This window comes from Hevea brasiliensis, chromosome 16, assembly GCF_030052815.1.
Source record: "Hevea brasiliensis isolate MT/VB/25A 57/8 chromosome 16, ASM3005281v1, whole genome shotgun sequence".
In the NCBI taxonomy this organism is placed as follows: Eukaryota; Viridiplantae; Streptophyta; class Magnoliopsida; order Malpighiales; family Euphorbiaceae; genus Hevea; species Hevea brasiliensis.
The window spans coordinates 56,234,090-56,374,072 of NC_079508.1; the positions used below are offsets into that span (position 1 = coordinate 56,234,090).

At 34.0% G+C, this 139,983-nt stretch overlaps 18 protein-coding genes, 1 non-coding gene and 9 pseudogenes across 22 annotated transcripts; 20 read left to right on the forward strand and 8 right to left on the reverse strand.

The window, feature by feature from the left end:
• Window positions 1-12,682: 12,682 nt before the first annotated feature.
• Window positions 12,683-16,280, reverse strand: LOC110646149 (serine/threonine-protein phosphatase PP1 isozyme 2). The gene is made up of 3 exons (XM_021799495.2): window positions 15,757-16,280; window positions 13,162-13,721; window positions 12,683-13,072 (listed from the first exon to the last, which is right to left on the reverse strand). The coding sequence occupies exons 1-3, from the start codon at window positions 15,962-15,964 to the stop codon at window positions 12,899-12,901; spliced, it is 942 nt and encodes a 313-aa protein (XP_021655187.1). The 5' UTR covers window positions 15,965-16,280; the 3' UTR covers window positions 12,683-12,898.
• A 331-nt stretch (window positions 16,281-16,611) lies between these two features.
• On the forward strand, window positions 16,612-17,542 carry LOC110646143 (metal tolerance protein B-like; annotated as a pseudogene).
• An 817-nt stretch (window positions 17,543-18,359) lies between these two features.
• Window positions 18,360-20,713, reverse strand: LOC110646144 (ras-related protein Rab11C). The gene is made up of 3 exons (XM_021799491.2): window positions 20,550-20,713; window positions 20,243-20,453; window positions 18,360-19,224 (listed from the first exon to the last, which is right to left on the reverse strand). Exons 2-3 carry the CDS (start codon window positions 20,405-20,407, stop codon window positions 18,739-18,741), a joined length of 651 nt encoding a protein of 216 aa, XP_021655183.1. The 5' UTR covers window positions 20,408-20,453; window positions 20,550-20,713; the 3' UTR covers window positions 18,360-18,738.
• A 1,574-nt stretch (window positions 20,714-22,287) lies between these two features.
• On the forward strand, window positions 22,288-24,905 carry LOC110644337 (uncharacterized). Its single transcript, XM_021797046.2, has 4 exons — window positions 22,288-22,504; window positions 22,805-22,910; window positions 24,324-24,449; window positions 24,628-24,905. Exons 1-3 carry the CDS (start codon window positions 22,393-22,395, stop codon window positions 24,400-24,402), a joined length of 297 nt encoding a protein of 98 aa, XP_021652738.1. The 5' UTR covers window positions 22,288-22,392; the 3' UTR covers window positions 24,403-24,449; window positions 24,628-24,905.
• Window positions 24,906-25,965: 1,060 nt separating this feature from the next.
• Window positions 25,966-28,006, forward strand: LOC110644313 (protein THYLAKOID ASSEMBLY 8-like, chloroplastic). The gene is made up of 3 exons (XM_021797022.2): window positions 25,966-26,501; window positions 26,995-27,385; window positions 27,673-28,006. Exons 1-2 carry the CDS (start codon window positions 26,121-26,123, stop codon window positions 27,382-27,384), a joined length of 771 nt encoding a protein of 256 aa, XP_021652714.2. The 5' UTR covers window positions 25,966-26,120; the 3' UTR covers window position 27,385; window positions 27,673-28,006.
• Window positions 28,007-29,445: 1,439 nt separating this feature from the next.
• Window positions 29,446-29,527, forward strand: TRNAS-AGA (transfer RNA serine (anticodon AGA)). The gene has a single exon. It is a non-coding gene; the product is annotated as a tRNA-Ser (tRNA).
• A 1,061-nt stretch (window positions 29,528-30,588) lies between these two features.
• On the forward strand, window positions 30,589-33,425 carry LOC110644295 (uncharacterized). Of its 3 annotated transcripts, none has more exons than XR_009144705.1 (6): window positions 30,589-31,346; window positions 31,767-31,863; window positions 32,077-32,240; window positions 32,358-32,433; window positions 32,533-32,811; window positions 33,153-33,425. XR_009144705.1 is itself a non-coding variant. In XM_021796999.2 (6 exons), the coding sequence occupies exons 1-5, from the start codon at window positions 31,203-31,205 to the stop codon at window positions 32,547-32,549; spliced, it is 498 nt and encodes a 165-aa protein (XP_021652691.2). In that variant the 5' UTR covers window positions 30,589-31,202; the 3' UTR covers window positions 32,550-32,595; window positions 33,153-33,425. The 3 variants fall into 3 exon arrangements, 2 of the variants coding, with proteins under 2 accessions (XP_021652691.2, XP_021652699.2); XM_021796999.2 differs by having other exon boundaries at window positions 32,533-32,595; XM_021797007.2 differs by lacking the exon at window positions 33,153-33,425 and having other exon boundaries at window positions 32,533-32,595; window positions 32,674-32,771.
• On the reverse strand, window positions 33,151-36,148 carry LOC110644265 (uncharacterized). Its single transcript, XM_021796963.2, has 2 exons — window positions 33,999-36,148; window positions 33,151-33,855 (listed from the first exon to the last, which is right to left on the reverse strand). The coding sequence occupies exon 1, from the start codon at window positions 35,697-35,699 to the stop codon at window positions 34,248-34,250; it is 1,452 nt and encodes a 483-aa protein (XP_021652655.2). The 5' UTR covers window positions 35,700-36,148; the 3' UTR covers window positions 33,151-33,855; window positions 33,999-34,247.
• A 278-nt stretch (window positions 36,149-36,426) lies between these two features.
• LOC110644285 (uncharacterized) lies at window positions 36,427-38,622 on the reverse strand. Its single transcript, XM_021796987.2, has one exon. The coding sequence runs from the start codon at window positions 37,159-37,161 to the stop codon at window positions 36,592-36,594; it is 570 nt and encodes a 189-aa protein (XP_021652679.1). The 5' UTR covers window positions 37,162-38,622; the 3' UTR covers window positions 36,427-36,591.
• A 2,924-nt stretch (window positions 38,623-41,546) lies between these two features.
• LOC110644247 (glutathione S-transferase U7) lies at window positions 41,547-42,533 on the forward strand. Its single transcript, XM_021796944.2, has 2 exons — window positions 41,547-41,897; window positions 41,974-42,533. The coding sequence occupies exons 1-2, from the start codon at window positions 41,586-41,588 to the stop codon at window positions 42,334-42,336; spliced, it is 675 nt and encodes a 224-aa protein (XP_021652636.2). The 5' UTR covers window positions 41,547-41,585; the 3' UTR covers window positions 42,337-42,533.
• A 372-nt stretch (window positions 42,534-42,905) lies between these two features.
• LOC110644257 (glutathione S-transferase U7-like) lies at window positions 42,906-44,495 on the forward strand (annotated as a pseudogene).
• Window positions 44,496-44,545: 50 nt separating this feature from the next.
• On the forward strand, window positions 44,546-45,458 carry LOC131174731 (probable glutathione S-transferase; annotated as a pseudogene).
• A 3,033-nt stretch (window positions 45,459-48,491) lies between these two features.
• LOC110644231 (glutathione S-transferase U7-like) lies at window positions 48,492-49,814 on the forward strand (annotated as a pseudogene).
• Window positions 49,815-54,583: 4,769 nt separating this feature from the next.
• On the forward strand, window positions 54,584-55,525 carry LOC110644191 (glutathione S-transferase U7). Its single transcript, XM_021796868.2, has 2 exons — window positions 54,584-54,939; window positions 55,024-55,525. The coding sequence occupies exons 1-2, from the start codon at window positions 54,628-54,630 to the stop codon at window positions 55,378-55,380; spliced, it is 669 nt and encodes a 222-aa protein (XP_021652560.1). The 5' UTR covers window positions 54,584-54,627; the 3' UTR covers window positions 55,381-55,525.
• A 1,781-nt stretch (window positions 55,526-57,306) lies between these two features.
• Window positions 57,307-58,031, forward strand: LOC110644184 (glutathione S-transferase U7-like; annotated as a pseudogene).
• Window positions 58,032-58,205: 174 nt separating this feature from the next.
• Window positions 58,206-59,484, reverse strand: LOC131174719 (universal stress protein PHOS32-like). Its single transcript, XM_058138512.1, has 4 exons — window positions 59,142-59,484; window positions 58,930-59,039; window positions 58,696-58,814; window positions 58,206-58,583 (listed from the first exon to the last, which is right to left on the reverse strand). The coding sequence occupies exons 1-4, from the start codon at window positions 59,314-59,316 to the stop codon at window positions 58,493-58,495; spliced, it is 495 nt and encodes a 164-aa protein (XP_057994495.1). The 5' UTR covers window positions 59,317-59,484; the 3' UTR covers window positions 58,206-58,492.
• Window positions 59,485-63,822: 4,338 nt separating this feature from the next.
• Window positions 63,823-66,219, forward strand: LOC131174718 (glutathione S-transferase U7-like; annotated as a pseudogene).
• A 385-nt stretch (window positions 66,220-66,604) lies between these two features.
• LOC110644050 (glutathione S-transferase U7-like) lies at window positions 66,605-67,467 on the forward strand (annotated as a pseudogene).
• A 920-nt stretch (window positions 67,468-68,387) lies between these two features.
• On the forward strand, window positions 68,388-69,588 carry LOC131174510 (glutathione S-transferase U7-like; annotated as a pseudogene).
• Window positions 69,589-74,324: 4,736 nt separating this feature from the next.
• Window positions 74,325-75,261, forward strand: LOC110644222 (glutathione S-transferase U7). Its single transcript, XM_021796918.2, has 2 exons — window positions 74,325-74,677; window positions 74,762-75,261. Exons 1-2 carry the CDS (start codon window positions 74,351-74,353, stop codon window positions 75,116-75,118), a joined length of 684 nt encoding a protein of 227 aa, XP_021652610.2. The 5' UTR covers window positions 74,325-74,350; the 3' UTR covers window positions 75,119-75,261.
• A 1,676-nt stretch (window positions 75,262-76,937) lies between these two features.
• Window positions 76,938-77,709, forward strand: LOC110644211 (glutathione S-transferase U7-like; annotated as a pseudogene).
• A 132-nt stretch (window positions 77,710-77,841) lies between these two features.
• LOC110644177 (universal stress protein PHOS32-like) lies at window positions 77,842-79,195 on the reverse strand. Its single transcript, XM_058138604.1, has 4 exons — window positions 78,820-79,195; window positions 78,608-78,717; window positions 78,374-78,492; window positions 77,842-78,261 (listed from the first exon to the last, which is right to left on the reverse strand). The coding sequence occupies exons 1-4, from the start codon at window positions 78,992-78,994 to the stop codon at window positions 78,171-78,173; spliced, it is 495 nt and encodes a 164-aa protein (XP_057994587.1). The 5' UTR covers window positions 78,995-79,195; the 3' UTR covers window positions 77,842-78,170.
• Window positions 79,196-91,133: 11,938 nt separating this feature from the next.
• Window positions 91,134-93,736, forward strand: LOC110644164 (uncharacterized). Its single transcript, XM_021796824.2, has 5 exons — window positions 91,134-91,736; window positions 91,818-92,075; window positions 92,155-92,473; window positions 92,957-93,067; window positions 93,231-93,736. The coding sequence occupies exons 1-5, from the start codon at window positions 91,452-91,454 to the stop codon at window positions 93,341-93,343; spliced, it is 1,086 nt and encodes a 361-aa protein (XP_021652516.2). The 5' UTR covers window positions 91,134-91,451; the 3' UTR covers window positions 93,344-93,736.
• A 6,093-nt stretch (window positions 93,737-99,829) lies between these two features.
• Window positions 99,830-100,537, reverse strand: LOC110644034 (copper transporter 1-like). Its single transcript, XM_021796639.2, has one exon. It carries the CDS (start codon window positions 100,441-100,443, stop codon window positions 99,997-99,999), a length of 447 nt encoding a protein of 148 aa, XP_021652331.1. The 5' UTR covers window positions 100,444-100,537; the 3' UTR covers window positions 99,830-99,996.
• A 4,756-nt stretch (window positions 100,538-105,293) lies between these two features.
• On the reverse strand, window positions 105,294-106,291 carry LOC110643829 (copper transporter 6). Its single transcript, XM_058137967.1, has one exon. It carries the CDS (start codon window positions 106,120-106,122, stop codon window positions 105,655-105,657), a length of 468 nt encoding a protein of 155 aa, XP_057993950.1. The 5' UTR covers window positions 106,123-106,291; the 3' UTR covers window positions 105,294-105,654.
• A 1,688-nt stretch (window positions 106,292-107,979) lies between these two features.
• LOC131174671 (UDP-glycosyltransferase 76C3-like) lies at window positions 107,980-109,966 on the forward strand. Its single transcript, XM_058138427.1, has 2 exons — window positions 107,980-108,537; window positions 109,794-109,966. Exons 1-2 carry the CDS (start codon window positions 108,054-108,056, stop codon window positions 109,964-109,966), a joined length of 657 nt encoding a protein of 218 aa, XP_057994410.1. The 5' UTR covers window positions 107,980-108,053.
• Window positions 109,967-117,601: 7,635 nt separating this feature from the next.
• LOC110643821 (UDP-glucose iridoid glucosyltransferase-like) lies at window positions 117,602-118,476 on the forward strand. Its single transcript, XM_021796324.2, has 2 exons — window positions 117,602-118,014; window positions 118,080-118,476. Exons 1-2 carry the CDS (start codon window positions 117,602-117,604, stop codon window positions 118,474-118,476), a joined length of 810 nt encoding a protein of 269 aa, XP_021652016.2.
• Window positions 118,477-129,989: 11,513 nt separating this feature from the next.
• On the forward strand, window positions 129,990-133,891 carry LOC110644156 (UDP-glucose iridoid glucosyltransferase). Of its 2 annotated transcripts, XM_021796808.2 has the most exons (3): window positions 129,990-130,533; window positions 131,722-131,985; window positions 132,900-133,891. In XM_021796808.2, exons 1-3 carry the CDS (start codon window positions 130,050-130,052, stop codon window positions 133,778-133,780), a joined length of 1,629 nt encoding a protein of 542 aa, XP_021652500.2. In that variant the 5' UTR covers window positions 129,990-130,049; the 3' UTR covers window positions 133,781-133,891. The 2 variants fall into 2 exon arrangements, with proteins under 2 accessions (XP_021652500.2, XP_021652507.2); XM_021796815.2 differs by lacking the exon at window positions 131,722-131,985.
• Window positions 133,892-139,983: the final 6,092 nt, after the last annotated feature.

A 139,983-nucleotide genomic window follows, 5' to 3' on the forward strand; every position in this document is an offset into this window, starting at 1 on the left:
CACTAGAAATATCAGAGAGATTAAACATTTTCAAAACCCATTACAAACCCTCACCCAAAGAGAAAAGGTGTAACATCCCAAAATTTTAAATTTTATTATTTTATGAGTATTATTGATATTTTAATTTTATTTAAATTTTAAGAAATTATTTGAGATTTTTCAGATTTTAAAAATCGGGTTCGATTTTTCGAAAATATAAACTTTGATGATTTTTTAAAAATTTATTTAAAGACCACGTGGCAAAACTAAAAATATATTTTGAGTCTATAAATTTTTCTGAGTTTTCTAGAATTTTTTTGAAATTTTTGGACCTCGTTTTCGGTCCCAAGGCAGAGTAAAAATTCAAAATTTTGTATCCTAAATCGAACCGACTGAATCGAACTGGACAGGATCGGACCTGTCGAATCGGACAGGTCTTCTTCTTTTTCTTCCTTCTCCCGGCCCGCGTCCCGACCTCCCTCCCCTTCTCTCCCTTTTTCTCTCTCCTCCCTCCTCCCCTTGCCACGCCGCCGCCTCCCCTGCCACCCCAGCTCGCCGGCGCGCTGCCCCACCTCTCCCCCACGGCCGGCCGACGCCCCAGGCGGCCAGAAAACACGCGCGAATGCCCCCTTTACGCCCGAGCGACTTTTCAACTTAATGGCTAAAATCCGGCCGATCCGGCCACCAATCGGACCGGATCTTGTATCTAAACTCATCTACTCGTCGAGAGCTTTCCATAGACACCAAGAACACCGAAATCCATAGAGTGAATTGTCCAATTTTTGCCCGGGAAGTTTTAGCCCATTTTGACTTTCGGGCTAGATTTCTCGCAAACCGTGAACCCCACGAGAAAACCGAGAGTACCAGAGCGCTCCACTCGTCGAGAGTTTCGCGGGGATATAAATTTCAAAATTTTCTGACACAGTTTTTCGGTGGGTCTCACGGAACTTCGCAGTGTTTTTTCGAGCATTAAATGAGCTTAGAAAATTCTGAAAAATTTATTTACTAACCCCCGTGTTATGGGCTTCGTGTAGGTATCCTAAATTCGCGGAAATTCGACAGTTGTCCGGGTCTGTGAATTTCCGGCCAGACAGACCCGCTACCGGAAAAGTCTCCAAACTGGATCGAGGTTTTGGCTACCCCACCATTGTCAGACGTCCCAAGCGCGTTCCCTAGGTCGGAATCGGCAAAGGTAAACCCGAACCTTGTTTTTTCGTAATTTTCTAGTGCTTAAATAGGATTAAAAATCCATAAAATATTCGTGGTAGCTCAGAAAATTATGATTCTTTTTGCAATAGCCTAGTAATATTGCTAAGGACCGCGGGGCAAAGTTTTAGAATTTTTAGAGCTTGTTTGGGCAGTTTTTGCAAAAATGATTAATTATAAGGACTAAATTGAAATTTTACATATTGTGATGGATGACTGATTTGATGGGCCTAGGAGGGGCTGTGTGATGTGATTGAGTTGTGGATATATGGATTGTAAATATAGAAGTGTGTTTTGAGCCCTTTTGCAGGTTGGGTAGGTCCTAGGTATAGGGGAAACTCTGCCGGATTTTCGGCACGACTTAGGACGTATTTGATCTTTTCTTGATTGTATCGAGTCATTTATATTAAAAATTGTAATGTAATTGTCAGGTGAGCCGGGACAACCTTCTTCCTTTGCCCAGCCGCCACAGTGACCGTTGTCAAGTCTGTGAGTAAAATATTAATTTTAATTGTAATTTCGATATTATTATATGTTCAAGCATGCCCATGAATCACTTATATGCATATATTTATGTAGTTAAACTCTAGGCACGATTTATGTTGCATTCATAAGTGTTAACGTGCCATGGATGTTGTTGTGGTAATTTGGAGCAGTGTGCGTGCGTTGGCGTGCGTGTGATGTGGTGTGGACTATGGATAGGATGGGTAGTCACGGCTTGAGTTCTTCGCTGGGACCCGATCCTTCGGGGGGTAGTCACGGCTTGAGTTCTTCACTGGGACCCCTGATTTGGTTTATTAAGCGAAAGTCCGGCTTGAGTTCTTCGCTGGCATCAAGTTGGATTTAAGAGAGCTGTATAGGGGATCAGCTCCCATATATTATGATTGATATTACAGGGTGTGTGAGTGCTCCAAATTACCTTTTTGATGTTATGATGTGAAAATGTTGTTGATGTTGCACTTCACTCTATAGGGTGCATTAGTTTTAGATAGTTATAGAGATTATGGTTAAAATTGATATTTTACTCTCTGAGTCGAACGCTCACTCCTGTTCAATATTTTTCCAGGCTACAGGAGGATATTTTTGAGGTTAACATGCTTCCTTTCCTCGCAGGTTGTTTATCAATGTTTGTGTAATTTTATTAACTCCTAAAATTTCTGCATATGTTAGAAATGTTTATTTGATTTGGGTCTGTAAACTAAATTATTATTTTGGACTTGTAAACTTAATATTCTATGCATGTTTGATGGATTGGATGAGGGAGCTGAGCTCCCATTTATTTTTATGTTGATGAGTATGTGGAGGGTGAGCTGAGCTCCCCAATTGAGTATTTACTGTGTTTACAGGTCGAGTGAGTCATAAACTCCCCGTTGGTAGGTCCATTTTATGGCCGGACTCTGTCCGGTTGATTTCTTGATATTGGGCCCAAATGGGCCTTAGAGTTGGATTAATGAATAGTTAGGCTTACTACGGGCCTCGGGGGCTTTAGGCTGGCCCAGGTTCTAGTGTCGGTCCGGCCCATAGGTTGGGTCATGACAAATGTGGTATCAGAGCTTAGGCTCCAGATTTTTAGGGATTGATTGTCTATAGTGTTGGGAAGAGTCTACTAGGAGTCACATGCGGAAAATAGGGTCCACATTCGTCTTGCATTGTCATCTTTGCTTCTAGTTTTTGCTTTATATATTGTGTGTAAACATGAGTCTATAGAGCTATGTAATGTGCAGTTTTGAATTTTGTAGGCTAATGCTGCTGAATTTCAGGAAAATGCATAGAAGCAGGAGAGCTACCATCGCACTGAACAGATGTGCTGACGAGGTGTCGGACAGATGAGGCTCCTACCCCAGGAGGCGGGTAGGAGGCCTGAGTCGCTCAAGTAGAAGAGCACCGCCACCGGTCAGATCGATCGTTTATGGCACAGGGTCCCATGGACCCCATGGCAGCTACTCTAGCTGGGTTGCAGAGAACCATCGACATGATGGCGCAGTATATGGTCCACCCTCCACAACAGCAGTAGTCCACCGCACCAAGAGGGGAACCTTACAAACAGATCATCAATTTTAAGAAGCTAGTGCCTGGTACTTATGATGTGTCAGACGACGCATATCGATTTTGGATTCCTGCAGACAGGTAGGAACAGAATTGCAGTTGGCTGATAGAAGACTTATAGAGTGTATGCAGCATGTTATGGGGCCTATGCCTAGACAATGGATAGATGACTACATATTACCTCGGATGGAGGGTTTGTCGTGGACTCAGTTTGTAGAACTGTTCATCAACCAGTTTGTACCAGAAAGTTTCAGAGATCAAAAGCAATGGGCCTTTGAGGCCTTAAGACAGAATGGCAGGTCTGTAGATGAGTATGCTCTGCAATTTACGAATTGAGTAGGTATGCCCCTCAAAGCATATCTCTGAAACTATGAAGGTGAAGAGATTCCTAAAGGGGCTGGACAGGAGGTATGCAAACCTGGCCATGATGTCTGATCAGTCTTTTGATGTGGTAGTTGATCGAGCCTGACAGATAGAGATTAGTTATGCTGTGGATGACAGCGGAAGGGCAAAGAAAAACAGAGCAGAGGGTTCTTCAGGTGTTCCCCACATGGGTACTCCAGATAGTGGTGGCCAGAGTAATTTTAGAGGAAGAAGTAGGAACAAGAAGAGTGGTTTTAGACACAAATCACGAGGTTCGCACTGTGCACGGATCCAAAGCGGTGGTCACGATTCGAGCAGCCTGGTGCAGTTCAGGATCCTCCTTGGCACCTTGTGCACATTGTGGAAGAGGACATTCAGGATTTTGTATGATGGGTTCAGGAGTATGCTTCAGGTGTGGCCAACCAGGTCACTTTGCTAGGGAATGCCCTATGTTCAACGAGCCACAGATGGGGTCACAGGGTTCTGTTGCAAATGTTCCTTGTCAGTTGTATCCGGGTGCTTCCAAAGATGGCAGTCGATGGCCATGGGGGCCGAGGACAAGGAGGACGTGGATTTGGAGGCAGATCAGGAGGTAGAAGTCAGTATCAAGGTTCTGTCGCTCAGAGTAGGGGTCAAGCTCGGGTTTTCACCCTGACCCATCAGGATGCTCAGGCTTCAAATGTAGTTGTGGCAGGTATTCTTCTGGTCTGTTCCTATGAGGCTCGTGTTTTAATAGATCCGGGTGCTACGCACTCATTTGTCTCCCCTGTGTTTGCCATGAGGTTGGGTAGAAACCCTACAACTTTAGAATGCCCTTTGTCGGTAGCTACCCCACTTAGTGACAACATAGATGTAGATATGGTTTTTTCGGGTAGCCCAGTAGTGGTGGATGGAAAGATCCTCCTAGCAGACTTGGTTCCTCTACCAGTGATAGATTTTAATGTAATTTTGGGGATGGACTAGTTGACAACTCATTATGTCACTTTATACTGTAGGAACAAAAAGGTGCATTTCCACATACCTGGTGTGGAAGAGTTTAGCTTTGATGGTGACAGGAGCGTGGCTCCATATAATTTAGTGTCAGCAATTAGTGCTAGAAAAATGTTGAGGCGTGGATGTCAAGGATATTTGGCATTGGTGAGAGATACATCTGTAGAAGGTGTTAACATGGAAAATGTTCCTGTTGTCAGAGAATTCATGGATGTCTTCCCTGAGGAGCTTTCAGGGTTACCACCAGGAAGGGAAATAGAGTTTTGCATTGATGTTGTGCCGGGTACAAACCCCATATCAATGCCGCCTTACAGGATGGCACCAGCAGAATTGAAAGAGTTGAAGGAGCAACTACAGGAGCTTTTGGACAAGGGTTTCATATGCCCGAGCACTTCACCCTGGGGGGCTCCTGTGCTATTTGTAAGAAAGAAAGATGGGTCATTGAGGTTGTGTATTGACTACAGACAGCTGAACAAGGTGACTGTGAAGAATAAGTATCCACTTCCTCGGATCGATGATCTGTTTGATCAGCTCCAAGGAGCTAGATTCTTTTCCAAGATAGACCTGCGATCAGGCTACCATCAGTTGAGAATCAGGAATGAGGACGTGTCCAAAACGGCATTCAGGATAAGATATGGTCATTATGAGTTCTTAGTGATGTCTTTTGGACTCACTAATGCACCAGCAGCCTTCATGGACTTGATGAACAGAGTGTTCAAGCCATTTTTGGACCGTTTTGTCATCGTATTCATAGATGACATTTTGGTATACTCTAGGACCGAGGAAGAACACGTGTGGCACTTGAGAATGGTGTTGCAGACTTTGAGGGAGCACCAGCTATATGCCAAATTTTTAAAATATCAATTTTGGCTAGAAAGCATCTCATTCTTGGGACACGTGGTTTCTAGTGACGGCATTCAAGTGGATTCCAAGAAAATTGAAGCTGTAACTGATTGGCTTAGGCCTACAACAGTCACTGAGGTGCGAAGTTTTCTGGGTCTAGCTGGCTACTATAGGCGTTTTGTGCAAGATTTTTCCAGGATAGCGACTCCCCTAACTAAGTTAACTCGGAAGAATGTTCCATTCATTTGGACAGATGACTGTGAGAAGAGCTTCCAGAAGCTTAAGGAGTGTCTAACCACCGCCCCTGTGTTGACACTACCTACGAGTGGTGAAGGATACACCGTGTACTGTGACGCCTCCAGAGTTGGCCTAGGGTGTGTTTTGATGCAGAATGGAAAAGTAGTGGCTTATGCTTCAAGACAGCTGAAGAGGCATGAGTAGAACTACCCCACCCATGATTTGGAAATGGCGGCTGTAGTCTTTGCACTAAAAATCTGGAGACACTACCTGTATGATGAAGTGTGCGAGATATACACCGACCACAAGAGTTTGAAGTACATCTTCTAACAGAGGGATTTAAACTTGAGACAGAGGAGATGGATGTAGCTTCTGAAAGACTATGATTGCACTATCTAGTACCACCCTGGGAAGGCCAATGTAGTAGCAGATGCTTTGAGCAGAAAATCGTCTGGCAGTTTGGCGCACATTTCAGCAGAGAAAAGACTGTTGATTCGGGAAGTACATGAGTTAATGGATCAATGTTTAATCCAAGATCTTTCAGATGAGGGGGTATTGTTGGCTCATTTTTTAGTGAGGCCAGACTTGCGGGACAGAGTTAGAGTTTCCCAGCACAGAGACCAACAATTGATGAAGATCATAGAAAGAGTACAACAAGGTGAAGGTGGTGAGTTCGGGTTTGCCAATGATGGTGCCCTTATGCAAGGTTCTAGGATATGTGTGCCCGATGTGGACAATCTCAGAAATGAAATCATGTAAGAGGCACACTATACACTATACAATGTCCACCCAGGCTCCACCAAGATGTACCATGATGTGAAGGATAGCTATTGGTGGAATGGCATGAAGAGAGACATAGCAGACTTCGTGTCCAAGTGCTTGACTTGTCAGAAGGTGAAGTTTGAACACCAGAGACAGTCAGGGAAGCTGCAAGAGCTCCCTATCCCAGAATTGAAGTGGGAAATGATCACTATGGATTTTGTGACTGGGTTACCTCGTACCACGCGAGGATATGATTCGATATGGGTAATTATAGACCGTCTAACCAAATCAGCTCACTTCTTGCCTGTGAAGACTACATATTCTGTGGCACAGTACGCCCGACTCTACATTCGAGAAATAGTCAGATTGCATGGAGTTCTGGCTTCCATAATATCGGCAGAGGGCTGATTCACTTCTCGATTTTGGAGAAAGTTGCAGGAGGCACTTGGCACACAGTTGAACTTTAGTACGGCTTTCCACCCTCAGACAGACGGACAGTCGGAAAGGACAATCCAAACACTGGAAGACATGCTTCGCATGAGTGTTTTGGATTTTGGAGGTTAATGGGATGATCAGCTAGCTTTGGTGGAGTTTGCCTACAACAACAGTTACCATTCCAGCATAGGGATGGCACCCTATGAGGCACTATATGGAAGAAAGTGTAGGTCTCCTCTGTGCTGGACGGAAATGGGAGAAGTGAAGGTGCATGATGTAGACCTAGTGCAGTACACTTCAGAGGTAGTTTCTTTAATCAGGGAACGATTGAAAACAGCTTTCAGTAGGCAGAAGAGTTATGCAGACCCCAGATGGAGGGATGTGGAGTTTGCAGTAGGCGACTGTGTATTCCTAAAGGTTTCTCCAATGAGGGGAGTCATGAGATTTGGAAAGAAGGGTAAGTTGGCACCTCGGTATATCGGACCTTTTGAGGTTACTGATAGAGTTGGAGCAGTTGCCTACCAGTTGGAGCTACCACCCAACCTTTCTCATGTTCATCCTGTGTTTCACATCTCCATGCTCAGGAAATACATTCCAGATCCATCTCAAGTACTACAGCCGGATGTAATAGAGCTAAAAGAGAACTTGACATTTGAGGAGCAACCTGTAGCCATAGTGGACTACCAAGTGAGACAGCTAAGATCAAAATAGATCCCTATGGTTAAGGTTTTGTGGAGGAGTCAGTCAGTGGAAGAGTGCACCTTGGAGTCAGAATGGGACATGCGTAGCAAGTACCCTTATCTGTTCAATGTGTAATCATGTACTTTATTCTGCCTTGTGTAAAATTCGAGGACGAATTTTCTGTAAGGGGGGAAGAATGTAACATCCCAAAATTTTAAATTTTATTATTTTATGAGTATTATTGATATTTTAATTTTATTTAAATTTTAAGAAATTATTTGAGATTTTTCGGATTTTAAAAATCGGGTTCGATTTTCCGAAAATATAAACTTTGATGATTTTTTAAAAATTTATTTAAAAACCACGTGGCAAAACTAAAAATATATTTGGAGTCTACAAATTTTTCTGAGTTTTCTAGAATTTTTTCGAAATTTTTGGACCTCGTTTTCGGTCCCAAGGCAGAGTAAAAATTCAAAATTTTGTATCCTAAATCGAACCAGCCGAATCGAACCGGACAGGATCGGACCTGTCGAATCGGATCGGTCTTCTTCTTTTTCTTCCTTCTCCCGGGGCGCGTCCCGACCTCCCTCCCCTTCTCTCCCTTTTTCTCTCTACTCCCTCCTCCTCTTGCCGTGTTGCCGCCTCCCCTGCCACTCCAGCTCGCCAGCGCGCCGCCCCACCCCTCCCCCACGGCTGGCCGACGCCCCAGGTGGCCAGAAAACACGCACGAATGGCCCCTTTACGCCCGCGCGACTTTTCGACTTCCCGACCAAAATTCGGCCGATCCGGCCACCAATCGGACCTTGTCTTGTGTCTAAACTTATCTACTCGTCGAGAGCTTTCCATAGACACCAAGAACACCGAAATCCATCTAGCAGTTTGTCCAATTTTTGCCCGGGAAGTTTTAGCCCATTTTGACTTTCGGGCTAGATTTCTCGCAAACCGTGAACCCCATGAGAAAACCGAGAATACCAGAGCGCTCCACTCGTCGAGAGCTTCGCGGGGATATAAATTTCAAAATTTTCCGACACCGTTTTTCGGTGGGTCTCACGAAACTTCGCAGTATTTTTCCGAGCATTAAATGAGCTTAGAAAATTCTGAAAAATTTATGTACTAACCCCCGTGTTGTGGGCTTCGTGTAGGTATCCTAAATTCGCGGAAATTCGACAGTTGTCCGGGTCTGTGAATTTCCGGCCAGACAGACTCGCTACCAGAAAAGTCTCCGAACTGGATCGAGGTTTTGGCTACCCCACCATTGTCAGACGTCCCAAGCGCGTTCCCGAGGTCAGAATCGGCAAAGGTAAACCCGAACCTTGCTTTTTCGTAATTTTCTAGTGCTTAAATAGGATTAAAAATCCATAAAATATTCGTGGTAGCTCAGAAAATTATGATTCTTTTTGCAATAGCCTAGTAATATTGCTAAGGACTGCGGGGCAAAGTTTTAGAATTTTTAGAGCTTGTTTGGGCAGTTTTTGCAAAAATGATTAATTATAAGGACTAAATTGAAATTTTACATATTGTGATGGATGACTGATTTGATGGGCCCAGGAGGGGCTGTGTGATGTGATTGAGTTGTGGATATATGGATTGTGGATATATGGATTGTGAATATAGAAGTGTGTTTTGAGCCCTTTTGCAGGTTGGGTAGGTCCTAGGTATAGGGGAAACTCTGCCGGATTTTGGGCACGACTTAGGATGTATTTGGTCTTTTCTTGATTGTATCGAGTCATTTATATTAAAAATTGTAATGTAATTGTCGTGTGGCCGATGACCTTCTTCCTCCGCCCGCCACAAAGGATGGTATTGTCAAGTCTGTGAGTAAAATATTAATTTTAATTGTAATTTCGATATTATTATATGTTCAAGCATGCCCATGCATCACTTATATGCATATATTTATGTAGTTAAACTCTAGGCACGATTTATGTTGCATTCATAAGTGTTAACGTGCCATGGATGTTATTGTGGTAATTTGGAGCAGTGTGTGTGCGTTGGCGTGCGTGTGATGTGGTGTGGACTATAGATAGGACAGGTAGTCACGGCTTGAGTTCTTCGCTGGGACCCGATCCTTCGGGGGGTAGTCACGGCTTGAGTTCTTCGCTGAGACCCCCGATTTGGTTTATTAAGCGAAAGTCCGGCTTGAGTTCTTCGTTGGCACCAGGTTGGATTTAAGAGAGCTGTATAGGGGATCAGCTCCCATATATTATGATTGATATTACAGGGTGTGTGAGTGCTCCAAATTACTTTTTTGATGTTATGATGTGAAAATATTGTTGATGTTGCATTTCACTCTACAGGGTGCATTAGTTTTAGATAGTTATAGAGATTATGGTTAAAATTGATATTTTACTCTCTTAGTCGAACGCTCACTCCTGTTCAATATTTTTCCAGGCCACAGGAGGATATTTTTGAGGTTAACCTGGTTCCTTTCCTCGCAGGTTGTTTATCAATGTTTGTGTAATTTTATTAACTCCTAGAATTTTCGCATGTGTTAGAAATGTTTATTTGATTTGGGTCTGTAAACTAAATTATTATTTTGGACCTGTAAACTTAATATTCTATACATGTTTGATGGATTGGATGAGGGAGTTGAGCTTCCATTTATTTTTATGTTGATGAGTATGTGGAGGGTGAGCTGAGCTCCCAATTGAGTATTTACTGTGTTTACAGGTCGGGTGAGTCATAAACTCCCCGTTGGTAGGTCCATTTTATGGCCGGACTCTGTCCGGTTGATTTCTTGATATTGGGCCCAAATGGGCCTTAGAGTTGGATTAATGAATAGTTAGGCTTACTACGGGCCTCGGGGGCTTTAGGCTGGCCCAGGTCCTAGTGCCGGTCCGGCCCATAGGTTGGGTCGTGACAAAAGGTTTCCTCCTCTTCTCTTGTTCTCTTCAAAATTCTTTTTGCCTTGGGTTCTTATCTGGTTTTTTGAATTTCGACCCCAAGATTGATTGAATACAATCATCAAAAGGTTCAAGGTAAAATGGTGGGATTCATTTAATGTCCCGGAAGTAATTACAAACCAAGGAGTAAAAACCTGGCTTAAGGGAAAAAACCTTTTGCCACCAACTCCTATACAAAACTTTTCAAATCAATTATTTTTGGCTCAAAGATCACATGCCATGGCAAGATTAGCAGGAGCTAAAAATGATGAAGAATATTTTGCAATAATAGAACAATTATTGCAAAACAGAACTAATTCTTCTGCAGCCAATTCTGATTCAGAACCCATCATAGACTTGGGAGATGATGATGAAGAAGGTTGTGGTACCTCTTCACAAATACAAAATTTGTTATAAAAAAAAAAAGAAAAGAAAAGAAAAGAAAAGACCGGCAAAAGAAATTTATGGCGGCAAAATTATCCATTTTCTCTTCATTTTCCTTTATTTTGTAATCACTTTTACTTTTGTAATATTCTCTTTTCCTTTATTTCAAAACCAGACAGGACACTGTTCACCTGTCATATCTTGTACTGTTCACTTTTTACTGTTCGCATGTGAAGAAGACAAAAGGCACTGTTCACACGTGAAGGCATCAAGTGGTAGACACTGTTCAAAACTTACAAAATTACAAAACTGCCCCTGGACACTTCTATAAAAGGGGGCACCTATCCAAGGCAAAGGGAAGCCACTTCAAACCATTCTTCAAGTCTCTTGAGCCCAAGCTTCTCCCCTTCAAGCTTCTGAAGCCGAGAGAATCCGAAGAAGGTTCTGAAGGAGTTTCACCCCGAGGTGAAAAAATGAGCAAGAAGGTTAATTCACTTCCCAACCTACCCTACCTCTACCTCACCTACAAACCTACAAACCCTGTAACTTCCTTGTAGTAGATCTTAGGAAGCTCATGTGTTGAGCAACATTTGTAAGTCCTACCCGGAATTACATCTCCAAAACCTTTGTATAAATCTTACAAAAATTTATAAAGTTTTGAAGTAAGTTTTTCTTCAATTCTTTTCTTACAAAATTACAAATATTTCTTTCTTTTGCATATGATCGGTTCAAACTCCTGATCTGCATAAATATACGTATATATGTTCATAACGGACTGGCTTTGCCGCCTATTGAATATATACATGCATATTCATATTTAAATTTCAAGTTTAATTTTATTTTTGTTAAATATATATATTCTTAACGGACTGGCTCTGCCGCCTATAGAATATATATATTTCTTTAATTTACAAATTTCATTTTCATTTCTGAAGATTTCCCTTTCTTGTGCATTTTGTTTATTTCTTTAATTATTTATATATTGTTCAAGATCTAGATTGTTGCTTCTTTCCTGTTAGCTCATCCCCCTTTCGATCCCGGTGCGTCCTTATATATATATATATATATTAATTGTTTAATTTTATTAATTAATGATTATTAGGTTCAAACCAAAGTCAAAATTAGATCAAATAATTTGAAAATCAAGTCTAAATTAAAAAAAATCAATTAAAAATTAAAACCAAGCAGTTTGAACCGAATCAAATCGAAATAGAACGATTCGATTCGATTTTTTTATCAATTTTAATTCGATTCGGTTTCTAAAACATGTAATTCGATTTTCATAATTTAATTCGATTCGAATCGAATACTCACCCCTATTGGTAAATATAAAATATCAATATATCTTATGTGAAAGCATTTCAGAATATAATATTTCTCCCAATCCTTGGCAGCCAGTAACACTCTAACTTTTTTCATCCTAGTTAGACTAACCAAATTTTTTAGCAAGATATGAAGTTATTGCTATTTCATGCCAACACTGATTACAATTAACACACCGCCACAACTATTTTAGCAATGGTGGATATAGCAGTAGGAAACAACAGATTGGTGTTTTTGTTGATTCATGGTTCAAACACTGGTCTTTATTTATTTATCACACTTGTGAGCTGTGACATTCATGAAGAAGGTTGATGCATGTCCTTCCATGGTACATGTGGAACTTAATATGGTGTTGGTGGTGGATGTTGATGAGAGGGTGGCGTTTGAGCGGGTGAACCTCAGGGAGGTGTATATCCATGAAAAGGTGGTGGCGTTCAGCCTGGCGGACCTATAGATGGCAGCGTTAAGCTAGGTAACATTTTCCTGTTCTATTTGTACTGATTTGAAATTGATCGATGCTTTTTTTTTTTAAAAAAAAAACTCTTAGAAAATAAAGTGGAATATTAAGCAATACAACAAATAAAGACGAGCAAACAAGCACAAGATATAAGATCAGCACAATCCTAATACATGGGAGATGTTTTCTATGTCATTACATAGAAAAGGAGATGCTTTAAGTTTTCAAAAATTATATAAAAAAAAAATCCATAGCATAAAACTTATGTTAGCAATTTGTAAGCAGGAATAAGGATAGCACATTGTCCTTTTCACATGAATTTGGACTTTCTATCTGCAGGCTTAAGTATTTGGAAAGAGCACATTAAGGTTTCATCAACACTCATCATTGCACCAGCATTATCAAATTCACCGCAATAGTTGGGAGCAGAAAAAATTGTAACAAGCTGCCTGTCCGCGAAGAATTCATATCCATCCTCAACAACCTGAAAAAGAAAAAGGGTAAAAAAAGAAGGGGGTGCACTGGTAAACTGAATGAGCTGCAAGAGTGACAAAAGACACAAGTTTCACCAACCTGATGGGCACGACAGACAAGATCCATATCGTTATTCATTAAGAATTCTGACACTTTATCTGACCCAAAGGTGTATGAGACCCCTCGATCGTTCATTCCCCAGCCTTTAACATCCCTACTAGGATCAGACCAAAGTAAATCACAAAGCAACCCAGAATCTGGAACATCAGTTGGACGGGGTAAGTTTCTAATTTGATCCAAACTTGTTAAATCAGGGGATAGCCCTCCGTGCATACACAATATTTTGTCGTCTATAAGAGCAGCAACAGGAAGACAGTTGAAACATTCAGTAAAGTTTCTCCAAAGTTTCACATTGAACCGACGTTTGCATTCATCATAAAATCCATAAATTCGATTAATAGACGCAGACTCATGATTTCCTCTTAAAAGAAAGAAGTTCTCAGGGTACTTGATTTTGTAGGCAAGCAAAAGGCATATTGTTTCCAAACTCTGCTTGCCACGGTCTACATAATCGCCCAGGAATAAATAATTAGCACTAGGAGGAAAACCCCCATATTCAAAAAGCCTCAAAAGATCAGAATATTGCCCATGAATGTCACCTGGAAATCCAAAGAAAAATAACCATAAAGGTTAAGGAAAACACCACTTGAAGGACAAGAATAAAAAATAATAATAATAACAGAATTCTCTTCATATATGCAAAAGGTGAGATTAAAAGGGCATTGCAGCTAAAGAGTCAAGCCATGCATAATTATTATGATTAGTCTAAATTACACCTGACGCTAAATAGTTGCTCAATTTAGGTGAAGTTGTAACAGCAATACAAAGTCACAGCTAATGCATGAAGCAGCAATATTCTAAAAATGCACTGGAAAATCTACTTTTAAGCCACGAAATCAGGGATGGTTTGCAAATTAAACATCAATGATTTCCTGATATTTCCTTCCTCACACCTGCACAGCAATGGTGGTTCCACCCAAACCCAAAGGGTAAATGTTTTGACAATTTAGACGGTAGCATAATTCTAGACTTGATTCTTTGACAATTTTAAAGTATGTTGTCAATCCCACCACATATATTGTTCTAATGTAGTCTGAAAGCCAACAACCTACGCTAATAAGAGTGAGCGAATGTGAAATTTGATAAGGCTTTTCAAGAATTTGTACGAGTCAATTCTCTCAGCACATATCCCATATATTTTATGCCATGCCTCCTGCTTCTGTCTTCATTCTATTGCTATGATAGACACCAATTTCCACAAAACAAGCTTTAACCACATAATTGACATGATAAATTGACAGAACTGAGATCATCAGGAACCAGAATCACATTACCAAAACAAAGGAAAAACTCAAGGTAGCTGCAGTAGCACAAGCCAGTCAACAATAAATATTTGTCCATAAGGGAACCCTGCTCACTTAAAAAATTTTGAACCACCGCTTACAGTTTCAACACTTCAAAATCACCTCATACAACCAGCAAGATATCTTAACTTGAACTGAAAATTGCTAATAGTAATACATACAATTGACCAGCCCAAATGTGATATTGATCTAAAGAATAAATTATGATGGATAGCAAGAACAAAACTTTCAAGCAAAGAAATAGGCATAATATATTTGGGAGATTATAGCAAAATCTAATTGGGAAGGAATAAAAAAACAACTGTCTACTAAAAAATAAAGACATGCTAATCATATTAACAATACACATTAGCTAGTTTGACAAACTTGTTACACAATAACCCAGATCACAGGAACAGTAAACAGCTGAACCACAGCTAGTTCATATTCATCATGCCATCATTTATACAGAAATTTAATAAAACACACTGAAAACAGCAAATGCTTTGGTAAATAAGTAAAGGAAAGAGTTAAATACTGATACAGAAAAACATTCTCAAAGATAGTACCATCTTTAATGTCTCTCATGTCTCTCACCTCATGCATATGAAGACTCTCCTAAGCAGATCGTTAAGTGGCATTGAATAGAGATTCTCTATCCCTATTCTATTCAATGCTTGTTTCCGTCTCTACCCAATTCCATTCTTTATATAATTTTCTCTACATCATTGGCCTTTGAGACTTAGTAATCAATAAATTAACACCCTGAAACATAGAAAAAGCCATTACTCGGTTATGGTCCCATCCGAGGAGGGCTATGAACAGAACTCCAGTTGAATTCTTACCCTTGGCATTTTTGCATTAATCATGCTTAAAACCAACAGCTTGTCAGTTGCAGTCCGAGACTCTTATAATTGCATTAGTCAAGATTTTAACACCCATAGGATCTAATGACCAGTACTTGACCCATTTAATTGCCATTGTGGATACAAAGTTTTGGATTTCCCTTGAACACATATAATATTACCCTCAATAATTGCTATAATTGACCACAAAAATATATATAATGCCAATGACCTCTCCATTAATCACACCATGGATCCCTAGCTTCTCGAATCGAAAACTAATCATCTTCCAATCCCAAAAACTCAAATTTTCGCGAAATAGCAAACTCCAACTTGAGGCAGCAATGAGAAAGGCGTCACTTTTTATCTATATGCAATAACTCTACTCCATCTAATCTCTCCCAAACAAGAAATAGAGAAGTGAAAAGGGAAAAATAAGCAAGTACCACAGATCTTGATGGGGGCCTCGAGCTCGAGAAGATTGGGCTGTTGAAGAAAGATTTGTCCAGATACAGAACAGAGTTGGCGGATCTCAATCTCAGTTAGCTGAACCTGCTGCTGTTTGGCTGCTCTTGTTTGCCTAAAATCCAATAAACGACTGATAATATCGTCCAAGATCGCAGAGTCGATGGAGGGGTGGGCTTGGTGAGCCATTGAAAGCGATCTCAATCTATCTTAGAAATTGAAGAAATGACAGGAAGAACACAGGATGTGGGTTTCCTCGAGTATACTTTTTTCTTGATTTTGAATTGAGTTGTTGGTGGAGTGAAAGAGTGGAGGAGAGAATGTGAGGGTGGTTTCTTTCTGTATTTTTTGGCTTTGAGTGGCATTAAAATAAAGATAAAAAAAAATATGGTAATTTCAAAGTCTGATGTGGCGGAGAAGCCTATATCTATGAATCTATTCCTATTCGACGGAGTCGACTAAAGCCTAATCTTGCACACCTCACAGGACCGACGGACAGTTGCAAATTTACTCTGAAAGATGAATTACATCAATTTTTCAGAAAAAAAAAAAAAAAACTATTTATTGATTTCATTTCAATGGAATTAATTAATTACTTTTATATTTAAAAAATCTATTTATTTTTTATTTACGAATTATTTAATCTTTTTTTCAGTTAATAAATTATTTAGTTTTTCATATTATTTTAAAATAAATTTTTTATTAATTTAATTATTTAATTATAATACAACATAATTTAAATTTATCAACTATTAATTCCTTATTTACGAGGTGAACTGTTATTAGTAAATTACAAACCCTAATGTGTCACCTAATTCCTCCAGAAGCCATGACACCAAGCATTTGGATTTTGTCGCCTTGAAGTTTAGGCACTCTTCCATCTGTGCAGCTTATATGGGTGATCTCCAGAATCTTATTTTATGAAGCAATCAACAGAATTCTCACAAAAATTCAGAGGTAAGTGGAGGACTCATGTTTGCAATTGCAGCCTTTGGATTCATTATTAATTTCATCATGGTAATATTGTTGGGTCATGATCACTCTCATCATGCTTGCCATGATCACATTCACAAATCCTAAGGGTGAGGAGTTATATGCCGTAAATGAAGGACTAAGCTGGTACCAAGTTCTCCAGCTAAATGAAAAATATTGAAGGGCTTACCTACATGTCATGGCTGATCTAATTCAATCTGTTGGGGTGATGGTTGCTCCAACAATTATATGGGCAAAACCTGATTGCTTGGTGGTTGATCTGATTTGTACTCTTGTCTTCTCTGCTTTTGTTGTATTTTCAACCATTAGCATACTAACGGAGAAAACTCCTCATGAGATCAATGTTCACATGGTAGAAAGTGGTCTAAAGTGTATAAAAGGAGTACAAGATATTCATGATCTGCATCTATGGGCCATCACAATAGGGAAGCTAGTGTTGTCTTGCCATGTAGTAGCTGAGCCTGGAGCCAGCTCTACTGAAGTACTCAACAGGATTAGGGACTACTGTGAAAAAACATACAAGATTCATCATGTAACTGTGCAAATTGAGCACTAGCTTACAGATTTCTAAAACAGAACTATTCTTCACTTTTCATTTTCATTTTTGGTGCATTTGTGGATTGAAAGTGTATTAATTATGGCAGATGCAGGGGCTCTTGTAGCAAAACCCGGTGAGCTGTTTGATTCCCTTCTTAAATCAGCTCCCATAGGCTTTCCTCCTGGGTTTCTCTGTTCAGGGTGATTTGATTTACAAAGATCTGACTTTTTAACTCTTCTAATTTGCTATATGCTTTATTATTCAGACCTTGCTTGATTCCCCAGTTGCCTATCTGTAAAGGAATTTTGTATAGAACGTGGAGTTTCTCCACAACATTCAGCTGCAAATGTCAAACCCTTTCTAGAAGCAAGTCCTTAATAAATCATGAAAAATATGTTTTCTCGCCGTCCAACTTTCATATGTGCTGCCAAAGAAGGCGACCAGTTTGCTTGATCTCAATCCTTTCACATTAACCAAACATGTTAAATAATACTTAATACTCTTGATTAAAAAAAAAAAACCCATTAAGGCCTTGACATGGCATGGGCACTTGTGCAATGCCGCTTATCATTTGAATTTGAGCACCTAACTAATAAAGATTCGACACAAAATGGGATGGGTATTGATTCTTGGTAAATTTGCAACATTATAGCTGATTTATTTGCTCAGCCAGCAGAGTGCCTTCTCTGAGGTTATCTTAGCTCATAGAAGCATTTCCCTTCCATCAAATTTTCCACCATATTTTTTCAAAGACAGTACGCAAATTGCATGAACTTGTTGACAAACATGATAAACTAAAACAATAACTTTACCATTTTCTTGTCAAAACATTCAAAAACAACATATTTTCCCTTATCATGACAGAAATAAACAGATTAAGCTCTGCTCATTGAGAATCCACTTTGAACTTTTCCACTCAAAACAAGAGTCAAAACTCAGTAAGTTGTTTATGTACAGAATAGAACCTACGGAATATGTCAAAGTCTTCTCGTAGTGTACAAGGGATTGTTCGAAAACAAGTAATTGCATGAGAAAAATGGCGGTTAAGCAATCTTTGAAAAAACAAGTCACAAGGGTAAGAAGCTTTTATTGCAAGTTTGGAAGTAGCTCAACAAACAATAACCAAAACGAGTACTAAAAGCTGCCCTATTATGGTTCTGCACCACTATGATTTCACTCTACATCCCTGCTATCAGTCAGTTCCACCTTTTGATCAACATACAAGAAATAAACACAGAGAGAACAGACCATCCTGAAATTCTAACAGCACTGACTTTTGTTTCAATTTCACAAACTCATTCAAGTAAAAAGACGAGTAATCTACATGTCTCCCTCTCTCAGCCAAAAATTGAAAAAGAAACTTTTTTCAAAGAAATGTCAAAAAAATAAAAAGACTACTTGCTAGCAATGCTTTCCTTCCTCAAATATGGCATTAAGTAGAGCAGCAACCTCTCTTTGTATTCCCCGAGGTATCAGCAACGTTAATAGTGGTCCCTTGACCAGGAAGTGTAGAACTGCCAGCTGCTTCCTGTGCTGCCAATGCCTTTTTGCTAATTATGTGGTAGATCTCCGTCAATATGGTTTGGAATGCCTTCTCAATATTGGTTGCTTCCAGTGCTGATGTCTCAAGAAATGAGAGACCTTCCCTCTCTGCCAAGCTCTGACCATCTTCCTCTGCAACAGCTCTTAGATGATTCAAGTCAGACTTATTTCCGGCCATCATAATGACAATGTTAGAGTCTGCATGGTCCCTCAATTCACGCAGCCACCTTTGTACATTGTCAAAAGTTTGCCTCTTGGTTATGTCATAAACGAGAAGGGCACCAACAGCTCCTCTATAATATGCACTAGTAATAGCTCGGTACCGCTCCTGACCTGCTGTATCCCAAATCTGTGCCTTTACTGTCTTTCCATCCACCTGTAACAGAAAAATATATATATATAAGAATAGAAAAAGAAAAAAAAACTGCATCAAATCCATATCCAATAAATTGCAAAATATAAAAATTACAGATCAAAGCATGGTGGCACAAATCTGAACAACATAGATGAAACCCACTTCCACCATAAGTACTCACCACCTAGTACATATCTTGATACCCACATGCAAGGTGTCACTCATCCAGATCATTAATGGATATTTGTTTTGACAGAATAATATTCCATATAGCACTCATATTACAATAAAGAACTAAGTAATTAATTTATAAATTGCCAATATCACTTTGTAAAATTCCATTTAGTCTCTAGATCCCAGTAGTTCATGATCCTGAGAACAAAGTTGGCCAATTGATAAAATATTACTCAATAGCACTTGATAAACCAACTAAGTTCCACATGAGAATATCCTAAAGATCCAAATCTTGCAGAGATCCCTGTACAACAGTTATGGACTGAAGCATTTCAGGGAAAAGAATGCATTAGTTATTAAAAAAATTAGCTAATGATATTTCATTGCAAAGAGACCAGTAGAAAACTTCATAAAAATATGCATCTCCCAAATGAAACTGTTATCAGTATAACCTCTCTCTTACAGTATAGAACTCCACAATCCTGACCTTCAATTAAGGCCTGTTATTTGCAGAATCAGAAGAAATAATTTCTCCCACACACAACTATCTCATAGTTAACTCCATTGTGCCACCGGTTCAGAGGTCACTTCATCGCCGTCCCAATACCAATAGCCAATCTATCAGTACAAAACAATACAGATACCTGCAAATATATTCATCCTTCTTGTCTAAAAGTGACTACCAAGTCCCAATCAACAATTACATATAAGAAATTTCACTTCCATTATCACACTAATAATCATCAAATAGTCCGTTAACCGATGAACAAAACAACGTTTCAGAAGCCAGTAGAAAGAACAGATCGTCTTAGAAATGCAGATAACAAAGAAAGACAAAGGATAGAGAGAAAGATTGGATGACCACCTGAAGAGTTCTAGTGGCGAACTCGACACCAATAGTGGATTTGGATTCCAAACAGAATTCGTTTCTAGTAAACCTGGAAAGGATATTAGATTTTCCCACACCAGAGTCTCCAATCAGCACGATCTTGAACAGATAGTCATACTCATGATCTACTCTATGCGCCATACTCTAGTCTCCTCCTTCCTCTCCTCTCTCCTCAGATCTCTCTAACCTGTCAGATCCAAACACACGCATAGGGAGAAATATATAAGAAATCATGAACAGGCCCGTAGAGAAATCAAAGAGGAGGAGCAAAGCAGAAACTTACCCTAAGGCGAATAGATCGAGAAAAGAAAATTTTTCTCGAGGTTTTTGGACTGAAGAACTTTCTATGGGAAACAAAATTGGGAGAATTTCCCCCTTTTTTCAGGAAAAATAAGAACGATGATTGAGGGAAAGGGTTTAAATATGCGGGTTCCGCCTTTTCCTGGGGGGAGGGGACAATTGTGCGCGTGTTAGGTTAAAACGACGTCGTTTAATTGGAAGCGACAAAATTTTCGGTGATGTGCGCGCGCGTAAGAGTTACGAACGGCGTCGTGTTGCTGATAGGGACAAAAAGATTTGGCGAGGTCAGAAAGAATGAGATGGCAACTGACAGTGGCAGGCTGGCAGGTGGAAGCAGTGGGAATGTTCAGTGATATTATAGGCTGGAATATAGAATAACTAAACCATTTTTTCATATATATATATATATGTATAATTTTGTGTTAAAAATTTATAAGAATTGTTTATCGAAAATCATTATAAATGTTGTGAATAAAGATTTTATAAATTTATATGTATGTACTCGTAGAAAGGACTCAATAACCAGAGATATTATATGACGATGGTGATGATGATGGTATGATGGTGCTATGAAGCACATTACCGTTTGGTTATTGGGTATCAAGTGTTGGTGATTAACCAAATCATCAAATCCAATAATTTAAGTGGAAGATACTAAAATTGTTGGTGTGAGTAGGACCATTACAAGCCACTCGTTTTATATTTCATATGGCACCACTGCTACAAGCACAAGCATGTTCTGCGCTTCTCAAAGGTTACATTTCAGCCCATTGGATAAGAGATTTGACCTCCACATATAGTGGTCATCATTAACACTAAAAAGCTTATTGTGTGTCATTTGTGATTCCCTTAATATATATTTTTTTTTCTTTTAATTTTAAATATTGAAAATATATAAAAATATATGATTGGAGGTGGCTAGTTCATTTTAAAATAAATTTTTATAAAATTCGTTCCAAATATATATACATATTAAACAATAAATGGTCGCATAAAAATATATTTTTGAAGAAAATATTATACAATTAATTACTATATATTTTTAATTTATTAAGAATATATTAAAAAAATTAATTATTTTAGTATTCAGACAATTAATAATTTAATTCATTTAAAAATAATTGAACTAAAATCATTAAATTGAATGAGTTATGCAAATATTTTATTTACTTTAAATTTATTTACTAATAATATATTCATGAAATAGTTTATTAAAATAATTTAATTAAGATTCTCATTAATTGAATCATTAAATTCATATTTAATTAATTGAACTAAAATCATTAAATTGGATGAGATGGGGAAAAAAAATAGAAACATTTGTCTTAGCTTTGAAATTATAATAGATAGGTATTTATGTATAGAGATCCAATGAATTTAATATATATGTTTATGCACAACACTATTAATATAGTATTAATAATCGAGGTCATAAATATATGTGGCATTTTTTTTTTAAATAAGCATCAAGAATTTATATTTATATTTTTACAAAAAAGATAAAATTCTAATTTTACAAAATTATAATTATTTTTAAATAATAATATGGATTTTTTATATTTTGTTGTAAATTTCCTTTATTAAGGAACTATCTGGTCTGGGACTATTCATTTCCAATCCAGGGCTTGGAAAACCGAGGCATGTGAACCAAACAGTATCTAAGATTCCAGAGAGCGCGTGAAAGTCACTGCCGCAAACAAATCCAATAAATTGATTTGTCACCAGGGAAAAGAAAAGGAACCGAAACTCTCCTCTATTTGCGGTTTCTCACATCGCTATTGATTCGTGTCAAAAAGATAAAAGTCTTTGGTAGAAGAAGAAGAAACATGAGGAAGGAAGATACAGTGAAGCTGATCAGCGCGGAGGGGTTCGAGTTCGTCATCGACAAGGAAGCGGCCATGGTTTCCCAGACCATCCGCAACATGCTCACCTCTCCAGGTCCCTCTCTTTCTCTCGCTTTCTCAAGTTTTTCAGGTTTCTGTTTTGATCCGTTGCATGATATTACTCTTTCTGGTGGGTTTGGATTAATTAAGGGTGTGCTTTAGTTAATTGAGGATGATTAGTATTTCTGGCTTAAATTCTGCTTTGTTTTCGTTAATTCTTACAAAATCACTGCCGAATTTAAGAGTTTCCATACTTTTTGTTTTTGGATTTAATTTATGGGTTTGCAAGCAACTAAAATGAGGTTTCTCAAGGTGGGTTGTATATATATATATATATATATATAATTTGTGGCAGGTAGTTTCGCTGAGACGCAGCATGGAGAAGTGAGATTTCCGGAAATAAGCACCACCATTTTAGAGAAAATTTGCCAATATTTCTACTGGTCCCTTCAATATGCCAAGTTTTGTTCTCTTCCTTATCTTTCTATCGTTTGATTATTTTACTGTGTCATCTTAATTTGTGGTTCAATTTAAGTTTACTTGCTTCAAAAGCTTGGATTTAGTCAATATCGTATCGTGCCTAACTGTTTTGTTTTGGCTGCAAACACGAAACGCCTATCAGGTTGAAATATTTGATTAGATGGCAAACTTTTGTTGTGTTTTGAGCAATTTACTATGCTAATTACCTTATATTGATGCTTATGTTTCGTAAGTACAGTGTTGAGTTTTGGCTTTGAAAACTTGTTATGTACTACTTATCATGCTTCTCTCTCTTTTTTTCTTTTGGGGTGTGTGTGTGTGTGGAACAGAGGGGATAGAAAAAGAAACTTTTGTTAATCTCTCCCTACATGCTTGTGAGGCCATTTTTTTGTATCCTCCAGGGAAGCAATATTTAGTTGGTTTTGTTAGTTTTATTACCTCTTTGATCATTTTCATATTTTAATTTTTGATGGAATGTTCAATAAACTTGTTTTGCATAAACTTCTCCTCTTAATATTTTGGTTTGGTCAGGAGAATGAGGATATAGCAATCCCTTCTGTTTGGTTTGGTGGTGAAGTGGGTTATTGGAGGTCTCTGGAAATACTTATTTTGCCAAAATGAAATGGTTTGCATCTCTACTGATTAAAAGTGTTCGGTCTTTGGTCCCAAGATTTAGAAAGACAGAGGTTTGCATCATATATGTATGCATCTCTTTTGTTTGAAAATTATTATTCTGGGAATTAAGGCTTCCTCCTAAATCATAATTTAGTTTTGTTCACATTCAGTTCTGTAGTCTGGACATTGTACAATATTTTATGTGCTTATTGTGCTTCTATAGATCCCTCTAGTCTGTTTACCTGTCGTCCTCCTATCATAATTGTGAAGTTTTAACTCTCTACATTTTGTTCTCCCTCTCTTTATAGTTTTCTTCCTTGGATTTGTGAGCTGAAAATTTCACCTGCTTCTTTTTGGCAGTTATATGAGCTTCATGTGGGGCCTCAGTTCTTCTTTCTAATATATTTTAGTATATTCTAAATAATGAAATGGTCTGTTTAATCCATGCCACTTGGTGGGTGGTTGATTTGGTTTTATTTACGTTTGTTATTTATTTATTTTTTTCAAATGCTGCTAAAGATAATGGTTGGGAGGTCATGCTAGTTGTGAAGCTGCATTGAAGATTAGTAATTGAGATCTTTGGTTTTCAGCATGAATCTCCTGTTTAAAAAGACTCATTGATGTTATTGTTTGTTTAGACCTTTCCCTTTTATGTATCTACAAGTTGAAGGTTTGACTAAATCTAACTATTGGTTTTAAGTTTTAACTAATCGAGGTCCTGGCTTCTTATTCTTGTATTTTTCTCCTCTATTGACATGAAATTGCTGCTCTTCTGTCAGGGGAAAGGAGACTGAATTCCATATTGAACCTGAACTGACTCTGGAACTGATGATGGCTGCTAATTATCTCCATACTTGACCAAATTGTTTTGCTTGCTTCTTGGGTGGCAATTCTTAATTTAGACGGTAAGCCTACTGCTTATTATCACCTCCTTAGATACAGCATCTGTTATCTATTCCTTCTGACATTTCCTTTTTCTTCTCTCTCTCTCTCTCTCTCTTTTTTTTTTTTTTGGGGTATATTAAACTCTTGGGTTTGATTTTATCATAAAATGATTTTTTTGGAGTGGTCTATGCCAAACAGGGATATTAAAGGAGGACATTGTCTCCCGAGAAGACTTATAAGTCATAGGTTTTCTGTGCTTGTGTCATCACTGCTGTGGATTGGAATTGAGGGAGGCATGGCAAGGTCATTTTATTCATCAAACTTGTAATGTCATTGATGTAACTTTGAACGTATTTCGGAACCCATAGCAAATTGAACATGACTGAATGATGTGACTTAGCTATTATTAAGTATAAACTGCACAAAGTGTTTATCTTAACATACACTTTATTGAAAAAAAAAAAAGTCTTAACATACACTTGTTGTCCTTGAATTGGTATTTTCTGGTAGTTAAAAAAAAAAATTTATATTCTGATGGAAGCTTTGCTGCGATCAAAACTGTGTTTTCCTTATTTTGCTTGGATAGTTAAGGTAACGAGAGACGAATAATTGTAGAATAATGGTTTTTGTTACATTCTGTTCATTATCATGTACTTGGCTCTCTGGTTGTTATTGTTCAGCAGCATTTTTCCAATCATTCAAAAGGGATAATTATTAAAATAGCAAAAGATATATTAGAACAAGTCAGTTTTGATCAAGGTCCTAATGTTACAATTCCAACTCTAAATTTTAAAAAAAGAAAAAACTTCCAATTTTATTCCTAATAGAAAATTTTGGATTCATATTTTCACTATTTCTATGGAATTTTTGACAGTCGAATATTTTAAGAAGGAAACTATATATTATTTGGATAACTTAAATTCAAAATTAAAATTCGACCTGCCATCTAAAAAGATCTATGCGAAACTTGTATAATTACTTAAAAATGCAAACTAACTTTTTCGTAAAAGAAATATTGTTAAAAATCAGAGGACATTCGCATTAAAATTTTAAATGAGAAAAAAAAAATCAGTCTTAAAACTACACTCATTTTTATAATTAAGTTCTATTTTTTTCTTTATAAATAAATATTAATAGTTTAAAATTATTAAATACTCATTGAGAAATTATTACATGAATGATGTGATGCACCAAAATCAATAATAATAAAATACATAAATAAGTTTATTGCATGATTTGTTTTTTCTTTTTCAGTTACGGGAATAAAAACTAATTAAGCCATGTTTGCCAATATTGATTTTGTTAAGTTTATTTTTTAAAATAAATTATTGATATGTTTTATTGTTATTAGTGGCTTGCATCAACTTAGTTCTATGATATGATATTCTAGGGAAATATAATAATTTTCCATGTTCGCTCGTACTTGATTGCATTACCACGCCTTGACATAGATTTTTTTTTCTCCATCCAATCTTAAAATTTAAAAAACAAAAATTGGCTTTTTTTTTTTTTTAAATTCTTTAATTGAATTGAGCTCATTGCTAATGCCCGTGGCCCTGGCTTGCTTTTAACCAGTTCTTCTTATTCATCTCCAAACGCCATCGTTCGATTGAGTCTTCTTGTCTCCCTCGAGTACTCATCTGCCAAAATCTCTCCATGACATAAACCTAGTTCTCTCCTAGCAGAATCAAATGGCGATTCGCGCCTTTTCAAGATCAAGAATAGCAAAACTCAGTACAGTACTCCTTCAAAATCTACCAAATCAACCAATAAAGCAGAACCCATTACCTTCAAACCCCCAAATACCAGCGTCAGAATTGAATACATTATACAATCTCTCTTCTGGGTTGAGGCAATACCACGACGGGAGGCCGAGAGGACCCCTCTGGAGAGGCAAGAAGCTGATAGGAAAAGAAGCCCTTTTTGTAACTCAAGGATTAAAGAGGCTTAAAGATGACGAAGAGAAGCTTCAGAAGTTCATAAAAACCCATGTTTTGAGGCTGTTAAAAATGGACATGATTGCTGTCCTCACTGAGCTTGAGCGCCAAGAGGAGGTCTCCTTAGCTCTCAAGGTCTGGTCTTATTTATTTCTTCTTTTTACTTAAGATGTTTGTTTTTCTCTTTTATTGCTAAAGTTTATTTCTTTTGCTTTATTTTAGTGGTTTTCTTTTGTTGGATCTTTCTTAAATTTAGTTTTCATTCTTCTTCATCGCATCTTTAGTTTATAGGAAGATTCATTGATCTTCGGCAATCTTAATGGAGGTTCGAGGGCAGCATGGTTATGTCACAAATTGATGTTGCTTGTTTATTGTTTGATGTTATGCTTCAAAGAAATGTTGGCTCTTGGTCGTTGCTTCTTTAATTATGTAATTAACTTGATGTTATCAGAACAACTTTTTATTGTGAATTGAAAAGATATCCTTCATGAGCCAGGCCTTAATTAAGCTTCAAGATTGTTTCATTGTTGTCGAATTGCATTAAATTTAACCATGCAGATGCAGGATTATATATTGTTATGGCATTGATCATTTTACTTGTGTTATGCCCATCTCATCAAAATTTCAGATGTTTCAAGTCATTCAAAAGCAAGACTGGTATACGCCCGATGTCTATCTCTACAAGGACTTGGTCATTGCATTAACAAGAAGTGGAAAAATGGATGAAGCAATGAAGCTGTGGAAAACTATGAGAAATGAGAATTTGTTCCCAGATTCTCAAATGTACACAGAAGTCATTAGGGGCTTCTTGAGGGATGGCTCTCCTGCTGATGCAATGAATATATACGAGGACATGAAGAAGTCCCCAGATCCACCAGAGGAATTACCCTTTAGGATTTTGTTGAAGGGGCTTTTACCACACCCACTTCTTAGGAGCAGAGTGAAGCAAGATTATGAGGAGCTTTTCCCTGAAAAACATGTTTATGATCCTCCAGAAGAGATATTTGGCGTGTACTAATGTATGCATGAGGCATTATCTATATGTTCTTGGTATCACACTTTGTTTATGCTTGTTGGGAGATATTCATTAGCATGTTTGTGGCATCAGAGACGGCGTTGTAATAGGGGAGATATCAGTACATCATCCTCGAAAAATTACTTGAAGTGATCACTGAAAAGGAGTACATGGTGTGAATTATTGATTAACAAAAGATAACAGAGGAGACTTTGGATTACAGAATTGCTTTCATGTGTAATGCAAATATGATTCCCTTGTTTTGATTAATCCAAATTCATTTATTTGCAGGCAACAACTGATCCTTCTCTTTACTGAAGGACGTGGTCATATCTCAACCGCTTAAAGCTCATAACAAATGATAGGCGATTATGGCATTATGCACTATTTTAGAGCGAGGAAAGTCTTTAATGTTAGGATGCATCCCACATTGCCATGGTTTCAACTTTTAGAGCTTCAAGCTGTGGAGCTTTTTAATAATTTTCCCCTCTAAGGTGGAGCTGAAAGGTGGAGGATGGGGCATTCTTTGTTCTGATTGAACTTAAAACTGTGATATACCGAAAAATTTAAAATGGATTTCTTTGGAATTAATAAAGAGCTACTGCACTGCTGTTATGTCTTTAAATACCTTATCTGGCAGCTTCTTGTGGATTCTTTTCATGTTGGTTTTGATTGATGATTTACTAGTTCATTTGAACTTGCCAACATGTCCATATTAATCTTTTGAGCGTTTAAGAGAGAATTACTATTGGTGAGATACATTTAAACAATTTTGATTAGGGATATGAATCGAGCTAAATTTGGATTCTGCTGGCAAAAATTTTAAATTCAACTTTGATTTATATTCATAATAATTTATGAATTCAAGCTCAAGCTTGAGATCACTAGAATTTATTTATTTTGAGATTAGTAAACAAATTTATTTATATTTTTAATGGTAATTGAGTTCAGCTTGAATATGTTCCAAGTTGAGTTTCGAGTCCCCTTTTTACCAGTTGAATTACATTCAACTGGTATACTTATATTAATTAACTCAATTACTCTAAACATTTTTAAGCATAAATTTGCAAAATTTATATTCAGTCCAAACACTAATTGTTTAAAGGCAAAATTATTATTTATTTTTTGTATTAATGAAACTAATTATTTAATCTCCATATTTTAAAAAATATATTATTTTATTTTTATATTTTATTTTCACTAAATTTTTTTAGTTTAATCGTTAAATTTTTTATCATTCGATAAATTTTAATATTAGTCAAACTATTATTTAGTTTTTTTATTTTAATGAAATTAATTAGTTGATATTTATATTTTAAAAAATATTACTATTTAATTACTCTATTTTAGTTAAACTAATTAATTGATTTATATATTTTAAAACATAATATTTTAAAAAATATATCTAGATAAAAATGAAAATTTTGCTATGTATGACTAAATTTGAATTTACAACTTTTTTTTAAATTATTCAAATATTTTTACTCAATTCTCTATACATCATTTTTATATTTTTTCTATTAAAAAATAATTTTATTAAATTATCACCATAATTATTTAGAAATTTAAGAAAATTTACTGTCCTTTTATACGTAAACAATTTACACTATTTTTTTCATAAAAATAAAAATGATAGAGAAAAAGAAGGGGAAACGGTGTAAAATACATAGGAAAAATAAAAACTTAAAGAGAAACAAATAAAAAAAGATAATAAAGAAATAGGAAGGGAAATAGAAAGCGAGGCGTCAAGACAGTTTGAATATAAAAGAATAATTAAATAAGTTAAAAAGTTAATAAAATTAAGTTATAGAGATTGATTAATTAATTTTATTAAAATAAAAAAATAAATAATAATTTAATTAATATTAATATTATTGGCTAAAAAATTGATAAAAAAATTAAAATAAAAAAATTAAATAATATATTTTAGTAAGTAATTTTGTTAAAATACATGAAAGTAATTTTCTTTTTCTATTTTAAAAACTAGGTGGGCCTTTTATCTTTTGCAATGATGGTGTCATGTTTAGTATAAAGATATATATTATGTACTTACGTCACCATCAAGTGGGCGTGCCGGAGTGGTTATCGGGCATGACTAGAAATCATGTGGGCTCTGCCCGCGCAGGTTCGAATCCTGCCGCTCACGATTTTGTAGAGCTTTACTATTGTGCTGTTGGCTGATTATTTTTAGGACGAATAAACTACATGTTGTTGATAGCGCAAAACCTGTAGTTACAAACCTGTAAGACTAAATAATTATATATATTTTATATTTAAAAATACAATATATATATATATATATATTAAATTTATATAACATATATCAATTAATTATAATTTGAGAATTAGATTCATTAAAATAATAAATTTAGATGGAAAGACAATAAAATAAAATCTAAAAGAAGTAATCATTTCAAATTAAAAATATGCTTAAAATTATTATGCTCATTTAAATAATAATTAATGGTAAATTTAAACAAAAATACTATTGTGTTTATGAAATAAATTATAAGAGATACAATTATATTAAAATTGAAAATTAAAAAGATTGACATGTGATTTTTAATAAATTTAATTTATAAATTATTCTTATTTTTATTCTCTACTTTTTGGATGAAACTGGAATACACTAATAAAGGATTAAAAGTCCAAAATTTTATTTCTAATACCTAATCATGTAGAGAATGACCAAAATTAGCAATCAATTTGCCACGAAGTCAACTGCAAGTGAGCCGCCAAACCAATCAAGCACTTAGATGTTCTTAGGCATTAACCGAATGATTGCTTCCTCATTATGCTAATCCAATAATTGCACTAATTAAGTGGAATTTTGTTACAGTTCAAGAAACCCCACTTCTCATATTGGCTTAACCATGACAATTGACAAAGATCAGCAGCAACTTTATTCCCAAGAATAAATGGTGACGATAACTTATTTTATTATGGAAAAGTACCCATTTTTATGCAAAAAAAATTATTTTAAATTCATTTTCTTTAATTATAAAAAGAAGAATATATATAAAAGAGAATACATTAAAATGATTTACAATAAATTGAAACTGGAAAATATTTTTGAACCTTGCTCAAGTACAGATTGGCCTTGATTGATAATTGAAGGGAGTGTTGTCAACTAACCACATCCTAAAGAGATATTGAGTGGAAAAACAAACCTTATCTAGTTATCTTGTTGTGGGATCAACAAGACTGGAGTTTTCTCGAAGTCTCTCTCTCTCTCCCTTTCAAGGTCTTCAAGCTAATTAGTATCCAAGAAAATTATGGGTCTTTTGAGTTGGGAATTTTTCTTCTCTTCTTTTGTGACTCTACATAGCAATGGGAGGTTGCAATTATCCAGTATGTGACACACGTCACTCATTGGCATGTCCACTTAGGATGACATTTGGACCCCATGTGGCACTTATCCATTCATGTTTCTTGGGAAAAAGATGATCATGGTGGGTTATTAAATTTGAAGAGAGAAACAGAATGTTAATTGCTAGGAAAAACCATATCTCAGATAAAAGGAAAAGAAAAGATCTTATAAAATAGAATAAATAAAGATTGAGCCTTCTTTCTCTTCTTTCCTTTTCTTGTCGATGATGGCACATGGGCGGCACAGCCAGTGGCGTCTAGTGGAGGACTATATATTTATGCACATGCTCGATGTTTCTACGAGACAACTAATCTATTTTGTCTTCTTTCCTGCTTTTTTCCCTGCAAATGGTATCTGTTTTTATCAGCTGTAAGTGTTTTTGTGGAAACTGAATTGGTTAGGCAGCCAGAGATATAGCTAGTTTTGTTAACAAGGTGTAGATAAGATTATAATGGACTGTAGGAAGAATGGGTCTTCTTCTTCTTCTTCTTCTTCTTCTTCTTCTTCATTCACAGCTGATCTTTTTGGCACCAAGGAGCCACCACCTTCTACTTCAACTGGGATTTTTGCTTCCATCTTTCCACCACCATCCACGGTATGATCTTACACTACTTTAGATACAAATGTTGATGTTTGTATGGGACTTTATGGATGCTTTAAAGTTGATATATGCTATTCTATTACTAGGATTTTACTCAATAACTCAGTAAAGAATTTGAGAAAATGGGGAGGGAAGAGAAGGTATATAATGGTCTAATTTGGAAGTCCATTTTGAAATGCATGTTATGATTTTATGGTTTTTAATGTTACCTTCAGGGCATTTTCTGCTATAAAAATACAATTTTTTGAACTGAACAGGAAAAGTTCAAGCTATTGATAGGATCTGCTTAATTTAGGAAACCAATAATAGGCCTAAAATAGGTCCATTTTGTAGATTTTATTAATTACTTTGCTCTGTAAATTAACATTACTAAATTTCTGAGTCAGTATCTGAACTTTGTTTTTGGTTGTTCAGGTTTTAGGGAGGAAATCCTCAAGCTCTGAGGTGATAGGATCTTGGCAAAAGCAGCCCCTTGAAAATCAAGGGTGGAACACCAAACAAGTAGCTCCAGGTTTGTCTTAGTAGGCTTGTTCTACATTATCTATATTCCTATCTTTCCTATGAGTCGATCATGTTCATTGAAAACTAATTTACCTATATTCTCCTTGAACTGATCATTCCTTATTTCTTGTGAAATGCCAAATATTTCTCAAATATTGAGCATAGAGAATAAGCTTGGAGCAAATTGCCTCGTATGTTGTTAATTTTTTTATTAACAATACAGCTGTGACTAGCGAGGCAGCAAGCTATAACATGCCTGACGAGAACAAGAATTCTATTTTTATGGAAGAAAGAGCAGAACCATGTCATCTAAGTTCATCACTTTACTATGGTGGGCAAGACAACTATTCTCAGCCCCCAAGTAGCCATTCTGGATCATATCCCATGGTGAGTCTTCTTTAGTAACTGACTAATTCAAATACTATACTGAGATATTGTCAGCATATAGAACTACTGAAATTATGCATCAAGTAAATGACCTGATGTACTTTGTGAATCAATTAGTTCAAGAAAGATGGGGGAGAAGATGATCCTAACGGCAACAATTCAAACGGTGCTTCTAGAGGAAATTGGTGGCAAGGTAACAACTAACATGTTTTCTGAGGCTACAAGTAGATACTTAAGCTCCTGCTCTAGACTATAACATTAACTCCAATATTCTGAATGTGCTTTTCTGCAGGTTCACTTTATTATTAGGACCTTGCCTTCCCTTGTCATATGAATTCTTAATCTATTTTTTAAGGTAAACACATAATCTTTTTAAGACAAGATAGATGAGTCTTTTTCATTCTGTATAAATTCAATTGCTTTAATTTTTCAGCTGATCAGCAGGAATATAACAACATGTGTTCAATCTCCTCCCCCATCTTAATCACACCCAACCAAAAACCAGGAAAAAAAGGAGAGATAATAGGAGAAGGGAGAGGAGGGACACTGATACAACCTAAACAAATTGAAGGTACTCAAATTTCATATAGAAGCAGAAAAATTTTTCTTGGCATATCCTGGTAACACAAGAAAATACTTATCATATTATCTATTTTAGTGCCTAGAAGTGAGTTTTACTTTCAGTTTCGTCTTTTGGCCTACCTGTAGGAAGAGTGCAGTGGGTAGAATTACGCTAGCCCTTGGTGAAACCGTTTTCAACAGTGAAAAAAGAAAATTTGAGTAAAGACATACAAGCATGAAAGCAATTGTGCTCACCAAAATCAGTCAACTTAGAAATAAACAACAAAAAATTCTTCTTTATCCTTTTTTTTTTTTATCCGTTCCTTTCTTTTTTTCCCCTTTTAATTACAGGAATTCATGAAGCCTAGGTGACAATAACGAAAATATGCAAAATAAAGAAGCAGCTGATGTTGTTAGATCCTTGAAATGCTTTCCCCAGTAAAGACATTCAAGTTCCATGATTTTGAAATGAGTGTGGCCTCAATGAAAGACAAGTTGAAGAAACTGTGCAACAGTAGTGAACTCTTTCTGCTCTTGGCCAATTTACCTGGGCCATTGAATATTGTTTTGATGCTCTTTTTATAAGCATGTAAGAAATATCAATATATAGATGATTTTTGAGCCTCTTCAGTTGTACATGTCAACATGGATGCTTGAAGGTTCATTCCCAAAATTTTGTGCATCTTTCCTATTATTTGCAGAAATATATGAAACTTAAAAAAAGGCTCATAATTTTTCTGAGGTACAGGTTTCAGCCTTCAATTGGCAAATCATTAGATATTGTTCTAGGGTGGTAAATTTTATAGCACAGGCAGAAAGCAGTGAACCTGTTTCCACTTCTAAATACACCAATCATATTGTCTAGCAAAACCATACAGTTCCATACATAAATGTCACGTTTCTTTCAGGATTTCATAACTGTAAATCAAAATTCATCTCTCTAGCTTTGTCTGCTAATCCAACTACAAAAGTAGCCGCCAAAAATAAGTACCTTGTTTAAGGCTATCAGAATTTAAACTTCCTCCCAGCTTGAGGTAAATTGTAGCCTGTGAATCTACAAGTTCAAAAATAGAAAACTAAGAGATTAAAATGCAAGATTCAGGTATCCACAAAAAATTATAAATTAAATTTCCTTCTCATTAGCGTAATGGGCAATAAATAAGTGTTTAACGCTTAAGAATGGTCACAGCTACTTACTGGATTCAGATCTATCATGTCTATATGGTAACACTACAATAAGATATCTTGGTTCCTGTCCTGTTTTCTTCTTAAAGGTCTCGCTTCAACTGGTTCCTCCACAGCTTCAACCCAACTACTTAATTGTAATGACAGGAGCATTTGAACTGAAATTACAAAATTCCTTACAACAGTCACTGCTGGCTCTCACAATCTCTCATAATTGACCTCAAAGAGGCAATGGTACTGCTATTTTAATTGGACTGGAGGTTAGAATTGACAATAATCTTCCATTCTGTTCTCATCATTTGATATGCAAAGGAAAAGCCTTTCATAAGCAGCTGCCATTTTGGTAGCAGTGAACAACTGCAACCCTTTCTGCCTAGCAGCCTGGCCTTTCTTTTCTAGAACTCCTCTGCCATCTTCCCAAACTCTATAGAGAGCATTCTTCAATGAAAGTACTGTTGGTGAAAAGATATAACCTGTTTCTTTTCCAACAATCACAGATCCTGTGATGCTGGCTACCCTTGTGGCCATAACAGGCTTACCAGATAGCATTGCTTCTAGTAAAGTATGATCCAATCCTTGAGCTCGAATTGTTGGGTTGACAAAAATGTCTATTGCATTGTACAACCTTGCCAGTTGAGCTTGTTCTAATGGCCCCAGAACAAGTGCATTTGCCCCAAGATCCCTGTATCTAGGACCCCAAGGACCATCTCCAGCAACCAAAACAACAGTGTTCTCACGAAATGTATCATTCTCCTTGAGCATCTGCTTCAGCGCCTCAAACATTAAGGGATGCCCTTTATCTTTCACCAACCTCCCTGCCATGCCCAAAACCAACAATCTACTCTCCGTGACACCAAATTTCTGCTTAAATTCTTTGCCTTTAGCAGCATCCGGCTTGAAAACCTCCTCATCCACGCCATTGAGAATAATATGAACTCGTTCTTCTGGGATCATATATATCCTTTTCAGGACATCTCCAGCATGATCACTAGTGGCAACATGGTGAGCATAATCAGGGAAAAATCTGACCTCTTCAACAACTTTGTTAACTCTTTCAGTCAATGCATATGCTTGTGGTTCTTCAGGATTCCGTAAAAGTTCTTGAATGATGTCAGTATGAATGGTTTCATATGCAATCCCATGCCAAGTAACAGCTAAGTTGGTCAGGTTCTGTGATCGAGCATGCCAGAGCCCCACACTTTCAGTGTGGACTACATCAAAAGGTTTCTTGGTTGAGTTTTGAGTATGAAATAGCTTCCAGACCAAAGCTTGGTCCAGATAACCCGCGGCTGTTGGTTTTGAAAGGTGAAAATATAAATTGCTCAGTGGGTACCTTGGGAAGGTGGAGTTGAGGGGAGAAGTGGTGAAAACATGTAGCTCATGCCCTCTTTTGGCAAGTGCAAGATGAAGGGTCAAAGCATGCCGTTCAAGCCCTCCAGCATGAGATCTATCAGGCCATTTCTTCACAAAGAGCGCAATTTTAAGGTGTTTTGGGGGTGGTTTTGAGGGAAAGGAAAGATGATTCCATGCAGAAGGGAAAGAAAGAAGATTAATGGGTTGATATTGCTTTTGCAATATCATTTGGCTTTTGGAATAGCATGGAACAGAGCATTGAAACCAATAGAGAACTGAAACGAATGAAAATGCAGACAGGAGCACAGTGACTAAGCAGAAACAACGAATACTGAAGATAACAATCTGATCTTTAGCCATGAAATGCCAAATTATGATATGAGATCCTTCTAACAAGCTTTTCCTCGGCAAACATAAATCAAGTTAACATGTAAAATATAGATTGAAAACATGAAAGCAATAATTAGATTGGAACTGATACAAAAATCAATTTGAATCTAGTAAGGAACCTAAGAAGAAGCATACTTTGAGTGCCAAAAGGGCATTCAGTTTGTGTGCTTGAATTAGAAGGCACCTGCACATGGTTCTCTCTCTTACTAGCAGTAGAGGTGAAGCAAATACTCAACGATCCACTTTAGGTTTTTTTTTTTTTTTTTTTTTTTTAAATGAACTTTAAAATAGCAAAAAAAATGTGGTTAAGCGATCGTATAATTCATTGACTTTATAGAATAAATTAGCCTGCTTTGATATCTACACCTCCTATTATATATATCAATAAAACAAAATTTTAGCCATTGTCTCTGCCAACTCCCTTGGTCATGGCAAATATTATGAAAGACGCAAAAGCAACCATTCCCAATACAACCCACAATTTTATACTGCAAATTGCACCAAATGATGCACCTAAACCAGTAGATCACATCTAAACAGTCAAGAACGTGCAACTCAGATGCTTGTAGTTATTGAATTCTCAGGCTAAAACGAAACAGTTTTAGCATTAAAAACATATCGCAAAATCAGCTATTGCCCACATAAAAATAATTGCAAATATTTTCTTTTCTTTTGACTCATCTAGGTAAAGGTAATATTTATCAGATAAAACAACACTTTGAATCGTGAATATATTATTTTTCACTCGACTTTTATTCACTTCATTTTTCAAAGGCCCAATATATGTGGCATTTCACACATTTAAAATAAGCATTAAGTATTAATCTTTTTATTAATCCTACGAACATCATTCAAAAAAAACCTAGCGAGTAAAGGCATAAAGCATGAGAAAAACATAGATTAGTAAGGCTAAAGGAACCAATATCACCAAAGGACCAATAGCAGCAAAAGTGTACAAACTGCCACAAGCCAAAGTCCCCAACTTTATCTGCACCAAGTGCACCAAAGCCATCATCAAGAACCCACATCCGAAAACAGACCCAAACCCAGAAATCAAAGTCCCCACCCTTAAAGCCACCAAGTTAACCTGCACCAGGGAAGCACTTCCCACCTCGTCAACACTAACAATATTATTGTCGTCTTTATCTGCAATCTTGATAGCCTGCTTGAGAGCTAAAGCAATGAGACTAGAGAAGAGGAAAGAGCTGAAGGAGTAAACATGGAAGGCGATGAGATCCTCCGCAATGGCGGAGCTAGCAGCGCAGGAAGGATCGGTAACGAGGGAGATAGAGGGGTCAGGAGCAGGGTACCAAGCGAGACCAAGAAAAAGCGCTAAAGTGAACAAAGAGTTCACATTAACGATTCCATCTAAGGCCATAATGTGGATTTTGGTGGTTAGTATTAGAGTGGTGCTCGACAACTGTGGACGCATGGTGGCTACGGTGGTGGACGAAACAGAGAAAACAGGGGAAAAAGAGAGGACACAGAAAGCATGTTTGCAATATTCAAGAATTATGGGTAGTTTCGGCTGGCAAAGAAACAATGGCGTACAGCAGGTAATGGTGACGTTAGGAAGTTTGGGATCAGATTGTGGCGTGTCTTTCCCGGCAAGGGAATCGCTGCACAGCCAAAAATGTGAATTACTTTGTTAACAAGTAAAACAAGTAAAGGCAAAAATTGCAACTTTGTAGAGGATTGAAAAAAGATTCACCACCAAAGGCATAATTAATGAACACCGTTAGAATTTTTATTTATTCAATTTTTTTGGTTAAGTGTTTTTAATAATAATAATCAATTAGAAAATTTTAATCTCCTTTTTCTTATTGTAATGTAATGGTAAAATGATTTTTTTTCATAATTTTTATTTTTTATGTATACAATTTAAATTTATATTAAAATGGAAAGATTAATAGAAAAGGCAAATAATTTTTTAGTTTTACATTTGAAAAAGAAGCAGATGTCATCTTTATACTACTGATTAACGGCCAGCAGCACATGGTTGTGGAACAGTGGGACCAGAACATCACTGTAGAGGAGGTGCATTTTGGCACCAAACCCTTACCGATACAAGCATATGGTTTAGCTCCAAACCAAATCAACCAACAGAATGCAGAACTTTTTCGAGGGGTTAGTTCAGGTTGATTTAACAACAACTGGAACCTTTCGTTGGAATGGCAAGGCTTCCTACGTTTGAAAGTGAATGTGCCTTACCAGCCGGATTCCACAGAAATAAAGCTCTGGGGTTAATTGCATGTCTCATGGCCATGATGGAACGTTAGAAAATCATCAGATGAAGAACATGGATGTTGAAAGAGCTGCGTCTAATATCTTATATATATGCATGAAAGGTGAAAATCAATTTAAGTACAGGAGAGAATTTCTACAGCCAGAAGATCTGGCATGAGTATGACAAATGAAATGCTAAACTTCTGCTACTGAATCTAAATTAAAGTGCAAAAATTGATCCTCGAGGCTCCTGATTCAGTATTGATGATTGAGTTCTTGTCTCGAATTATCTGCAGTCTAAGGCCAGGACAGATCGATACAAAACTTAGACTCCTGCACATCTTCAGCTAAGATCTCTGACTCGTATTTCTTGGTGTCATTCGCCAGCAATGGCTTTTTGGAATGAGAAGAAGAAATGGCACCAGCACAAGAAGAGGCAAGAGAAGAAGAAGATGGCAGCATTGCCGCTGTTGAAAATGCAAGATTTGGGTTCTTGGGTCGAACAAGAGCTGACAACAAAAGAATAAGAGAAGCCATAGAAGAAATGCAAGATTGAAGAATTTTGGAATGATGAAATGAAATGGTGAAGAGCATTTTATAATGTTAATACATAGGGATTATCGAAGAAATTAAAAAAAAATTAAAAAAGAAAAACAAGGGGCGGCAACAGGCAAATTCAATTCCAACGGTTGGGATGCAGATTGTTTTCTGGTGTTTTTGCGGCATGTTGATAAAGAAGATTCAACATACAGTCCCAACCAAAAGCCGTGGGCCTCCATCTGGGTGGTCGGTGGCAGCACCTGGTTTTGTTGCCCTGTCATCAATTGCGAGGCCATCGTTATAGGCTATAGGCCTCGATGCTTGGGCTATGATAGAAAAGGGCCTGTTGGTTGTTTACAACCAGCCCATGTTTTATAATGCATAGAATAATTTTGAGAGTATTTAATTCACTTGTTGCTTGCTTGCAGCCTGTAATTGATAGATAACTAAATAAATGAATTTAAATATGTGATAAATTTTAAAAAATAAAGCTAATACTGATGATAGTTGATATGATATTCATTAGCTGTAGTTTATATCAGTTCTATTTTTAGAGTTAATTTGATTTTATTTTTTATTTTAATCATATTATTTTTTTTATTTAACTCAAAAATTAATATTATTAACATTTTATATTTTTCATTTATAATTTTAACATTTTAATTAACACATTTCATATTTATTAAAATATTTTTTATTAATAACATAAAATATAAAATATTTATTTATATATAAAAACTTAAAATTTAATTATAAGTTTTTTCTTTATCAATAATAATAATTACTTAATTATTTTATCTATACTTTTAAAATTATAAAATTATTTTTTTATTTTAATAATAAAATAAATAATATAATATAATAAATTAATAATTATATTTTTATTTTAATAATATAATAAATGATATAATATATTAATTTGATAATTATATATTTAATTTAATAATAAAATAAATAATATAATATAATAAATTTATATTTATTTTAATAATAAAATAAATTTTATATATATGCCTTTATCAGTCATTTTATATATCAACAACAACAGTTAAACATAATTTTATCAAACACTTAATATAAATCAACTATTATTAGTTATCAACTATCGACTATCAGTGACAGTTATTAGATGTATTCAACAGTTAAACCAAACATGACATTTATAGTGAACCAATAGAATAACATTAAACATGAAATAATAAGCAAATAATTAATTAACAGGTAAAAAATTTTATTTACTCATTTTTTTTAGAAAACAAAAATCTACTAATTAATTAAATTTGTATAAAACTCAATATTATATAGTTATTATTTTATGAGATTCATTTTAAATTTTTTTAAAAAGAGTGGAGGCGTAAAGCAGTGCCTATCAAAGTGGTTGATATTCTTTCAGCCATTTGATTAAATTAAATTAGACACGCCTATAAATTTATCATTCTTTATGGATTATTCCACATAAAATAGAGGGGATAATAAGTAACTTATAGCACAGTCGATTCCCCTTGCCGATTATTATTGTACAATATTCTGTTGAAACTGGCCTATCTTAAGTCGTAAACCATGACGAAGACAGTGGATTTTGTGTAAGTTGTGACATAAAAACTACTCCATTACGTATAAAAAAATGTCAACAAACAATTAACAAATAAGAAAATTTCATTTCCAAGGGTAGACTTGCCGATGGCTTCAACAATTTTACTTGATTTTAAGTTTTATTAATTAATTTATCAATTTTACTTAAAATTTTTTAATCTATGACAAGACAATTATATTTAGTGATAAGGATAATGAATGTGTTGGGAGACTTGTATTTATGTTAAGCTAGCACTAAATTAATTAATATGCTAAAGTTACTAGATAAATTGAATAAAAGTTTTAGGATTTGATAGAAGCCTATTCTAATTATTAGATACGTCAGAGTATTAAAAAATAGTGTTCTCTTTCTCACAGAAAAATGAGTCATTTTTATAATATAAATAGTAGATCTCATGTAATTATGAGAAATAATATATGTGTACTGAATGCACCTAATAATTTCTCTTTACGGTGTGACCCATTTGAAATGTTGTAGTTCTATATATTCATTGGAGAAAAAAATTGTATGGATATTTTTCTTTATTTCTTTATTTTTTACTTTTTCTAAATCAGCTTTCACACGTTAAGATTAAGTTTTCTTTTCGATGATCTTATGGGTACATTCTTTACAATAGCTAAATGCATTCAAGATAAATAATTTTGAAATGTTTCCAACAAAGTTGAAAAAAAAAAAGAGAATTATCATTTTTATTAACTGGACTAATTTAGTTGGGTTATGAAAAATTCTTTTTATTGCTTTAATTCTAATTTAGATTTAACTAAGTCTTTATAGCACTAGATATATAGTAGATACTATTTGACTATTATTAAACCAAAATTTAACTTATTGATTAAGATGTTAGAGACAATTATTACATAAAATTTAATTGCAAATAAATATAATAGTTGAAATTTAACTTGCCTAGAAATTTGACTTTTATGCCAATTCAAAGTCAACTGCCAAAATGCAAGCATATGCTTTGCTCCATAATTTTTTTTTATTTTATTTTAAGAAAAGTTAAATAATAATTAGCGATAATTCTTTCATTTGATAGTTAAAGAGATTTGAATTCGGGATCTTCTCACACTCTACATAATTAGCGACTTTGTTTGATAATTATGATTAAAATTTTAAACTATTGATTTCTGAAAAGAATATTTGAGATTTATGAAATATTTATTCTTAAAAAAATGAAATGAAGCCTTATTCCTAAAATATATAGCAACTCACTGACTCAGGAAAGCACTGTCCAATTGCAACGTCTCTACTTGGATTAGTTAAATGATGATGAATGCTCAAACCTCCAACAAAAACACATTTGGTAAAAATCTATGCACATCAATGCGGTCATCAATGACATTGCAGAAAATATTCTTTGAATAATTCTAGATACTTGGAACTATATGATAAGATCACAACTGCTTTCCAGGCTTGCTCATCAAGAAATTCTCTCTCTATATAAAGAAAAGCCCAGCACATTCATTCATAAACCATAAACGAGAACACCATCCCAAATGGCAGAAGAAGTGAAGCTGATTGGTTGCTGGGCTAGTCCTTTCACTCGCAGAATAGAGCTAGCACTGAAACTAAAAGGGATCAAGTATGAATACATAGAGGAAGACCTCTCCAATAAGAGTCCTTTGCTCCTTCACTATAACCCAGTTCATAAAAAAGTTCCTGTCCTCGTTCACAATGGAAAACCAATTGCAGAATCTCTTGTCATTCTTGAGTATATTGACGAGACCTGGACACACCACCCTTTCCTGCCTAAAGAACCTTATCACAGAGCCACAGCTCGTTTCTGGGCAAAATTCATAGATGAAAAGGTAAATTTAACTGTCTATTTTGTTTGCTTATTATGGTCATTGTAGTCTCACTAGAACTGATAATCTATGCATGCAGATCTTTCAAACAGTAATCAAGCTTCGTTCTGCGATAGCAGAGGAGAAGGAGCAGTTGCTTGAAGAATTTCATCACCACCTCAAGTTACTGGAGAACGAGCTGGAAATAAAGAAAAGGGAATTCTTTGGAGGATTGGCAATTGGGTACCTAGACATTGTGGCCTTTTTTGTAGGCCATTGGTTTGAAGTAAGCCAAGAAGTTCTGGAAATAGACCTGATCACTGAAGAGAAACATCCTCATTTGTCCAAATGGATAGCAAAGCTTCGAAAGAATGATGTGGTCCATGGATGCCTGCCTCCAAAAGAAAAACATATTGCTTTTATCAAAGCAAAAATTGAAGCTGTCAAGTTTACTTCCAAATAATTAGAACCTGCTTCGTGGTTTTATATATATTTCTGGTACTTTATGTAATTTTCAATAACTTTCTTTCTTTTGTTTTCTTTTTCCTGTTTTCTATGTCGTTATGCTATATCTTGTGCTATGTTTCCTTGTGCTGGTTGTCTTCTGTGTGATAAATAAAAGCTTTGGTTTGTTTAAATAGATAACAAAGTTTCCATGTATTATAATGTTTTATAACTCTAGGCTAGCAAATTGTGCATAACAACCCCTTATTTTTTGTAGTGTTTCTTGAAAATATAAGGAATCACAAGAAATTATTAATTAATGTACACAAGCTTATCAATTCACTATCTTGATTAATAAATGGACAAAATATTAAAAAAAGAACTTTTTAATTTAGATTATTTTTTAAGTAAGGTTTTATAATTTGAATAAATTATTATTTTACACTTAATTTCATTATAGCAAATAAAATTTAAATGCTTAGCCTGACTTAGGGGATAATTTTTAAATTTTAGAAAAAAATTTTAATGTTTCCCTAATTTTTCTTTATTTTAATGGTTACCCTTATGTAATCAGTACTCAAAATATAATAATGCCCTAACCCTTATAATTAAAATTAGCCCCGACTCAAAGTATTGTACCCGTCACAATATCCTCCACTTTACTTAGCCTCTAAATGTCTAATAATTATCGTAATATGAGCCACTTAAAATTAATACGTCCTGGCTTGCAAGAAGTCTTAAATTTGAATGCCATATTATTGTAATTTCACATGCCTATGGATAATTAGATGTTTTGAATGGATAATGTGGTCCTTTTGCGTGAACAACATATCCATACGGATGTGTGGCTGTTTTAGTAAATCAAACAGGACTACAGGAGAGAAGATGTAAAGGTCCCTGAGCTCGAAGCCTCGAATATACGGTGATTCTTATCTTGATTTAGCAGCTGATTTTTGTTCTTTGATATAGTGCTTATGGCAGAAGAAGTGAAGCTAATTGGCACATGGGCTAGTCCTTTTAGTCGCAGAATTGAATTAGCCCTGAAGCTGAAAGGAATCAAATATGAGTACATAGAAGAAGATCTCTCCAATAAGAGCCCTATGCTCCTCAAGTACAACCCAGTTCATTAGAAGATTCCTGTTCTGGTGCACAATGGAAGACCAATTGTAGAATCACTTGTTATTCTTGAATATATCGATAAGACCTGGAAAAATAATCCAATCTTGCCTAAAGGCCACTACGACAGAGCCATAGCTCGTTTCTGGGCCAACTTTGTAGATGAAAAAGTAAATTAATCAGTTCCTTGTATACCTGCAGATTTCACTCTTTCGATGCTAGCAGGAGAGTCTGTTTTATCAAGTGTTTGTCTAACATTGTTATTTGAGTCGTTATTTAGGAAACTAACAACTTAAATATATGAATTACAAGTTATTAACAATTTTCGAAAAGCTACTTCAGTTGTTTAGTATGGAGAATGTATGCAGATCTTGCGAACGGCTATCAAGATTGGTTCAGCCAAAGAGGAGGAGAAAGAGGAGATCATTGAAGAAGTCTGTCAGTTGCTGAAACTGCTGGAAAGCGAGCTAAAAGAACGGGAATTCTTTGGGGGCGAGACAATTGGGTTCCTAGACATAGTGGCGTTTATGACAGCCCACTGGTTTCAAGTCCCTCAGGAAGTTATGCAAATCCAATTTATTAGTGAAGAGAAATTGACAGTTCTATGCAAATGGATGGAAAAGCTCCAAAAAATACAAGTGGTCAATGACTGCCTGCCTCCAAGAGACAAACTTATAGCCTTCGTCAAAGCTCGCATTGAAGCTCCCAATTTTGCTTCCAAATAAAGTCGTATTTCATACATTCTTAGTCGCACAGTTGTCTGCGACGCACATACCCTATAGTTGACGAATATGTAGATAGATCTCTTGCAGCTCTGAGTTGTGTCATGCGAAGATTACGAATAAAAGCTTGGTTTGAAGTGTACATATATCTTGAAGAATCCGGCACAATCTTTGAGTTCATAGATGACATTGATTGCTGCTGCTGATACAACCAATGGATAGGTCTGGATATCAAAATTAAATTAATGACAACTTTGAATTCTAAGTAATTGGAGTGGAATTAAATAACATCTTTGATCCCAACTTCCTTATCAAGAAACTCCATATGCCTTGAGTATAAATTCAGAACACCCACCACATATTACTTCAATAATCGCAGCTTAACAACAAGGTGCAGAATCCAAAATGGCAGAACATAAAGAAGTGAAGCTAATTAGAATGTGGGCTAGTCCTTTTTGTTGCAGAATAGAACTAGCCCTGAAACTAAAAGGCATCCAGTATCAGCAAATAGAGGAAGACCTCTCCAACAAGAGTCCTCTGCTTCTCAAATACAACCCAGTGCATAAAAAAATTCCCGTGCTCGTGCACAATGGAAAACCAGTTGCAGAATCATTTATCATTCTTGAGTACATTGACGAGACCTAGCAAAACAATCCCATCTTGCCTAAGGATCCTTACAGCAGAGCCATAGCTCGTTTCTAGGCTAAATTCGTCGATGAAAAGTTAAATTTTTCATCACTTATATATATATATATATATATATCCTTTTTCTTTTTTTGCTTGTAATTGCATGTGTGTGTGTCCGTGTGTATATATATGATCATTTATCTGGTTTAATTCCTATTGACAATTGATGCAGATATGGCAAACGGGTTTCAAGGCTAATAGGGCCAAAGGGGAGGAGCAAGAGCAGCTCAATGAAGAATTATATCAAAACCTGAAGATAGTGGAGAACGAGCTAAAAGAGAAGGAATTATTTGGAGGCGAGAAGATTGGATACCTAGACATTTTGGCATTGGTTGTAGCCCATTGGTTTCAAGTAATGCGCAGAGAAGCGATGCAAGTGGAGTTCATCACTGAAAAGAAATTCCCAGTCTTACACAAATGGCTTGGAAAGCTCCTCGAAATAGATGCGGTGAAGGAATGCCTGCCTCCGAGAGACAAACATGTTGCTTTTATTAAAGCTTGCTTTGAAGCTACAAAATCTGCTCCCAAATAAAGTGAATGTTTTATCATTCTATATATAGTTTTTTTTTTCTTGCTAATATATATGCAAAATCTGCCTCGAAATAAAAAGTTTAAATAGTGCACAATTAGTAAGGTTTGAGAATTGTGCATGGCTGGTCAGATGCCAAAGCTACTGTTGTTATGTCATGTAAGTATGTTCAACCTTGCCGTAACTTCTTGATACAGAATCGTAATACATTGAGATCTTTTCTCTTCGATTCTACTTGTGCTGTATCTAGTGTTATTCACACTCTACAATAATTGGAATAAAACTATAAATTTGAACTTTTAAGTTGGTTTCTTTGCTTGGTATCTTATTAGACAAGATGGGATTATTTTGTTCAGTCTTGTCCGTATATTCAAAATTTATTAGAGATGTAAAATTATTCTTATTACTCTCATTTATAAGTTTTAATTTTTTTTATGTTGAGTGGTTTTTGGACATGATATTAGAGCTTATCATACCAAAAGTTTGGACTTTGTAAATTAAACCGATACTTATTCAAATTTTAAGTTCATTGTCTAAAAATATTTTAAAAACATAAAATTATTCTTGAGACTTGAATTTTTAAATTAAGTGGTTTCATCACATTCACCAATAATAACAAATTCATACGCCACTTATTAGAAAGATTTGGGCTTTCTAATTATAAGATCAATGCTTTCTTGATTTAATTTTTGCGCACTTGTTTTCAAACCCCTTTTGGATGTTAATTTCTTCATTTGTCATAGCCAAAACTAATTTTCATTAATCTCTTCAATTGAGAGTTTTGAATTTCAATCCGCTATTCATTAATATAATGGGAGTTTTTACGTTTATATAGTGACAACTATAAAAGCAAATTAACATTTTTCTAAAACCCACAATGCTAAAGTCAATAAATTAAGCTGCTTTTTCAACAAATGCTTGGATAATATTCTAAAAAAAATTGAAAAGCTTGGATTCAATCTCCATAATCCATTTGTTGAATTTTTAAGAGGAGAGAGAGAGAGAGAGAGAGAGAGAGAGATAGAGATGAGACTAAGGAAGAGGGATGATTATTTAATAGTATTTAAGTTATTTTCTTTTTTAATGGAGGTTAATCATTTTGAGAAATCAGTTATTGCGAATTACAAGCTTTTGATGATTATTAATTAAAATTTAGTATGTTATAAATTGAATTTTAAATTGAGAGTGTCCATTTTTACAACTCGATATATTGGAGCCACAACAATAAAAAAGAACAGACTAAAACTTCCTTAAATATTAATCATTTATTTATAAATAAAGTAAAAAGTTATCGCAATCTCATTTAAAATCATTGTTATATTTACGATTTATATTTTCTCTCATTCGTCAACTTAAAAAAAAAAAAGAAAAATTAAAAAAAATATTTTGTAACCCATTAAAAAATAAGAATTTTGTACCTTTATTCTTTGATAAATTAATAATTCTTCAAATTAATTATACATTTTTTATTTAAATTATTACCAATATCAATTATTTTTAAATAACTTATAAAATACAAAATGATTATTTTCATTAAAAAAAAAACTCATTGAGATATGCGTTATTTACTCATTATTTTATATATAATTATATTTTAATATTAATAAATGAATAAACAATTTCTAGACTAATTCTCTTTAAAAAATATTTTTTAGTAAAAAAACGATAATTTTATTAAATTTTAAATGTTTAAATAAATATAACAAGATTATCAATTACATGTTAGTTCAAAAAAAATTAACATTTTCATATTAATTTATTCATAAATATATACAAATTTAAAACTTTAGACACAACTTAATTGGCCATTATATATATATATATATACTTAAAAAATTTGAACATAAAAATGATATGGAAAAAAAAATACTTTTTAAGTACATAATTTTTTAAGAAAAAAAAATTAAATAAAAGAAAATGTTGTTATATGTTATTTTAAATTTCTCACGTGAAAATAGAAATAAGAGATAATAAAGGCTATTAATATACAGAATTATTTTAAATTGTGTTTAAATATTTTTTTATTTATTAAATATTTATATGAGGGTGTTTTATACTCTTTATGAATTATTTATTAAATTGATTGTGATGTTGATAAATTAGGCTGTGGAAATAAATATTTTTTTTAAATATTAAATATTACATTACCACTTAACCTATAAATTAAAAAATTTTCCCTTGTTCTCTGCTAATAGACGGAGTCGTCCTTAATGGCGGTCGAAGGAGAGGAGTTTCGGGACAACCCATTTAAGTCCTAGGGCTTTAGATTGGGCTTGGTTGAAATTTTGAAAGTAACTCACAATTATTGGGCTTGTGGGCCTTGTACTCATCAACTAATGCAATATTTCTATGCTCTTGTAAAAAAATTGCGTGTGTAAAAAATTAATGTACATCACTAGATTTAAATTGTTAAAATATTAACGAAATTTTGTTGCAGGTTAATTTTGATGCAGGCTAACAAAGGTTCTATAGTAGCTATTGGGAGAGACCAGCAGCAGAACCCAACAGCATAGACAGTAAAGATTATTTCTAATATCTGCTCTCGCTTGAATGTAGAAGCCCTTGCATGCCAGACGATATTTTGTTAGCAAAATACAAAGGCTATGGAAGAATTATCATTGAGAGAGACTGAACTGTACTTATCCAAGCACTTCAAGGAGGTCCCTGTCCACCAAGCATATAGGGTATTGTGAATGACAATTGTTTGTTGATTACTTCCTTTTCTTTGGTTTCTTTTTCTCATGTAAAAAGAAAATATAATATGGTTGCTCAAAGAATCACCTCTAATATGTTACATGTGTCTCCTTTAAATATAATCCCATGACTCAGTTTAATTATGTACTCTTCTCTATGCCCATTTAGAGGCCAATGAAATTCCATCTTTTGATACAATATATATATATATATTAACGAAATTTCATGGGTATTATTATAAAGAGACCGGACATACTTGAGAGTTTGCACTTTGTTTGGGGTAGTGTAGTCTTTTCGTTGGACACCGAACTTATCCGCTTGACTTGCTTTTTTTTTTGGGGGGCCGAAGTTATCCACTTGACTTGACTTCAACGTGTGGCTATTCTTTTGTGTAGAAGAAGGGAAAGCAACAGGAAAAGGTAAAGGAAAGAAGAAGAAACAGAGATTTTTGTGAATATAAGATTTTTTGTCTTTATTTTTGTAAGTTGATAACAGTTATTTATATACACATTAGGTTATGTATTTGGTGATTGAATGAATCAAATGTTAAACCCATGAAGAGAATTTCGGATATAATTTCAATCCCCTTATATTATTGTGATAATTTTTGGAGATTTTGTGTGTTTTCTTGGTAGCAAGTATTTTTCTGCTTCTTCTCCTTCAATTTAATCTGCTATTGTATATAACAAATACACAAAGTTTGTTTCAGCATCAAGTATATATTCTTAAGTGCAGAATCCTAAATGAATGAAGAAGTGAAGCTGCTAGGCACATAGGCTAGTCCTTCTAGTCACAGAGTAAAACTAGCCCTGAAGCTAAAAGGGATACAATATGAGCACATAGAACAAGATCTATCCAGCAAGAGCTCCTTGCTTCTTAGGTCTAATCCAGTTCATAAGAAAATTCCTGTGCTCTTACATAATGAAAAGTCCATTGCAGAATCGCTTGTCATTCTTGAATACATCGACGAGACCTGGCAAAGTAATCCTTTCTTGCCTAAAGAACCCCACAACCGAGCCGTAGCTCGTCTCTGGGCTACATTTGTGGACCAAAAGGTAAATTGAAAATAATAATAACCCCTTTTGCTTTCTTTTTAACTAGAAGAGTGAGTATTGGTGGAACAGTTCTAACTACGACTGATAATTGGTACAGATCTTCCAGACAGCTCTGAAGGCTAGTGCAGCCACAGGGGAGGAGAAAGAGCAGATCATGGAAGAAATTGGTGAACAGATGAAGCTGCTAGAGAAGGAGCTCAAAGAAAATGATTTCTTGGGAAGAGAAGGTATTGGATATCTAGACATTGTGGCATTTTCTATATTCTATTTCTTCCAAATACGTCAAGAAGTAATGCGAATAGAGTTGATCAGTGAAGAGAAATTTCCAGTTTTATGGAAATGGATGGGAAAGCTGAGTGAAATAGTTGGAGTCAAAGAATCCCTACCTCCAAGAGAAACATTTTGCTTACATTATAGTTCCCATAAAGACACGCGCTTCAAAATCTGCTAGCAAATGAAGAGCTTTTCTTTTTTTTTTTGGTTCAAAGGTGGCTGTGTATTGGGCAATTCTAATATTCTTCTGTCACCTGCTATTTGACAATGAGTCATTTACCACCTTTCTTTTGGAACATTAGGATAGTTAGCGAAAATTGTTATCAGCGTGAAAGTTTAATTAATACGCGTCCATAAATATACGAAATCACACAAATAATATTGAATAAGTAAAGTATCATGTTCATAGAATTGTTTTCAATTATAAGATGTATTTTAATTTTCCTAATATTTAGATCATCGATTTAATTTAAATGAAACAAATTAAAACAACTTAAGCTAAGATTAACTAAAATTAAACTAAATATTATTTCAATTGAAAATTAACTAACAAAATAAGCAAAGATAAGAGTTTAAAAATGTAATAACCTGAATTTTTTTAAAATATAAATTTTATAAATTTTAATAGTATTTAAATATTATTTTAATATTATATAACCAATTTACATTTTTATAATACTTTCATTTATATATGCTATTTTTATGTTATTTTACTTCTAAATATATTTTATGAATTATTTATTAGTTTGAATTTTAGTTTAAAAGATTAGTTTTAAAGATTTATATTAAATTGGATAATAAAGTATATTATTTCATTATTGTTAATTTTGGTTCCAAATCTAATTTAGTTGTTATTAATTTGATTGTTATTATAATTATTAGATTTGAAAAAGGGTTTGATTGAAGAGTTTTGGACTCAATTGAAAAGTTTTAAAAAGTATAAGGACCTAATGGAAATTAAAAGTAAAAAAACAAAAACCAACAAACCCAGCTGCTCTTTCTCTCCCTTCCATGTTCTCTCTTCTCTCCCTCTCGTCACTCACTTTCTCCCTCCATTTTATAGCTACTAGCGAACCTCCAGCCACCAACAGTAGCTGGCAAAGAAGTTCCACCACCCAGTGACGCCGGTAAGTCGTCAACTTGCCGGAGAGCAGCTCTAGCAATGGTGCTTCTCCTTTAACTCTGGTGCAGGGGGTGTTTTCCAGGCATGATTTTGGCTCCATCTAAAGTCTAATCGAGGTGTTTTTGGTGTTATTGGAAACCTTGTTTCATGAGCTTTCTTTTAGGACCAATTTCACATCATTTGGTGGCCGAATGAGTGAGATCAAGGGGAAAGAAATTTTGAGTTTTCGTGACTTTCTTGCAAATCGGTGGCCAGTTTGGACAATTGTACCCAGGGATCGTGGATCTACACTCCTCAAGTTTCGTTTTCACACCAATTACGTGTTAATCGGAGATCGAAGAGAAGATGCTCATTGGACGGCCTAAACTAAATCAGCGGATATCAGGTGACCAGAGCAGAGTTTGGACAAACTGTCAGCGGATTCATCACTAACAGCTCATGGGCATCCCAGATATGTACTCGGATTGACGATAACTCACATGCGCTTGGGACCGAGTTTCCAGTCTGATCTGAATGCTCGGTGGTCCATCCTAGAATATAGTCAATATTACAATCATTTCAGCATTTTCAGATGCTCCAGACGCATTTTAAGTGGCAGTTTTTGCAAAGGTAATCCTAAACTCAAGTTGTGTGATTTTTACCTAGTTCTAGACTAGCTAATTAATTTGTAAAATATTCTTGGTATGCTAAAAATAATTAAAATAAATTTTATAGACTTTAAGATGATGAGAAGGACCCCCAGGAATATTTTTGGAATTTTCAAAGGGTTTTTGATAATTAATTAAACTGTAAAGGAGTTAGGAACCCAAGCTGGAGTTTGGACTATTGGAGTTAGATTAGGTTCTTATAGGCCTCGGATGAGCATGTGATGTTATTGTGGGCCTGAGGCCCTGTGTGTTGCTTTTTGCTGAGTTTTCTTGCAATGGGTTAAGTTTAGTTATAGGGGAGACTTTGCTAAAATTTCAGCAATATTATAAGAATTATTCTTGCATCTGTAAATTAAATTAATTGGTTAATTTTGTCAGTATTTTGATAAAGATCAGTGTGTCTGTATAGGCGATCAGGCCAACCATCTTTCTTCTTCCAGCCAAACCAGCTACAGTCGAGTCGACTAGTCTATAAGTTAGATATTGATTTTTTTTTTTTAATTTCAATATTATTTATATATCTGACATGCTCATGCATTTTTTTATAAATATTTATTTATTTATGCATATAATTAGTTAAAATATATTAGGGGCATTTTTGTTGTTGCATATTTATTTATTGTTAATTACTTGTATTTACTGCCTTGAGGATAATTTAGAGATGTATGTGTGTGTTATGTATGGTATATAATGGATATGGATTGGACGGGTAGTCATTGCTTAAGCTAGTCTCGCTGAAACCCGGTCCTTACAAATATGGACAGACGGGGTGAGGTATGGCTTTAAATTGATCTCGCTAGCCCTCGCACTTAGATTTAAGCGAAAGTCCGATTTGAGTTGAGCTCGCTGGTAGGATTTTGATTGATAGAGCTGTATAGGGGATCAGCTTCCATATATATGCATTGATGTGGTACACTGGATGAGTGAGTAGTTCCAAAATATCTTATCATACGAATATTGAGTGAATTGTTTGTTATATGTGCATTTCATAGTAGATTTGTATAAGTTTTAAGTAGTTATAGAAATCGCATCTGTAATCAATATCTAACTCTCTGAGTCAAACACTTATTCCTATTAAAATTTTTTTTTTCCAGGATGCAGGAGGAGTAAATTTATTTTCGGGTCCAACCTATATTTTTCTCTGCAGGTTTTCGTGCTTCTTAGTTAGCAGTTTTTATTGTATTTATTTAATTATTTATGTATTGATTTAAATATTAGAACTCCACCATGACACTAATATATAAATATATTGTATTTATTAATGAATAGTGATGGTATTAAATTATTGTGCATATTGAGTATCAGGGTTAAACTGAGCTCCTCTAACGGAATATTTCTGATAGTTATCTATTAAGTTGGCCCAAATTAATTTATAATATTTTATCTTATTTTGTTCAGTATGTTGGGTCTTGATTATAGGTTTGGGAATAGTGAGACTTACTATGGGCCTCAGGGCCTTTATGCCGGCCCAACTCCTAGTGTCGGTCTGGCTCATGGAATCGGGTCGTGATAAAAAACAATTAAAAGTTGGCTAGAGATTTTAATTTCACTTGACCCATTATACAATTTTATTCAATTTTGTCATATAATCAAATTAACTATTCTAGCAAGAGCAATAATACAACAAATATCTAATAATCCTTTCCAAGCATTATTAAATCTTTCAATTAACCAAGATAACCCATATTTCCCAATAAGAATTATTTGATTAACCAAAGCATTAAAAACCGAAGTTAACAGAATACCCATAGTAATTAGCCTTAGTTTCTACTCTTAACTAAATAATTATGTTAATGGTTATTCTAACAAGAATCATAAAATGCTTCCTAGCCAAGTCATGAATCAAAAATCATTCAAGCATTATTTCAAATACCCAAAAGTATTAAAATAAAAAACAACCATTAATTGTTAAAATAGAGAAAATAGATCCGAATTAATAAATCACTTAGGTCAAACTATATCACAATCTCTAGCTAAAATATTTAGCCGCTCATATTAATAAAAACAAAATCAAACTCCATAAAATCCAAATCAAATATCATCAAACACAAATGGGGTTTCTATCTAAAGGAAAAGAAAAGAAAAGAAAAGAAAAACTCTATTATGGTTGATGGTGGAAATCTCCCTCCAAAAGCCAAAACTTCAAGAAATCCACTCCAAAAGCTAATTCTCTTCAAAAATGGATTCTAGAGAGTATTTTGGAGCTTTTTGAGGTTGAAGAATGGTGTATGAAGCTGTTAGAAACATCCCAAAAAATGGTTCCGATGTCTCTCTCTCTCTCCAAAATGTGTGTCAAGTTCATTATGGGAGGTAGACTACTCATTCCATGATTCACGCCCTAGGTGTGCATGAAGTTGCATTTCACTTCCTGAGTGTGAATCCTCATATGACCACAAATTAATGCATTTTCCTCATTTTTCTTCAAGTTGTCATAAGTCTCACTTCCCAAAATATGAATTGGCTCCTCTTTCACAACTCGGGCATGAAAATTTAACCTAAAAACTGCCAAATAACTCCAATTATCTCCTTGCAAAATTTTCTTCAATCATTGACCATTTTTCACCTAAAAAATAAAAAATCTCCTTACAAAATTTTCTTCGATCATTGACCATTTGTCAACTAAAAAATAAAAAATCAATAAAATTAAATTTAGAACAAAAACATTAACATGATTACTAATAAAGATAAAAATTAAACATAAATGACTCAAAATTGATAAAAACTAATAAAACTAATTAATATAAAAATTATATTTACACCATTTATTATTAATGAAAAAAAAATAATATTGACTAAAATTGATAATTAAGCACATCATTATTTGATTTGATTTTATAATTTATAGGTTTGTTCACAACGGGTGAAACATGAAAATTCACCAACACCATGATGAGATGGGATTAGACGGATATAGGTAATGGTCAAGTTAAAATCACAATATGCTCACTTTTCAAAATTGGGAAGAAGGCTCCAGAGCAAACCATTACAAATTACATGAGCCATTTATGAAACCATAGCCAAATTATGAAATCTAGGGATAATTGCACCACTAATTTTGAGGATTATTACAATTGCATCCTACATTTCTTACAACATAATATAAAAATCCGACTATTAAATTATTAAACGGATAGCTTTAATTTAGATTTTAATAACTATGTTTACTAAAATTCTTTCTAAATTGGCAAAACTGTATTAGAGTTTTAAATACCCATTTAATAATTAAAATTTAATTTTTTCCATAATTTATGCAAAATAATTAAGTAATGTTCAAACCTAGAACAAAGCCCAAAAATAAAATCCTAGAAATTGAGGTCATCAATGACATGGCTGATGTTAGGTAAGTCAACTTTGAATATTACAGGCTTGCTTGTCAAGAAACTTTGCCTTTTTTTGGCCTATAAAGACATATCCATGGAAATGTTTGTGCCATATCTTTCTATTCCCAAGTGCATAACTCCAAAATGGCAGAAGAATTGAAGCTACTTGGCGCATGGGCTAGTCCTTTTAGTCTCAGAATAGAGCTAGCCCTGAAGCTAAAAGGCATAAAATATCAGTACATAGAAGAAGATCTCTCCAACAAGAGTCCTTTACTTCTCAAGTCCAATCCAGTTCACAAGAAAATTCCTGTGCTCATACACAATGGAAAACCAATTGCAGAGTCACTTGTCATTCTTGAATACATAGATGAGACCTGGAAAAACAATCCTCTCTTGCCTGAAAATCCTTATGATCGAGCAATTGCTCGTTTCTGGGCTAAATTCGTCGATGAAAAGGTATAATAATTTATCTTCTCTTTTAACTTTGTTTATCTTATTAAGTTGGTCTCATTCATTTTATATTGGAAATTTATTATGCAGATCCTGCAAATAGCTGTCAAGTTCAGGTTAGCCAAAGAGAAGGAGAAAGAGCAGATCATTCAAGAACTTGGTGAGCAGCTGCAGTTTCTTGAGAAGGAGTTAGAAGGAAAGGAATTTTTTGGAGGTGAGAGCATCGGATACGTAGACGTTGTGGCATATTTTATAGTCAATTGGCTCCAAGTGCAACAAGAAGTTAGGCAGATAGTATTCATCAGTGAAGAGAAATTTCCAGTTTTATGCAAGTGGATGGGAAAGCTTCATGAAATAGATGTGGTCAATGGGTGCCTGCCTCCAAAAGATAAACATTATGCTTATATGAGAGCTCAAATTGAGGCTGCAAAATCTGCTATCAAATAATTAATTAGTCTTTCAATGCTTCATAGTTTCTGAATCTATTTGCCTTCGTTCTTGTTTTATTGCTCTGTAACTTTCGCTTCACCATATATCATCGTGGTTCTGGTTATGTCTAAGCATTATGAATAAAAAGTTTGGTTTTATAGTATCTGCTATTTGACCTAATAATAGACTGGTAGTGGAATTAATGCCTATTTTATAATGTAGGGATTGAAATATTTAGAAATTAGCCTACTGACTTAGTATAGTATCAATTGAATTTTATAAATTGTCGAAGGTTTCAATAAGTAAATTACAGAAAAAGAAATGAAATTTAAAACTGAACTTAAAGGAAAAAAATTACAGATTACCTGAGGTGGGCAGCCAGAAGGCTTGATTATCTATGAGGTTGCATTGAAGGGGGGGCAGTTCATTTGTAAAGTCAATATTACAATCATAATAAACAGAATATATCATGGCCAGCTATTTTTGAATCCTGTTGTGGTTTTGGAAATACCTAATACCAAAAGATTTTGTACAAATGTTTTCAAAAGCTTCCTATATGGATGAGGTAAGGGAATGCCCGCCTGCAAGAGAAAAGGCATAGTTACCAGGCAAGGCATTCCCTAACATAAGAGAGAATTTATCCAAGCCTGGAAGTTTGCTTCAAAATAAAACGCCCTTTCACTGCGTGAACATGTACTCTACAGAAGGACAAATTCAGAGTTCAATGAGGCTAAGTGCGTGTTTGACATTGCGTTCAGAAGTCCAAAATTACTTTTTTCAATAAAAATATAATTTTAGATACTATTGAAAAAAATAATTTGAAAAAAACTATTTTGTTATTTTAGTATTTTTATGATTAAAATTTATTAAATTTAATTTTAAATTATTTTTTAATACTTTCTTACTATCTAAAAAAGTAATTTTCCCAACAATAACTCTAACAGCAATGCTAAAAGGGCCATAATTATGCATCATTATCTAACAGGAAAAAACATTGATGACAAAGAACTAAAAGAACCGAAGCTTGTTAGAAAATGGAGGCTTAATGCCATGTTGAAAATATAAAGGAGGGAGAGCACAAAATATTTTTCATCAAAGATAAAATAACCATAACAAAATAGAAATTAAAGATGTAGAAAAAAAATATAAACTTCATTAATAAAACAAAGAAATTACAAACACATCACAAAGATTTTTTTTTTCGTCATCATCATTTTCTCTCAACTCTCCACACAATCAATCTGCTCCCTCTCTTTCTCTACACATTAATCTCCTTTTCATAGACAAAGGGAAGCCTTCCCCAAGTCAACAAATCCACACCAAATACAAGACAAACTTCCTAAATTTAATGCGCCAAATATGGAGAACCCCTCCTTTTCAACAAAAACACATTACATCAAAATACTTTCTTTTTTTGCACGCATAATTTTCCACCAAATATTCCCAAAAGCTCATCAAATCCAACAAAGCTATCTTAATTGCTTTTAATAACAGAATAGAATTGGCCTTCTAATTGAAGGGCATAGACTATGAGCATATAGAAGAAAATTTGTCGGTAGAAGTCCTCTAGCCTCTGCTTCTTATGTACAAGTTGATTAACCTGCCAACTTATAGTAAAATACACAAATTAACATTAAAATAGATAAAGTGACAACAAGAACTATGCTCCTAAGCATCTAAGAAAAATCTCGCTCTCCACAGATACAACTAGTGTACTCATACTTTATGAGATCATTCACGACGTTGTAAATTTTAAGCAAAATCTTGTATAATTCAAACCAAAATGTGAAGATTTTGAACTGTTAAACACTTCAAGTCTTAGCATTTATTAAGGATAACTGTATTATAGACTTTGCCCATCAACAAACTATGTCTTTAATATAAAAGGAAAAATAGGGAATGAACAAGTTGTGCAACACGTTACTTTGATTTGCAGACGCCAAAATGGCCCAAGTAACTCTATTTGGAATGTGGGCTAGTCCATTCAGTCACACAATACAACTAGCCATCAAGCAGAAAGTGGTACAATATCAGTACGTAGAAGAAGACCTCTCCAACTCCTCAAGTATAATCCAGTTCATAAAAAAATCCCTGTACTCTTACACAATGGAAAAGCCATTGCAGAATCACTTGTCTTCCTTGAGTACATCGACCAAGCCTGGCAAAACAATCCGTTCTGGCCTAAAGATCCTTATGACACAGCTGCAGCTGGCTTTTGGGCTAAATTTTTACATGAATAGGTAAATAAATCAGTTCCCAATTTTTTTGGCATAATTATGATCGTGAAGCTAGTCTTACTGATATTGACAATTGATGCAGATCTTGCCAACAGCTCTAAAGGCCATTGCAGCGGAAGGGAAGGCACAAGAACAGATGATTGAAGAAGTGCATCAAAAGCTTATGTTTCTTGAGAATGAGCTAAAAGGAAAGGACTTCTTTGGAGATAAGACCATTGGATAGCTAGACATTGTGGTATTTTTATGGCCTATGGCTTTCGAGTCAATCAAGAAATTATGGGACTGGAATTGATAAGTGAAGGGAAACTTCCAGCTATATGCAAAAGGATAGAAAAGCTACTTAAAATAGAGATAGTCAATGAATGCCTTCCTCCAAAAGAGGAACATATTGCTTTCATTAAAGCTCGTCTAGAGGCTGGAAAATCCTACTAGAAAATCTCCATGATTGTTGGCATATCCTGCATTACTAATCATATAGAGAATAAAACTTATAGGCCGTGCCCATCGGCAGATTTGTAATTTCTTCATTTCAGTTTGCTTCTATGAAAATCATTTATAGCATAATTAGTTGTAATAGATTTCACTATAAAGATGAACTGTCAAAGCTGATACAGAACTTTACTGCTTCTTCATGCTCCTAAAATTTATTAGCGCAATTACAGTTCAAAACAGTTGAAAGCAAACTACATTGAACAAGGTTCAAAGACATGAAACCTTGGTAAAAGCCACAACAGTCTCCAACCATATTGTATAACAACTATAAGGTTATATAATATGAAGATAGCCCGTGAAGGGGTAGAAACTCAGAACCACTCACATTTCAATACAAGCAGGTACAAGCCAAAGAAAGGGAAAGCACAAATCATCGCTGCAAGATCAAATTCAGATTTTGATCAGAACCCATGAGCACTTGGATCCTTGACGACAGTCACAGGGCAAGTTGCATTTGTCATCACATAGTTGGTCACACTCCCAAGCAGCGCCCTATAATTCAAACAATTTATATGGTTATCATCTAGGTGGGTTATTTGATCTCAACCCATTCATCCAACATTCAATAAGGACTTATAGCAGAAAACTTTTAACACATATATACCTTTGTATGGAACCAAGGCCTCTGCTACCCATGACCAGACAGTCAAGCTTCAGATCCTCTACGGACTCACATAATCTGTCTCTTGCATCTCCCCAGTAAATTTTTGCCACTACAATCACCTATGTTTCAATTTTATGCAACTTTATATCCTTTTCTTTGTCTGTTTTAGATCAGACTGAGAACAAGAAACAGATCATCAAAAACAAGAAGATAAATGAAAGATCAAGAAGGCACCTGTTTCTGCCTAGAGACGGTGTCTAACATATCCAAAACCTCTGGATCAAGTTTAACCTCATATTTTTTTGCCACCTCCTGATCACGAAACTCCACCAGTGGAATCAGAGCTACACAACATGAACATAAACAGATATCAAATACTACAATTCCAAATTAAACCAAATATTTGACGAATAATATAAAAAAGGAAAGGGAGCAGTAGAAGATACGTGAACCAGTAGTGGACCAAAGAAGGTTGCGAGACTCTTCCCCTTGTGAGGGCTTGACGTGAAGGACATAGAGGGTGTCACCTTCGTCTAGCAGATTGTCAATGGCCCATTTGAGAGCTAATCTGCTTCCCTTGGAAAAATCCAAGGCCACACCTATATGCCTATCCTTCGCCATATTTTCTTGAAGTCCAAATCCTCAAGAAAAGGAAAACCAAAGTCAAAATCCCAAAATCAGCAAAAACAAAGCTCGAGGTTTGTGTACATGGAACCAAGAAAACAAAGAGAAGATTAATATGAGATTTTTTCTTTTTTTTAGTGCTTCGGTTGAATTTTAGGTGAGTTTTTTTTCCCTTTTCTTTAACATTGTTTTTCACTTTTATCGATGCGAACCTTAATGTTATAAAGTCACCATCACATCTGCTTCTAATTCGTCAACTCATCACTAATAATAATAGAAAAATTATAAAATGCAACCATATTATAATCATTAATTGCAAAAACTATCTAAAATACATCAATAATCACATTTAAAATCAAAATAAATAAATAAATATATATTTTTTAAAAAAACAAAATAAGTTAATTTTAAGTTTGATAAATCATACAGAATATATATATATATATATATATATATATTTTGACTCTACCATCACATGATGTTATGATATAATTTTGCTTATTATATTTATATATCTGAATGATTTACTTTTAATTAACATTTAAAAAATAAATCTAATATAACAAGCAAAATTAAGTCATAACATCATGTGTATGTGCAAACTATGTCAATATCCAAAACATATATATATATATATATATGTCATTGGATGTCAGAAATTAATTATCTACACTCCTACGTTCAGGTCCTCTTGCTGCTGGACATTTCACCTACTCATCTACTACTCTTATTAATAAATAAGAAAGTGAAACATTTTTCTTACTATTTAAAATTATTTAAATATATGCAAGGAATAAAGTTTTAAAATTCTTAAAAATAAAATTCAATTTTAATATATATAAATCAATTTAAAAATATCCTTTGCTGCAAATAAAAAAAGAAAAAAAAAACTTTAGAATTATCTTGAATGTTGAGGGGGCAAAAAAAATATTCTCAAAATGTCATCTTTGAAAGTGATTGGCAAATTCACTCAACACTATTTAAATTCATCCTAACTCTTTAACTATTTAAATATGTCTTAAATCTGATTATTATTATCTAAATAATATTAAATTAATTTAATTTTATATCTTTTAATTAATAATTCATATACAAAAAAATTTAATTAATAATTTATAATTAACATATCTTGGTTTTTATTAATTTTTTTAGAATTATCTTTTGTTTTTGTATCCAACAAATTACAAACTAGAACTCCAATTAAAAAAGGATTAGAACTCTCTGAGACATTGGGTCTGATTGGGCTTTTAAAGCCCAATTAATTTTTTTTTTTAAGAAAGATATGGAATCATGGCAAAGCCAAAGCCCAATTTGTCTTCTTAAAATGACAACGTTGGCATGCGGAATCTTTGTCAAACCAACTCTTGCGGCTTGCATTGTCTTAATATAAATATAAAAGTGCAATAAATTAATAATAAAATAAAAGTAAAAGTCAAAAAGAAAAATAATATAAAAAAATTTAATATTTTTTAATATTGATGCGACAACTGATTATATCTACTAATCCACTAGATAATCCAAACCTATAAATATAAACTGCAAGTACTCTGTACCTTGAGTGAGAATCCATGAAGGTGAGCATACTGTTTAAATTAAATTGAATAGAATTGAATTATATTAAATTATAAAAAATAAATTGTATATTTTAAAAATTAAATTGAATTAAAATAAATAAAAAATTAAATCAAATCGAATTAAATTATTTTATTTTGATTCGATTTGATTTAAATTGATCAATTTTAATTTTTAATTATTTTTTAATTTAGACTTGATTTTTAAGTTATTTGATCTGATTTTGACATTGATTTGAACCTAATAACCATTAATCAATAAAATTAAACAATTTATATATATATATATATAATTACATATAATTCATAAATTCCTTATAAAAATAAATCAATAAAATTATTTAGTTTAGATCGATTTAATTAATTTTTTTCTTTAAAATCGAACTGTATCAAATTATCTTGAATATCGAACCGAATTACTGAATTAAGGCAATTCGATTCCTTCATTTGATGTAAACCTCATAATGATCACCCTAAGAATTGGGTTGTGGGCACTGATCAGGTACTGCTAGTATTTCAATTACACAATTCTTTCTTGGACTATTGCCACCTAAATTTTTAGCTGCATCAACCACCGTGCTGCCTTCCTATTATTTCACACATTTTTAATTTTACAAATCCATAAATAACTATAATATTAATTATTTAATTTAATATAACATATTAAATAGAAAAAAAAATCAAGATTCAATTTAATATAGATAAAAAAATCACTATTTTGTTATTTTTATAATTGATTTTTGGTTATACAATATAAAAATCTAGCCATAACATAATTATATTAAATTTCACTTACTGGGTTTATATTTTTATTTATTGATTTTACATAGAAGATTATGTTAATTTTAAAAATTAATTTAAAAAACATTTATAAATAATTTTGTGATGTATTATATTTATGTTATTTGGAGTCCCTCTTCATTCAATTTCTATACAAAGTAGTTCTACTTTATTAATTGCATCATCTTTCATCACAAACTAAAGAGTAATATGTAATTTCCTTTTTTTGGCAAAGTGTAATATGTAATTTAGACATTGAGAGAAAGTTAATTATAATGTGTTGAAATTTATTTTATGATTCAAACTGATAAAACAAATTATTCAAATTAAACCAAAATTAATTTTGGTTTATGTAAATTTTTTTAATCACGATATGTAATTATTTTATTTTTAAAAATTAAAATTATGTATAATTATTATATATTTTTTATATTTCAATTTTTTTTATTGTCTATTGAATATTTTCCTAATTGTTTAATTTATATTATATTTTCCTATAATTTATGTAAATTTTTAAATCACGATATACAATTAGTTTTTTTAAAAATAAAACTTACCTATAATTACTATACTTTTATTTTCGTGCATTATTTATATTTCAAAATTTTTATTTTATTCTTATATATTTTCTTAATTGTATAATTTATATTATATTTTCCTACATATCCTTAATGTAATATATTATTAACTCATTTTTCTATGAAGTTTTTTATGATCTTAAAATAATAATTTAGGTTTTTATAAATTTTAGCTTTATGCAAACTTTTTATTCAACATATCAAAATATTATATTTTAATATGAAAAAATAAAATTTAATAAACTATACACTTTATCTTCTTCAGGCAAAATCTATGATTTTTCTAATTTTTTATTTTTTAAACATTTGATGTTAATAATATACATTATAAAATATTTTGTTAATAATACAATGTCAACTTAAATTTCTAAAAATAATCCATATATTATTTTCAGGTTAGCTATAACCTACTCAAGTATTCAAATAATTAAATTACATATAACACTAAAAATTCATATAAAACTATATTCCTAAACATTAATAATATCACAAAAACCTACTTCATATCATAATACATGCATGCATGCATACTTACAAAAATAATTTTATCGACTTTCTCTAATAATAAAAACATTTAACACTCAAATATTTCAATATGTTACAAGTAAATAGGTGATCCAACTAACAAAATACATACCTTAAATTTTCAAGGACAAAAATTCGGCACAAACAATTTTTCCAAGCTTCACTTGTGCTGTTCCAACTAAGAACCAACTAAACCTTTTTTCCTTCCACGGCTGTAGCTCCTCTTGTTGTTGCTGGTCTACCAAGCAGAAAGAGTGACAATAGCTCCACTAATTTTACACCAACAAAAGAGAAAATGAGAAGAAGAGAGTGATGATCAACATTGAAGGAGATGAGTTCAGTTTCGTGTGTGGGATAAATTGAGGGAGATGAGATGCGTATATAGAAAATTTGAACTCTGAACGCCAATAATATTAGCGTCCCACACACTGTCCCGTCCCTCTCTGCAAGATTTGCTAGTATGAGTGACCTGAGCTCTGCACGCCATTGATAATGGAGTCCCAACAACCTGCACGCCATTTATAATGGCGTCCGCTTCATCAGCAACGCCTGACGTGACTACCTGCAGAGATTCGCTAGTGTTGGAGCTGCTACGTGACTACCTACAGAGATTCAGAACTGCTGTGCACTTCGGACACTGGTTTGAATGGCGTCTCATATCCGGACGCTATTTTGAATGGCGTCCCGTCTCACCACCCTTCCACGTCACCACTTCTCAGCCCATTTTGGTAATTTCTGTAATCAAAACCCTGTCTTAATAAAATTTATACCTTCACTACCCTAGTACAGTAAATTCGCCCTTGCAAGAAGTATTAAATTTGAATGCCATATTATTGTAATTTCACATGCCTATGGATAATTATATCTTTTGAATGGATAATGTGGTCCTTTTGCGTGAACAACATATCCATACAGATGTGTGGCTGTTTTAGTAAATCAAACAAGACTACAGGAGAGAAGATGTAAAGGTCCCTGAGCTCGAAGCCTCGAATATATGGTGATTCTTATCTTGATTTAGCAGCTGATTTTTGTTCTTTGATATAGTGCTTATGGTAGAAGAAGTGAAGCTAATTGGCACATGGGCTAGTCCTTTTAGTCGCAGAATTGAATTAGCCTGAAGCTGAAAGGAATAAAATATGAGTACATAGAAGAAGATCTCTCTAATAAGAGCCCTATGCTCCTCAAGTACAACCCAGTTCATAAGAAGATTCCTGTTCTAGTGCACAATGGAAGACCAATTGTAGAATCACTTGTAATTCTTGATTATATCGATGAGACCTGGAAAAATAATCCAATCTTGCCTAAAGGCCACTACGATAGAGCCATAGCTCGCTTCTGGGCCAACTTTGTAGATGAAAAAGTAAATTAATAAGTGATGCTGTTGAATCCACCAGAAATTAAATTAATTGAAATCACCAATTATGAAATATTTTTCTGCAGTAAGTGGTAAATCTAGGTCGAACCCTAGAGACTAAATTATTAAATTTTATGCACTTGTATATTAAAAAAAGAAACAAAAGTTGGGGAGGGGGGTAATTCACAATCCAAAGAAAAAATAAAAAATCAGAAATTAAGAACTAAAATTTAATATGAAACTCTCAAATTAAATAAACTTCAGTCCAAAGTAATTCTCATTCCAATGCATTGATTCGATCATAGACAAAAGAAATATAATTATCTTTTATGGAATACTTAATACAGATTTACCAAACAATGGTACCAAACAATGGTGAAATCCCTAACTTCCTATACTCATCAATCGAGCTCAAAGACTCTTGTTGACTCTAATTATTAATCGAATTGGTATTAAGCAATCCTCATCAAATTAATAACCGCTTTAAGAAGAATAGTAGTTAATAAGAATAACAACAATTTATGAAGCATAAATCATTTAATTAACCATATTGTTTCCTTAGGTTATTATTGAAAACTGGGATCATAATCAATAAAACCTAATTGCTACTCATGTTCAATCTTACACAACAATTACGGATTATGAAGATAAACTAGCAATTGATCACATCAAACAATTAACTAATAGGCCTTTTTAGTAAATCATTCAATAGATTAAAGACAATGAAATCAGAAAACAATAGATATTCAAAAGACATAAATTAAATTAAGAATCTGGTCTCACAAATCAAACAAAAGAACTTGAATCCCTTGAACTGAATTAAAAACTTAGCCACTCATTTTCATGGCTTACAGAAATTAAAAAAGAAAATTGAAGAAATCTAGAATGTGAATGGAGAATGAACATTTGATCCTCTCTTCGAGAGGCTGCTAAATATCTCCTTGTGTCATCTTCTCTTCTATTTATAAAAATGGCCTAGAAAAAAATGGCCTTAAGAGTCTTTCTCTCTACAAAAATCGCGAGCAAAATCAAAAATCGATCGATCGATACACGGCCGTATCACTACACCGACCAACCGTAAGTAAGCCTTACCGAGTTGAATGGGTATGTCTTGCATGTTACACGAAGGTTACAGTTTCGTGGATTTACATAGTCAAGTTATTAATTCCGTGTATTTTGTTTCTTCCTCGATTCTCTGGATTTCTTCTGGCAGAATGTTACACGAGTCCATGGTTGTGCTTACACGACCCTTGTACTTTGTATCAACAACGCTTCTCAATCCTTCGACCTTTCCAAGATTCCTTCCACAATTCTATTTCTCCCTTAATACAAAACCACGAAAAATGCAAATAATTAGTCCAATTAATGCAAATGCTGAAAATTTCTCCATTTAACACAATTATTTCAACAACTCTCTAAACATATGCCTAATAGATAGTTATACTTTAATCAACTGAATTAGGCATAAAGATACCCTAGAAACACTAAATGTGATGGAAGTAAAATTAATAAATTATGCATTTATCAATTAGTTCCTTGTATACCTGCAGATTTCACTCTTTCGATGCTAGCAGGAGAGTCTATCTTATAAAGTGTTTATCTAACATTGTTATTTGGGTGGTTATTTAGGAAACTAACAGCTTAAATATATGAATTACAAGTTACTAAAAATTTTCGAAAAACTACTTCAGTTGTTTAGTATGGAGAATGTATGCAGATCTTGCGAACGGCTATCAAGATTGGTTCAGCCAAAGAGGAGGAGAAAGAGGAGATCATTGAAGAAGTCAGTCAGTTACTGAAACTGCTGGAAAGCGAGCTAAAAGAACGGGAATTCTTTGGGGGCGAGACAATTGGGTTCCTAGACATAGTGGCGTTTATGACAGCCCTCTGGTTTCAAGTCCCTCAAGAAGTTATGCAAATCCAATTTATTAGTGAAGAGAAATTGACAGTTCTATGTAAATGGATGGAAAAGCTCCGAAAAATACAAGTGGTCAATGACTGCCTGCCTCCAAGAGACAAACTTATAGCCTTCGTCAAAGCTCGCATTGAAGCTGCCAATTTTGCTTCCAAATAAAGTCGTATTTCATACATTTCTTAGTCGCACAGTTGTCTGCTACGCACATACCCTATAGTTGACGAATATGTAGATAGATCTCTTGCAGCTCTGAGTTGTGTCATGCGAAGATTACGAATAAAAGCTTGGTTTGAAGTGTACATATATCTTGAAGAATCCGGCACAATCTTTGAGTTCATAGATGACATTGATTGCTGCTGCTGATACAACCAACGGATAGTTCTGGATATCAAAATTAAATTAATGACAACTTTGAATTCTAAGTAATTAGAATGGAATTAAATAACAGCTTTGATCCCAACTTCCTTATCAAGAAACTCCACATGCCTTGAGTATAAATTCAGAACACCCACCACATATTACTTCAATAATCGCAGCTTAACAACAAGGTGAAGAATCCAAAATGGCAGAACATAAAGAAGTGAAGCTAATTAGCATGTGGGCTAGTCCTTTTTGTTGCAGAATAGAACTAGCCCTGAAACTAAAAGGCATCCAGTATCAGCAAATAGAGGAAGACCTCTCCAACAAGAGTCCTCTGCTTCTCAAATACAACCCAGTCCATAAAAAAATTCCCGTGCTCGTGCACAAGGGAAAACCAGTTGCAGAATCATTTATCATTCTTGAGTACATTGACGAGACCTAGCAAAACAATCCCATCTTGCCTAAGGATCCTTACAGCAGAGCCATAGCTCGTTTCTAGGCTAAATTCGTCGATGAAAAGGTAAATTTTTCATCACTTATATATATTTCCTTTTTCTTTTTTTGCTTGTAAGTGCATGTGTGTGTGTGTGTGTGTGTGTTCATTTATCTGGTTTAATTCCTATTGACAATTGATGCAGATATGGCAGACGGGTTTCAAGGCTAATAGGGCCAAAGGGGAGGAGCAAGAGTAGCTCAATGAAGAATTATATCAAAAACCTGAAGATAGTGGAGAACGAGCTAAAAGAGAAGGAATTATTTGGAGGCGAGAAGATTGTATACCTAGACATTTTTGCATTGGTTGTAGCCCATTGGTTTCAAGTAATGTGCGGAGAAGCGATGCAAGTGGAGTTCATCACTGAAAAGAAATTCCCAGTCTTACACAAATGGCTTGGAAAGCTCCTCGAAATAGATGCGGTGAAGGAATGCCTGCCTCCGAGAGACAAACATGTTGCTTTTATTAAAGCTTGCTTTGAAGCTGCAAAAATTTTCCTTTGTTCTCTGCCAATAGACGGAGTCGTCCTTAATGGCGGTCGAAGGAGAGGAGTTTGGGGACAACCCATTTAAGTCCTAGGGCTTTAGATTGGGCTTGGTTGAAATTTTGAAAAGTAAATCACAATTGTTGGGCTTGTGGGCCTTGTGCTCATCAGCTAATGCAATATTTCTATACTCTTGAAAAAAAATTGCGTGTGTAAAAAATTAATGTACATCACTAGATTTAAATTGTTAAAATATTAACGAAATTTTGTTGCAGGTTAATTTTGATGCAGGCTAACAAAGGTTCTATAGTAGCTATTGGGAGAGACCAGCAGCAGAACCCAATAGCATAGACAGTAAAGATTATTTCTAATATCTGCTCTCGCTTGAATGTAGAAGCCCTTGCGCATTGTTAGCAAAATACAAAGGCTATGGAAGAATTATCATTGAGAGAGACTCAACTGTACTTATCCAAGCACTTCAAGGAGGTCCCTGTCCACCAAGCATATAGGGTATTGTGAATGACATTTGTTTGTTGATTACTTCCTTTTCTTTGGTTTCTTTTTCTCATGTAAAAAGAAAATATAATACGGTTGCTCAAAGAATCACCTCTAATGTGTTACATGATGTCTCCTTTACATACAATCCCATGACTCAGTTTAATTATGTACTCTTCTCTATGCCCATTTAGAGGCTAATGAAATTCCATCTTTTGATACAAAATATATATATATATTAACGAAATTTCATGGGTATTGTCATAAAGAGATCGGACATACTTGAGAGTTTGCACTTTGTTTGGGGTAGTGTAGTCTTTTCGTTGGACACCGAACTTATCCGCTTGACTTGCTTTTTTTTTTGGGGTCGAAGTTATCCGCTTGACTTGACTTCAACGTGTGGCTATTCTTTTATGTGGAAGAAGGGAAAGCAACAAGAAAAGGTGAAGGAAAGAAGAAGAAACAGAGATTTTTGTGAATAGAAGATTTTTTGGCTTTATTTTTGTAAGTTGATAACAGTTATTTATATACACATCAGGTGCTTCATTTGTTATGTATTTGGTGATTGAATGAATGAAATGTTAAACCCATGAAGAGAATTTAAGATATAATTTCAATCCCCTTATATTATTGTGATATTTTTTGGAGATTTTGTGTGTTTTCTTGGTAGGAAGTATTTTTCTGCTTCTTCTCCTTCAATTTAATCTGCTATTGTAACAAATACACAAAGTTTGTTTCAGCATCAAGTATATATTCTTAAGTGCAGAATCCTAAATGAATGAAGAAGTGAAGCTGCTAGGCACATAGGCTAGTCCTTCTAGTCACAGAGTAAAACTAGCCCTGAAGCTAAAAGGGATACAATATGAGTACATAGAACAAGATCTGTCCCGCAAGAGCTCCTTGCTTCTTAGGTCTAATCCAGTTCATAAGAAAATTCCTGTGCTCTTACACAATGAAAAGTCCATTGCAGAATCGCTTGTCATTCTTGAATACATCGATGAGACCTGGCAAAGTAATCCTTTCTTGCCTAAAGAACCCCACAACCGAGCCGTAGCTCGTCTCTGGGCTACATTTGTAGACCAAAAGGTAAATTGAAAATAATAATAACCCCTTTTGCTTTCTTTTTAACTAGAAGAGTGAGTCTTGGTGGAACAGTTCTAACTACGACTGATAATTGGTGCAGATCTTCCAGACAGCTCTGAAGGCTAATGCAGCCACAGGGGAGGAGAAAGAGCAGATCATGGAAGAAATTGGTGAACAGATGAAGCTGCTAGAGAAGGAGCTCAAAGAAAATGATTTCTTGGGAAGAGAAGTTATTGGATACCTAGACATTGTGGCATTTTCTATATTCTATTTCTTCCAAATACGTCAAGAAGTAATGCGAATAGAGTTGATCAGTGAAGAGAAATTTCCAGTTTTATGGAAATGGATGGGAAAGCTGAGTGAAATAGATGGAGTCAAGGAATATTCTTCTGTGTATTGTGCAATTCTAATATTCTTCTGTCACCTGCTATTGGAACATTAGGATAGTTAGCTAAAATTGTTATCAGCGTGAAAGGTTAATTAATACGCGTCCATAAATATACGAAATCACACAAATAATATTGAATAAGTAAAATATCATGTTCATAGAATTGTTTTCAATTATAAGATGTATTTTAATTTTCCTAATATTTAGATCATCGATTTAATTTAAATGAAACAAATTAAAACAACTCAAGCTTAGATTAACTAAAATTAAACTAAAAATTAATTCAATTGAAAATTAACTAACAAAATAAGCAAAGATAAGAGTTTAAAAATGTAATAACCTGAATTTTTTTAAAATATAAATTTTATAAATTTTAATAGTATTTAAATATTATTTTAATATTGTATAACCAATTTACATTTTTATAATACTTTCATTTATATATGCTATTTTTACGTTATTTTACTTCTAAATATATTTTATGAATTATTTATTAGTTTGAATTTTAGTTTAAAAGATTAGTTTTAAAGATTTATATTAAATCAAATAATAAAGTATATTATTTCATTATTGTTAATTTTGGTTCCAAATCTAATTTAGTTGTTATTAATTTGATTGTTATTATAATTATTAGATTTGAAAAAGGGTTTGATTGAAGAGTTTTGGACTCAATTGAAAAGTTTTAAAAAGTATAAGGACCTAATGGAAATTAAAAGTAAAAAAACAAAAAACAACAAACCTAGCAACTCTTTCTCTCCCTCCCACGTTCTCTCTTCTCTCCCTCTCGTCACTCACTTTCTCCCTCCATTTTATAGCTACCAGCGAACCTTCAGCCACCAACAGTAGCTGGCAAAGAAGATCCACCACCCAGCGATGCTGATAAGTCGTCAGCTTGCCGGAGCAGCGCCAGCAATGGCGCTTCTCGTTTAACTCTAGCGCAGGAGGTGTTTTCCAGGCACGATTTTGGCTCCATCTAAAGTCTAATCGAGGCATTTTTGGTGTCATTGGAAACCTTATATCATAAGCTTTCTTTTAGGACCAATTTCACATCATTTGGTGGTCGAATGAGTGAGATCAAGGGGAAAGAAATTTTGAGTTTTCGTGACTTTCTAGCAAATCGGTGGCCAGTTTGGACAATTGTGCCCAGGGATCGTGATCTACACTCCTCAAGTTTCGTTTTCACACCAATTACGCATTAATAGGAGATCGAACGGAGAAGATGCTCATTGGACGACCTAAACTAAATCAGCAGATATCAAGTGATCAGAGCAAAGTTTTGACGAACTGTTAACGGATTCATCACTAGCAGCTCATGGGCATCCCAGATATGTATTCGAATTGACGATAACTCACCTGCGCTTGGGACTAAGTTTCCAGTCTGATCTAAATGCCTGGTGGTCCGTCCTAGAACATAGTCAATATTACAGTCGTTTCAGCGTTTTCAGAGGCTCCATACGCATTTCAAGTGGCAATTTTTGCAAAGGTAATCCTGAACTCAAGTTGTGTAATTTTTACCTAGTTATAGACTAACTAATTAATTTGTAAAATATTCTTGGTATGCTAAGAATAATTAAAATAAATTTTATAGACTTTAAGATGATGAGAAGGGCCCCCAGGAATATTTTTGGAATTTTCAAAGGGTTTTTGATAATTAATTAAACTATAGAGGAGTTAGGGACCCAAGCTGAACTTTGGACTATTGGAGTTAGATTAGGTTCTTATAGGCCTCGGATAAGCATGTGATGTTATTGTGGGCCTGAAGCCCTGTGTGTTGCTTTTTGCTGAGTTTTCTTACAATGGGTTAGGTTCAGTTATAGGGGAGACTTTGCTAAAATTTCAACAATATTATAAGATTTATTCTTGCATCTGTACATTAAATTAATTGATTAATTTTGTCAGTATTTTGATAGAGATCAGTATGTCTGTATAAGCGATCAGGTCGACCATCTTTCTTCTTCCAGCCAGACCAGCTACAGTCAAGTCGACCAGTCTATAAGTTAGATATTGATTTTTTTTTAATTTCAATATTATTTATATATTTGACATGCTCATATATTTTTTTATAAATATTTATTTAATTATGCATATAATTAGTTAAAATATATTAGGGGCATTCTTATTGTTGCATATTTATTTATTGTTAATTACTTGTATTTACTGCCTTGAGGATAATTTAGAGCCGTATGTGTGTGTTATGTATGGTATATGATGGATATGGATTGGACGGGTAGTCATCGCTTAATCTAGTCTCGCTGAAACCCGGTCCTTACAGATATGGACAGGCGGGGTGAGGTATGGCTTTGAGTTGATCTCGCTAGCCCTCGCACTTAGATATAAGTGAAACTCCGGCTTGAGTTGAGCTCGCTGGTAGGATTTTGATTGAGAGAGCTGTATAGGGGATCAGCTTCCATATATATGCATTGATGTGGTATACTGGGTGAGTGAGTAACTCCAAAATATCTTATCGTACAAATATTGAGTGAATTATTTATTATATGTGTTGGATGTGCATTTCATAGTAGATTTGTATAAGTTTTAGGTAGTTATAGAAATCGCATCTGTAATCAATATCTACATCTCTTAGTCAAACACTTATTCCTATTTAAATTTTTTTTTCAGGATGTAGGAGGAGTAAGTTTATTTTCGGATCTAACCTATATTTTTCTCTGTAGGTTTTCGTGCTTCTTAGTTAGTAGTTTTTATTGTATTTATTTAATTATTTATCTATTGATTTAAATATTAGAACTCCACCATGACACTAATATATAAATATATTGTATCTATTAATGAATAGTGATGGTAGTAAATTGTTGTGCATGTTGAGTATCAGGGTTAAACTGAGCTCCTCTAGCTGTAAATTTCTAATAGTTATCGATTAAGTTAGCCTAAATTAATTTATAACATTTTATCTTATTTTGTTCAGTATGTTGGGCCTTGATTTTGGGTTTGATTATAGGTTTGGGAATAGTGAGACTTATTACGGGCTTCAGGGCGTTTATGCCGGCCAAGTCCTAGTGCCAGTCTGGCTCGTGGAATCGGGTTGTGATAAAAAACAATTAAAAGTTGGCTAGAGATTTTAATTTCACTTGACCCATTATACAATTTTATTCAATTTTGTCATATAATCAAATTAACTATTCTAGCAAGAGCAATAATACAACAAATACCTAATAATCCTTTCCAAGCATTATTAAATCTTTCAATTAACCAAGATAACCCAAATTTCCCAATAAGAATTATTTGATTAACCAAAGCATTAAAAACTGAAGTTAACAAAATACCCACAGTAATTAGCCTTAGTTTCCCTTCTTAACTAAATAATTATGTTAATGGTTATTCTAACAAGATTCATAAAATGCTTCCTAGCCAAGTCACGAATAAAAAATCATTCAAGCATTATTTCAAATACCCAAAAGTATTAAAATCAAAAACAACTATTAATTGTTAAAATAGTGAATATATGCAAATTAATAAATCACTTAGGTCAAACTATATCGCAATCTCTAGCTAAAATATTTAGCCGCTCATATTAATAAAAACAAAATCAAACTCTATAAAATTCAAATCAAATATCATCAACACACAAATGGGGTTGCTATCTGAAGGAAAACAAAAGAAAAGAAAAACTCTATTATGGTTGATGGTGGAAATCTCCCTCCAAGAGCCAAAACTTCAAGAAATCCACTCCAAAAGCTAATTCTCTTCAAAAATGGATTCTAGAGAGTATTTTGGAGCTTTTTGAGGTTGAAGAATGGTGTATGAAGCTGTTAGAAACATCCCAAAAAACGATTCCGATGTCTTTCTCTCTCCAAAACGTGCGTCAAGTTTATTATGGGAGGTAGACTACTCATTCCATGATTCACGCCCTGGGTGGGCATGAAGTTGCATTTCACTTCCTGGGTGTGAATCCTCATATGACCACAAATTAATGCATTTTCCTAAATTTTCTTCAAGTTGTCATAAGTCTCACTTCCCAAAATGTGAATTGGCTCCTCTTTCACAACTCGAGCATGAAAATTTAACCTAAAAACTACCAAACAACTCTAATTATCTCCTTGCAAAATTTTCTTCAATCATTGACCACTTTTCACCTAAAAATAAAAAATCTACTTGCAAAATTTTCTTCAATCATTGACCATTGGTCACCTAAAAAATAAAAAATCAATAATATTAAATTTAGAACAAAAACATTAACATGATTACTAATAAAGATAAAAATTAAACATAAATGACTCAAAATTGATAAAAACTAATAAAACTAATTAATATAAAAATTATATTTACACCATTTATTATTAATGAAAAAAAATTAATATTGACTAAACTTGATAATTAAGTACATCATTATTTGATTTGATTTTATAATTTATAGGTTTGTTCACAACGGGTGAAACATGAAAATTCACCAACACCATGATGAGATGGGATTAGACGGATATAGGTAATGGTCAAGTTAAAATCACAATATGCTCACTTTTCAAAATTGGGAAGAAGGCTCCTGAGCAAACCATTACAAATTATATGAGCCATTCATGAAACCATAGCCAAATTATGAACTCTAGGGATAATTGCACCACTAATTTTGAGGATTATTACAATTGCATCCTACATTTCTTACAACATAATATAAACATCCGACTATTAAATTATTAAACGGATAGCTTTAATTTAGATTTTAATAACTATGTTTACTAAAATTCTTTCTAAATTGGCAAAACTGTATTAGAGTTTTAAATACCATTTAATAATTAAAATTTAATTTTTTCCATAATTTATGCAAAATAATTAAGTAATGTTCAAACCTAGAACAAAGCCCAAAAATAAAATCCTAGAAATTGAGGTCATCAATGACATGGCTGATGTTAGGTAAGTCAACTTTGAACATTTATTATTCAAACCTCTTGCGTGGAAATATTACAGGCTTGCTTGTCAAGAAACTTTGCCTTTTTTGGGCCTATAAAGACATATCCATGGAAATGGTGGTGCCATATCTTTCAATTCCCAAATGCATAACTCCAAAATGGCAGAAGAATTGAAGCTACTTGGCGCATGGGCTAGTCCTTTTAGTCACAGAATAGAACTAGCCCTGAAGCTAAAAGGCATACAATATCAGTACATAGAAGAAGATCTCTCCAACAAGAGTCCTTTACTTCTCCAGTCCAATCCAGTTCACAAGAAAATTCCTGTGCTCATACACAATGGAAAACCAATTGCAGAGTCACTTGTCATTCTTGAATACATAGATGAGACCTGGAAAAACAATCCTCTCTTGCCTGAAAATCCTTATGATCGAGCAATTGCTCGTTTCTGGGGTAAATTCGTCGATGAAAAGGTATAATAATTTATCTTCTCTTTTAACTTTGTTTATCTTATTAAGTTGGTCTCATTCATTTTATATTGGAAATTTATCATGCAGATCCTGCAAATAGCTCTAAAGTTCAAGTTAGCCAAAGAGAAGGAGAAAGAGCAGATCATTCAAGAACTTGGTGAGCAGCTGCAGTTTCTTGAGAAGGAGTTAGAAGGAAAGGAATTTTTTGGAGGTGAGAGCATCGGATACGTAGACGTTGTGGCATATTTTATAGTCAATTGGCTCCAAGTGCATCAAGAAGTTAGGCAGATAGTATTCATCAGTGAAGAGAAATTTCCAGTTTTATGCAAGTGGATGGGAAAGCTTCATGAAATAGATGTGGTCAATGGGTGCCTGCCTCCAAAAGATAAACATTATGCTTATATCAGAGCTCAAATTGAGGCTGCAAAATCTGCAATCAAATAATTAGTCTTTCAATGCTTCATAGTTTCTGAATCTATTTGCCTTCGTTCTTGTTTTATTGCTTTGTAACTTTCGCTTCACCATACATCATCATGGTTCTGGTTATGTCTAAGCATTATGAATAAAAAGTTTGGTTTTATAGTGTCTGCTATTTGACCTAATAATAGACTAGTAGTGGAATTAATGCCTATTTTATAATGTAGGGATTGAAATATTTAGAAATTAGCCGACTGACTTAGTATAGTATCAATTGAATTTTATAAATTGTCGAAGGTTTCAATAAATAAATTACAGAAAAAGAAACGAAATCTAAAACTGAACTTAATGGTAAAAAATTACACCTGAGGTGGGCAGCAAGAAGGCTTGATTATTGATGAGGTTGCATTGGAGGGGCAGTTCATTTGTAAAGCAAGTCAATATTACAATCATAATAAACAGAATATATCATGGCCAGCTATTTTTGAATCCTGTTGTGGTTTTGGAAATACCTAATACCAAAAGATTTTGTACAAATGTTTTCAAAAGCTTCCTATATGGATGAGGTAAGGGAATGCCCGCCTGCAAGAGAGAGGCATAGTTACCAGGCAAGGCATTCCCTAACATAAGAGAGAATTTATCCAAGCCTGGAAGTTTGCTTCAAAATAAAACGCCCTTTCACTGTGTGAACATGTACTCCACAGTAGTACAAAATTCAGAGTTCAACGAGGTTAAGTGCTTATTTGACATTGGGTTCAAAAGTTCAAAATTGCTTTTCTCAATAAAAAAATAATTTTAAATACTGTTAAAAAAATAGTTTAGAAAAAACTATTTTATTATTTTAATATTTTTATAACTAAAATTTATTAAATTTAATTTTAAATTATTTTTTAATACTTTCTTACTATCTAAAAAAGTAATGCTAAGAAGGCCATAATTATGCATCATTATCTAACGGGGGAAAAACATTAATGACAAAGAACTAAAAGAACCGAAGCTTGTTAGAAAATGGAGGCTTAATGCCATGTTGAAAATATAAAGGAGGGAGAGCACAAAATATTTTTCATCAAAGATAAAATAACCATAACAAAATAGAGATTATTAAAAATAAAACAAAGAAATTGCAAACACATAACAAAGATTTTTTTTTTCCTCATCATCATTTTCTCTCAACTCTCCACACAATCAATCTACTCCCTCTCTTTCTCTACACATTAATCTCCTTTTCATAGACAAAGGGAAGCCTTCCCCAAGTCAACAAATCCACACCAAATACAAGACAAACTTCCTAAATTTAATGCGCCAAATATGGAGAACCTCTCCTTTTCAACAAAAACACATTACATCAAAATACTTTCTTTTTTTGCACGCATAATTTTCCACCAAATATTCCCAAAAACTCATCAAATCCAACAAAGCTATCTTAATTGCTTTTAATAACAGAATAGAATTGGCCTTCTAATTGAAGGGCATAGACTATGAGCATATAGAAGAAAATTTGTCGGTATAAGTCCTCTAGCCTCTGCTTCTTATGTACAAGTTGACTAACCTGCCAACTTATAGTAAAATACACAAAATAACATTAAAATAGACAAAGTGACAACAAGAACTAAGCTCCTAAGTATCTAGGAAAAATCTTGCTCTCCACAGATACAACTAGTGTGCTCATATTTTATGAGATCATTCACGACGTTGTAAATTTTAAGCAAAATCTTGTATAATTCAAACCAAATTGTAAAGATTTTGAACTTTTAAACACTTCAAGTCTTAGCATTTATTAAGGATAACTGTATTATAGACTTTGCCCATCAACAAACTATGTCTTTAATATAAAAGGAAAAATAGGGAATGAACAAGTTGTGCAACACGTTACTTTGATTTGCAGACGCCAAAATGGCCCAAGTAACTCTATTTGGAATGTGGGCTAGTCCTTTCAGTCACACAATACAACTAGCCATCAAGCAGAAAGTGGTACAATATCAGTACGTAGAAGAAGACCTCTCCAACTCCTCAAGTATAATCCAGTTCATAAAAAAATCCCTGTACTCTTACACAATGGAAAAGCCATTGCAGAATCACTTGTCTTCCTTGAGTACATCGACCAAGCCTGGCAAAACAATCCGTTCTGGCCTAAAGATCCTTATGACACAGCTGCAGCTGGCTTTTGGGCTAAATTTTTACATGAATAGGTAAATAAATCAGTTCCCAATTTTTTTGGCATAATTATGATCGTGAAGCTAGTCTTACTGATATTGACAATTGATGCAGATCTTGCCAACAGCTCTAAAGGCCATTGCAGCGGAAGGGAAGGCACAAGAACAGATGATTGAAGAAGTGCATCAAAAGCTTATGTTTCTTGAGAATGAGCTAAAAGGAAAGGACTTCTTTGGAGATAAGACCATTGGATAGCTAGACATTGTGGTATTTTTATGGCCTATGGCTTTCGAGTCAATCAAGAAATTATGGGACTGGAATTGATAAGTGAAGGGAAACTTCCAGCTATATGCAAAAGGATAGAAAAGCTACTTAAAATAGAGATAGTCAATGAATGCCTTCCTCCAAAAGAGGAACATATTGCTTTCATTAAAGCTCGTCTAGAGGCTGGAAAATCCTACTAGAAAATCTCCATGATTGTTGGCATATCCTGCATTACTAATCATATAGAGAATAAAACTTATAGGCCGTGCCCATCGGCAGATTTGTAATTTCTTCATTTCAGTTTGCTTCTATGAAAATCATTTATAGCATAATTAGTTGTAATAGATTTCACTATAAAGATGAACTGTCAAAGCTGATACAGAACTTTACTGCTACTTCATGCTCCCAAAATTTATTAGCGCAAGTAGAGTTCAAAACAGTTGAAAGCAAACTATATTGAGCAAGCTTCAAAGACATGAAACCTTGGTAAAAGCCACAACAGTCTCCAACCATATTGTATAACAACTATAAGGTTATATAATATGAAGATAGCCCGTGAAGAGGTAGAAACTCAGAACCACTCACATTTCAATACAAGCAGGTACAAGCCAAAGAAAGGGAAAGCACAAATCATCGCTGCAAGATCAAATTCAGATTTTGATCAGAACCCATGAGCACTTGGATCCTTGACGACAGTCACAGGGCAAGTTGCATTTGTCATCACATAGTTGGTCACACTCCCAAGCAGCGCCCTATAATTCAAACAATTTATATGGTTATCATCTAGGTGGGTTATTTGATCTCAACCCATTCATCCAACATTCAATAAGGACTTATAGCAGAAAACTTTTAACACATATATACCTTTGTATGGAACCAAGGCCTCTGCTACCCATGACCAGACAGTCAAGCTTCAGATCCTCTACGGACTCACATAATCTGTCTCTTGCATCTCCCCAGTAAATTCTTGCCACTACAATCACCTATGTTTCAATTTTATGCAACTTTATATCCTTTTCTTTGTCTGTTTTAGATCAGACTGAGAACAAGAAACAGATCATCAAAAACAAGAAGATAAATGAAAGATCAAGAAGGCACCTGTTTCTGCCTAGAGACGGTGTCTAACATATCCAAAACCTCTGGATCAAGTTTAACCTCATATTTTTTTGCCACCTCCTGATCACGAAACTCCACCAGTGGAATCAGAGCTACACAACATGAACATAAAAAGATATCAAATACTGCAATTCCAAATTAAACCAAAAATTTGACGAATAATATAAAAAAGGAAAGGGAGCAGTAGAAGATACGTGAACCAGTAGTGGACCAAAGAAGGTTGCAAGACTCTTCCCCTTGTGAGGGCTTGACGTGAAGGACATAGAGGGTGTCACCTTCGTCTAGCAGATTGTCAATGGCCCATTTGAGAGCTAATCTGCTTCCCTTGGAAAAATCCAAGGCCACACCTATATGCCTATCCTTTGCCATATTTTCTTGAAGTCCAAATCCTCAAGAAAAGGAAAACCAAAGTCAAATTCCCAAAATCAGCAAAAACAAAGCTTGAGGTTTGTGTACATGGAACCAAGAAAACAAAGAGATGATTAATATGAGATTTTTTCTTTTTTTTAGTGCTTCGGTTGAATTTTAGGTGAGTTTTTTTTCCCTTTTCTTTAACACTGTTTTGCACTTTTATTGATGCGAACCTTAAGGTTATAAAGTCACCATCACATCTGCTTCTAATTCGTCAACTCATCACTAATAATAATAGAAAAATTATAAAATACAACCATATTATAATCATTAATTACAAAAACTATCAAAATACATCAATAATTACATTTAAAATCAAAATAAATAAATATATATTTTTTTAAAACAAAGTAAGTTAATTTTAAGTTTGATAAACCATACAGAGTATATATATATATATATATATATATATTGACTCAGTCTGCTCATACACATATGCATACCACCACATGATGTTATGACTTAATTTTGTTTATTATATTTATATATCTGAATGATTTACTTTTAATTAACATTTAAAAAATAAATCTAATATAACAAGCAAAATTAAGTCATAACATCATGTGTATGAACACACTATGTCAATATCCAAAACATATATATATATATATATATATTTCATTGGATGTCAGAAATTAATTATCTACACACCTACGTTCAGGTCCTCTTGCTGCTGGACATTTCACCTACTCATCCACTACTCTTATTAATAAATAAGAAAGTGAAACTTTTTTCTTACTATTTAAAATTATTTAAATATATTACAATTAATGCAAGGAATAAAGTTTTAAAATTCTTAAAAATAAAATTCAATTTTAATATATATAAATCAATTTAAAAATATCCTTTGCTGTAAATAAAAAAAGAAAACAAAAAAACTTGAGAGTTATCTTGAATGTTGAGGGTGCAAAAACAATCTTCTCAAAATGTCTTCCTGGAAAATGATGGCCAAATTCAATCAACACTACTTAAATTCATCCTAACTCCTTAACTATTTAAATATATCTTAAATCTGATTATTATCACCTAAATAATATCAAATTAATTTAATTTTATATCTTTTAATTAATATTTCATATGCAAAAAAATTTAATTAATAATTTATAATTAACATATCTTGGTTTTTATTAATTTTTTTAGAATTATCTTTTGTTTTTGTATCCAACAAATTACAAACTAGAACTCCAATTAAAAAAGGATTAGAACTCTCTGAGCCATTGGGTCTGATTGGGCCTCCAAAGCCCCTTTTTTTTTTTTAAGAAAGATATGGAATCATCGCAAAGCCAAAGCCCAATTTGTCTTCTTAAAATGACAACGTTGGCATGCCGAATCTTTGTCAAACCAACTCTTGCGGCTTGCATTGTCTTAATATAAATATAAAAGTGCAATAAATCAATAATAAAATAAAAGTAAAAGTCAAAAAGAAAAATAATATAAAAAAATTTATATTTTTTAATATTGATCCACTAGATAATCCAAACCTATAAATATAAACTGCAAGTACTCTGTACCTTGGGTGAGAATCCATGAAAGTGAGCATATTGTTCAAATTAAATTGAATAGAATCGAATTAAATTAAATTATAAAAAATAAATTATATATTTTAAAAATTAAACTGAATTAAAATGAATAAAAAATTGAATCGAATCAAATTGAATTGTTCTATTTTGATTCGATTTGATTCAAATTGATAGATTTTGATTTTTAATTATTTTTTAATTTAAGCTTAATTTTCACGTTATTTGATCTGATTTTGACATTGATTTGAATCTAATAACCATTAATCAATAAAATTAAACAATTTATATATATATATAATTACATATAATTCATAAATTTCTTATAAAAATAAATCAATAAAATTATTTAGTTTAGATCAATTTAATCAATTTTTTTCTTTAAAATCAAACTGAATCAAATTATCTTGAAAATTGAATCGAATTACTGAATTAAGCAATTCGATTCCTTTATTTGATGTAAACCTCGTAATGATCACCCTAAGAATTGGGTTGTGGGCACTGATCAGGTACTGCTAGTATTTCAATTACACAATTCTTTCTTGGACTATTGCCACCTAAATTTTTAGCTGCATCAACCACCGTGCTGCCTTCCTATTGTTTCACCCATTTTTAATTTTACAAATCCATAAATAACTATAATATTAATTATTTAATTTAATATAACATATTAAATAGAAAAAAAAATAAAGATTCAATTTAATCTAGATAAAAAAAATCACTATTTTGTTATTTTTATAATTGATTTTTGGTTATACAATATAAAAATCTAGCCATAACAGAATTATATTTGTAACACCCCTGATTTTTTATATATTATTATTGGGCTTCGTGTAGGTATCCTCAATTCGCGAAAATTCGACAGTTGTCCGGATCTGTGAATTTCCGGCCAGACAGACCAACTACCGGAAAAGTCTCCGAATTGGATCGAGGTTTTGGCTACCCCACCATTGTCAGGCATCCCGAGCGCGTTCCCGAAGTCGGAATCGGCAAAGGTAAACCCGAACCTTTCTTTTTCGTAATTTTCTAGTGCTTAAATAGGATTGAAAATCCATAAAATATTCGTGGTAGCTTAGAAAATTACGATTCTTTTTGCAATAGCTTAGTAATATTTCTAAGGACCGCGGGGCAGAGTTTTATAATTTTTAGAGCTTATTTGAGCAGTTTTTGCAAAAATGATCAATTATAAGGACTAAATTGAAATTTTACATATTGTGATGAATGATTGATTTGATGGGCCCAGGAGGGGCTGTGTGATATGATTGAACTGTTGATATATGGATTGTGAGTATAGAAGTGTGTTTTGAACCCTTTTGCAGGTTGGGTAGGTCCTAGGTATAGGGGAGACTCACGGATTTTCAAAGACGACTTAGGACGTAATTGGTCTTTTTCTTTGTTTGTATTGAGTCAGTTGTATTAAATAAATGTAATATGATTGTCGTGTGAGCTGACAGCCTTCTTCCTCCGCCCACCGCCACGAAGAATTTGTCGTAAAGTATGTGAGTAAAATATTAATTTTAATTGTAATTTCGATATTATTATTTGTTCGAGATACCCATGCATCACTTATATGCATATATTTATTTATTTAAACTCTAGGCACGATTTATGTTGCATTCATAATCATTAATATGCCATGGATGTTGTTATGGTAATTTGGAGCGGTGTCGTGCGTTGGCGTGCGTGTGATGTGGTGTGGACTATGGATAGGACGGGTAGTCACGGCTTGAGTAATTATGGGACCCGTTCCTTCGAGGGGTAGTCACGGCTTGAGTAATTCATGGGACCTCGATTTGGTTATTAAGTGGAAGTCCGAGCTTGAGTAATTCGGCACCGGGTTGGATTTAAGAGAGTCGTATAGGGATCACTCCCATATGTTATGATTGATACTACAGGTGTGTGAGTGCTCCAAATTACCTTTTGATGTTATGATGTGAAAATGTTGTTTATGTTGCATTTCACTCTACAGTGCATTAGTTCTAGATAATTATAGAGATTATGGTTAAAATTGATATTTTACTCTCTCGAGTCGACGCTCACTCTGTTCAATATTTTTCAAACTACAGGAGGATTTTCTTTTGGTTAACTCGCTTTTCTCCCTCGCAGTCAATTATTACCGTTTGTATAAACTTGTTAAATCTTAGAATTTCCATGTGTTAGAAATGTTATTTGATTTGGGTCTGTAAACTAAATTATTATTTTGGGACCTGTAAACTTAATATGCTATGCATGTTTGATGGATTGGATGAGGGAGCTGAGCTCCCATTTATTATTATGTTGATGAGTATGTGGAGGGTGAGCTGAGCTCCCAATTGACTATATATTGTGTTTCTGGTCGGGTGAGTCGAAAACTCCCGTTGGTAAGTCCATTTTATGGCGGACTCTGTCCGATTGTTTTCTTGATATTGGGCCCAAATGGGCCTTAGAGTTGGGTTAATGAACAGTTAGGCTTACTACGGGCCTCGGCGGCTTTAGGTCGCCTGTGTCCTAGTGCTTGGTCCGGCCCATAGGTTGGGTCGTGACAAATGTGGTATCGCGCTTAGGCTCCAGATTCATAGGAAAAATTATCTAAGTGTTGGAAAGAGTCTACTAGGAGTCACATGCGGAGTATAGGATTACATTTCGTCTTTTCCTGTAATTCATTGTTTCTAGATTCTACGTTATACCTCGGGAAATATAAGATTACCTCAGTTAGTGTCTTGATTTTCGTGGAGTACACAAAAATGTGAAATAGAGTTAGTAGACATGTGAGATCTATCATGAGGATACGTACTCCAAGAAATGTTATATTTTTGTCAGTATGGGTTTAAATGTTGTGCCCATTTCGTGTAAGACACGAGTACATAAAAGTGAGTCTTAAAAGTACAGTTGCCCTAGATAAGGATGTGGTTACCACTCTTGGCGGTCATCGGTAGATGACTCGATGTAATAAGTTTGTGATAATAGAAGATTCAGGAGAGATAAGAAATTAGGAGACCTAGTTTGTCAGGACGTATCGTAGTAACTATACAATATTCTCGATGTCTGCTCTGTAAGCTGCAGATTCTGATGCAAACATGAGATTATTGTGTAGAGCGTGCATCCCTGGTGCTCCATAATGAGGGTGTTTGAGATGGCTTCTGTTTTGGTACTTATGCGAGCAGAGTTCTATATTTGCAGAGGAGTTGGGAACTCGGCTAAGAGTTTAGAGTTAGAATATTGAAAGGTCACAGTTGGGTGATAACTAGAGTCAGTGACTCAGTTACCCCAGCATGAGCTAGAGTTTCATCAAGAGTTGCCATCAGACCAAAGGTTTCGGACTAGTTGCAAAGTAAAGGTGACACTTATAGAGTGAGAATAGTATACCTTGTGTGTATCAGTATGGAATAAAGTACAACTCTACTACCTAGAGAAGGTCGAAACTATGAATTGATGATTTATAGAGCTATGATATGATAAAAGAGTCATTAACTTGACATGGTTCAGGCAAGGTGGTAGATGTAGTACCTTTGTTGCGACAAGTTAGGATATAGTCCTATCTTTTGTAATGGATCGAAGGTTATTACTGATAATAATGACTTATGGAATAGTGTCCCAGATGGGACTGTAGAGTGTGGTAGAGAGTAGTTGGCTCGGGTATCCTGGAGAGGATACAAGTTCTATTATAGGAATCATATATAATCAGATCACGATGGATGTAAATCCTTTGAATTGGATGACGGGTTTGGGTGCCCGAAATCTTAAGTTTTGGAATTGAGTAAACATGGAAAATAATAATAATAATAATAATAATAATAATAATAATAAATAAAATTACTGCAGAATCAGTTCTCGAGGTAGTAAGGGTATTATGTAAGTTAAAGGATAAGAATAGAGATCATACAATAAAAGTATGATCAGTAATTTCTTTGAGTTCCTTTCTAATTTCAAATTATTCAAAACAATAGTATAATCTAATTATAATAGTGTTAAGAGTAATAAATTAGCGAAGATAAATCATGAAGGCCAATGGATAAAGAAAGTGCGAATGAAAGTTTGGGCAATTGATTGCAGATGCAATATAATCTAAATGCTAGTGGAAGTACTAGCTAGAGTGGTCAAAGGACCAAATCTGAGTAGCACAGACATATGATAACGCGATAGAGACTCTAAAAGATATAGTTAGCAAGTACAGCTATTATGTTAGGAAGAGGAATGGAACCAGGGATAGAATAGTCAAGTTCTATTTTGGGTAAGACAAAGGAAATAAATGAAAGGACAACCTAAAGAGCGCATAATAAAAGGAACAAAGTTAAGATATAGGATAGGCTAAGTGTTATTCTTGGCAAGGAGAATGACAAGGATGGAAAACCCAAAATGGGATCACATTAGTGAGAAAAGTGATGGAGGTATGGAATACAATAATAATGAGTAAATGTTAGAAGGTGTGCGATGGTATTGCGGACTACCTAAATAGGTAGAGAAAGAGAAGTTAGTAAGCAGTAAGTTGAATAAAAGTCAGTCTAAGGGATCAAATTAATGACCCTAGATAAGGGTGGAATTAGTGTTGGAAGAATTTATTAGTGAGAGAAATCTTTCAGGAATCAACAAAAGTTAAGGGCACAATAAAAACGATGATAGATATGAATCATAGGTCGAGTATAAGTAAAGTTAATAAATTATAAAATATTATGTCAAGAAGGAAAATGGTACGGTAAAGGGTTTATGCAAATGATAACTTATAGGTAGAGCATAATTGTTCTAGGAGATGATGAAATTTGGAGATAAAGACCAAGAAACTTAGGTGAAACGTTATAATATGACAATCGGGTGTAGTTGAATATAAGAGGATATTTTCTTTCTTTTCAAGTTTAGCTTGTGCTTTTGGTTCTAGAAGGTTATATAAGGAACAAAAACTGAGTCAAGGAGACCTAGTTATTGAGAGTTTAGTAGGCACAAATTCATACATAATTTCCTGATATGAGAATGACAGTAAGTGCATACCTAGTATTAAGTATGAAAGGACGAACAGAGTAATGACAGGATTTAGCTACTAAGGCTTGCAACTGTTTTAAACTATGAGCTGGAGGAAGTACTATTTATGGTTGAGATTCAATAGATGAAATTGTTGCTGATGGGTAATTTGAGGTTGAAATTTAGAAAGCTATGGGCAGTATATATGATTATATTAAGGAGAATGAACACGTGAAGTATCTTGTTTGGAATTAAGGCATGACACATATTTCCTACAGCCGTGTTAGTTCAGATGGAACTTATAGTTTATGGGGCTCATATTCATCCAGGATAAGCAATTTCCTACTAAGGTTGATAGGGAATGATAATGTTCTGATAGTTAAGTTGGAAAAAAGGGGATACAAGAAAAAAAAAATTTCTATGGGTAATTATAAGTGTTACATAAGGTGAAGAATGTCTTTGGTAGGAGTAAATCATAGGGTTAGAATTCTTGAAGTAATGAAACTAGTATTCAAGATAAGACTAAGAAATAAAAAGAAAGTTAAAGTTGATGATGGGATAGACATCTTTGAAGGAAAAGGTGTAAGGATGAGATAGGACTAAAATTAAGGAATAAGTACAGCAGGTTGAAATGATACCAACAATACCAAAAATAGGAAAAGGGAAGTGGATAAGATGCAAAGGACAGGAAGAGAGCTCGATAGAGTCGGTTATAATGATGAGGATAAGGAGTGTCTAACCACCGCCCCGTGTTAACACTACCTATGAGCGGTGAAAGATACACTGTGTACTGTGATGCCTCTAGAGTTGGCCTAGGGTGTGTTTTGATGCGGAATGGAAAAGTAGTGGCTTATGCTTCAAGGCAGCTGAAGAGGCATGAGCAGAACTATCCCACCCATGATTTGGAAATGGCGGCTGTAATCTTTGCACTAAAGATCTGGAGACACTATCTGTATGGTGAAGTGTGCGAGATATACACCGATCACAAAAGTTTGAAGTACATCTTCCAGCGAGAGGATTTAAACTTAAGACAGAGAAGATGGATGGAGCTTCAAAGACTATGATTGCACCATCCGGTACCACCCAGAAAGGCCAATGTTGTGGCGGATGCTCGAGCGAGAAAATCTTCCGCGCTTTGGCGCACATTTCGATGAGAGAAGAGACCATTGATTCAGGAGGTACATGAGTTGATGGATCAAGGTTTAATCCTAGATCTGTCAGATGAGGGGGTATTGTTGGCTCACTTTTCAGTGAGGCCAGACTTGAGGGACAGAGTTAGAGTTTCCCAGCACAGAGACCAACAATTGATGAAGATCATAGAAAGAGTACAGCAAGGCGAAGGTGGTGAGTTTGGATTTGCCAATGATGGCGCCCTAGTGCAAGGTTCTAGGATATGTGTGCCCGATGTGGACAATCTCAGAAATGAAATCATGCAAGAGGCACACTACACACTTTACAGTGTCCATCCAGGTTCCACCAAGATGTATCATGATGTGAGAGATAGCTATTGGTAGAATGGCATGAAGAGAGACATAGCAGACTTTGTGTCCAAGTGCTTGACTTGTCAGAAGGTGAAGTTTGAACACCAGAGACCGTCAGGGAAGCTGCAAGAGCTCCCTATCCCATAATGGAAGTGGGAAATGATCACTATGGATTTTGTGACTGGGTTGCCTCGTACCACGCGAGGATATGATTCGATATGGGTAATTGTAGACCGCTTGACCAAATCAGCTCACTTCTTACCTGTGAAGACTACATATTCTGTGGCACAGTATGCCCGGCTCTATATTCGAGAAATAGTCAGATTGCATGGAGTTCCGGCTTCCATAATATCTGACAGAGGGCCCCAGTTCACTTCTCGGTTTTGGAGAAAGTTGCAGGAGGCACTTGGCACACAATTGAACTTCGATGCTGACTTTCCACCCTCGCATCGGTGACAGTCCGAAAGGACAATCCAAACACTGGAAGACATGCTTCGCATGAGTGTCTTGGATTTTGGAGGTCAATGGGATGAGCAGCTAGCTTTGGTGGAGTTTGCCTACAACAACAGTTATCACTCCACCATAGGAATGGCGCCCTATGAGGCACTATATGGAAGAAAGTGTAGGTCTCCTTTGTGTTGGACAGAAATGGGGGAAGCGAAGGTGCATGATGTAAACCTAGTGCAGTACACTTCAGAGATAGTTCCTTTAATCAGGGAACGACTGAAAACAGCTTTTAGTAGGCAGAAAAGTTATGCAGACCCTAGACGGAGGGATGTGGAGTTTGCAGTGGACGACTATGTATTCCTGAAGGTTTCTCCAATGAAGGGAGTCATGAGATTTGGAAAGAAGGGCAAGTTGGCACCTCGGTATATTGGACCTTTTGAGGTTACTGATAGAGTTGGAGCAGTTGCCTACCGCTTGAGCTACCACCCAACCTCTCTCACGCTCATCCGTGTTTCACATCTCCATGCTCAGAAATACATTCTCGATCCTTCTCATGTCTTTATGATGGATGTGATAGAGCTAAAAGAGAACTTGACATTTGAGGAGCAGCCTGTAGCCATAGTGGACTACCAAGTGAGACAGCTGAGATCAAAACAGATCCCTATGGTTAAGGTTTTGTGGAGGAGTCAGTCAGTGGAAGAGTGCACCTGGGAGTTAGAACGGGACATGCGTAGCAAGTACCCTTATCTGTTCAATGTATAATCATGTGCTTTATTCTGCCTTGTGTAAAATTCGAGGACGAATTTTCTGTAAGGGGGGAAGAATGTAACACCCCTGATTTTTTATATATTATTATTGGGCTTCGTGTAGGTATCCTCAATTCGCGAAAATTCGACAGTTGTCCGGATCTGTGTTCCGGCCAGATAGACCAACTACCGGAAAAGTCTCCGAATTGGATCGAGGTTTTGGCTATCCCACCATTGTCAGGCATCCCGAGCGCGTTCCCGAAGTCGGAATCGGCAAAGGTAAACCCGAACCTTTCTTTTTCGTAATTTTCTAGTGCTTAAATAGGATTGAAAATCCATAAAATATTCGTGGTAGCTTAGAAAATTACGATTCTTTTTGCAATAGCTTAGTAATATTTCTAAGGACCATGAGCGAGTTTTATAATTTTTAGAGCTTATTTGAGCAGTTTTTGCAAAAATGATCAATTATAAGGACTAAATTGAAATTTTACATATTGTGATGAATGATTGATTTGATGGGCCCAGGAGGGGCTGTGTGATATGATTGAACTGTTGATATATGGATTGTGAGTATAGAAGTGTGTTTTGAACCCTTTTGCAGGTTGGGTAGGTCCTAGGTATAGGGGAGACTCTGCCGGATTTTTGGCACGACTTAGGATGTAATTGGTCTTTTTCTTTGTTTGTATTGAGTCAGATTGTATTAAATAAATGTAATATGATTGTCGTGAGCGATGACCTTCTTCCTCCGCCCGCCACAGTAATTTGTCGTCAAGTCTGTGAGTAAAATATTAATTTTAATTGTAATTTCGATATTATTATATGTTCAGCATGCCCATGCATCACTTATATGCATATATTTATTTAGTTAAACTCTAGGCACGATTTATGTTGCATTCATAACTGTTAATATGCCATGGATGTTGTTGTGGTAATTTGGAGCAGTGTGCGTGCGTTGGCGTGCGTGTGATGTGGTGTGGACTATGGATAGGACGGGGTAGTCACGGCTTGAGTAATTCATTGGGACCTGCCTTCGAGGGGTAGTCACGGCTTGAGTAATTCAGGGACCCTCGATTTGGTTATTAAGTGGAAGTCCGAGCTTGAGTAATTGGCACGGGTTGGATTTAAGAGAGTATAGGGGATCAGCTCCCATATGTTATGATTGATACTACAGGGTGTGTGAGTGCTCCAAATTACCTTTTTGATGTTATGATGTGAAAATGTTGTTTATGTTGCATTTCACTCTACAGGGTGCATTAGTTCTAGATAGTTATAGAGATTATGGTTAAAATTGATATTTTACTCTCTGAGTCGAACGCTCACTCCTGTTCAATATTTTTTCAGGCTACAGGAGGATTTTCTTTTGGTTAACCTGCTTTTCTCCCTCGCAGGTCAATTATTACTGTTTGTATAAACTTGTTAAATCTTAGAATTTCCGCATGTGTTAGAAATGTTATTTGATTTGGGTCTGTAAACTAAATTATTATTTTGGGACTCAGAAACTTAATATGCTATGCATGTTTGATGGATAGGATGAGGGAGCTGAGCTCCCATTAATTATTATGTTGATGAGTATGTGGAGGGTGAGCTGAGCTCACCAATAGACTATATATTGTGTTTCTGTGTCGGGTGAGTCGAAAACTCCCCGTTGGTAAGTCCATTTTATGGCCGGACTCTGTCCGTTTGTTTTCTTGATATTGGGCCCAAATGGGCCTTAGAGTTGGGTTAATGAACAGTTAGGCTTACTACGGGCCTCGGGGGCTTTAGGCTGGCCCAGGTCCTAGTGCCGGTCCGGCCCATAGGTTGGGTCGTGACAATATTAAATTTCACTTACTGGGTTTATAATTTTATTTATTGATTTTACATAGAAGATTATGTTAATTTTAAAAATTAATTTAAAAAACATTTATAAATAATTTTGTGATGTATTATATTTATGTTATTTGGAGTCCCTCTTCATTCAATTTCTATACAAAGTAGCTCTACTTTATTAATTGCATCATCTTTCATCACAAACTAAAGAATAAACACACCTTAATAAATAGGAAGAACAGAACCTTAATATTGAGAATCGAACTCAAATGTGTTCCTAAGAGACACAATCCCAAAAAGAAAAATGAAAATATATTCTAAACAACACACAAATTTAAGAATATTTCATTATAATATCCTACCTAGTACCTAGCATAAGATACAAATTGTTTAACCCATTCATCCTGCCTTTCACTTACATATCCATACTCAATTTAATTAGAGTCAATTAATCCGCCATTTCTGGTGGATAGAATAAGAGTGAAGTGTTTTTAGGGAACAGTTTGTGTTTGGGAAAATTTCCATAGCACTTCTCTTTTTCCTTTCAATCTTCATCTCTCCAACTAACCCTAAATTTTGGTACCCAATTTATCTTACATACTTAACATTAATCATGAATCTCGGGCATTTACCTAATCCAAAATTTTAAATCAGTTGAGTTTGTTGACTAATAGCATCATTTAAATTAACCTAGCATGATAGCTAGCTAATAAAATATCACACCAGAACACAATTAGGTTCCCCAATTAATTTATTTATTTTTTAATTAAATTATTTAAATCTTTATCATTTCATAGTTAATATTCTTATTATATTTTAAAAATATTATTATTTTAAAATTTGATTGTTAATGGATGAGATTAGTATACCATTGATGAAACATATTTTTTGTCAATTGATCAGCTTAAATAGTATATCAATAAAAAATTATTGTTATTTTTTATACGAGTGATTTATTTTTAAGTTAAACCAAATGTGAAGAAATTTTTTGCAAAAACTTTAATTTATTAGGTCTTCCTTTTTCTGGCAGACAGAGACATTCGTATAATGTGCAGGCGGCTAAAAAGAAATATGTTAAAAAGCCACATTTAACCAGATGGACTAACGTAAACTCTATACCAAATGGAATACAATCTTGCCATCTGTCTTTATTAATACAATTAAAAAATCCCAACGAGTCTCAGACGGATGCAACCTCCGACAATTGGCACTTGGCAGCTGGGTTGCAAAATAACTTCTACCCTGTCCAACTACTAGAAAGTACCCAATCAAAACACATAGTTATAGTTATAGTTACAGTTACAGATACAGTTACACAACCCTAGCTAGGGGAGAGACCCACCACTCTATCATACTTTCTTTTATATATAAACCTTAGATGGGGGAAGATTTCTTCGCGTCTCTCTTTAGGCAGATTATAATAGCAAATCATTAAAATCCTAACCTTACTTCTCTTTATTGAGCAAATTCAATTTTCTTTATTATGGCCATTGAACTACACAACAGAGATTCATCATTGCTTCCACCTCCTCAGTCTCAGTTTTTCACTGATGATATTCTCTCAGGGAACAACAACAAACACCTTAACCTAACCTGGTCTTCTTGCTTTAGTTCCTCTGATTTTGGTTCTGCTCTGAGCTCACCTGTTGAGTCAGAACTTGGTTCAAGTCAGTCGGAGAGTGACCAAGACGACGATTACATTTCTGAGTTGACTCGCCAAATGTCTCACTACACGCTCCAAGATGATGAGAGCAGACATGAAAATGAGGTATTACCCTGTCTTTGAGATTGATGCATGTTTGCATTTATGTTCAGCTTCTGATTTGGGGTTTAATGCTCTTGTTTCTAGGAATGGAGTTTGGCCGGTTCGCCTCAATCAACGAAACGGTTTCGGCTCGGGGCGAGCCAAGAAGAGGTAAACATGATAGGGAAGTTTGAGAACTTGAAGATAAACAGAGAAAAGCTCGGGTATAACGATAGTGAAAGATTTGTAAGCACCTCTCTTGAACCCGCTTCGGCACCTTCAGCCATGAGGAAACCCAGAAACCGGAATATTGAGATTGGTTCTAAGCAAGCTCTAATTGATTACCAAATACGGGCTATTCAAGCAAGTGCCTTATACCTGATTTCATATTTACAGGGCACTTAATTTACTTCTTTGCTAATCTTGGTGGTTTATTTTGCAGTTCTATAAGCTTAAGCAAGAGCAGATTATGAAGCAAAAGCAGGAGTCTCTGTATTGGAGAAAGCAAGTCAAAGGGTTGAATCACCTTGAGCTTGATAAACAACAAGCCAGAAAATTTCATCAAAGCAAAGGGAGAACTTGTGGTGGATTTGGTAATGGACAAAAAGGTTCATGGGCTAATCTGCAACAGCAACAGAGAACCGGTTCAGAGATGACAGCATTTTTCCTTGGGGAGTCCGGTTCAAGAAGTGGTTCTTGTGGGACAGGGGTATTCTTGCCCAGAGGAATTGGTAATACTTGCGAGTCAAGCAAGAAACAAGGTAATTGCTATATAAAGTTTTCTGTGATTCTGGGTCATCTTAAGGTTTCCTTTTGGCTAAGAAAGTTGGTCTCTTTCATTGGTTTTTCTGGTTCAGCGGATTTTTTTGGGATTTGTTAGCTTCTTGAGTGGTGCATCTCCTATCACATATTCCTCTAGATTAGGTTTGGATTTTATGTTCGTTTGATTTTGATTTTGTGGAATCCAAATTTGGTTCAAGGTGCAAGATTCCTATTTATCTTTGGTTAAATTTTTAACTTTGGCAGTGGCCAAATTAAGTTTGACAAGTGTGCACTGGAATCTTCCTCCATAGATGGTCCACTAGTTGTTTGGTCCTTCCCCATTGCTTTCAGCTAACTACTGGGAAGAAATTAATTGACATCCTTTTGAGTAACTAGTTGTGCAATATCTTTATTACAAGCAATTTAAAATGGAGAAGAAAAGTACAGTTGAACTGATATGCTCTTGGTTTTGCTTGGAGCAGGCTGTTCCACCGTTCTTATACCAGCAAGAGTGGTTCAAGCCCTAAAACTTCACTTCGACAAAATGGGCACTGAATCAATATCCAATAAGCCCACTTTCCCTGTTCAACATGGTACCTTAATTTTCTTTAACCAAATTGCAATTAGGCCTTTTTTGCTTCAATATTAAGACTTAAAAGTGGTTTTGTTAGCATATTAAACGGAGAACAGTAGCACTTTGTTACTTCATGATATATATATTTTTTAATCTTTTTTTAAATACAATTGTCACTGTAGATGCTTCAATGGGTGATGTGATGTATGGCCTGCAATTCCAGAACAATAGCCATTCCCGGACGGTGCCGGCAGAGAACCAAGAGATGGGTCTGCCTCAGGAATGGACATATTGAGATGGAGCAACGCACATGACGTGTTCCTCACTTCTAATCTCTCTCACATTAATGGTGTTTTGGATGTTTTTGGTAAAGAAAACAGTTGCAGACACAATAAAGAAGGGAAAAGGACAGACATTGGTCAAGAACTAGGGAAACTACATAGAATAGGACAAAAATAAGGCTCAATGGATGAACAGAATGCTCTATTATATATAATAAGGGCAAGATTTAGATGGAGGGAGAAAATAATGTTGTCTTAAGAGACAGAAGCAGCTCTGTTCCTTGTTCTGGCTTCTGCTGGGTGGATAGATATAAATATATATTAGTAATAATTTTATGTGAGGATGTCTTTTTATATAATCCTTGTAATAATTCAGCTGTCAGCAAAGGAGATTGCTTGTGCTTGTATGAATTTCCTCTTCATATTTCATTTTTCGTGTCCCAATAAAACAATTTAATGTAAGAGTGGTAGATTTCTACAAAAGGGAGAGCCAAATAGAGTATTTTATTTTTTTAAATACTCTTTATCTCAATTCATATAAAATTAATTGTTAGTGTGTTTAACCTAAAATTATTGTTAATTAAGTTTAAAGGAGTTAAAATTAATTAGATTGAAAGTGCAGATAATAATCACATTAGATGGTCGACTTACTTTCTAATGCATAAAGAAAAAAGAGTTGACTGGCATTTTCATGAGTGAGAAGTCTTCTTGATTAATCAATCTTACTGTATACATTATAAAATTTTACAAGTATACCAAACTTTTTTTTTTTTACCAAAACTTTGACATATTATCTTTAGTGAAATTTAAATAAATCTAATTCTAAGTAACTCATAAATAAAAATCAGCTATAAAAGGGAAAAAGAAACGGAAAATCTTAATTGAGAGACCCAATTGACTTACACCACATTTATTCTCTATTTATGAAACAGTTTGCCATGTGACATTATTATTATTATTATTATAAAACTTATTAAATAAAAAATTTAGTCTATACAAAAATAATAATAAAATATAATGTAATTAATAATAAATTTAAAATATAATTTTATTTTTATATATTAAAATTAAAAATATATAATTAAGATTATTTATAAAATTATTATTAGCTACTTGTTTGCACAGACAATTATAATATAAGGATGCTCTTCGTTTTTACTAATACTTATGGTCCCTCAATCCTCTGAGGCCAATGAACTTAAAAATGGAATTTATTTAATATTATTATCAGATGAGATTGAAAAAGTGAGAATTCAAATCTATATTTATAACTTAATGAATAAAATGGATGAACTTAGAGACTAGCCACTACACAATACCCATTAATTGGAAACTATCTAAGATTCGTTTCGTAATTTTGATTTCATGCAAAACAGAAAAAAAAAAAAAAAAGGACTGATTTGACAGAGGCAAGTAGATTGAAATTGAAGCAGAGGTGGAAGCAGGGAAAATCACAAGTGCGGGATACACGGCTAACCTGTGAGATACGTGGAGTTATGGAACCGAAAAATAGACCCCCCGAAGAGCAAGTTAAAAGACTTATTGGCTATGACAGAAGAAATTACGAAGAAGTGGTTGATCTGCAGTTTTAACACGGCTAGAGATTAATCGCACATGGGTCCACTCCACAGCATTGAATTGTAGTTGGGATTTATTTTTTGGGTCACCATCATCATTTGGTTTTGGTTTTGGGTTTTTTTGGGGTGAGAGACCAGGTCTACTCTACAAACGTTGTCTCTATTGAAATGGGAAGATACCCATGTGCACATCAGCTAGTAATGCGCTCAGATTCCATTTAGGAAACTTCAAGGCGAGTGAAATCTGTCTTTTACTTGGAAGCTGGGACTTAGTCCGTTGCTTCAGAGTTTTGCCTCTTCTTTGACGTAGAGACCAGGAAATTTTCATAATGTGGAGCTTTTTGTTGCCATCTGCAAGATGTAAAAGGTTCCACCTTCTCACAAATTTTGTATCTTTCTTTGGAATGTTTCACTGTCTTTCCAATACATTGCAAGGACGCGCGCATCGCCTATCCATTCTATTCGCACTTGTAATGCATGTGATTTTACCATCTAACTTAAATTTGATTCCCTATAGTTTTAAAATACAAGTATATAAAATTTATATATTTAATAAATAAATTTATTATATATTTTATATTTTAAATTTATGATAGATTAAATTTAAAAAAAAAATAATTTGATATATATATAAAAGGTTTAAGAATAAGTTTACAAGAATTTGCTACCTAACTTAATAAAAATGCTAAAAAAATAATTATGTGACATAGCTTCTTTTTGTAATTTTAATTTTTATATTTTTTATATAAAAAATTACTTATCATATTAAATATCAACCTTTGTCTAAACATTTTTGAATTCTAATTATTAAAATCTTGTCTCATATAAAAAAATAGTTATCAAAAAATTTTTTATTATATTTTTTAAGAATTTAAAATTTTTTAAATTTATAATTTTAGACATTATAAAACTCTATTCATCATATTATATACCTCCAAATCAATCTGTTTTAATTAAATTTTTATTAAATTAATATATATAATTATTCATTAAAAAATTATTTATAAATTTAATTATTTAATTTTAAAATTATTTATTATATTTAAAATCTAAAAATTTTAATAATAATATTTTAAAAATACCACGTGATATTTTTTTATATTATTTATGCTTTTCTTGATATATGTCAAATAATTTAACAAATTAAAAAAATTTATTATTCAACTTATTTATTTATTTATTAACATTTGAAATAAAATTTTATAGTATAATTAATTGATTATAAATATAAAATATAAAAAAATATATATTAAATTATAGCATTAAAATAAAATAATAAATAATCTGCATTATGCGCCAAAAAATTGACTAGACGCAATTAAAAACAAAATGGTGAGATATGGGACTTAATTATCTTTAATAGTATAAAGATATTTTTAAAATGGTGAGATATTAAATTTAAGTCTGAATCAAAATTAATTATAATCAAGATATTGTCAGGAAACCTTTGTGAGGCCCAAGTTGTTTTGTGGCAACTAATGGGCTTATTTGGAAGGAGCCCCTTGCCACGTTTTAACCGAATTAAGCTTCCATTTTTTCCACGTTATAATTCTCCGGAATGTACGGGAATTTTAGCTGCTCAATTGACGTGTTTCTGGCAAGACCAGCAAAACCTAGCAAGGGTTGAGAGTTAAAAAGGATTGCTTTCTCTTAAATTTTGGTAATTTATTGTATAACATGTGAGTGAATTCTCAAGAACTGTTTGGAAAAAAAAATAAAAAATTAAACTCTTTGGATTATTTGAAGAAGTGCAGATGGAATTTTAAATAATTCTTCAGACAAGAGCAACTGGACTCTATTAATTGATGAAGAACAGAGCCTAAATTAGGGCTTTTGATAAAATTCTGATCATCAACTAATGGGAGGAAGACCATAAAGTTTTCTCATAAGTCAAAAAAAAAAAAAAAAAAAAACTGCAGGCTGCAGTATGCGCAGCCGCGGCTGCAAGAAACACACCACCATTAAAAGACATGATAAGCAAGGCCAATTCTTATAGCATGGATAAACGTATTCATAAGACCTGCTGCCACATTATTAATTAATGGTTATACCTGGTTTGATCAATCGGCAATGAGACTATAAATCTCACTGGTGCCATTCATGGGTGCTGATGCTGGTGGTGACATGCCATAGCACCCAAGTTACGCCTTTAGCACGAAACCAAAATCAATTATTGAAATTAGGGTAAATTTTTGGAGAATTGGTTGCTTGTTTTAGGTTTATGGGTTATGGAGACGATCTCCTAGATAATCCAAGTGTCTTTTTTTTTTTTTTTTTTTTTTTTCATTGCATGGAAGGTTGTATAAATTTAGAGTTCAAGACCCAAGAAGCAACAGAGCCATTTCTAGTTTCCCTCACGAGGCCCAAGTCCTTTAATAGAAAAAACCCAGCAAAACCAGACCCATAAGACACAAAGCAAGAAAGCCCTAGGCTATTTGGGTTATCCACCTGAAAAGGAGGACTGGTGGACTCAAGCCGACAACGCCGCAAGCCCTCCTAGCCATAAGAAGTTTCTCCAACGGTAGTTAGCAGGTTGAAGATAACCAAACACAAGCCACCCAAAGCCACTACAGATCGACTAAGCCAGGAAACATTTGATACACCAATGAACCCAAGCCATTGAAATGGAAGGGAGATATAGGCAGTGATCAGTAAGGAGAGTAAAAGGCAGAGCTCAACTAGCAATTTCACTCATTTATAGCCATTGAATGTTGGCGATCAGTGGGGTAGCTGGCGGAAGTACCCTGAGTTACCAATCCCAAAGCTAAACTAGGAGACTCTCCTGCATGCAAACCTAAAAGCAAAGCCAACCAAACTATAAGCTGGAAACTGACGTTTCCAAACTGACAATAGAAATCCACGACCTCTTAAAAAACACACATGCAACCATCAATGAAGCTACTCAGATTTGCAGTGACACAACTCACCGATTCAAGTGTTGGACCTTCAAAAAATACACACACAAAAAAAACCCATATTTACAACCATCACTCAATAAGGGGGAGGGGTAGGCCCATTGTCAAATGGAGGGGATGAGACTTCCCTTGCTCTTAAGGGATATAATTGAGGCCGCTAAACAGCAAAAAGAAGGGTTGAACCCCTAGCTCAAGGAACCAGAAAAAAAAAAAAAAAAAAAGATAAATATCAAAACATGCCCAATTTGAGATAGTTAATTAGAGTGTTTGAAGTATATATTCATCTACTTTGCACTAGGAATTGTTGCAGTACAGAATGCTTTAAAATTTTGTTCTGAATTTTATATTTTAAATAGAGGTAGCTAATAAATATAATGTGTTCACTGATTTGAGACTCATAACTATAAAACGTAGCATTATATTTTTTTTTAGAGAAAAATATAGCATTTTATGTTAGTATTGTAATTTTTTTCATTAATTTTTTCGGACAACTTGGTATTGGGCAAGTAATAAGATTGCCTTACCATATATATATATATATATATGGGAGAAACTGCCTTAAAAGTTAACCAGAAGGTTAATTAGAATTTAAAAAATAAATGTACAACAATTAAATAACTTTTAAACTACTTTTTTTGGGTAATTAAAAAATATTTTTCTAAAAAATAAGTTTCAACTTCAACGTGCTCATTTGACATCTTACTCGAACTTGTATTGAATTGAGAATTCTCTCTCTTCTGAAGAAACCAATCTTCTTGCTTATATTTTAGTAATTTTTTCATCCAGCTCCGAGCCCTTTTTATGTATTGAATTGAGAATCCTCCCTTTTCTGTAGAAACCAATCTTCTTGCTTATACATATTTAGTCATTTTAATAATAATAATATATATACATATTATTTTCCTCCCAAAAGCATAGCAGTGCTGGTGAAAATTTTTATATGTTTATTTGTCCATGGAAGTTGTTTTTTGAGCTAAGCTTTGTGGGCTGTTAGAGATGAAGGTGGGCTGTTTGCTTGAGTGGCGGGATTAGTAGTTTTGATTGGTAGGCTATCGCGAAAATTAATATATTTAATTTAAATTTAATTAATATTTATAATATTTAAATTTAATTAAAATTTATTATTAATTATTTAAATTTAACTCAAATTTGATTATTATTATTATCATCAAATAGTATTTGAATTTATTTAATGCTGTATAGTTTATTTAACAATTTATATATAAAAATATTTTTAATTAATAATTTATATTTTAAATATTAATAATTTTATAAAATATTTAAATTTAAATAGATTTGAATAATAAATATTTAATATGTAAAATATAAATATTATTCTTAAAATTTAAATTTATTTTAAACTTAATTATATATTATTTAAATTTATTAAACCGATCAGATCCGATATCCATGAATATCAGACGATTGCCATCTTTGAAGGCAATTGTTTAGGGTGAAGGTTTTCTGCCGTGGAATATAAGTTACCGTGGGAATGTCTGGTTGACTGTCCTTGAGTCAAAATTTTGTTTTGTTTTGGATATTATTTTTTGATCTCTAGTGGTTGAGTGCTGACACTAGGTGCATGGGTGTCAATTTGATAGAGGTCAAGTTTTGAGTGTTTATTTTGTTTTTCAGTGCTTGTGTTGGAGCTTATCATTTGTTGAGAAGCTGCTTTTGCGGTGTTGCTTTCTTTTCTCTGTTTCCAAATCCGCTGGTTTCAGTGGAGGGAGAGGTTTCCAATTAGGGAGTGGAAGGCTAGAATTCAGAGTTTCAGTCTTGGTTTTGGAGCAGATGGCTCATTGCAAGACATGATATATGCTCTGTAGTGAGGACCTTGTGGATTTCCTCTAGTCTTTGTTTTTGTGTGGGAGGTGGCTTTGTGTAAGGGGGCACTCTGCTGATATTAACCACACACACAAATATCAGCTGCTTGATTAAGAGATTCTAGTTGGGTTTAAAATAAAATCTATGAACACAATCATCAACTAATAAAATTAAACAAAAATAATTTAGGCTTATTTTGACAAACTTTCATTAACAATACAGATCGTACACCTCAATCCAACACTATTCATATTCAATTCTACGTGTAATTATTCTTTCAAGACATGTAATCATTGGAGAATCTGCAAATGCAAACCCAAGAACCAGACACCATTTTCCTCTGGACAACATTCAACAACACATAGGGGGAAGATCAGAAGCTTTTGCAGGTGGTGGCGATTTCTTGAAGACCCTACTCCCAAAAAACAAGAACCCAACAGTATGGCCGGCCACAGCCACCAAGAAAACACCACCATTAAAGGACATAATAGCCAACATGAGCAGGTAGGCCAAACCAATCCGGAAAGCGTGCAATAAAGTCTGGATTAAACCGGCAGCCAGGTCGGTACAGCCAAGCTTGATCAATTGGCAATGGGAGAGCCACTCAACGAAAAAAGCAAAGACAAACACAGATATCAAGGCCAAAACGTACATGTCGGTTCTGGTGCTAGGCCAGCCATCGAAGAGAATTTCAGCATTCTTACCCCAGAAGAAGGTCATGTGCGTCAACATATTGTGAGTGGATTGCATCGTCGTCATCACTCCTATAGTGTTGGTGTTGTTCATGGCTGGACCCATGCCATAATTGCCATGATCCGTCCTTTTATAATGGTAAAGTGTGTTCTTACTCTGCGAAGGAGATGGTGGTGGTGGCAAGAGGAGGAGAAGGAGACGGTGGGCAGAATCTGCTTGTATTAGACATAAAGGGTGGCTATTGCGGCATTTTATTAAAATCAGATCGTACAATAAATTAGAGACTAGTCAACTGCATGTGTACTGTATTATTTTCCCCGGGAAATTCTTGCCTGAAAGAAAAATCCATTTTCCCCTTCATGCAATGTATACAAACAATATGCAATCCTTCGGACTAGATCAAGGAGAGATCATTATTTAGCCTCTCTATTTAATGAAATTAATTATTTAATTTTTTTTATTTGAAATTATTTGATTTTTATATTTATATTTTGTTTATTTTTTAATTAATATATTTAATTTAAATTAATTTTTTTATCAATAAATATTTTAAAATTTAGAAAACAGAGTATTTTTCAACTCATAGGAATTAAATAAAATTCAAACTATTGACAGGAGAGATTAAAAAAATAAAAAAAATAAAAAAATAAAAATTAATTAACATATTTTTTAAAATAAAGATGAATTAATTAGTTTTTTCTTAAATAAAGATACTAAATAATAATTATTTTAAACATTAAATAATTATTATTTTATATTATTTTACTTTCTTAAATATATACTAAAAGTGTATCTCATATTTAGTTTATTTATTTAAAAATATTCACCGTAAAAATTAAATCTAAAATACTGGATTAAGAAAAATTAAATTTAACTACGTACCATTTAAACTAATCTATTTGTATACTTTAATGGAAAAAACTATTAATTTCAGAATAATCTATTTTTTACGCCACTAGATTATCATTAAATTAGCAACTTTATAATAAATCCAAAAATGCTCAAGTTAAAATCAAGAAGTGGGGCTGAAAAAGTATCAGCTTTATTTAAAAAGAGATAGTGAATTTCGTACTTAACTAACACATAATTAAATTGGGTTTCATCTATTTATTGGTGCTAATTGTCTTCCATGCATTATCTTTGTGTGATTAATTGCTTCGTATTATATAGCAAAATTTCAATTTTAATCTTGAAAATAAGGTATATATTAAAATAAATATAAATGAATATATCATATTTATGTATAAATGAAATTAACCACTTATTTAAAAGGTAATATAATAAACTTGAAAGATTCGATAGTATTGATAATATATTCATATAAAGAATAATATAAATAATATTTAAAAATTTTATAATATTGATAAAGGATAATATAAAGAATTTACTTGTGTGCTAATTTATAAATATGAGTTAATGATAACTTTAAAAATTATGTTCGCAGCCACGGTCTTTGTCCCAACTGAGTCAACTTCCAAGCAAACAGATTGGGAATACTTTGAAGCTTAGCTTGTGGAGAGAGGAAAAGTGACGACAAGACCCACACCATGTTGCCGAACACAACAATTTTTTCAGTCATTTAAGTCGAATTATGTCAATTTTCAAGCAGTATTTGAAACAATCAAAGCTAATCCCTATATTTTGACAAAAACAAAATCTAAACTTTAGCTGATACAATCCATTAACAGTCACTTCAGAGATCAAGTGTCTGTAAGGCTAGAATTCTCCATTATTTAGTGGATTCAATTGACTTAATGTACTAATTAAAAAATTTTTCAATATTTTAATTAGAATGTATTAATTAAATTTGATTTAGAGTTAAATTTGATATGTTTTAACCATAAGAATTTTAAAATAAATAAATTTTTAATATTTTTAACAACATTTAAAATATACTTGAAAACAAACTTTTTTAGCCTTTAACCATAATTCCAAATAGAACTATATAGGTTCTCATTAAACTAATGAATTTCAGTTTAGTGTTACTAAAATATAATTTAAATATTTCCATGCATTATCAATTCTTTGAATTCCAGTCATGCAGAGTTAGTGCAATATCTCCGCAAAGGTCAGTGGCTGATTGCTCTTGGAGGGCGCCAGAGGAAGCTTAGGTTAAGATTAATACAACTGCAGCGACTTCAGGAAAATCAGGGTGTGGTTTGAAAGGGTTGTAAGGAATTGCAGAGGAGAAGTGCTGATGTCTGCAGCGCCCAAGTTCCCTAATCTTATCCCTGTTGATGAGGCATAAGCATTTGAAGGACGACGGATGCTGGCTTCAGAGATATTATTGTTGAATCCGATTCTCTTTGGTTAGTGAAGTTTATGCAGACTTTGTCGTTCCCCAGTTCGAATTTAGGAACTAGTCTTCTTCAGCTGCAAGTTGAGTCAAACAATTGTTAATGTAGAACCATACTTGTGTTCATTGCTTTCGTGAAAGCCAAAATATATAAAGAATTATTTTTTATTTGAAGACTTAAATTGATTTGATAATTTATTTGAATAAGTATAATGTTCTCTCATAAATAAAATTTGCTAATATTTCTAACTATCAACCAAACAATAAAATAATAAAACATACAAAATCGTAATAAAAAAAATCCTCAAAATTGAGATAAAGCTACCTAAAAAGAGTAGATTCTATTATTATTGAAATAAAATTAATTAAAAAAAAACTAAAAGAGATTATTATGGGTAAAAAATATCACCTCAGACTATTGGAGAGTAAAAAGAAAAACAAAAAGAGAATAAAAAAAAACTAATAAAGAGAAGAAGGAGCATATCTGCCTATAATACTTTAATACTAAAAAAAAAAATTATATAATGAGACGGTAATTTTATATAAAATTAACTATATGCAATAATAAACTAATTATATTATTTAATGATGAGCCCACAAAATGAAATTTTATCTTTTTCTTAAAAATTATATAACTATATACTACTTACTGATTTATCATTTTGTCGTTTGTTGCTCCACATGTAATAAAGATTACAAGAAATCCTGAGCGAAAATAACCGGCAATAAGAAAAAACAAGTTGAAAGACTACAATTGATTGAAAATATCTGGCCCTTTCAACAGACTCATGTCAGGTGTTAAGGTATTCAAGTCCAAATAGATAATCAAGCGAAATGCTCTGCATCAGAAGACTCGATATGCCCAAAAGCTAAATTAATGCCGAGAGGTAATATATATTCAGCCGTAGAATGATGCCAAAAAAGACGCATCAATATCAAGAAAGAGAAAGGGATTCTTCTCTCTTTAACTATTAGAGAGAGAATTTTTCTGTCCTTTTTCTTTGTTATGAGATACTCAGCTTTGTATCTTTGCCCATAAGCGGTTTTTTCTACTCCATCTGATAGCGGAGACTTTCTTTCCCTGTTTCGATAGTGTGTTTTACCCTCCCACCTTCCAGGCAAGATCAAATGCTTCATGAGAGAGGATTATTTATGGATATGCCTTTTTTGGGTGGTTGCATGCGAGTACGAGTTTAATGAGTGAGGGTTCTTTATTCCTGCTTGTGTGTCTCTGTAATGACATTTGACTCCATTGAGGACGGGTATCTTAGGGCATTACGACGTTGCTCTTGTGGACTTCCGATCCCTTTAGCCAAGTAGAGTGCATTATGGCCAAAGCTCTGCCCCTCTATGTTGCTACTCCTAAGCCGATGCCTTTTGATTTTGTTGAGTTCTAGGTGGTTGATCCTGATTCCTGGGTTGTTGTTCTTAGGTACTATTTCTATCAAGCATTATAGTCATTCTAAGTCTCCATCTGTGCTTCAAATAGACAAGTCTTTCTCGGTGTTAATCTAGCCAGATGATCTGTGCAAAGAAGAGCTCTCATTTTCTTCGATTGGCGGTGGGACAAGATGTTTCTTTCCGAGTTAAGGAGTCGGGACAGGGGATCCATGCTTTCTTAGGGTTTTGTGGTTAAGAGGCTTGGGCCTTTTATATGACTTGTGTTCGATCTTTGTGTTGCCAGGTTAAAAATGAAAATGGAAACTTGTAAAAATCATCTTAATGTAAATCAATCTTAATTAATATTTTTAAAACTGAATTTATCATAAATTTAATTAAAATTTATTTTTAATTAGTTAAATTTATTTTAAATCTAATTAATATTACTAAAAAAATCCAAACCCATTAATTTTATAGATTTAATTAATACTCTACGTAAAAATATTTTTTATTAATAATTTATATTTTAAAAATTTAATAATTTTATAAAATATTTAAATATATATATACATATATTATAAAAAAATATATATTTTATATTTAATTAATTATTCATAAAAATGAATTCAAGTAATGGATACTCAACATGTAAAATCTTACCCGATTCGATTAAAATTCGTTATGAGTATTATTTATTGAAAGCAATACTTGTAAATTTTAGGATTTAATCAGATCGAATACTCCCAAATACTCAATTTGTTGCCATCTCTATGCTAGATCGAAGCTTTAGGCGATGGGCCTCTAAATGCATTGGGCTTGAAGCCTTTTTTATTAATGAAATTCATCTATCTTCAGATAAAATATAAAAAATCAAGAAATAATGATCAGTCATGCCAAAAACACAAATTAATGTCGTGAGGGATCAGCTCTAATTAGAGTTAGGCATCTTCTGTAAACTTTTCCTTTGCTTGCAAGCTACCGACGTGCTTATCTCAAATGATCAAATCTCATCTTAAAAAAAAAAAAAAAAAAAAAAAGAGGGATTATTTTAAGGTAAATTACAAAAGTGTTTTTGCTGCTTATACATAAAGGCTTAATTAGCTAGCGTTGTTCTTAATTGATAGACAGGAAAATACATAAACCAAATCAACTAACGTGCAACACTGGGCTAGATATGCATGTGATATATATTCTTCATGTCTTGCTAGCAAAGGGTGTACGAAGGGATGAATTAATTGGAGGAAAAGAACGGAGAGAATAAAAAGAAAACAGAACAGTATTAGTAATGACAAGACCACAATTCACTTTCAAAATATTATATATACATGCTTCTACACACATACATGAAAATCCAAAACAAAAATGAGCACTCCCAATCAAAGAAGAGCCATCCGCCCTCTGTGCCAAACCTTCCCACTCCTCAATTTTTCTGTACACTGAAAAGTTTACAGGGAAAAGTGTTAGAATTTGAATCCTTATCCTTTTTTGCCTGACTATGAAATGAACAGCTCCATACCAGATATTGGATACTAGACTATGGAATTGACAACTGATAATAAATATTCCCCTCTTTCGCTTCAAGCATATTGTGCCTTTTGACTATGGGAGGCATAATCTCAAACACTAACTAGAGCTACTAATCAGCAGTTCAGTGGAGGAAGATCGGATAAATTTTCATATGGTTCGACCTTTGATTTCTTGAAAACCTGGCTACCAAAAATCAAGAATCCAACCGAATATCCAGTAACAGCAGCTATAAAGACGCCTATGTTGAAGGACATGACTGCCAGCATAACCAAGAAAGCAAGTGCTACTCTAATAGCATACATGACCGTTTGCTGGAACCCTACAGCGACATAGTTTGTGCTAGGTTTGATCAATCTGGCATGTGAAAGCCACTCTATTGCCAATGCTACCAGAAACACAGAAGCTAAGACTGACAAGTAAGAGCTGAAGCGTTGACCTGGCCATCCTGGGAACATGATTTCTGTGCCATTGCTCCAGAAAAGGGTAACTTGTGGAACCATTAATCTCTCTTTTCCTCTGTCCCTCTTTTCTTGAAAAATTGAAGCAAAAGAGGAACACAAAATTAAAGATAAAAGGACCATGTTATAGTTATTGAAAAAGGAGATTTCTGCAGTACCGGATTCTATATATGATCTGTGTACTACATGTACTTCATGGCATCTCTAGTGGTAATTTGTGATTAGGCATATGGAGATGGAAGGATATTTTTGTTAATTCCTTGGCTGTGAAGAAAGGTGAAAAGTTAAAGATATCCATGATCTGCTAGCTCCCACTAGTGGTCATGACATCAATTCTAATTTTTTCCCATTTTTTAAGGCCATAAAGAATGATTTAAAAAAATAAATAGTGATTTAGCACTAGAGTGTACTGCACAACATTGTGTGAATGCTTAGTACAATTACAAATACAATTAGCCCGTCTTGATTTTTGAGGGTAGAATGTAATTTGTCGCCTTGCAAAAGAGAAACGAGCTAGGGTGTGTTACTTTGAGGTGGTGGCTACCATTATTTGAAAATGTGCAAAAAATATAGAACATTATGCTAATATGAATTACTATTTGCAATTGTGCATTTATAATTTGACCTTAATAAATAGTGAAACACAAATTTGATATGATATCTACCTATTTTGCTGCAAATGTATGTAGAACCTTTTTTTTCTTGGCTCTAGATGAACTCACAGTTATAGATATAAATTAAATTATTATAGATTATATGATTAGATAATATGTGTACCTAGAAATACACTTGTATCCATAATTTTTTATGAACAATCAAGAACAAAAAAAAGAAAGCGAAATAATAAGTTCACAACTCCTAATATCCAGAACCTTCAAATTCTACTAATATCCAGAACCTTCATATATATATATATATATATATATGGCTAAGAGTTGAGCTTATTTCTTGGCGGGCTTATGGATAGCCTGACCCACTACAGGTTTGCCCAATCACATGGTCCAATCCATTTAGATATTGTCAATTACTAAGCTTATTATTTGATATCATTATTTAATCTATCAATGAGCCTAACAATTGATTATTGCTAATCCACATCCAGATATGAATAAATAATCCAACACTCACAATACGGATGCCTTTTTAATTTCTACAGAAGTTGGCCTGTAATTAAGGAGCCTCACTGAGAAGCAAACTCACCTTGAGGACAAAGAAATACTCTGCTATGGTCTAACCCCCTATGTCTAATGGGAGGGGAAAACCACTTATCACGAAAAATTAATTTAAAGAAAAGCTAAAAATGAAAAAAGAAATATCCGACAGTACCCCTTTGTGTGGTTGAGAATCAAGAGAAATTTGAGAGGCTTTAATATGACTATTTTATAATTTTTGTATAATTGATAATTACTATTGCTTATGACCCAGTTTCCAGTGAGGAAATATGCTATTGAGCTAAAATCATAAAATCCTAATCAGCATTTGAGCAATACACCCAAATGCCAACAGATACTTTTTGTTAGTATAATTTTCCATCAAATTAATAACTTTCTTTAAAATAAATAATTTGTAAGAGAAAAATCTATTTGAATTTTTACACAATATCTTTAATTTTTATTTTTTTAAAATAATCTTTTTAAATTAAGAAAAATTAAATTCTTTTATTTTAAATATTAGAATTGATAAAAAAATTAATTAAATTAAATTCTTGTAAGATTCTAGTTTTAGGGAAATATAAATTAACATTTTTTTTAAAAAAATGTTGAGATATATAGTTGCATACTTGACGGAAATGCATGCCTTCCCTGCTGTAGAAAGTTCAAAAATTAATATTTGAACATAAAAATTCTTGCTTAAAATCAGGTATAGTATAGGGGGACTTGGTACATCATCAACTCAAGTATGTAAGACCCATCTATACGTACAGCACCATAAATGCTAAGATAAGTATATCAAGGTACATATACAAACAGAATCATGGATAAGGATAGACACTGTCCTCTTCAATGATATTTTCCTTTGCAACAAATTAAGGCTGGAATCAAACCCAGGCTGCAATGGAAAAACTAGGAGAACCAAAAGCTAATCGCTTGGTGTTTGTGGTGTTCCCATTTCAGGGCCACATAAATCCAATGCTACAACTAGCCACAATCCTGCACTCAAAAGGCTTCTCAATCACCATTGTGCATCCCCAATTCAACTATCCTAATTCTTCAAATCATCGTCAATTCACCTTCAAACCCATAATCGATAACTCACCCGAAAGCAAACTCCTGCCTGGAGATTTCTTCGGTATCATTAATGCTCTTAACAAGAATTGCCAAGTGCCCTTTGAGCTATGCATGAAGAAAATGCTAGAGAAAGAGGATTCAGATGATCGGATTTCATGCATTGTTTATGATGGGCTTATGCATTTTGCTCAAACTGTTGCTAATAATCTGAAGCTGCGGGGGATTAGCGTTCGGACTACTGCTGCTGCTGCCATATTCACTAATACCGTGTTTCCTCATCCACATCAACAGGGCAATATTTCTCTTCTAGGTACGTAAATTCATTTACTAATATTTAATCGATAGTTAAATGATTTGGTTGATGTCAAGTTGGAATATTCAGTAATTCGAGACATGCTAGTGTATGTCCTTATCATATCCCTAAACTTTTAAGAAATGGTGTTTATCCTTTCAAGTTCTTCTATCTTCCAAGATTTTTGTTAGTGGTGTACAATTTTTCTTATTTTGGCGGCTTTATGCTTGGCATATTCTAAAATTGTCACAACAAGAGGAATTAATACATAGGATGGAAAACTCAATTGATTAATGGGCAAATTTTTTTTATCGAGTTTTTAATTTTGAGGCTAAACTATAAAAGAAATATATTTTCCATTATAAAATCATTGTTTGATGTTAATGGTTTATCTTTAATTATGCGTATAAAACTATAGTGTGTCCACTTGCAAATTTGACATATATAAAGTATTATTTAAGAGATATAAAAAAAATAATCATCCCAACCTCTATAATGACATAAACAAAGACAAAATAATATGCAAATTTATCAAAAAACTAAGTGCATTATTGGAGGTAGTGCCTTGTGGAAAGATCGCATCACACTACAATAACAAGGGTCTATAGATATCTACAACCTTTTTTTTTGTTAATATTAATAAAAAGTTTTGGCATATTAAAATGTTCTTAACAATAATTTAAAATATCGAAATATTAATTTTAAAAAATTAAAATATTAAAAATATTATCCATATTAATAAAAAGTATATTTTTATTGAAAATACTTTTTTTTTTTACTTGCAAAAGCATAAACACAGCCCTACAGGGCATCAGCAGAACAAACATTAATCAGAGCTTGAGAAATTGCACTAAGCCAATTACAAGGCAACCTATCATCTAATCTTAGTCTGGCTAAGCAATTAGCTGCAACATTTCCTTCTCTCTTTACATGAAGAAAAGAAATAGAAACAAAAAGGGAGCATAATTCCCTAATAGTCAGAATGGACGCGCGAATATCCCATCTAACCGGCGAATCAAGGTTGGAGATAGCTTTTATGCAGATCTCGGAATCAGACTCCACAATGACATGAGTAAAACCTCTGGACTTAGCTAAAAGCATCGCTTGCACAATAGTTGTAGCTTCCCCTATCAAAGGAGATGGACAATCAAACAAAGAAGTAGTACCATCAATCACACTACCTGTATGGTTTCTGACAAGAACTCCCACAGCAGCTTTAGAAGAAGTTCCTTTCCAGGCCACATCACAATTTAACTTTACAAATCCTATTTCAGGAGGGCTCCAGCAAGTGGGAGACATAGAAGGACCCGACCTCAAAACTTCTGCATCCTTTCTTGTTATAACTAGGCCTGTGAGAGCTGAAGATATTCTACGGGCTGCAGCAAGAGGGTGGGGCACACATCCCTCAAAAATAGCCTTGTTACGTTCCTTCCATATTTGCCAGTAAATAACAGCTATAATAGGAGGGAGATCCTGGCTTAATGAACCAGAATTAACTTCTTCCAAAATTTGAGCCCACCAACTTGCAAAGGAAACAAATCCAACAGTATTTGGTTTATATGCACAGGGACTCACAAACCAAGTCGCTCTAGCGTGATCACACCAAAAAAGAGTATGTTTAATGGTCTCCTTCTCCTTGTTGCAAATTTGACACAAAGGATCTGCTACAATCCCTCGCTTGAGCAGATTATCCTTGACTGGTATTGCATTTATAAGGGCTTTTCGCAGGAAAACCTTAATTTTTGGCTGAACTGGTAATTTCCAAGTCTTCTTCCAAGTAGATTGAAACGTATTTTGGGATTGACCAGGCCTATCATGCTGTTCTTCATAGGACTATTGCATTAACAATTTATTTCCAGATCGCACTGAATACGCACCCAAGGGTTCATGATGCCAAACCGTGGAGTCCTCACAACCTCTCGATGCAATAGGAGTAGAGATAATACTTTTAGCTAGGTCTGCTGGAAATAGAGCTCTAATCAACCTTTCTTTCCATGACAGGGATGAATGATCAATAAGGTCTGCTACTAAATTAATGTTAGGAGGGAAATTTGACGGTTTTGAGACTCTAAAATCAGGAGCAGAGGGCAGCCATGGATCATCCCAGAGTAAAGTATTGCATCCATCCCCTGCATTGTTTCGAACACCTTTTCTGAGGACTTCTCTTCCAGTTAACAAACTTTGCCAAATCCAGGAGTTTCGCCAAGATTTTTTTGCATCCCAAAAACTAGAGTGAGGAAAATAGATACCTTTAATAAATCTAGCCCATAGACTATTTGGGTGTGTTAAAAGATGCCAAGCTTATTTTGTGACACTCCTTACCCATCTACAGTGTAGCCAGGTGAGGCATGTCACACTCGGTGCCGGAGCGTCTTAATTTATCTTCTTACGTTCCTAATTATCACATTTTAGTTTATTAAATTGGGATCTAATTATTTTATCGGAGAAACTGACAGAGTTTTTCCTAATTCATTAATAATTTTTGATGATTTCCTACTTGATAAAAAGCTCAATACTATAATCTCAAAGGCATGAATTTTTCATAATCCCAACATTTCAAATCATTTATTTCAAATTCACAATTTTTATTCATACATAACAAATAAAATTGGTACTCATTCATAAATGAAATACTGAATTTCATTAATTTACATAATTACTAATAATTACATAAGTCCTTAGTTTACATAACAAAATAAATATCTAACACAAAATACAAAATACAAAATACATGGTGAAGCCTAGTGGTCTACCAAAAATGCACTGTAGTGGAGGTGACACCAGACTCAATGCAGATCTGAACTCTCACCCTGTCTAAGGTCTGCTGGGTTCTCTATCGGTGTCTCCAGTACCTACGCGTGGCAAAAAGTGACGCGCTAAACAATACAGCTTAGTGGTGCCAATATAAAATAAAAATAAGCTAAATAAATAAATACGCAGAAATTACGTTTTTATTTCATGTAGACTGAAATTTGGTAATTATTAGTAATATTATTAATTTAGCACTTTTTATATTCATTATTTGATAATAAATTATTAAGACTTATTTTGGTTGCCCAAGTAACCTATACCATTGGATTTGGATAAGCAATTGGCGATCTTTGGTACCAAGTACCTCGGGCCGTCATACTATCGATCACATAGTGTCTGTCAGGTGTGCAACAGAACGGCTAACTAGCCATGATAAACATCGGGCATAAAGCTAAGTATCTTAAGTATAACAAAATGGCCAGAAGCCAGGATATCACAAAATGACACTATATGCCATAAATCCTAAAATGCATGAAGTCATATGCAGTACTGCTATCGAAACCCTGTTGGTATGTTAACCTATCCAAACCAATCATACCAGGCATACTAGGGCATGTTAATAAAGTTAATGGTTTAATTCTTTGCATTTGATGTTTAATGGTTACTATTTACCTTACCATTCATGCAAAAATATTGACTTTTTCATAAATACTAGATACGCAAGTTCTAATTCCACCAAAATATCACATTTTAGATTTTACATTTGTTGGCATTAGTTGCCAATTTCAATTCAAAGCTCATTGGAAGTAATTTCAAAAATTCAGATTTGGTCACTTAGGTTTACTGTTCCATTGGAGCAATATACAGTGGAAATTTGGCTAAACTTTCTTCATCAAAGCTGTTCCAATGTGTCTTCTTTAATTCCCTTTTTGAATCACTCCATTTGGAGTTTTGTAGCTCAAGTTATGGCATTTTTACCATAACTGGCTGGATCGGTCCGTTCCCAGATTTTCTGGGCAGATTTGGCTCTGGTAGTTTTGGTGTCATAAGTTTGGCTAGTAATTCGAATAGGTTATGGTCAGAATTTGGGTTTCTGTTCTTCATGAAGTTGTTCTACATTGTCTAAGTTTTCCATGGGTTCAAAAATCAGGTCATTTCGACCTCTCTACACAAAGTTATGGCCATTTGAATAAACACTGTTCATTTGGTTATTTTCTAGGTCCAGAGTTGTGATACCCGGATTTAAGCAGATTTTAGGTCACCTTAAGTTGATTTTTTGGGAAAGGTCTACCCATAAAAAATGTGGCATTATGTCCCTAATTTCACCTCCAATTGGCTTTACACCAATTGAAGTTACATAAGCCAAGTTATGGCTGCCCAAACTCACTGGACTCAAGTCCAGAATTTCTGGCATAAAAGGGCAGCACCCCAATTCATAATTCAATGCCACAACAAACTTCATTTTATGGTCAAACTATACCAAATGGTCACTAATTGTCCATTAGAACATCAATTCACCATCAAATTGGCAAAACCCTAATTTTTGCTCAAACCCTAATTCCCAATTTATCCATTTCACACTATACATGAAAAATCAAAGTTCTCATCGTTATATTCTCATCAAGAGTGACCACTACACCACTTTAATTCAATTAAAATCATCAAATCCTTAGCACATTCATGGCTGCCGAAAATTAAAGAGTGCCCTAACATGCATATTTTTGTTCACTTCAATTTTCAACTCAATTCTTAATCCTAACCAAGAATATAAAGAGAGAGGGAAAGGATTTGGCACTAATATTTATGTGAGCCAATCCCAAGCTAGAAAACCTCTTTATTTTCACTTTTTTTTGCTGCCTCTAGTTTGCTCAAGGTGCAAGAATTAATTTTAGTGAAAGAAGCAAGATGTTTTATGGTGAGAAACCAATGTTATGCAAGGTTTGATGAAGGAGAAACCATGGAGGAGACAGAGAGGGATTTTCGTCCAACAAAGGGAAGGAAGAAGAAGCAGAATTTTGATTTAATTTTTCCCTATTTTGGCTTTTATAGTGAAGCTTGTCTAATTGTGATTGGCTAATAAGTTTTTAATTGCATCATCATGATGTCATTATTGAGTTTTATTTTCATTTTATTTCGTTTTTCTTTCTTTTCTCTTTTACTTATTTTTAATTAATTTTTCATCAATATTTATTCACATTTTATGTCGTAAATTTCACTTACTTGAATAGACAAGTTGGTCAAAAATTATCTCTGAAGGTGAAATGACCAAAATGCCATTCGTTTTGCTTACCGAGTTAAAATTATCTGTACTGATTAACAAAATTTTTTTAACATTTTCTTGGCATTTTATTGTCATCTAAGGCTCAATAACTCTTCACTGTAGTCTTAAAAATTATTTGACAGGGTTCCCATCCGGTCTAGGGTCGAAAACTATCTTCATAGTCGCTTCCTGTTAGGGTTACCCATTGCCGTAGCTTTTGCTCATTTAACCTAATTGCATTTTATTTTCTTAAATTTTTCCTTAATTTTTCTTACCATTATTTGATTTGTTTATGACTCATCACTCTAGTTTAAATATAGCTGCGGACATTCTAACTATTCGGACAGACATAGGTCATCGAAATAGTAGAATGTACCGACTATCTAAAGTGAAAGTGTTACATGTTTTGCAAGACACGCCGATTGAATTTCTCAAAATTCTGAAAACCCATGCCTCCCATGTACTTTGGATAAGAAGCCCTCTGCCAACTCACCCAACAAATTTTCTTGTCCTCTGCTTTTCTCCCCCACCAGAAAGAGGAAGCTATTCTATTAAGCTGAAAACACAAACTCGTTGGGAACTTAATGATTGCCATTGCATAAGCCGGAATGGCATTTAACACAGATTTTGTCATCACTTCCCTTCCTGCTTGCGAGAGTAAGTTTTGTTTCCAAGCTTGGGATTTTGTCTTCACCCAATTCTTTATGATCTCCAGCACCTGAGTTTTTGATTTTCCCTAAAAAGCAGGAATCCCAAGATACCTTTCAGTACTACTCAGTTCAGACATCGCTAGAGAGGAAAGAATGTCCCGTTTCAACTGGTGAGGGGTGCATTTACTGAAAAGGATACTAGACTTATTAAAATTAACTTTCTGTCCTGATGCTTCAGTGTATCGTCTGATGATGGAGCTAATGGTATTAGCTTCCGTTCTTGATGCTCGCCCAAACAATAAGGTATCATCAGCAAATAGAACATTGGTTATGGGAGGAGAAAATCTAGCAACCTTTAACCCCTTCAAATTTTCACTCAGGAATTCTTTGGAAATAAGACTAGATGATGCTTGAGACACCAGGAGGAACAAGTAGGGGGAAAGGGGGTCTCCCTGTCTAATCCCTCTCGAAGGAGTAAAGGGAGCAAATGGAGACCCATTAATGATATTGGAATATTTCACAGATGTAACAAATTGCATAATGAGTTGAACCCAATGCCGATTGAAACCAATAACTGGATAAGGACCTTTCTAAAAAAACCCCATTCAACTTGATCTTAGGCTTTAAACATGTCTAGTTTGATGGCCATAGCATGATTCTTGCTTTTAGAGGAACGAAGATGATGGAAAATCTCATGAGCCACCATAATATTATCCTGAATTGCTCTACCTGGAATAAAAGCTGTTTGGTCTTCAGAGATTAGGAAATTCATCAAAGGCTTAAGTCTATTTACCAGTTTTCTTGAGATCACCTTTCGACGCTAATAAAAAAATGTTGTCATATTAGAAATATTTTCAACGTTAATAAAAATGTATTAGCGTATTAGAAATATTACTAACATTAATGTAAAATCATTAGTGTATTGACTCTATCACCAAATAGCTTAAACTTCACAAAGAAGTGAATGATATTTTCTATTGCAACCAAGCCACTAAAACTCTTTGTCATTGCAGTTAAAGAATTAAAATAAAAAAATAAACAAAAAAAAAAACTCTTTGGGTTTGTGCAATTGAAAACTAGGAGGAGCAAAAGCTAGCCGCTTGGCTTTTGTGGCGTACCCATTTCAGGGCCACGTAAATCCCATGATACAACTAGCCACATTCCTTCACTCAAAAGGCTTCTCAATCACCATCATGCATCCCCAGTTCAGCTCCACTAACCCATCATATCGTCCTCAATTCGCTTTCATACCCGTAACCGATAACTTATCCAAAAGCAAAGTACTGCTAGGGGAGTTGTTGGGCAACATCAAGGTCCTTAACAAGATTTGTCAAGTGCCGTTTGGGCTATGCATGAAGAAATGTTAGAAAAAGAGGATAGAGATAGCCCGATTTCAGGGCCTTTAACAAAAAAAGGTGTAATAAAAAATAAAATAATATCAAAAAAATGTGAAGTTTGAAAATAATTATCAAAAATAGGTGAATTACGCTGATTATAATAGCGTTTTTAAAATTCGAATGCTATTTATAATAGCGTCCGCATCAAAATTTTTAAAAGAAAGTTGAACGCTATTCAAAATAGCCTCTAGCTTTCCTTTAAATAATAAAAAATTAATTAAAAAAAATTTAAAGGTTGGACGCTACTTATCCAATCTTTTTTTAATTTTTAATTATTTTATTTTATATTTTAAATAAAATATAAATATTATTTTAATAAATAAAATTATAATATATAATATTATATATTATAATATTTTTATTATAAATATTATTTTTTAATTTAAAATTAAATTAAAATTTAATAAAATAAAATAATTAAAATTAAAAAAATAAATAATTAAAAAAATTTAAGAAAAGTTGGATAATAGCCTCTCATTTTTCTTTAAATTTTTAATTATTTTATTTTATATTTTAAATAAATTAAAAATATTATTTTAATAAATAAAGATATAATAATTAGGATTATATATTATAATATTTTTATTTTATTATAAAATAAAAATATTATAATATATAATATTTTTATTATAATATTTTTATTTTATAATAAAATAAAAATATTATAATATATAATACTAATTATTATAATTTTATTTATTAAAATAATATTTTTAATTTATTTAAAATATAAAATAAAATAATTAAAAATTTAAAGAAAAGTCCAACTTTTCTTAAATCTTTTTAATTATTTATTTTTTTAATTTTAATTTTTTATTTTATTAAATTTTAATTTTATTTTAAATTAAAAATAATATTTATAATAAAAATATTATAATATATAATATTATATATTATAATTTTATTTATTAAAATAATATTTATATTTTATTTAAAATATAAAATAAAATAATTAAAAATTAAAAAAAAGGTTGAACGTTACTTATAGTAGCGTCCAACTTTTAAATTTTTTTTAATTAATTTTTTATTATTTAAAGGAAAACTGAATGCTATTTTGAATAGCGTTCAACTTTTCTTTAAAAATTTTGATGCGGACGCTATTATAAATAGCGTTCGAACCTTACAAATGTTATTATAAATTATTTTCAAACTCACCTTATTTTTTTGATATTATTTTATTTTTGATTATACATTTTTTATCAAAAGCCCCGCTTTCATGTGTTGCTCAAATTGTTGCTAATCGTCTGAAGCTGCCAGGGATAGCTTTTCAGACTATTGCTACTGCTGCCATATTATCCTATTTTGCTGTCGGATTTTTTTTAGCTAGATTCAATTTATTATGAATTCAAGACACAAGCTGAATAATAAGACTCATTATATGTTGATATATTTGTGTTTTGAATCCATAATGAATCGAATTTAAGCAAAAATTTATTCTTAATCCACTTGAACAGGGTTTTATTTCTCTTCCAGGTATGCAAATTATTCTTGTCATTTAATTAACCATATTCATGGAAACCGAAGGTCTGACCAAAGAAACAGAGCATCACCGAGCAAGTTCTTTACCCAAGAGAACTTCTATCTGATTAAATAAACCCATGAAACTAATGCTACCCTGCAAATCTGAGAGCAATCTTCAAGTCAAGGTTCTGAAGATTTTTGTCAGTGGTGTAAATTTTTTTTCATTTTGGCGGCTATTATTTGTCATCTAAGGTTAACATACATTGAAATGTGCTTAATTAGTATTTTCTATAATTGTCTGAACAAGAGGAATTAACGTATAGGATCGAATTCTAACGATTACCCAATTGGCTGGCGGGTTTGCTCCCAACTTTTTTATTAGGATTTGGATAATGAAATCATATACCATTTTTTGTTAATTCTTTAATCCTTTAACAGATGGTGTCCCTTTAATCAGAAGAAAATATAGTGAGCAAAATGCGACATGTGATACCACATTATTGCAACACCTGGATATATATATCAATCAGTAAATAGTAATCCCTATTGTTGGCACAGATTCCATGGCTGAAGAACTTTCACCTGAGCTTCAGTCCCTCAAGCTTAAGGAGCTATTTGCCTCCATAGAAACAAAGTATCCAACAGATGCCGTGCTAGAGCTGAGAGCAATCATCACAAGCGCTGTTAAAGGCTCGTCAGCTATCATTATTAACACAATATCCTATCTTGAACGGGAAGCACTGACAAAGATTCAATATATTTTCAATGCTTCAATATTTCCCGTAGGCCCTTTCCACAAGCTAGCTCCAACACCCTCTAATTCACTGCTGCAGGAAGACAGAAGTTGCATTTCTTGGCTTGACAAGCAAGCCCCAAAATCTGTTCTCTATGTAAGCTTTGGCAGCATTGTTAGCATGACTGAGGATGAATTACTTGAGGTAGCCTGGGGTCTTGCCAACAGTGAGCGGCCTTTCTTGTGGGTGCTTAGGCCTGGTTTGGTTCGTGGTTCAATTTGCTTGAGCTATTGCCGCAAATTTTCAGGAAAATAGTAGAGGAGAGAGGCTGTGTCGTGGAGTGGGCACCCCAACAGGAAGTGTTGGCACATGGTGCAGTGGGAGGATTTTGGACCCATTGTGGTTGGAATTCAACATCAGAGAGCATTTGTGAAAACGTTCCAATGCTCTGCCGGCCATTTATTGGAGACCAACGCTTCAATGTGAGGTATGTGTGTCATCTATGGAGGGTAGGCCTTGAATTGGACGAGTTGAAGAGGGAGAAGATAGAGAAAGCTATAAGAAAGCTAATGGTGGATAGAGAAGGAGAGGAGGTGAGGCAGAGAGCTGTGGAATTTAAGGAGAAAGCGAAGCTTTGGCTGATAGAAGGTGGTTCTTCCTACTGTTACTTGAATGATTTGGCAGAACATATCTTGTCTTATTGAGAAAGATTGGAATACTTTTCAAATCGATAGAAAGCTCATAATTATTCACTTAGATATATGTAGTTTTTTTTTCTATAAGCAAAATTTATTAATAAAATTTCAGGAAAAACTTACATGTAACACCATTACTAAATCAAGTCATGTGACTTTCTAATATATCAAATTAGATGCCACATGTTAAGTGAAAAAACCTAAATTAAAATGCAAAAAACACAAATCAAATTAGACAAATTCAGCACCACACCATATGCACTTGATCCTACCATAATAAAGACAAGCATTCTAGATGTATGTAGTTAGACAAACTTCTTTACGACTTGCTCATAGTTATTTTTTAAAAATTATATATATAATATTAAATAATAATTATAAAATATAAGTATAATTTATTTTTAAGTATAATCAACTCAACTAAATTTTTATCTAAAAAATTTGAGGTTAGCTATATGAATTCTTTTTCTCCGCTCTAAATAATTTTTGGTTAAATCCTCGAAAATGTGTAATGCTTCTAGGTCATGTTGTACTACTCTTCTTCAAATCAGTTTAGGTCTACCCATTCTTTTCTTTCCATCCTCTAACTAAATGTGCTCTACTTGTTTAACTGGAGCCTCCGTATATCTACGCTTCACATCACCAAACCACCTCAATCTCCCTTCTCTCAACTTATCCTCAATTGGTACCACTCCTACCTTTTCTTTAATACTCTCATTACGAACTTTATCTAGTCTAGTATGGTCACTCATCCACCTTAACATTCTCATTTTTGCAACTCTTATCTTAAACACATACGACTTCTTCAGTGCCCAACACTCACTACCATATAACATGGCAGGTCGTATAGCTGTGCGATAAAATTTTTCTTTCAACTTATTGGGAATCTTGTGATCATATAAAACTCCCATAGCATGTCTCCACTTCAACCATCTGGCTTTAATCCTATGACTAACATCCTCCTTGCATCCCCTATCTACTTGAAAGACTGAGCCGAGATATTTAAAGTGATTACTTTAGGACAGTACCACTCCATCCAAACTAACTCCTTCCCTATCATCAGTTCGGCTTTCACTGAACTTGCAATGCATATATTCTGTCTTCGTTCTACTTAACTTAAAGCCCTTTGACTCTAGAGTATTTCTCCAAAACTCTAACTTTCTATTGACTCCTTCTCGCGCCTCATCTATCAGAACTAAATCATCCGCAAACATCATGTACCAAGGGATATTCTCTTATATATGTTTCGTCAATTCATCTAAAACTAATGTAAAAAGGTAAGGGCTTACAGCTGAACCTTAGTGTAATCCAACTGAGATAGGAAAATCTCTTGTGTCCCCTCCTACTGTGCGCACACTAGTAGTTGCTCCTTCATACATATCTTTCAATACTTATATGTGCCTAATAGATACCCTCTTTTATTCTAACACTCTCTATAAGACATTTCTTGGAACACTATCATAAGTCTTCTCCAAATTGATAAAAACCATGTGTAGATCTTTCTTCACATTTCTATATTTCTCCATCAAGCTTCTGATAAGAAAAATCACTTCCATAGTTGAATGATCGGACATAAAGCCAAATTGATTGGGAGAGATAAAAGTATCATGACGTCGTCAATGTTCCACAACTCTCTTTCACAACTTCATAGTATGGCTCATGAGTTTAATTCCTTTATAGTTTGAGCAACTCTGTATGTTTCCCTTATTTTTAAAAATGGGTACTAAAATACTCCTCCTCCATTCATCAGGCAATTTCTTTGAGTTTAGAACTTATCAAACAATTTAGTTAACCATGCTTGATGTGAACCTTCAAGTAATTGGTAACTTGAAAACCCGCATTCAAGAATTAAAGGAACAATATGGAAAGCACAAAATCAAGATGTATGAATTTGATTCTTTGAACCAGCACAATCAAATTGTTATGTAATTCAAAGAAAATATCAGAAATGGGATTCTTGACCTAATTCATATGGAGAATGAATAAACCAAGAATATTATGCACATTAAACCTTGCAAGATAGAAATCTCAGCAAGTTAATGAGCTTCACAAGAACAAAGGCAATAGCCAATTTACTCACTAACGGAGCAGAAACAATCTTTCATTAATATTCAAAGTGTGTCCTCTACTCTTTCATTACACTTGTATTTATAGTCTCTTGGCTCCAAAGCTAAAGACAAAAATATCCCTACTTTAATAACAGCTGCAAGGAGCTTTAAGTCTAAACCAAAATTAATCTATCAAAAGACTAAAAACTCCTAACAAAAAGTAAATTTAATACAGCAGCAAATAAGGGCATTTAAGTCCAAAAGAGAGTGGTTATATTCTTTTAAAAAGGTGCCAGCAGATGCATGTGCATGGGTTGGATCTGGTGCATGCATGTCCACAGTTTATTCCATGTAACCTAATACTCCACCTGACACCTGGTTACTTCCAAGCTTAATTTTCATCAAATTTAATCCTTTATAATTTTCTTCATGCCATTCTAGCTTATAATCCTTGCTCCTTAAGATTTCACAAATTAAATTCTGAAGTGATTTAGCTCTAGCTCTAGTAATTGGACCTTGGATGAAATTCTTTGGCGTGGATGTAGCTTGATTCTCATCATTCCCCTCCACTTCAAAAGAATTCATCCTAGAATTTGTTCCTGCATCAACACAAGGAGATAAATCAGCAACATTGAAGGTGGCACTGACATTATACTCACCAGGCAGGTTTATTTTGTAGGCATTATCATTAATTTTGGTCAGCACTTGGAAAGGTCACATCTTGGTTGTAATTTTGATTTCCTTCGAGAGGGAAACCTTTCTATGCACAAGTGAACCCATACCCAATCTCCAGGTTGAAATGTAACTTTCTTCCTTCCTTTGTTGGCTTGACTAGCATATTTTTAATTTTCCTTTTCAATTTGAAGATTGGCTTGTTCATGGATTTTCTTCACCAATTCTGCTTTTCTTTTTCCATCTAAACTAGCAAGCTCGTTCACAGGCAAAGGTAAAAGATCCAAAGGAGTTGAAGGATTGAAACCATACACAATTTCAAATGGAGAATAGCCAGTAGAAGAATGCACATTTCTATTGTATGCAAATTTAACAAGTGAAATGCAATCTTTCCATGACTTCAAATTTTGCTTAACCACAGCACGCAAAAGAGTAGTTAGTGTCCTATTTACTACTTCAGTTTGACCATTGGTTTGTGGGTGACAAGTGGTGGAAAATAACAACTTGGTGCCCAATTTTCTCCACAAAACCTTCCAAAAGTGACTAAGGAATTTAACATCCCTATCACTAACTAAACTCTTAGGTATGCCATGCAACCTAACAATATCTCTAAAGAATAAATTTGCAACATTTGTAGCATCATCAGTTTTATGGCATGGAATAAAATGTGCCATTTTTGAAAACCTATCAACAACAACAAAAATTGAATCATGGCCTTGTTTAGACCTAGGTAATCCTAACACAAAATCCATAGACAAATGAACTCAAGGATCACTAGGGGTAGGCAAAGGTGTATACAAACCTTGTGGCAAAACTCTAGATTTAGCCTTAGCACACACAACGCACCTAACACATACTTTTTCAACATCTCTTTTCATATTCGGCCAATAAAAATGTTTCTTTAACACATCTAAAGTTTTGGCAACACCAAAATGACCCATTAATCCACCAGCATGAGACTCATTCACAAGTAATTCATGCATGGAACTCTTAGGCACACACAATATATTTTCTCTAAACAAATATCCATCATGCCTATAAAACTTCTCAAAAGCATTCTTTTCATAAGCTACATACACTCTAGCAAAGTCATTATCTTCAGCATATAATTCTTTCACATATTCGAATCCCAATAACTTTACATCAAGAAGGGCAAGAAGGTTATACCTTCTAGATAAGGCATCAGCAACCACATTTTCTTTCCCATGTTTGTATTGAATCACATATGGGAAGGTCTCAAGGAACTCAACCCATTTTGCATGACGCCTACTCAACTTATTTTGCCCCTTGATATGCTTCAATGACTCATGATCTGTGTGGATGACAAATTGCTTTGGCCAAAGGTAATGTTGCCACGTTTCCAAGGCACGTACCAATGCATACAACTCTTTGTCATATGTAGAATAGTTCAAAGCTGCTCCATTAAGCTTCTCACTAAAGTAAGCTATTGGTCTCTTATCCTGCATTAAAATGGCTCCAATACCTATTCCTGATGCGTCACACTCAATCTCAAAAGTCTTAGAAAAATCAGGTAAAGCCAACACAAGAGCGGAACATAACATGTCTTTAATTTTGTGCAAAGTATCATCTTGTTTCTGTTCCCAAACAAAATTAACATTCTTTTTGACAAGATCATTCAATGGTGCTGCAATGGTACTGAAATTCTTAATAAATCTTCTATAGAAACTAGCTAGTCCATGGAAACTACGTACTTCGGATGTAGACTTTGGAATGGGCCAGTCTCTAATAACTTTAATTTTTTCATCATCGACTTCAACACCATTAGCACTAATGACAAATCCTAAAAAGATAACCTTTTCCATGCAAAATGAGCATTTCTTCAAGTTAGCATATAATTTTTCCTTTCTTAGCACATCGAATATAGCTCTTAAATGATGCAGATGTTCATTCATGCCTCTACTGTAAACCAATATGTCATCAAAATAAACAACAACAAATTTTCCAATAAAAGCACGCAACACATAATTCATCAATCTCATAAAAGTGCTAGGAGCATTAGTTAGCCCAAAAGGCATTACTAACCACTCATGTAGTCCATGCTTTGTTTTAAATGCAGTCTTCCATTCATCACCTACTTTCATGCGAATTTGATGATATCCGCTTTTCAAGTCAATTTTGGTAAACACACAAGCACCACAAAGTTCATCCAACATATCATCCAATCTAGGTATAGGGTGGTGATAGTTTACAGTGATTTTGTTGATCGCCCTACAATCCACACACATGCGCCATGTGCCATCTTTCTTTGGTACCAAAAGGATGGGTACAACACAAGGGCTCATACTTTCTCTCACATAACCCTTAGCTAGCAATTCCTCAACTTGCCTTTATAATTCTTTGGTTTCTTCAGGGTTAGTTCTATAGGCTGGACAGTTGGGAATAACTGCTCCAGGTACGAAATCAATTTACTGCTCAATCCCTCGAATAGATGATAGTCCAGCTGGCATCTCCTCAGGTAGTACATCCTCATATTCCTGCAAAAGGGAGACAACAACACTAGGCGAATTGGGGTCAAGGTCAGATGTGGATAAACAAGAGTCCTTAAACATAATTAATAACATTTGCTTGTTGGTAAACATGGCATTCCTCACATCTCTTCCTTTAGCATACAAGTTTAATTTTCTCTCCCCTCTTTTCACACAGCTCTCCTTTTGCGCCAAAGATTCACCTTTTTCAAGCACTCTTGGAATGTTTTCTTTACTCTCTTTTCTTTCCTCACAACCACCCTTGTCTTGCTCACTCACAACATTTTCAGTCAATTTCTTTTCACTCCTTCTTTTCTTCTCTGCTCTCTTTTCAGCCACTCTTGATTTTACCTCACCCATTTGTTGCTTAAGCCTTGTTTGGTCTTCATAAATCTGTTTTGGTGTCATAGGTGCCAAAATGATTTTCCTTCCATTCATTTCAAAAGAATACCTATTTTTATACCCATCGTGGATCACCTTTCTATCAAATTGCCATGGTCGGCCAAGTAATAAATGGCCAGCTTGCATTGGAACCACGTCACACATAACCTCATCTTGATACTTTCCTATTGCAAAGGAAATCAGCACTTGTTTTGTTACTTTCACCTCACCGCATTCATTCAACCACTGCAATTTATAGGGCCTAGGGTGTTTCAAAGTCCTCAACCCTAATCTCTGCACCAAAATAGTACTAGCAACATTGGCACAACTTCCCCCATCAATGATGACACTACAAGCTTTGTCTTGGATAAGACACCTTGTATGGAAAATTGTTTCTCTTTGCAATTCATCACCAACATCCTCCTTTACTTGAGTATTTAATGCTCTCATAATCACTAGAGCACTTCCTTCAGCAGCATATTCTACCTCTGCATCCTCCTCCCCTGAAGATGTGGAATCACTCACAATTTCCTTCTCCGTTTCTATCTCACCATTTTCTCTCATGACCATGACTCTCTTGTTAGGGCATTGAGAAGCTATGTGCCCACTGCCCAAACACCTAAAACACTTTACATCTCTATTTCGGGTAGTAGTTGCAACCTCCTTTCCTTTACTTTTTACAAATTTCTTCTCCACCTTCTTTTCCTTTTCCTCATTTTTCTTATAGTTGCTAACAGCCTTTTCCCTATCCTCCTTCTTCCAGTTAGACTTCCAAGATGAAGAAGTACCTGCATTTCCTCCAAATTTTGACTTGCTTTTAATTTGCCTTTCTACCTTCATAGCCATGTGGACCATATCCTCCAACTCAACATAGTGATGTAACTCAACAATATGAGTAATCTCCTTGTTTAGCCCATTCAAGAATCTGGCCATGGTGGCTTCTCTATCCTCCTCTACATTTGCTCTAATCATAGCAATTTCCATTTCTTTATGATAATCTTCAACACTTTTAGAACCTTGAGTCAATCTTTGTAACCTCTGATGTAGCTCTCTATAGTAATGACTAGGAACAAATCTCCTTCTCATTATAGTTTTCATCTCACCCCAGGTTGTAATTGATTGCTCATAATTTCTCCTTCTACTAATCAACACTTGATCCCACCATACCAAAGCATAATCAGTAAATTCTACTGCTGCTAACTTTACTTTCTTCTCCTCTGAATAGTGATGACAATCAAAGACAGCTTCTACCTTCCTTTTCCATTCTAGATACACATCCGAATCATTTTTCCCTTGGAAAGAAGGGATGCTCATTTTAATACTTTTGATATTGTCATCTACCCTATCCCTCTCTCTTTCCTCTCTTCTTATCCTCTTATCCCCATTCCTCCTATCTTCAACTCTTCTCTCATACCTACCCCTCCTAGGTCTTTCAACCTCAAAATCATAGTTATCAACCTCATCTTCATCAGATTCAACTACTGGAGGTACAAGATCCCTCCTATTTGGCCTTCTCTCATTTTGCCTATCTCTTTGCTCCAATCTTTCCAACCTATCTATGATTCCATTGCACACAACATTCATTCTTTCAAATTGTTGTCTGACAGCCTGCATGTAGAATGGATTTTCATCTTCTCCCTCACTACCATCACCCCTTTTAGACATGTTTTCAGACCTGTAAGAAAATGGTTAGTGTAAAGAAAACACCTCACTCACTCCCTTACGTGTTTACACTCAACAGGGGACACTCCAATCGTGTTTAACTCAACAAGGTTTTTCCCCTCTTATGAACTCACCACTCTGTGCCTTTTACCTTTCTTGGCTATGCCCACAAGTTCTTATCAAACTCAAGTAACTCAAACCAAGACTGTACTCACAAAAATTTAACACACAATAAAATTCTTGAACGTGACGGATCAAAACGATTAATCAAGAAAGTAATAATGTGACTCAAGAAGTCAAGAAAAGAAAAGCTCAAGCATGGAAATGTAATGCAATAAGGAATCAAGAAAGAAGACACCAAAATAAAAGAGTAGTAAGCTGGAAAAGAGACAACCTAAAGAAATGATATCAAGCTTAAATATCCAAGTTTGCCACCAACTTATCACAATTACTAGCAGTTCACACAATACACCAAGAATTGCATAAATTTAGGATCACCAAGCAAACGAGTGTATTTTGATCTGAAATTGAGTAGGCAAATGCAACCCAATACTGACTAATTGCTGCTAGAATTTCAGGCTTTTCTTGACTGGTTTACTATGTAAATCAAATGTAATCTTATCCGCCGCAAAATTTTGGTTCCCCACACAAACGATTAAATTTTGAGCTGAGATTTAATTTGAGAATAGCTAAAATGTGGCACAAACAACCTGTAAATTTTCAGGAATTTCTGGGCTGATTTGCAATGTGAACTTAATTTGATTGGGTCTGCCACAAAATTTTGGTTCCCTACACAAACGATAAAATTTTAAGCTGAAATTTAATTCAGGAACTACTAAAATGGGGTATAAACACCCTGTAAATTTTTAGAAATTTCTAAGCCTATTTGCTATGTGAACATAATTTGATCGGGTCTACCGCAAAATTTTGGTTCAGCAAGCAAACAATATCAAACAAACCCCAAAATTTATACCCAATGTCTTAAACACACCCAAATAATGCTGGTACAGTTTTAGGCCAAATAGGTCAGCCGAACTCAATGACCCAAATAAGCTCTCATGCTTGATATCAAAATGAAGGAAGCAAAATAGATAGCTAGAATAATGGGTTTGGCTTTATTAACTCAAAACCCTAAGACAAACTCAACAAAATAAATTTTTAAACAAACAGATCATACTAAACCCCAAGAGCCAATTTCGGTCAAGCATACAATGAACAAAAATGTGAATAACAGAAACACAATAAGAAGCAAAACAAGGTTTAGCAAGAAAGAACCAGATGCAAGATTAAGAAGAAGAAAAAAATATGGAACTAAAGCCAAACAGCAAATATGAAAAAGGTAACAAACACAAAGAATAAGAAGCAAATAGAGAAATCTACCTTGTTTGGATGTCCCTTTGCTCTGATACCAAAACTAATGTGAACCTTCAAGTAATTGGTAACTTGAAAACCCACATTCAAGAATTAAAGGAGCAATATGGAAAGCACCAAATTAAGATGTATGAATTTGATTCTTTGAACCAGCACAATCAGATTGCTTTGTAATTCAAAGAAAATATAAAAAATGGGATTCTTGACCTAATTCATATGGAGAATGAATAAACCAAGAATATTATGCACATTAAACCTTGCAAGATAGAAATCTCAGCAAGTTAATGAGCTTCACAAGAATAAAGGCAATAGCCAATTTACTCACTAACGGAGCAGAAACAATCTTTCATTAATATTCAAAGTATGTCCTCCACTCTCTCATTACACTTGTATTTATAATCTCTTGACTCCAAAGCTAAAGACAAAAATATCCCTACTTTAATAACAGCTGCAAGGAGCTTTAAGTCCAAACAAAAATTAATCTATCAAAAGACTAAAAACTCCTAACAAAAAGTAAATTTAATACAGCAGCAAATAAGGGCATTTAAGTCCAAAAGAGAGGTGGTTATAATAGCAAGGAATATTCTTTTAAAAAGGTGCCAGCAGATGCATGTACATGGGTTGGATCTGGTGCATGCAAGTCCACAGTTTATTCCATATAACCTAATGCTCCACCTGACACCTGGTCACTTCCAAACTTAATTTTCATCAAATTTAATCCTTTATAATTTTCTTCATGCCATTCCAGCTTATAATCCTTGCTCCTTAAGATTTCACAAATTAAATTCTGAAGTGATTTAGCTCTAGCTCTAGTAATTGGACCTTGGATGAAATCCTTTGGCGTGGATGTAGCTTGATTCTCATCAATGCCACTCCTATATCTTCCAAACACTTCCACACTTCAATTGGTATTCCATCAGGTCCATAGACTTTACCCACTTTCATTCTCTTAAGTGCTTCCTTTACTTCTAAAGATCTAATCCTTCTAGTATAATTCACATTCTTTTCTATTGCTCTGTAATCTATATTCACGCTATTACCATTTTGACTATTATTAAAGAGATTATCAAAATAATTTCTCCATCTTTCTTTAATGTCCTCATCTTTCATTAACACTTTTCCTTCTTTATCCTTAATGCACCTAACTTGATTGAGATCTTGACATTACTTTTCTCTCCTCCTTACTAATCTATAAATATCTTTTTCCCCTTCTTTAGTTTCAAGTTTCTCATATAACTTTTCAAAGGTCTGCGCTCTTACTTGACTAACTGCCTTTTTTGCCTCTTTCTTTGCTATCTTGTACTGTTTATATACCTCATTATTATCACACTTAATTTTTTTATTTTTTATTAGCCAATAATAATTTTTTTTTAATTAGCTATGTATGTATGAATAAAATTCTATTTAATTCAAATTATTAGAATTGAATTACAATAATATATAAAAATGAGTGTCATCGTTAGATGGTAGATATTGCATGAATCAATACATACTTCGAACAGATTTAAGTGACCAGAAAAATTAATGTATATTGCACATTAAAATTGAATGTTATGGATATAAATTTATAAATGATCTTCAAACAAATTTAAGTGACTCATAAAATTTTAATGTACATAATCTATAAGAAAATTTATGGTTTTATATAATTATTTTCATTGTTTTTTTTTATGTATTTAAATAAATAACGTACAATGTATGCTATCTATATTCGTTGTACATATTCATAGTTTAATTATGTTTTTTACATATGATATAATATTATCATAATATATTGATTTTCAATAATTAATTAAATTTAATCCTTTATTGTCATAATACCAAATCATAACTGTACTTATTTCTAATTAAAGTTATCAAAAAATATTATCAGAGAATATAATTAGTAAGATATATTACTTTATTCAATTCAAATATGATAAATAAAATACTATATGATAATACAAATATTTTTTTGATTTTATAAATTAAAATTTATTATTTAACAAAAGTCAATTGTAAAAATAGCTTCAGTTTTTTTAATTATTTTTAATAAAAGTTATTATAATCCAGTTTATTACTTGGTTTTAATCTAATGCAATAAGAACTTTGGAATTAATAATTTTTTATTCTTATTTTATATAAAATATATTAATTTTCAATAATTAATAGCTAAATTTAACTATTAATTATCATAATACAAAATAATCATGTACTTTTTTATTTATCTCATTACTTCCTTTCTACTTAGTATGTGTGAGACAGATTTTTCTTGTGTAGACTTAGATCTATAACAATAGCGAGATCACTTATTAAATACATGAATCTCATATATAGGTGCATGTGTCTTTGAAATGCCTTTCATGGTGTAGAAAGGTCAAAAAAAATTTTTGCTTAAAATCAAGTATAACTATGTTATCAAAAAATTCAGATAAAAAAATGTTGCTAATAATAATAATAATAATAATAATAATAATAATAAAGGTATTTGATTCAACTTATAAGTCGGTTAAATTTGCTTATAAATAAAAATAATAAGTAGATTAGTATTTGATTTGACTTATAAGTTAAAAAATTATTCAAAATAAGTAAGAAATCATAAGTAGGGATACTTTACTTATAACTTATTTATTCATTTTAAAACTATTTTTTATCTAATTGAAGGCTATATTATCTTAATAATTTTTTAAAATATTAATATTATCCTCATTTTAACAATCACAATACTCAATGATATATTTTTTTTTATTTTGATAAATTAATTTGTTTTAAACACTTTTTAACAAAATACTTAATCTATTTAAAAGTTAATTTTAAATAGTTTTACTAAATAATTAATTACTTCTTTTTAAATTAACTCATTAAAAGTTAAGTAGTTAAATCAAAACTAAAACACAACCTCTTGTGTCATTATAACTAGCATAAAGGAGTGATCATAGTTTCCATTGCGAGAAATAAAGGTTGGAATCAAACCCAGGCTGCAATGGAAAAACTAGGAAAACCAAAAGCTAATCGCTTGGTGTTTTTGACGTCCCCATTTCAGGGCCACATAAACCCAATGCTACAACTAGCCACAATCCTGCACTCAAAAGGCTTCTCCATCACCATCGTGCATCTCCAGTTCAACTCTCCTAATCCTTCAAATCATCCTCAATTCACCTTCAAACCCATAACCGATAACTTATCCGAAAGCAAAGTCCTGCAAGGAGATATCTTGGGTACCGTTAAGGCTCTTAACAAGAATTGTCAAGTGCCCTTTGAGCTATACATGAAGCAAATGACAGAGAAAGAGGATTCAGATGATCGGATTTCATGTATTGTTTATGATGGGCTTATGTACTTTGCTCATACTGTTGCTAATAATCTGAAGCTGCCGGGGATTATTGTTCGGACTAGTGCTGCTGCTGGCATATTCAATTTTACCGTGTTTCCTCATCCACACCAACAAGGCTATATTTCTCTTCTAGGTACGCAAATTCATTTACTAATATTTCAGTAAGTCGAAGCATGCTAGTGCATATATGTCCTTATCATATATACCTAATCTTTTAAGAAATGGTGTTTATCCTATCAAGTCTTCGATCTTCAAAGATTTTTGTTGGTGGCGTACAATTTTTCTCATTTTGGCGGCTATGTGCTTAGAATATTCTAAAATTGTCACAACAAGATGAATTAATACATAGGGTGGAAACTCACTTGATTAATGGGGTTTATTCCTTTTTTTTTTCCTTCAAGTTTTTAATTTTGAGGCTAAACTATAAAAAAAATATTTTATATTATAAAGTCATAATCTCATGTTTGAAAATTAGAATTTTATAAAACTTCAATTTAATTGATATGTTTTTTTTTTTTTATCAAATCTCATATTTGAAAGTAAAAAATTCATTTTTTTTAATTTAAAACAAAATTATTTTAAAAGAAATAAAAATAAGTATGATTATGTGATAATTCAATTAAATTTTTTCTTATAAATAATTTATTTCAAAATAAAAAAAAAAGTCATTGATGTGAATGATTCATCTTTAATATAATTATTTGCAGCAAATTTGACGTAATAAAGTATTATTTAAGAGACGTATAAAAGATAATCATCCAAACCCTATAATGACATAAATAAAGACAAAATAAGCACAACTATTTCTCAAATTATTTTTAATTGATATCAAACAAATTAATAGTCATTGGACTAGTTTTCCATCGTGGAATGTCTATAAAAGTTAAAAATTCAAACCCTAAAAGTTATTTTCCTCTTGAAAATTTTATCAAACACCAAAAAGTTGCATTATTGAAGGTAATGCCTTCGATGGTGCAGAAAGGTCAACAACCTGTAAAATACATCCTCTTGTGATCATATACCAAAAACGAAACAGATACAACTTCTTTCGCCATTTTAAATACCAGATAAAATAAAGTTCTGAAAGAGTGATTGGCAATGGAAAAACTAGGAGAAGCAAAAGCTAGCCGCTTGGTTTTTGTGGTGTACCCATTTCAGGGCCACATAAATCCTATGCTACAACTAGCCACATTCCTTCACTCAAAAGGTTTCTCAATCACCATCACGCATCCCCAGTTCAACTCTCCTAATCCCTCATATCATCCTGAATTCACTTTTATACCCGTAACCAATAACTTATCCGAAAGCAAACTCCTGCCAGGGGATTTGTTGGGCGACATTAAGGTCCTTAACAAGATTTGTCAACTGCCGTTTGAGCTATGCATGAACAAAATGTTAGAAAAAGAGGATAGAGATAACCCGATTTCATGTGTTATTTATGACGTACTTATGCACTGTGCTCAAACTGTTGCTAATCGTCTGAAGCTGCCGGGGATTGCTCTTCGGACTAGTGCTGCTGCTACCATATTATCCTATTTTGCTGTTTTTCCTAATCCACTTGAAAAAGGCTTTGGTTCTCTTCTAGGTACGCAAATTATTCTTGTCATTTTATTAGCCATATTCATGGAAGGTATAATGTATTGTTGATATCAAGTTAGACTTGGAATGAGTCGAAAGAAGCTAGCGCACGAACCTTGTAAGATATGGTGTAAAACTTAACCTTGCAAAACTTAAGCATTGCAAGTCAAGGTTTTTTTTTTTTTTTTTTTTTTTTTTTTTTGAGTTATAAATCAGGATTTTATTTATTTATTTATTTATAATCAATATAGAAAAAACTTAACAAAAACAAGCCAAACTAAAACCCTGGTAAGATAGACCATCCTAAAGATCCAACCAATGGCTTGAAATGTTAGGGGAAGAAACCTGAAAAGCCTCACAAATGAAACAAGAATTACATCAGCTAAAAACATCTAATCTGACCAGAAAACCCCCAAAACAAGTAAACCAAAGGAGCAGAGCATCGCCCAGAAACTTCTTTACCCAAGGAAACTTCTATCTGATTAAGTAAACCCATGAAACTAATGCTACCATGCAAGTCTGAGAGCAATCTTCGAGACAAGGTTTTGAAGATTTTTGTCAGTGGTGTAAATTTTTGCTCATTTTGGCGGCTATTATTTTTCATCTAAGGTTATCATACATGAGATATGCTTAATTGGTATTTTCTATAATTGTCTGAACAAGGGGAAATAATATATAGGATCGAATTCTAACGATTACCCAATTGACTAGTGGGTTTTTTCCCAACTTTTTTATTAGGATTTGAATTTTGAAATCATATACCATTTTTTGTTAATTCTTTAATCCTTTCACAGATGGTTTCCCTTTAATCAGATTAGCAGAAAATATAGTGTGCAAAATGTGACATGTGATACCACATTATTGCAACACCTGGATATATATATATCATTTAGTAAATGGTAATCCCTATTGTTGGCACAGATTCCATGGCTGAAGAATTTTCGACTGAGCTTCAGTCCCTCAAGCTTAAGGAGCTACATGCCTCTATAAAAACAGAGTATCCTCCAGATGCCGTGCTAGAGCTGAGAGCAATCATCACAAGCGCAATTAAAGACTCGTCAGCTATCATTATTAACACAATGTCCTATCTTGAACGGGAAGCACTGACAAAGATTCAAGATATTTTCAATGCTTCAATATTTCCCGTAGGCCCTTTCCACAAGCTAGCTCCAACAGTCTCTAATTCACTGCTGCAGGAAGACAGAAGTTGCATTTCTTGGCTTGACAAGCAAGCCCCAAAATCTGTTCTCTATGTAAGCTTTGGCAGCATTGTTAGCATGACTGAGGATGAATTACTCGAGGTAGCATGGGGTCTAGCCAACAGTGAGCTGCCTTTCTTGTGGGTGCTTAGGCCTGGTTTGGTTCGTGGTTCAGATTTGCTTGAGCCATTGCCAGAAATTTTCAAAAAAAGAGTAGAGGAGAGAGGCTGTATTGTGGAATGGGCACCCCAACAGGACTTGTTGGCACATAGTGCAGTGGGAGGATTTTGGACCCACTGTGGTTGGAATTCAACATTAGAGAGCATTTGTGAAGGTGTTCCAATGCTCTGCCGGCCATTTTTTGGAGATCAATTTTTAAATGTCAGGTATGTGTGTCATCTATGGAGGGTAGGCCTTGAATTGGAGGAGTTGGAGAGAGAGAAGATAGTGAAAGCCATAAGAAAGCTAATGGTGGATGGAGAAGGAGAGGAAGTGAGGCAGAGAGCTGTGGAATTTAAGGAGAAAGCAAAGCTTTGTCAGATAGAAGGTGGTTCTTCCTATTGTTCCTTGAATGATTTGGCAGAACATATCTCGTCATATTGAGGAATATGGGATTACTTTTCAAATTGATAGATGGCTTATAATTTTTCACTCGGACATGTAGTTAGACGAACTTCTTTACAACTTGCTCATAATTATCTTTTATTTCTCTCACATTTTACTAATTAAGAAATTACAAGAAAATGAAAAATAATTTACACAAATATTAGCAAGGTAATCTTTACCTTATAATAATTTATTTATATATTTTTTATTAGTATTTTATTTTTTATTTTATATTTGTTTTCAATTTATATTTATTTTCATATTTATTTTTTTTATATTTTTATAATTTCTTTCACAATTTTTCTTAAAATATTTTAAATAAATTAAATATATGAAAGAAACACTATATTGTGAAGCGCCTTTCCAGGATTGCATGGCTGAGCACGTACTGCAACGACAGGAGACAGATCATGAAATTGCCATCATCATTTATGATGAAATTTCATACTTCTCTGAAGTTGCAGCTTATACGCTGAAGCTTCCATGCATCATTTTCCTCACTAGCAGTGCTACCACTTTTCTTTCTCGCGGTACTTCCACTTCCTAACTCAGAGCACAACAGCTAGTCTCCTTACCAGTTACGTTGATGATGATTTGGGCTTTGATTAAACAAACACACAGGGCAACTCATTGTTCGAAATGTATTAGATTGATTCAGCAGCTACACACCCTACTCGCAATTAAATGATATCTTTGCTTCTTCTTCTTCTCTCTTTCACTCTCTCCTTTTTTTTTTTTTTTTTAACTTCAAAATTCTTAAAAGAGAAGAGGCCATCAAGATTTGCATACAAGAAATGAAGGAAAAGATTGTGTATTTGTCTGTGTCTGATTTACAGAGATATTACATCTATTTATACATGAAAATATGAGTTAATTTAGATAAAAATAATAATTGCTGTAATTATGCTACACAAATCTCCTATAATCATGCTAATTGCTGTAATTATGCTAACACCCCCCCTCACACTTAAAGTGGTAGCACAGGTGCCAACTTTAGTTTGCTTAAGAGATCCTGAAAGCGAGCGGGAGGATGCGTTTTGGTGAATATATCAGCGGTTTGGCTGACAGAGGAGACAGGAATCAAACATATGGTGCCATAAGCAACATGATGACGTAGAAAATGACAATCAATTTCGATGTGTTTGGTACGCTCATAAAATACATCATTATGAGAAATCTGTATGGCACTTCTATTATCGCAATGAAGCATTATGGTAGAAGAATGAGTGACACCCAAATTAGTTAATAACCACCGTAACCAAAGTAATTCAGATATAGCATCAGCAAGAGCATGATATTCAAATTTTGCGCTAGAACATGCAACAACAGTTTGCTTTTTGCTACGCCAAGAGATAAGAGAATTACCCAAGAAGAAACAATAACCAGTTGTAGAGTGATGATCTGTCAGATCACCAGCCCAATCAGCATCAGAGTAGCCAGATAATACTAGGGAGGGGGTAGCGAAAAAGTGCAAACCATGAAAAAGAGTGCCTTTGATATAACGAAGGATTCGAAGTACTGTAGAGAAATGAGTTGAGCGAGGAGCAGACATAAACTGGCTGACCAGATGAACAACATATGAAATATCAGGTCGAGTAACTATGAGATAAATAAGACTCCCGACAAGCTGTCGATATAAAGTAGGATCATCAAGAGGAGTGCCATCAAGAGGTGTAAGTTTGCAATTGAGCTCCATCGGGGTTGATACTATTTTGCTATCAGTGATGCCTGCTCGAGAAAGTAAGTCGGATGCATACTTGGCTTGAGATAGATAATAGCCATTAGAATTTTGAGAAACTTCAAGACCCCAAAAATAGCTGAGAGAACCCAGGTCTTTCATTTCAAAATGCTGATTGAGATAATATTGTAACTCTAAAATACCAGATGAATCATCTCCTATTATTATCATATCATCAACATAAAGCAACAGAAGAACAATACCACTGTCAGTTCGGCGAGTGAATAATGCAGAATCATGTAGACTAGAGAGAAAACCAAATTAAGCAAGAGTGGAACTAAATTTCGCAAACTAGGCCCTGGGAGCTTGTTTTAATCCATATAAGGCTCGCCGAAGTTTGCAAACCTTATGAGGAGAATGATAACCAGGAGGAGGATGCATATAAACCTCTTCTGTTAAATTACCATGAAGAAAAGCATTTTTGACATCCATCTGGAAAAGTTTCCATTTACGAACTGCAGCAATAGCTAAGAGACTGCGAATAGATGTTAATCGGGCCACTGGACCAAAAGTTTCTTTATAGTCGATACCATACTCTTGAGTGTACCCTTTGGCTACTAAGCGAGCTTTGTAGCGTTTAATAGTTTCATCAGAACGGGTCTTGATTTTGTAAATCCATTTGCAATCAATAGGGGTCTTATTTGGTGGAAGATCAACTAAATCCCAAGTATGAGTTTTCTAAAGCCCAAGTTCGCTACCATAGCTTGCTGCCAAAGAGGGTCAGTACTTGCCTCACGATAAGAACGAGGCTCATGAAGGGTTGCAATAGTAGAGTAACAGTGAAAATCAGAAGGATAATGAGGAGTTTCTCTTACACGGGTAGAACGACGAAGAGTAGTGCTAGGAGGAGATGCAGGCGCAGGTACTGGATCAACAACTGGTGCAGATTCAACAGGGGCAGGTGTAGTTGGGCTAATATTGAGCACATCACAATCACCTGGATCAGGACTTGGAAACAGCTCTTTGGAGGAGTCAGTGAAAAATAGAGAGTTAGTATTGACAAAGTGATGAAATTTGGAAAGAGAAGAGAACATAGTATTGTCCCAAAAGGTAACATGACGAGAGATGCGTAACTTATTAGAAGCAGGATCCCAACAACGATACCCTTTGTGTTCAATGCCATAACCAAGAAAACAACATAGACGAGCATGGGGTTCTAATTTGTTATGTTCATGAGGTTGTAAAAGAATAAAAGAAACACATCCAAAAGGTTTAAGGATGGAATAGTCAGGAGATTGTCCAAACAACTTTTCAAAAGGAGCTAAATTATGAAGAACCAAGGTAGGAAGACGGTTAATAATATAAACAGCATGACAAGCTGCTTCTCCCCAAAATTTTTCTAGATATGAGGCAGAAAGAAGAAGAGTACGTACAAAATCAAGAATATGGCGATGCTTGCATTCGGCTCGCCCATTCTGTTGAGAGGTGTGAGGACAAGAACGTTGAACAACAGTGCCTTGTTGACTAAGAAACTGAAGCAAAGAAGAATCCCGATATTCCATGGCATTGTCTGTTCGGAGAATTTTAATGTCACAAGAGAACTGAGTTTTAATCATTTTTGCAAATGTGATGTAAATTTGTGATAACTCAGATCGATGTTTCAAAAAATATATCGAAGTAAACCGAGAATAATCATCAATAAATATCACAAAATAACGAAAACCATTTATTAAAGAAATAGGAGAAGGACCCCAAATGTCAGAATGAATTAAAATAAAAGGAGTGTCTGAAGTAGTATTATTATGAGAAAAAGATAATGCAGGTTATTTTGCAAGCTGACAATTTAAATAATTAAATGACTCAAACTTAGTAGATCCTAATAATCCACGAGAAATTAAAGGTTGAATTTTACTGGCAGAAGCATGACCAAGACGAAGATGCCATTGGTGAATGGAGAATTAGGGATTGTAGCTGCAAACACAAATCTCTAAGGAATATGTAAAGATGAAAGCTCAAATAATCGAATCACTCTGCAACCCTCCCCAAGAATTTGTCCCGTTTGTGGATCCTTGACCTGGACACCATGGGGAGAAAAAAATAACATTTAGTCCCTTTTCACACAACTGACCAACAGAAATAAGATTGAGTGCCAAATTAGGGATATAATAGGTGTCAGGGAGATGAAGATTTGAGGTAGACACATGACCAGTATGTGTGATGTTCATTTTAGTACCATTTGCAGTATGGATTAGTAGTAAGGAAAATACAAGTTTTGCAAAAGATAAGAATTTAAGATTAGTGGTAATATGATTACAACATGCAGAGTCAAAAAGCCAATAAGAATTACCCGCAGTGGCAGACATGGTAGCAGGAGAATTAGAAGAGATAATTTATTTGAATAGTGCCTCAAGATCACTCATGGTGATGGCAGTAGAACCCTCAGTAGCAGCAACAGCAGTGACAGAGGAAGATCCAGGCTTTGAGATATTCTTGAATTTAGAATGGCCTCCTTTTGGTCTTGGAGGGCATGTGGGACAATGTTCAAGAATATGACCATAACCATGACAATATTTGCATTCTATAGTAGGACAATATGCAAAAGCATGACCAATTTGATTATAATTCTTACAGAGTTGATTGCCAGATTTCTTATGTGAGGATCAAGTAGTTGTAAGAGCAGTTTCAAATTGAGGAGTTTTATCCAAACTGAGACGAGTCTCTTCAAAAATAATCTATTGAATAGCAGTATCCAATGATGGGAGTGGATTTGGATGTAGCAGGGACGCTCGAACGACCTCATATTCTGATCGAAGAGCCATTAGAACTTGAATGAGATGAAGATGATCTTCACTGATTTTGGCCTCAGATATTTGATTCCAAATGGGTTGGACCTGGGCAAGAAAATCATTCACAGATTGACCTGCTTCTTGTTTCAGATTATGAAGAGTAGTCCACAACTGATAATAGTGGGCAAGTCCATTGGTCTGATATCGATTAGCCAAAAAATCTCAGATTTCTTTTGCAGAGTCATAATTAGCAAATTGGATGTGGATGGACGAGACAGAGGTATTGCGAAACCAGGTGATGATCTGATGATTTTTACTATCCCAATCCTCAAGACGGTCAGCAAATTTTGCATCAGTTTCATCGTTCTCTCTTGTCGGCGTAGTAATATCTCCGGTAATAATACTCCAAAGCTTGTGACCTATAAAAAAACTTTTCATTCCTTGAACTCAAAGATTATAGTTGGAACCAGTCAGAACTACTGTAATAGGTTTTGAAATATCAGATTTCTCCATTGATAACAAGATGAGGAGAAAAAAAAATGGTATAATAACATGAATGAAAGAATGAACCAGAACAGGTTGTAGAGAGAGAAGAGAGATCCCAGAAACTAGAAATAAAAGTTTTACAGCTCTGATACCATGTTAGAAGAAATAATACAAGTAATGAAGGAAAGGATTGTATATTTGTTTGTGTCTGATTTACAGAGATATTACATCTATTTATATATGAGAATATGAGCTAATTTAAACAAGAATAATAATTGTTGTAATTATGCTACACAAATCTCCTATAATCATGCTAATTGCTGTAATTATGCTAACACTTGATCTCTTGCATTATAATTAAGGCAAGCATTCAACTACAGTAGGGTCATATATATCTTCCTTAATTCACATATATGTTTGGTAGTACCTAGGCATATGACTTTATTTGTAGTCATTGAACTTGTCAGGAAACTTAATAAAGTCAACAAAAATGACTAGATTTTAATTTGTTGTTCAATAATGTGGATAATTAGGCAATGTTGCTTTAATTTAGTTCTGTAATTGAAAATGAGAGAACCAATATATAATTATGTACCTTGTGCCTTCTTATGTGAAACTAATTAGTTCTCCAATGCTACAAATTACAGATCCTACATCAAACGATCCAATGTTTGAAGAACCAGTACTAGAACTTCCTTTTCTAAGAATCAAGGATTTGCCTATTTCCAATTTTGGATCAGCACAAAGTTTCTTTGAGCTTGCCGCTAGTGCACATCATTTACAATACCATGAACTACCTTGAAGATTCATCACCGGCACAGCTCAAGGAACACTTCCATGTTCCAATCTTCGCAGTAGGACCTATACCCAGGATCACCTTGTAACTTTCTGGAAGAGGATAGAAGATGCATTTCATGGCTTGACAAGCAAACAACCATTGTTCTTTATATAAGCATCGGAAGCACAGCTTCAATGAGTGAAAAAAATTTGACTAACAGCAGGGAACCATTCTTGTGGCCGTGATTCGACCTGGATAAGTACATGGAATGGATTGAAGCATTGCCAGAGGGCTTTCAAAAAAGTATTGGAGACAGAGAGGTTGCATTGTGAATATATATATATATATATATATATATATATATATATATATATATATTTTTTTTTTTTTTTCAGTTTCACTTGATTGAACGAGGAAATAATAGACCAACCTTATATTGTTTTTGAAAAATCTTGAATAGTAATAATAGAAT

What these genes read in the sequence shown, in the direction of transcription:
- LOC110646149 (XM_021799495.2), bottom strand. Translation starts at nt 15,964, where the DNA reads ATGGCTCACCAAGCCCACCCCTCCATCGACTCTGCGATCTTGGACGAT. An exon ending in GGCCCCCATCAAGATCTGTG is followed by an intron (nt 13,722 to 15,756) that starts GTACTTGCTTAT and finishes TTGGATTTCCAG; the next exon opens with GTGACATTCATGGGCAATAT. An exon ending in TTGTCTGTCGTGCCCATCAG is followed by an intron (nt 13,073 to 13,161) that starts GTTGGTGAAACT and finishes TTTCTTTTTCAG; the next exon opens with GTTGTTGAGGATGGATATGA.
- LOC110646144 (XM_021799491.2), bottom strand. Translation starts at nt 20,407, where the DNA reads ATGGCGCATAGAGTAGATCATGAGTATGACTATCTGTTCAAGATCGTG. An exon ending in TCGCCACTAGAACTCTTCAG is followed by an intron (nt 19,225 to 20,242) that starts GTGGTCATCCAA and finishes TTTCTGTTACAG; the next exon opens with GTGGATGGAAAGACAGTAAA.
- LOC110644337 (XM_021797046.2), top strand. Translation starts at nt 22,393, where the DNA reads ATGAGGAAGGAAGATACAGTGAAGCTGATCAGCGCGGAGGGGTTCGAG. An exon ending in CAACATGCTCACCTCTCCAG is followed by an intron (nt 22,505 to 22,804) that starts GTCCCTCTCTTT and finishes AATTTGTGGCAG; the next exon opens with GTAGTTTCGCTGAGACGCAG. An exon ending in TGGTCCCTTCAATATGCCAA is followed by an intron (nt 22,911 to 24,323) that starts GTTTTGTTCTCT and finishes CTCTTCTGTCAG; the next exon opens with GGGAAAGGAGACTGAATTCC.
- LOC110644313 (XM_021797022.2), top strand. Translation starts at nt 26,121, where the DNA reads ATGGCGATTCGCGCCTTTTCAAGATCAAGAATAGCAAAACTCAGTACA. An exon ending in AGGTCTCCTTAGCTCTCAAG is followed by an intron (nt 26,502 to 26,994) that starts GTCTGGTCTTAT and finishes TCAAAATTTCAG; the next exon opens with ATGTTTCAAGTCATTCAAAA.
- LOC110644295 (XM_021796999.2), top strand. Translation starts at nt 31,203, where the DNA reads ATGGACTGTAGGAAGAATGGGTCTTCTTCTTCTTCTTCTTCTTCTTCT. An exon ending in TCTTTCCACCACCATCCACG is followed by an intron (nt 31,347 to 31,766) that starts GTATGATCTTAC and finishes TTGGTTGTTCAG; the next exon opens with GTTTTAGGGAGGAAATCCTC. An exon ending in CACCAAACAAGTAGCTCCAG is followed by an intron (nt 31,864 to 32,076) that starts GTTTGTCTTAGT and finishes TTAACAATACAG; the next exon opens with CTGTGACTAGCGAGGCAGCA.
- LOC110644265 (XM_021796963.2), bottom strand. Translation starts at nt 35,699, where the DNA reads ATGGCTAAAGATCAGATTGTTATCTTCAGTATTCGTTGTTTCTGCTTA.
- LOC110644285 (XM_021796987.2), bottom strand. Translation starts at nt 37,161, where the DNA reads ATGCGTCCACAGTTGTCGAGCACCACTCTAATACTAACCACCAAAATC.
- LOC110644247 (XM_021796944.2), top strand. Translation starts at nt 41,586, where the DNA reads ATGGCAGAAGAAGTGAAGCTGATTGGTTGCTGGGCTAGTCCTTTCACT. An exon ending in CAAAATTCATAGATGAAAAG is followed by an intron (nt 41,898 to 41,973) that starts GTAAATTTAACT and finishes CTATGCATGCAG; the next exon opens with ATCTTTCAAACAGTAATCAA.
- LOC110644191 (XM_021796868.2), top strand. Translation starts at nt 54,628, where the DNA reads ATGGCAGAAGAATTGAAGCTACTTGGCGCATGGGCTAGTCCTTTTAGT. An exon ending in CTAAATTCGTCGATGAAAAG is followed by an intron (nt 54,940 to 55,023) that starts GTATAATAATTT and finishes TTTATTATGCAG; the next exon opens with ATCCTGCAAATAGCTGTCAA.
- LOC131174719 (XM_058138512.1), bottom strand. Translation starts at nt 59,316, where the DNA reads ATGGCGAAGGATAGGCATATAGGTGTGGCCTTGGATTTTTCCAAGGGA. An exon ending in CCGTCTCTAGGCAGAAACAG is followed by an intron (nt 58,815 to 58,929) that starts GTGCCTTCTTGA and finishes ATTGAAACATAG; the next exon opens with GTGATTGTAGTGGCAAAAAT. An exon ending in GGCCTTGGTTCCATACAAAG is followed by an intron (nt 58,584 to 58,695) that starts GTATATATGTGT and finishes TTTGAATTATAG; the next exon opens with GGCGCTGCTTGGGAGTGTGA.
- LOC110644222 (XM_021796918.2), top strand. Translation starts at nt 74,351, where the DNA reads ATGCATAACTCCAAAATGGCAGAAGAATTGAAGCTACTTGGCGCATGG. An exon ending in GTAAATTCGTCGATGAAAAG is followed by an intron (nt 74,678 to 74,761) that starts GTATAATAATTT and finishes TTTATCATGCAG; the next exon opens with ATCCTGCAAATAGCTCTAAA.
- LOC110644177 (XM_058138604.1), bottom strand. Translation starts at nt 78,994, where the DNA reads ATGGCAAAGGATAGGCATATAGGTGTGGCCTTGGATTTTTCCAAGGGA. An exon ending in TTGGTCCACTACTGGTTCAC is followed by an intron (nt 78,718 to 78,819) that starts GTATCTTCTACT and finishes CATGTTGTGTAG; the next exon opens with CTCTGATTCCACTGGTGGAG. An exon ending in CCGTCTCTAGGCAGAAACAG is followed by an intron (nt 78,493 to 78,607) that starts GTGCCTTCTTGA and finishes ATTGAAACATAG; the next exon opens with GTGATTGTAGTGGCAAGAAT.
- LOC110644164 (XM_021796824.2), top strand. Translation starts at nt 91,452, where the DNA reads ATGGCCATTGAACTACACAACAGAGATTCATCATTGCTTCCACCTCCT. An exon ending in ACCAAATACGGGCTATTCAA is followed by an intron (nt 92,076 to 92,154) that starts GCAAGTGCCTTA and finishes TTTATTTTGCAG; the next exon opens with TTCTATAAGCTTAAGCAAGA. An exon ending in CGAGTCAAGCAAGAAACAAG is followed by an intron (nt 92,474 to 92,956) that starts GTAATTGCTATA and finishes TGCTTGGAGCAG; the next exon opens with GCTGTTCCACCGTTCTTATA.
- LOC110644034 (XM_021796639.2), bottom strand. Translation starts at nt 100,443, where the DNA reads ATGGGTCCAGCCATGAACAACACCAACACTATAGGAGTGATGACGACG.
- LOC110643829 (XM_058137967.1), bottom strand. Translation starts at nt 106,122, where the DNA reads ATGGTCCTTTTATCTTTAATTTTGTGTTCCTCTTTTGCTTCAATTTTT.
- LOC131174671 (XM_058138427.1), top strand. Translation starts at nt 108,054, where the DNA reads ATGGAAAAACTAGGAGAACCAAAAGCTAATCGCTTGGTGTTTGTGGTG. An exon ending in GGGCAATATTTCTCTTCTAG is followed by an intron (nt 108,538 to 109,793) that starts GTACGTAAATTC and finishes ATCCTATTTCAG; the next exon opens with GAGGGCTCCAGCAAGTGGGA.
- LOC110643821 (XM_021796324.2), top strand. Translation starts at nt 117,602, where the DNA reads ATGGCTGAAGAACTTTCACCTGAGCTTCAGTCCCTCAAGCTTAAGGAG. An exon ending in AACAGTGAGCGGCCTTTCTT is followed by an intron (nt 118,015 to 118,079) that starts GTGGGTGCTTAG and finishes GCAAATTTTCAG; the next exon opens with GAAAATAGTAGAGGAGAGAG.
- LOC110644156 (XM_021796808.2), top strand. Translation starts at nt 130,050, where the DNA reads ATGGAAAAACTAGGAAAACCAAAAGCTAATCGCTTGGTGTTTTTGACG. An exon ending in AGGCTATATTTCTCTTCTAG is followed by an intron (nt 130,534 to 131,721) that starts GTACGCAAATTC and finishes AACTCCTGCCAG; the next exon opens with GGGATTTGTTGGGCGACATT. An exon ending in AGGCTTTGGTTCTCTTCTAG is followed by an intron (nt 131,986 to 132,899) that starts GTACGCAAATTA and finishes TTGTTGGCACAG; the next exon opens with ATTCCATGGCTGAAGAATTT.